At 40.3% G+C, this 144,179-nt stretch overlaps 1 protein-coding gene across 3 annotated transcripts; it reads left to right on the forward strand.

Annotated features, from left to right (window-relative positions):
• The first annotated feature begins 29,494 nt into the window (after positions 1–29,494).
• On the forward strand, positions 29,495–102,668 carry RPS6KA6 (ribosomal protein S6 kinase A6). Of its 3 annotated transcripts, XM_077826060.1 has the most exons (24): positions 29,495–29,758; positions 31,626–31,667; positions 43,164–43,223; positions 48,164–48,244; positions 50,978–51,094; positions 58,084–58,165; positions 59,037–59,117; positions 61,837–61,916; positions 66,216–66,322; positions 66,614–66,651; positions 69,181–69,323; positions 70,225–70,295; positions 71,652–71,740; positions 72,582–72,646; positions 82,072–82,174; positions 85,069–85,193; positions 85,523–85,648; positions 86,434–86,523; positions 88,542–88,700; positions 91,738–91,899; positions 93,157–93,233; positions 96,311–96,428; positions 99,712–99,852; positions 101,751–102,668. In XM_077826060.1, the coding sequence occupies exons 1-24, from the start codon at positions 29,678–29,680 to the stop codon at positions 101,874–101,876; spliced, it is 2,364 nt and encodes a 787-aa protein (XP_077682186.1). In that variant the 5' UTR covers positions 29,495–29,677; the 3' UTR covers positions 101,877–102,668. The 3 variants fall into 3 exon arrangements, 2 of the variants coding, with proteins under 2 accessions (XP_077682186.1, XP_077682185.1); XM_077826059.1 differs by lacking the exons at positions 31,626–31,667; positions 48,164–48,244; XR_013347081.1 differs by lacking the exons at positions 31,626–31,667; positions 48,164–48,244; positions 96,311–96,428 and having other exon boundaries at positions 101,751–101,884.
• The last annotated feature ends 41,511 nt before the right edge of the window (positions 102,669–144,179 follow it).

Below are 144,179 nucleotides of genomic sequence, written 5' to 3' on the forward strand. Positions count from 1 at the left end.
TACTGAATTCACTGCAAAGTCCCAAAGATTATGAACTTTCACCTGTGGAAGTGCACCAGGAAATCCACGAGACTGGGCTTTTTATCAACTGTCACCTTCCTCTTTTTTCTTAAAAAACACACAAAATGAGGAAACAAATTCAAAATTGTAGCTAATGTTACCTTAAATTTATAGCTGAAAATGCTCAAAAGTCAAGAGCTGCTAGTGTTAAGGTTCTTCTAATAACTTCAGTTCACCCACGTTACACATATTTTGCAGTAATAGTAATTCTAATTAATACACGTATTAATAGACAGTGTAAGTGCAGTTCTACTCTGAAAAAGAGCTATGGAAAAATAGCCTCTTCATACTCAGCAGAGCCCACTCCCAATGTATATTAATCAGAATCCAATCTGATATCTACTATTTTCACACCTGTTATTCCTGCTGAGCCAATACAACTGAGAAAGAGAACAGGGCCCTATTCTTCCCATCCCCCAGGATTCAAGTGACTGCCATTGAAATTCTAGTTGTCCTTGATTATCAGCAGCAGAACTGTTATTCTAAAGTCCAGTTAGTTCTATGTTGTTGAACAAAGTTCTAGCTTGTTACACTTGTACAAACCTCCTGAAGGCAGTGGGTTTGCACAGGTGTCGCTGAAAGCATAAAATGGCCTAAGAACCCATTCCAGTAGAGTTGCAGAACATGGGTTGAATGCACAGAGCTGACAGAAAAAACAGCCTACATTATAAGTAACTCATCATTTTGGGTGTTTCTTATTGAGCGCCCAGAAACTGAAACACCCAAAGTCATTAGCCACTTCTGAAAATTTGGGCCAATTTTTTTTATTAGAAAGCTGAACACAGTAGGTATGGATTACTGAGCTACAATGAACGTTGAACCCCACAATAAGAATGTTACACTGTTTAAAATAATAGATGAAGTCTGACTCCAGATCTTATTTTTGTAGCTTGGTTCCAAGTCCTCACATCCCACACACATTTAGGTTTTGGTTCAGATCTATCCCTAATTATAATCTAATTAAATACATGAATCCATGTTAATATAATGTGAAAGTTAACAGTTTAAGAACTCAAAAACCAAGGCTTTCAAAAATCAAGGTTCTCTGGGCAACCTTGAAGTGTGGTTCTGAAAAGTGACTGTACAAATGGCTTTTCTGCCTCAGCAGCTGTGGTCAAGACATTCTTGTCCACACTGCAGATAGCCAGCTCCCTAAAGAAAAGCCATACACACGGTCATCAGTGACACCCTTCTGGGAAAAACATTTGGTTTCCTAGTCAGTTTGTATTTGCTTGTGAGGATTCATTTATTATTGCTAATGTGGTGGGTTGTTGGTGAATATGTATGTTGGATCTGGTTTATTATTGGAACAGTTGCCTAGTAAGATATTTTGAGGGAGAGGTGGTCACAAGGTGCTCAGGTGACTTTGGACAGGACTGGCTCATAGAACAGTGCCAAATCTTTTCCCAGAGCATGCCTACAACACGCCCACACAGACGCCGTCCCAAGAGGGATAGGCTGAAACAGCAGTGTCATCTTTACTGCTTATCCACTGTACCTTGAGCTCTGAGGGCTCTGTGAGGGCACAGCAATTCTGAGGGCACAAAGCTGGTAGAAAATGGTACGTTTTTGCTGTGGAAAACTTAAAAAAGAAATGGGGGGGGGGGAACCTTTTCTGAAACTTCTTATTCTATCTGATGTTTTGATGGGAAAAAACCTCAAACTTCTAAGGTTCAAAAACCTGAAACAACCAAAACCCATAAACATTTCAGTTTTGGTTTACGAAAGTTAAAACATTTTCTGGGTTTGGTGGTTTTTGTATTTCCATTTTTGATTTTTTTAATTGAAAAACTGGAAATATTAGAGACAAACTAACATTTTCATTTTTTTTAAAAAAAGGCTGTTTTTCAGTGAAAAAAATGTTTTGACAGAAAAATTTCAACCAGCTTCAGTCCTTCTGTCATCTGTTCCTCTTTTCTCCTCTTTAGTAGGAAACCACCATCAACGACTCCTTTATTTCTCTGCAAAAACACACACAGCCATTGTCTGGGGCAAGAGGAGTGAAGAAAGGTCAGACACTGAAATTCCCTTGAACCAACCCTTCCTCTGGGTTTGGAGGGCCATAAAAATAAAAATGTAGTGTTATTATTTGGGGCTGAAGCCATTCATATAATCTGCCTGTTTTTGAAGAGAGCCAGAGTTTTCAGGGCTGAATAAAACTGTGTATAAACTCTAGCTTGCAAAATAGTAGGTCACTCTTCTCCAAGCTGACCTTCCTCTCTGACTGGAAATGCTGGATTTCCTCTATTGTGCCCATGTGAATCAAACAAACTAAACAACCTTCCTTCCACTGCTGACTCCTCATTTGCCTTAGTGTCACTAAAAAAAGCAATGGCATGCAACAGTGCACACGTGATGCAATGAGCAGGATCACCGTCTGTTTCTGCCTCTGTTGTTTTCTTTAACCATGTCTGTTTCTGTATTTTCCCCCTCCATCTCTCTAGCAACTAATAAGTTTTAAATACCTCAAACTATCCTAACAAATTGTAGATCTACTCAGCCCTGACAGTGACTGGGAGGATAGGAGACATCAAAGGAGCAAAGGTACCACACTGAAGAGGAAATCTGGGGATCCCTCAGACATGGACCTGGGCAAGAGCCCATTTTTATAACTTAGAATATTGTGTAATTGGGCTGCTGAGGGGGAGGAGAGATCATATCATTTCTTGTCTATTTTTTAAAGATAAGAATTAAGCAAGATTGTACTTGCTGTACCCACAGGGCTTTCTCTATTTGGCACAAGTTTCACATTTGACAACTTGGGCCTGGCTGGCTGAAGTGAAGACTAAGAGAACTATCTCGCTATCAGGGAATGAGTCACACAATCCTGATTTGCACATTGTGTTCCAAAACTTGTGTGAATGACATGGAAATTATGTGAAGTATTGCCCTGTCTTTGGCATCCCACAACACAGCTAGGTAGTGTAGCTAGGTGCATGTCAACTTGAGAAAGGAGCAGGTCCTCTAAAAACAGGGGTTGAGACTCCAGAACAAAACTGGTTTAAGACCAGGCAAAACTGAGCAGCTTTGATGTATTCTCTTCCAAATACCATGAAAGTGGAAAACATATGTGGTGCATTGATTATGTATTTTGGTAACTCTCTTCTCCACTGTGTCAAAAGGAATATCCTAACTACAATAGTGAGCTAGCATGTATCATTCTTCCATTTAGGTAGAAGTGAAAATGCATTTTGTTGATTTATTTTTTAGGTGAAGGACTACATTTATCTCCAGTGTAGTGACTGCACTGAAATCAATAGGATGATTTTGGTCCAAATTGTTTAAGATGAATTGCAAAGTTTGTTTTTTTTTAATTCATGCAGAAGCGTAAACATGTTTGAATGAGCCCAAAGAAAGAGGGAGAAAAAAATTATGCCTGTCCCTTAAAAATGCAATTAGCAATGTACCAAAATAGGTACGAGTACCTTTCCAATTCCTTTTGTCCTCTGCAAGAGTAAGTATGAGTATTCCATTCCACGATTCCAATCCTGCAAAGATTAAAGTACATCCGTAATTTTACTCATGTGAGTAGTCCCATTGATGTCATTCCTGAAATCATGCAAACAAGTTTCGAATCAGTGAGACCACTCATGTCAGTCAGAAAACACAGGTGCTTAAATCTTTTCAGGAGTGGAGCATAGATCCCTATTTTAATTCCCTCAGAACTGTCTCAAGGTATTTCTTCTTGGGCTAAAATGTCAGTAGATTTTGTACTAGTGGAGGTCTTTTGGAAGGTTACCTGCCCCATCCAGAAACAATAAGAACCTAAAATCAGCCAAATAAACTAAATTTCCATTCCAATTCTGTTCCCCATACACTGCTGTTAATTTAGCAGTATTCCATAGCTCTTTTATGACACAATCCTACAAACTCTTACTCATATGAGTAATAGTAGATTTCAGTCTGACTCCTCATGTGAGGAAGGAGTGATCATGTGAATAAGGCTTTTTCATGTATTACAGTATTTCAGTGATGAGTGAGGTACTGATGCTGCTGTAACCTAGCCTGGCTGTGTTCTTGGCCTCAGACTCTACAATTGGTCCAGCATTTGGTGGTGTGAGTCTGATGGTATGTCTACACTGGAACTGGTTGCAGCTTGGGTAGACATACCTGTGCCAGCTTTGATCGAGCTAGCACGCTAAAAATAGAAGTGTGGCTGTGGCGGTACAAGCAGTGGGAGGGGCTAGCCATTCCAAATACTGTCCTGTCTGAAACCCTAGGTATGCATGCAGGCAGCTAGCCCCTCCTGTCACTCATGCTGTCCAGATGCACTGCCTGATCAGAGCTAGCCTGATTAAAGCACTAGCCTGATCAGAGCTAGCAGGACTTTGTCTACTTGAGCCAGAAATTATATCTTCCAGCTCCAGTGCAAGAAACATCCTGAGAGTCACCAAGCAGCGTGTCCTGCAGGATACATGGCAACCTTAAACTTCCTGTTGCAGCTTAACTCTGTATGGCACATGCAGATTGGGCTCTAGGAGCGTATCCTTGGTGTCCAGTCCACATTCTAGTGTGGGTAAAATGCTACATTTTAAACTGGATAAGGTACTCTTCACTTCCTGTTCTAGAACCTGATTCAGAAATTCACTGAAATATGTACTACTTAACTTTAAACATGTGCTTAAGGCCTATTGAACTCAATTGAGTTAAGCACATGCTTAAGTGCTTTCCTGAATCAGGTCCCTAAATTGTTGTATAGTGTTGCATTGTGTGCTGTTAAAATTTGGGATCCTGCAGAATGAATGATTCTATATAAATATAAGACATTGACTATTACTATTCTTATTGATTTTTTTCTCTTGCTTTCCCTCAGCCACAACATAATTTGTTTTTTAAATAAAGTTTTAGCAAAGTCAGTTGACCTATTTTTGATTTGTGCAAACTTGGAAGAAGAGTCCCTTTTAAAAAAATAAGTTGCCTTTTTGTGCTCAGATAACTCAAAGCAGGTTAGTTCTTTACTCACACTTGATTTGAACTTAGACCTCAGCGAAAGCATTTGACATGTCTGAGGAAAGATGCTTCACAAATAAGAAGTTAGACATAAACAAAGATGATGATAATTGTACTACACATAGAATCAGCTTCTCACTTTTGTTTATATTTGAACCACATTCCTTCCAACCTGTCATTGGCGTTCATCCTCATTTAGAAGGTGTTAAACTATAAAAGAAACTCAAATAAAGAGTTGTCCAATAGATTCTTTATGTGAAACAGAGATTTGATTGATTTGGTTGAACGTATTACCTTTAAAGCTTTTCCTGGCTATTTTCAGTTGTAATTTCTGATCACCACAAGTAGCTGAAGAACAATCTCTCTCATGACAGTCTTGTTCACATTAAAGTTCTTGAAAAAATGGCTCTCCTTCACCATGCTAGCAATCAAATCCAACATCTAATCACCACACATGCACACATCCAGACTCACTTGCTGTAGTCCATGGAGACAATGGTTATTCAACCCCCCATTCCACTCTCCTTATTACCAGCTTGGAAGAAGAACAGAAAATAACTCCTAAGGGACCACTGCTTAATTTTTGTTGTTCAAAATTCCTAGCCTCTTCCAGCTTCAAGAACTTTAGTATGTTTTTCCAAAATCCTTCCTGTATTTATCAAAAACATTATAAAATTGTGTTTTTAGAAAGAAAATACTGCTTCTTCATCTGCCACTGAATCCTTGGCACTGATTTCTGCTTTCGCTGCAGAGCTGTAGCAGCAAACAAGAGAGCTGACTCCATTGGTATAGGAGACAAGAAGCTGAAATCAACCCCCGTAAAGTGCTATAAGTGTTGTAGCACACCAAATCCTTTTAGATACTTGGTATCATGCCAGGTGTACAAGAGGCTCTGAGGTAAGTGCTGAAGGCACTTCAAATGCTAGGCCTAATAGGGTCCTGTTTTAGGAGGGTTCCTAATAGTCACACTCACATGTCTACTAATAAAGATGATCTTTACTAGGGCTTGCAGGAAGAAAGGCTGTTCATCCCATAGACTTGATATATTACACTTTACTGGAAAAAAATATGGAAGATATAGTCCCTAGGAAGTTCTACTGGGTGATTGTTCAACAGAGAGGTACAAGGGGAACCTGACTTCTTGGGGTTCCTCAACTCTAGGACCACAAGTGTCTCTTCATACCCATCTCTTTCTTAGAGGGCAAACAAAATCAGGCCTGAGCTTGATGCGGTTTCTGTTTTCCTGGTGCTGTCTGGCGGTCTCAGTAGGCCCTTCTGCATCTCCTGTGTGGCTAGTAGTGCTCATGGTCCCACAGAACTGTGCTCAAGGGTTTCTCTGGGGCCTGCATCAGTGAGTATGGTTCCCCCAAATGAGCCTCTTAATTCTCAATCCGCAAGGTTTATATTTATTCTTATGTCCTACCCTGAGCTTGAGTTGTCCCCAATGACTGAAATATCCCTATTTAGAGACCTATGGCTTGAGTCAACTGTGCTAGCAGAATGGACACAAACTGCACCCTAGTTGAGGGTAGGTGGCTTGTCTCTGCCCCATCACAGAGTTGCAAAGCTGACTCTCCAATGGGCTGCTCCCTTCTTTCCAGCCTGCTTGAGTAGGGTGGCCAGATGGTTCAGAACACCAAGATTTTTTTTTAATGTAGCCTTTTCCCTTTTTGCAAACTGCATCAGGACTGGAGTTCACTTGGTCCTGTTAGTTCACAGTCATATCTACTACAGCGTCTGAGTCTCCCACGATTGGCAATTGGGAATGCTTTTCTCCACATGTCCATGGGTATAGAAGGCATCTTACCTTTCAGAATTCAAAGGCAGACAGTGGGCTATTTCCCAGGACGATGATGGGGCGAGGGGAACACGTAACTGGTGAAAGAATGTGGATGAATAGATAAAGGAGAGGGCAAGTGAGGGCAAAGACTAGGTGGAAAGGGGATGTAGATTGAAGGATGGAAGATAGAGACTGTCTACTGCTATGTGTCCATGCAGTGCCTAGCACAATTCTTGGTTGACCCTTAGACACTACTGTAATAAACATGATTAATAATAAAATGCCGATTAGGTACAAAATGAAGAAAAGGAAATACAAAATCAGAAAACACAGAAGGAGGAAGAGATCAAAATCCATATCAGGAGGAGAAGGGCAAAGAATCTTGTAGAAATCAGAACAGAGGAGAAAAACAAACACACAAAACCTCCAAAGCAGCATATTATAGAATAATTTATAAACTATTCCCCTTCTAACCAAGCTCATTAACAATTTTCATACACTTAGGTTTGCTATGAGATCTCTTTCACTGTGTAATATTGACCAAGTCATCATAAGCAAAAGCCCTTTGACAATGTGCCTTATTTGCTATAATAGGAAGCAAGTGGCTTGCTCAGTGAATGGATCAGACCCACGTTCCCATCTGCATTATAAACATGTTTTAAGGAGTCTGCCAAATATTCAGTATTAAATTATTTTATCTCCCTCTGCCTACAGTTCTCTCCCAATAGCCTTAATTCTTCCAAATATTTAGTTCAACAATCTCTTCTCTTAGCAATCCACACTCTCTTAGCTCTGTAATCCCACCTTTGGCCCAGTTTTAACAATTCAACACACTGCTGTATGCACATAGCAGGTTGAATAGTAAATCTGAGAGTATTGTTGTGAATAGCTTGGTTTGCTATGAGTCATGGGGTCATATGCTGTATTTATAGAGAATTGGACAAATCACTGGGTATTTAGAAAAGTTTCACAAACTGTAATATAAATTATTATTTGTCCAACAATTCACCCTGAAATGTGATTTCCCCCTCCCCTATTTTTTAGGCTCTTGTTTAAAAAATGTCATTCATCTGGGGTTTGTTCCTGCAGGATCCTGAGTACTTTTGTGAGCTGTGGTGCACCCGCAACTTTTGCTGAGATCAGTGAGTGGTGAGCACTCTCAGCCCCTTGCAGGATTAACCCCCTTTCAGGGAGCGGAAACATGTGACTTAATTTGCAGAGGATGGGTCACAACTTTACGCAGACTTACCTATAAGTACTTAGAAAAAGTGAATGGGGTTATTAGAAAATAAGAATTGGTCCACAGACAATTTGCTAACTGAAAGGGGAAAAATTTGTGCAATTATTATTCATAATGAAGAGTTCAATCAGCTCTGGCTATAGTGTTTGAATTAAACACGTGGTCTCCCTTTAAGTCTCATAGAGGCTTCAGCTTAAACAACAATCCACTAAAATATCTGAAATCAAAATCATTAACTTTAGCTGCTTAGTCAAAGCCCCAAGGCTTCTTGGTGTAGCTTTCCTTAGATTACTTTAGCATGGGAGAAAAGAAGTGCTTGGTGACAATGCTGGCTTCCATGACAGCAAGAGATTGCTGACGTCATTGACTGTATGCTTCTTCCACAGTGAAGCAGTTGAATTGGTGTGTAATTGATTTGTGCATCCGGAAGCTATAAGAATACATCTGATTTCCCAGCTACCACATCAGTCAAATAGTTAAAAATCAAAAGTCTGACAGCACATTATATGTATAAATGTCTGATTTATATAATGTAGCTATACACTCATAGGTTTCTTTGTGCATTCAAAGGGTATCCACAGAAAGAAAAGGGTGTGCATATGCACTGCATGTAATCCAAATGAGCTGCTGGTGATTTGGGGGTGGCACTTTCCCCTCTGAGTCAGTGCTGAATCAATATCTGAGTGTGGTGTTAGAAGTTACTATATTGTATCAAAGTCCTGACTACTTGTGGTCATTAACGAGCCCTTAAAATCTTTCACAAGAGTACCAGTATCGTGACCAAATTCCAGCTTTAGTCCAACTCCTTGTCAATCCCTGGCCTGAAGTGGTGTTCGCTGTTGCTGTTGCTGTGTGTTGCTAAACAGCTGCCATGTTTCACTTAGAGGTGGCTGCATTTTATCAATGAGGGGAGGACTTCCCATATGAGAACGCTTCCCACAGAGGGAGTAGGAAGTGCTGCAAAGTTGTGTGTGTGTGTGTGTGTGTGTGTGTGTGTGTGTTTCCAATGCTACCTTGGTTTTTGTGATGGTGGAAGGAATGAGATTGCTCCCCCTCACCCCTGAATTCTCAGTATGGCTCTTACAGACAGCGCAAGACAACACCTTGGATTTCCCCTCTCCAGCTTTTCTGAATGGCAGAAGGAAGGTGGCATTCAGTTGCATCATTAATCAAGCCACAGCAGCAGGGTGAGGGGAGACGGGGGGCCTGGAGATGTGCCGAGAAAACACCCAGCATGGGGAAGACCAGTGATGCCTAAGGTCATCCCAGTAATCTGAAAGGTTGTCTTGTAGGGGAAGATATGGTTCAGTATTACTAACCCTGGAGCTGCACATCTGTTCTCCTCTTCCGTGTCTCATAAAGCATGAAAGAAAGGATTTAGTGCACGTAGCATATTATATAAAAAAAATCACATAAATAAAGTCTAAGCACAAATAATAACTAGTATTAAAAGCAAAATACTCCAGATAAAAATTACAGGAGGAAATTCAATGCGACAGTCTCAAAAATGCTTTGGTTGAAAGGAAACTCGGAGGGCTTGTCCACACAAACATTTAGTTCACAACAAACTGGAGTTTCAGAGTAACAGCCGTGTTAGTCTGTATTCGCAAAAAGAAAAGGAGTACTTGTGGCACCTTAGAGACTAACCAATTTATTTGAGCATAAGCTTTCGTGAGCTACAGCTCACTTCATCGGATGCATACTGTGGAAAGTGTAGAAGATCTTTTTATACACACAAAGCATGAAAAAATACCTCGCCTCATCCCACTCTCCTGCTGGTAATAGCTTATCTAAAGTGATCACTCTCCTTACAATGTGTATGATAATCAAGTTGGGCCATTTCCAGCAAAAATCCAGGGTTTAACAAGAACGTCTAAGGAGGGGGGCGTAGGAAAAAACAAGGGGAAATAGGTTACCTTGCATAATAACTTAGCCACTCCCAGTTTCTATTCAAGCCTAAGTTAATTGTATCCACTTTGCAAATTAATTCCAATTCAACAGTTTCTCGCTGGAGTCTGGATTTGAAGTTTTTTTGTTGTAATATCGCAACTTTCATGTCTGTAATCGCGTGACCAGAGAGATTGAAGTGTTCTCCGACTGGTTTATGAATGTTATAATTCTTGACATCTGATTTGTATCCATTTATTCTTTTACGTAGAGACTGTCCAGTCTGACCAATGTACATGCCAGAGGGGCATTGCTGGCACATGATGGCATATATCACATTGGTGGATGTGCAGGTGAATGAGCCTCTGACAGTGTGGCTGATGTTATTAGGCCCTGTGATGGTGTTCCCTGAATAGATATGTGGGCACAGTTGGCAACGGGCTTTGTTGCAAGGATAGGTTCCTGGGTTAGTGGTTCTGTTGTGTGGTATGTGGTTGCTGGTGAGTATTTGCTTCAGGTTGGGGGCTGTCTGTAGGCAAGGACTAGCCTGTCTCCCAAGATTTGTGAGAGTGTTGGGTCATCCTTCAGGATAGGTTGTAGATCCTTAATAATGCGTTGGAGGGGTTTTAGTTGGGGGCTGAAGGTGACGGCTAGTGGCGTTCTGTTATTTTCTTTGTTAGGCCTGTCCTGTAGTAGGTGACTTCTGGGAACTCTTCGGCTCTATCAATCTGTTTCTTCACTTCTGCAGGTGGGTATTGTAGTTGTAAGAATGCTTGATAGAGATCTTGTAGGTGTTTGTCTCTGTCTGAGGGGTTGGAGCAAATGCGATTATATCACAGAGCTTGGCTGTAGATGATGGATCGTGTGGTGTGGTCAGGGTGAAAGCTGGAGGCATGTAGGTAGGAATAGCGGTCAGTAGGTTTCCAGTATAGGGTTAGTCTCTAAGGTGCCACAAGTACTCCTTTTCTTTTAACAAACTGGAGTGTGACTCTATCCTGCACTAGGCTCTCACGAGCTAACTGTCCATGTGGACCCCGTTGATATGCATTTACAGTTTGTTAGTGCACTTTGCTCTACCCTTCTTTGAAATGAGAATAGATTGAATTTAGTTCTTTAGCCAAGACCCAGATAATGTTGGATTACAGGTTAGTTATGTATTTGCATCTTTGAGAATGATGGATTTTGCCAGCTAATTTGTTTGTGGCTAGTAAGATATTTGTCAAATAGACATTTAACTATTGAATACTTATAAAGAAGGAGTTTGAAAGGAACTCAAACTAATGATGTCTTTCTACGAGTAAGATAATGATAACATTCACCTTCATGGCCGAAATATTCCATGGGAATACTGACTGTGTTATTAATTTTAAAAGGCGATGTTTGGACTTAAATCAGTACATGCATCAGTAAGTGATTCAACTAAGCTTCAGCTAGCATACAGCTCAGAGCACCAAAGCATTACTCATGTGTGCATTACCATTTTCATTTCTACTGCAGCAATAGATCATTTCCCTCCTTCCCTCCCCCTCCCACCTGAATGCTAAGAATACTGCTGCAAAACATACTTAGAAAACCCTAGAGGCTCATGGCAAGGTTTGGGCAACTGCTCATTTAAATACAAACATTAAATAAGGATAAAGAAGAAAGACTCTTTTAAACCAGGTACTGTACTGTATACATTCTCAGCAGGAATAAACAGACCTTTCCATGTAATTAGCCCACATTTTGCTTATCACAATTTGGAATGTAGAAACTGTAGAATCAATAGGCACTAGCCCAAAAGATAGTAACCTCTTCACTTTAACCTTAGAAAGAAGAAAAGGAGTACTTGTGGCACCTTAGAGACTAACCAATTTATTTGAGCATGAGCTTTCGTGAGCTACAGCTCACTTCATCAGATGCATACCGTGGAAATTTCCACGGTATGCATCTGATGAAGTGAGCTGTAGCTCACGAAAGCTCATGCTCAAATAAATTGGTTAGTCTCTAAGGTGCCACAAGTACTCCTTTTCTTTTTGCGAATACAGACTAACACGGCTGTTACTCTGAAACCTGTCTTTAACCTTAGACTTTCTCATATTTATCAAAGAAAAAATCAAGTGTGAGGATAGGGCCGGAGAGCGTGATCATTAAAACGAAGACTGTGTAGGTGTATGTGTTTGTGACTCATTATTCACTAGGGGCTAGGTTCTGAGCTCCTTACTCAATTTTTACTATGTCCCTGCTCAAGCTTGTTCCCGCTGACTTTACTGGGAGTTGTGCCTGAGAATGGATTGAGTAACCACCTTAGAATTAAATGCTGGAAATCTCAATCAGTAGTTTCTAAAGTTAAATGTGGAATATTAAACGGAATGGGCCACATCCTCAAATGGTGTAAATCAGTGCAGCTCCACTGAAGTAAATGGAACTGTGCCAATGTATACCAGCTGATGCTCTGGACTGATATCTTCATACAAAATTACAGTAATAGTCATTTTTAGAAGACCACGATATATTCATAAACATGTATTTTGTAGCTGTAGTACATATTTATGTATCTGAAATCTGTTGAATATTTTATTTTTCAGGCTGCTGCCTGTGAGGTTGTGATGCAGGCAGGAGCCAGGTTGCAGAAAGAGGTTACAATGTAGGCAAGTCCTTTCTGAGTAATAATCTTGACGTGACACACAAGAGTCACCAGGTGTAGTGAGAAACTTAACTCGAAAACAGCCGTAATGGACACGGACCCTCTGCATTAGGAAAGAGTTGCTTCATGCTCTTGGCCTGATTCCTTTGTGTTTCATTCTGACCTCAGAATCCCGCGACTAGATTGCACCATCAATTTAGATTACAGTGTTTGTCATGCACCATGTTGCTAGTGGAAATACTGGTGTGACTTTCAATGACCTGGTTCAGTCAATATTAGTGCCTTGCTGCTGAGTAATACACATATGGGCTAGTTGAAAATGTGCGGGAGGTTGTTTTTTGACAATTGCTTTGCAGTGTCCTGTGATCTAAGGATGCGGAGGATTTATAGGATTTAGTTGAAGGCTTTGTGTTTCTGTGGAATGAGTCCATGCAGATCCACAGGAACTGGAAAAAAATTGCCCAGCTTAATGATTCAGTAAGCATTCTGCCTCAAAAAGTTGTTGATTGGTAGTATTTTGTTACCTTTATGTGACACCTGGCTATGAAGAGGAATAGAGACAATAGTGAGGTGGCAATTTTATACAATTAGTAATTCAGTAGAGCTTTTTAACCCCGTACAAGAATACACACTGTATTTCCACGCTAGAGAATTATTCCCAAAGCTAAACTATCTCTTCGGTGTATGCATGGATGGAGGATTGGGCCAGATAACTCATCATAGAATGTCCTGCTTCATATGATTTGTTAATGCCCTGAATCTGCAAAGATCTACGCACACTTGTAATCCTACTGATTTCAGTGGGATGAGTTGCATGGATACAGTTAAGCATGTTCGTATTTTTTTGCAGGTTTGGGGCTTAATTTTTAACCTTCTGTTAGTTTTGCTGAGGGAAGAAATGTATTCTCTTTTGCTGTTGGAGGTCTTAAATGTCTTTGACAACTACTCTCTCCCTTTTTCCAAAAAAATTGCAAGAGTGGCCAAGTTAAGGTTCTCTGAATGATTAAAATATCAATTCATAACGTCAGACAGTCAGTAACAGAGAGAGAGAGAGATTAGAGAGAGATATGCAGGTATCCTGGTATAGTGTCTCTGCTTCTTCCAATACTTCAGGAAATAAAGACACATTTCTGAGATCACTGTCTGTCCTTTGCGGGATTTAGGAATGCACCTGTCAGCTAGAGGAGAGCGAACATACCCATGGGTTAGGCTCTCAAGTGGATTTCACTGAATATGAGCATCTATTAGGTTAGGCAGACCTACAGGGTGGAGACAGCAGGAAATGCTTGGCATTTAATGTGGGGTTTTATTAATCAAAGCTTTGAGGGTCATCATTAAAAAGGGAGGCAGCTCTTTCATTGTTAAAGTCTGCTGGTTTTAAAAAGCTTCGTAATATGTGGATCTCACAAATGTGGTTTATGGCAAATGAGAAAATGTTGTAAAGAAGTAGGAATATCCACAAGTACATCCTTTTGCATCTTAGCATTCGGCTGCCCTGTGATTACAATCTTTTATTAAAGTGCTAGAGGAAACAAGATAATGAAATGAACTATGAAGCATTTTCTGGTGCTTCTCTGTATGGAAGACTCTGTTTAAAAATAAATTACAATTGTAATTGTGGCTTTAGATTTGTCCTGAAGAAGCACAGTGTGACTGAGATAAACGGTTCTGACTTTGCTGATGGTATTCCACTATCAGACAGCTTTTACAAGACTGAACAGTTAACTCTTGAAGAACAGTAGGCTAAGTGAAACAGAATGAAGTAACAAGCAATTGTATGACGTGCTAGTTAGGTATTTAGTGGATCTGTTCTCCAGTTAATACATGTGTGCAAGGCTGGCCTTACCATGAGGCGAACTGAGGCGGCCACCTCAGGTACCAGACTGTGGGGGGGGGGGGGGGGGCGCCACTAGGACCCAGAGTGTGGAACAGTGTGTCTGCGGCTGGTGCATATGTATTCTCTCTGCTCTAGTTGCACAGAGATGGTGGAGTGCTGTGCTGGAGGAAGGAGGGCACAAGAGACATAACAAGCAGGCAGGAGAAAAGGTGAGAGGGAATAACAGAAAGCAGCAGGAGCTGCAGGGAGAGAGAGTCTTCCAGTCTAATGTTCCAGCCACATTGGGTTCTACAGGAACAAAGGTCTGGAAAAATCTGGCTAGAAATCTGGCATGCCATGAGAAGGCAGCAAATCACCAGAGAGCATTCCATAGGTGGAAAGAGCTTGAGATGAGACTACGGTTAAAGGCCACCATAGATGATCAGCATCAAGAGAAGATTGCATCAGAGTAATTTTTCATTTCATTTTCACTTTGGTCTCTTCTTTGCAGAACTGATGAAAAACTCTTCAGACTCTGAAGGTTTTCTGCAAAGACAAAAGTCCTTGAGGAACTCATATGTGAAGCCCTTTTTGTGGATAATTGTCCTTCTCTCAGTTATAGTGAAAGTGACCTACAGCTTAGCCTTGAGAGGTTCCCAGAGGCAACTAAACAGTTTGGTCTTACTTTCAGCCTGGAAAAAAGAGAAGTCCTCTTCCAACCAGCCCCATTAATCACTGCCACTGAATAAAACATCACCATCAGTAGTATAAAATTAAAGAATGTCAATCACTTTATATAACTTGACAGTACTCAAGTGATGGTTCCCTAGATCGAGAAATATCAAACAGAATATGAAAGGCAAGCCAGACTTTTGGAAGACTTCACCATAGGATACTTAACCAGCATACTATTAAACTGTCAACAAAACTGATGATATACAATGCAGCAGTGATAACATCCTTTTTATATGGGTCTGAAACATGGAAAGTTTATTGCAGACACATTAATCAACTTGAAAAATTTCACCTGAGCTATCTTCACTCTATTCTGAAGGTCCAATGGGAAGACAAAATGTTAAACACTAACATCCCTGAAAAAGCAAACACAACCAGCATCAAGGCAATGATTATCAAAGCTCAGCTTAGATGGACGGGTCATGTTATCAGAATGGGTGATGACAGATTCCCAAGAAAAGTCTTCTATGGTGAGCTGAAATTTGAAAAATGCAGGAAGGGTGGTCAATGTAAATACTTCAAAGACACCCTTGAGCAGAATTTCAACTCATGTGGCATAAATATTGATAACTTCAGAGACACAGCCAAGGACAGACCTCAATGGAGAGCAGCTCTCGATAAAGGTTGTAAACACTTTGGGAGAGACAGATGCAAAAGACTGATTTTAAAAAAAAGGATCAAGCATCATGCCAAGTCTTTAGTGGGAGCCTACACATTACTATGTGACATCTGTTTGTGATCTGGATCCTCGCAGATCAGACTATACAGCCACAAGAGATGCTGTGACATCATCGGCTATGATGGACAGCCATACTCAAGTCCTGTATGTTTGATGTGTAAAAATTCATATTCAGAAAAAAGTGAAAAGAAGCTGGGATGATTAATCTGTTATCAGTCATGACTAAGATGAAGAGAGATATTTTAGCAAGACACTTGTTCTGAAATAGAAACCTTCCAAACGAAAAATGTCAAACACATGAGATTTAATTACATTCTTGATAGCAATGACTTACATCATGATCCTACCCCACGAATGCTATGAGGAGTTTTGCCATTGATTTCAGTGGAAACAGGATCATGCCCTTAGGCCCTGATTCAAGAAAGCACTTAAGTATGCCCTTAACTTTAAGCATATGCTTAAGTTTTATTGGCTCTAGTAGGACATAAGCACATGCATAAAGTTAAGCATGTGCCTAAATGCTTTCCTGATTAGGGATACTTTACTGAATTGTGGCCCTAAGGAAGATTCTTGGCACTACTAGCAATTAAGAAGTCAGAACTTGAAGAAAGGATTGAATGACCATAAACTGATGATCTCACTGGGAAGAAAGCTGATTTAAGGAAGAAACGTGATGTGTATTCCAGATAAAGAACTGATGAATCAAGGTGTGGCCAAATTTGGACAGAAGAGAAGTCAAGGTGGTCTGAAAGTAATCTTGATAGTGAAGAAGAAATAGTAATTGATTCAAGTTATGGTGATACATGAAAGCTATGTAATAATATTGGATGGGAGAGATAAGTTGCCTTCTGTTTCTCAAGGAGTGGGAGTTCTCCCAGTCTAAAGTAAGTACTCTAATAATTATCTGAAAAAAGACAAGTGCATCAATTAAAACACTCTCTTGAAAGAAGCTAATTTAGGTTTTTTAAAAATTGTTTCTGTGGCACGTATGATTTGATCTCACTTTTTCAGCTGTCTGTCTTTCTGTTTTACCTGTAGGTATGTGTATATTTTTGTTTAATGTTCCAGAGCTTCTTATAAAAATAGTAGTTGTTAAGGGTTTACATATCTTTGTCAGTGCCCAAAGTGATAAAGGGTCAAGGGAATACCCCATTCTCCTTGGATAATTTTCTTTTAAAATACCTCTTTTAAAAGAGAGATCACATAAGAACTTGTTTTTTTCATCATGATAAACTTTTCTCCTACTGAGAGCAATTCCTAAGCACCAAGAACATTTTCCTGCTTAATATTCTGAAAGGGCATTTAGTAATGAACCCTTCATATCTAATAAAGGGCTAAATTGCTGTTCAGTACCTATTATTCTTTGAGATGTGTTGCATGTGACTGTTTGACTTTAGGTGTCCATGCTCCAGAGATGGAGAACTTTTTCCCATAGAGGTACCTGTTGGGCGACACACGTGCCCTCTGCACACTCATGCCACCAGCTGAGAGTATAAATGGGTGGAGACACTTTGATCCCCTTCAGTTCCTTCACACTAGAAGCCAGTATTTTAAGTTACTCCAATCAGAGGTGTGCACAGTGGGGAGCAAGCAGGGGCATGCCCCCCCTATCAGTGTGGGCACAGAACTCCTCTGAGGCAGGGAGACTGAGCTCCTCTGAGCCCAGGGCTGCTGGTGGAGAAGGGGAAAGCTATGCCCACCAGAGGACGGGGAGAGAGCCAGCTTGTTCAGCCATGAAGGACACAGAAAATGCCCCTCCGAAAGCAGCCAAATTTTTATTCCTGTGCACTCCCCTGACTCCAATATAGAGGAAAAAGTGGGTGAGTCATGGAATGGACATGTGCAACACATCTCGAAGAACAGTTACTGAGCAGGTATGTATCAGTTTTTTCCTCATCGAGTGCTTGCACATGTCCATTCCACTTTAGGTGACTCACAAGTGGTCCCATATGGAGACGGTATTTGAGTCTGTTTAAACAAGGACTGAGGCATTACTCTTCCAAACTTAGCATCATCCCTAGTGGCCTGGGAGGTTGCATAATGAGTGCTGAATGTATGAACCAAAGACCAGGTGGAAGCCCTGCAAATGTCAGTAATGGGAACATGATCCAGGAAAGCTGCTGAAGGTGCTTGAGGCCCTGTAGAATGTGCTAAAACTCTCTGGGGTAGAGGATCTTTAGCAACATCATAGAACAAACAAATCCAGGAGGAGATCCAGGAAGGTATCATCTGACAGGTAACAGGCTTTCCCTTCATTCTATCAGCAGAAAAGACAAATAGTTGAGGGGATGATCAAATGCCTTAGTCCTGTCCAGGTATAATGGTGATGCACAGTGGATGTCCAAAATATTTTTTCCTCATCTTTGTGAGAGTGAGGTGTTGTAGAAAAGGTTGGCAAGTATATAAACGGAGTCATATGAAAATTGGAAATTACCTTAGTAAGACATTTGGAGTGCAGGCACAAGTCAACTTTGTCCACGTAAGAACTCTATATGAGGGGAGTGTAACGGGGTTGGCTGCCACCTTGGGGCTAGGGGTCACTCTGCAGCAGTTTCCCTCTTCAAGGCCCCTTAATAACTCATTCTGTCCAAAGGTAATTACAACATTTCCCTCGTGGGTCCAATGTATTCAGTCCTTACACACTGGCCCTCCAGGCCCCAACCCCAGTTCAGCGTCTTCTTCCCCTTAGGTAGGGAGTCATGAGCCCTTCTTTGCAGAAATGGAGTCCCAGTTCAAAGTCTCTCTCTCTCTCTCTCTGCTCCCTCTCCTCCCAAGTTGCGGGTAAATACTAAAATAGTCACTGGACCAGAAAAAGAGTGAGAATGGCTCTGTTGCTTGGTGGGTAGGGCACCCACCTGGAGGTTGGAGTCCCATGGTGTGGTGCCCCTGCTCCAATCACTTTTTCATTATTTATCCACAGTGGAACAGTTTCAACAGGGGAGACTAGGGAAGCCTCATATCTGACTATCCTGTAGCTCAGCGGTTAGAGCCCTGTCCCTGAGAGGTGGGAGAGCCCTGTTCAAATCCTTTCTTCCCCATTAACCACTTGAACCATGGTCTCCCACATCCTAGGGGAGTGCTTTAAACAGTGGGCTAAAAGTTATAAGGTGGGTAGTAGCATCACAGGGAACTGATTTGATACATCCTGCTGGCTACTGTGGGAAAGCTTTATTGAAGAAGAGACTCAACAGAGTCTTGCAGATGTTCTAAAGTCAGTCAGATTCTGGATTAGCTTTATTTCCTCTGGAAAGTCATTCCACAGTTGAAGCCTCTTCAAATGAGAACCCTTTTTCTTCTGATTTTCCCATGTTTCATCCTCAGCTTTGTCAGATGCATTTTCCCAGGAGAGGGCAGTTGTCTTGGTATGAAGCTGCATCTTCATACTTGATGGCTTTGTAGATTAGGACCAAGACCTTGACCTGGCACTGGCAGCAGACTGGCAGCCAGTGGAGAAATCAGAGCACAAGGGTGATATGTTCACAGTACCTGAATCATTCTGCACAAACTGCAGCCTCTACATTGCTTCCACTTTAAGACCCGAAAATAGTAAGCTGCTGTAATCAGTTCTTGAGGTAACAAATGCATGGCTCTGAGAATGGGTGACAGTTCCTAGCAAGAGGCAATGGAAGAAGATATTGTTTTCCCTGGCGTTACCTGCTAGTCTAAGCTTAGTGAGGAGTCAAACAGGACCTTGAGGCTTCACATCACTTTGAATTACTTAAAAACCAATTTTAGTTGAACTAGTGCAACTTTTGTATATGAACAAGGACTCAGGAAGATAACTGCATAAATGTTACATCCATTTATACTCAGTTTATGGTTAGAAGGTTGGGGGTTTTTTTTGGTTTTTCTTTGCAACTGTAAGAGCTTGAAACTTACTTTAAAAAAAATCATGGGGTTTGCAGAATCTAAATCTTTCAAGTGGGCCAGATGCAGCCTACATACTGGATGTTTAACACCAGTGATGCTGGTGCAGGACTTTTGAATCTTTAATTAAGACCTAAACTAATATCTTCCAAATTGTAGTCAGTAGCCTGGCTGTTGGTTACTCACAGCAACATTCTGCACATGTAATCAAATCTCATTGTCCAGCAATAAGTGCAAATGACTGCCAAATATAATATTTTAAAACAGTACCTTACAACTGCAAAGATACAATCCACTATACTTGTTCTGTTTCAGAGAGATATGGGCTCCCATTTCAGTCTTATGAGATAAGATATTTTTCTAAAGAGACAAGTCTGTAATAAACCATTATAGTCAAAAGGCAGGATGATCTCTTTAGCAGACAACAAAAGTTAAGTAAAGCCATATTTGTCATTATTCTATTTCATAGCGTAACATCACACCATCACATAAACTGCCCTGAAGGTTAATGGGACAACAGAGATATTTTTAGGAAAAAGATCAATTCCTCAAATATACTTATTAAATACTATGTACACTCATGTAAGAACACCAGGAAGGTTTGATTCTGTGCTGTTGCACTGCAGCAAAACTTCCAGTGAATCCAATGAGAGTTTGCCTGTATAATGACTGCAGGATGGGCCCTTGATTTATTATAGCAGGAGTGGTAGCATAAGCTTCTATAGTCTAACGCTGTTGTCATTTGCTTATAACTTCTATATATTTTCATGTTTCAGGTTGTTAAATTTTTCAGGCTTTTACCATTTTTCATGGACTTTGGCCTCATTATCAACTGTCCCTGTACAGGGCCATCTTTAGACATATGCAGCATACCTGACCGAGTAGGACACCCGAAAATTTGGGGCACCCCTGGATCTTAGTGTCCACCCATCCCACTCTTCCTATCCCTGTTCTGACCCTTCCTGCAGGCTCCCATAGCTAGCTTACTCCAGAGTGGATCTAGTTACTTAAAAGTGAAAAAGCCTTCCACCCTGCCAGACCTATTAACACAACATTAAAACTGTTAAAGAGCCATTCAAGTGGCAATGAAGCCATTTAACAGGCATTTGCCAACCCCCAGGTGTATACTGTCAGTTTCTGAATTTACTGACAAAAACAGTTATGCATTACTGTAATATTTACTCAGAACATGTTAGTCTACAGGATCTTAGTTTAAAAATTGCTTTAAAATATTTCATTAGGATGTTGCTGAAAATGACAAAGTCGCATCTCTAAAAAATCCTTGAAGAGAGCCCTTAAAGGGACTACACCCCTTTCCTGCCAGATAGCTGGACAAACCAGTTTCCCTTTCTTAACTTCTGACTATCTGATGAACTAGTTTTAAGACAACCCTCTAGCAAAATCAGTACCTTTGTAAGATATAAAATCCTTTGTTATGCCTAAAATCTTTGGAAACATATTTTTTAAAGTTGGTGAAATTTCATAAACATGTCTATTTTTATGGACATCACACAAAGTAAACTGGTGTTCCCTTTTTCTAAAAGCAATGAACATTGTTATGAACACACTAAACCTCTGTGACTGATTAATTTAAAATAATGTCTTTGTTTCAGTGAGTTAAATATGTAGTAATCTGGAATGATTACTTTCTGAAGAAAGAAAAGGAGTCCTTGTGGCACCTTAGAGACTAACCAATTTATTTGAGCATGAGCTTTCGTGAGCTACAGCTCTGATGAAGTGAGCTGTAGCTCACGAAAGCTCATGCTCAAATAAATTGGTTAGTCTCTAAGGTGCCACAAGGACTCCTTTTCTTTTTGCGAATACAGACTAACACGACTGTTACTCTGAATACTTTCTGAAGGCTTAAGAGTACATTTAAAATATAAAATCAGCTTAGAAATACTGATTAAGAAAACGTAAAACAGAGAAGAGCTGCATCATGTATTCCATAATATTTAATTTTGTTTTTAGCAGGACAGCTGACTTGCCCTTATTACAAAGTTTTTGCAAATAAATCTCTAACAAACTTCAGGGTATATCAAAAAACCCGCAACTGACATTTTTTATTCCCAAATGTAGTGCTTTTAATTAGGTACCTTCTGCGTGTCCAGTCTTCACCTTCTGGCATGCAGTGGAAAACATGCTCCATTTTCTTTAGAAAGAAATTGCAGAAGAGTGTTTTTTTCAAATGTCATTTGCTTCATTTGGGTTCAGGGATTTGGCTGGAAGAGGGTGATCAGGGAGGCTAGCCTCCCCAAGCGGCAGCTTCACCCACCACCCATGACAGCAGGTAACAGCAGGTTGGCTCCCGCACACCCAGCGCGCGCTGCAGTGTCTTTAGGCAGGGGCCGTATTCACAGAGCCGAATGCGCTGGTGCCGCACATTCTGCATGAGGGAGAGGGTACGGGGGTCTCTGCAGGGAACTGTAACTCTCCGCCGCCTTGAGATAGGCCGGGCAGCTCAATGTCCTTTGCTGCCTTGTTCCACCCCCGACCTGGGCTGCGAGCCTGGGCTGCCATCAGGCATAGGGGCACCAGTTTAATAATGCTGCTTAGGGCCCCATAAATCCTAAGGACGGCCCTGTTCCTGTATGGGAGATCAGTCTACATGTGTGAGGAAGTCTTTCTTTCTCTAGACAAGTTTTGTGTCCTTCAGAACTCCTATTTCACCGAGTTCTGTTTCCCGGCCCAGTCCTTAGCCAGACTGTTCTCTGGCTTTTTGTGGCCTAATTTAATTCCCAGGGCACAATTTCATCTGCTGTCAGGCTTTCCTTTTCCAGCATGGATATCTCTCAAGCACACTCTGCTGCTCCCATCAATCCAGGAATCCCTGGCATGGAGGAACTCCCAATGAATATTGCCTCTGCTTCTCAGATAGGGAAGCCTCCAGGTTTTTACTATTGCATTAAAACAGTTTTTGTCATTTAATTTCCTAGGTGATGTTTTTAAACAGAAAAAATAGGAAAAGAAAATCTTTGATCTATGGGGCATGTATAGCTTGCAAGATCCTTAATCTGGAAATATTGGGCTTGCGGATTTAATATGAACTGACAATTCTGTCATCAAAACTTGTAGTCCCCAAGAGCGCATGTAGGGCACAACCTGGAGAGATGATGAGAGCTCTCACCTTCCTCTGAGAAGGTGCCTAGCACCTTAAAGGGTCAGGCCCTTAACCTCTTGCACAATATTCAAGACAAGTTTCAAGTTTCAGCCTTCAGACATTTTTGCTGTAGTCTTATTTTTAAGAAGTGTGGTTGGAATTATTTTAAAATGGGGAAAAATGTATTTTTTCACTGTCTTCTGACTAAAATATGGTGGCAGCTATTTTGCTCTCGAACTTTCCTCCAACAGGTCTGAGCATGTGAAATTAGGGATTGAAATGGTAAATGCTTTGCAACTGGCATCTGATACTATATATAGGATCAAATTCTCTGTTGGTGAAACTCCATTGACTTCAGTGGATTTACACCAGTGAAGAATTTGGCCCATAGTGAGTTTTCTAGTAGTATTTGTAAAATACATATTTTTTTACTTAAAAATGCAATTGTGTTACATTGGGTAGAGGATTTAACATTTAGTTTTACATTAACTCCAAATTAGTTTTACATTAACTCCATCTAATTAGGATTGCCTGTTTCTAAGTAACACTCCTTTGGAGCAGAATAATGCAGGAGGCAAAACATAGTTGTACACAATAAGCTCTTCCAGTGATTAAAAGAGACCTGCCAGACCAAGTGTCAGGTATGATAGAGTTCTCTTTCTATAAGGGTTCCATAGTTAGTTAATTTTTTTCAGGCAGCTTGATTCTTATCCTTGAAAACAAGATCAGATTATTTATCTAGGCTAATGAACATTTCTAAATTGGGAATGGAAAACAGATAAATGTGATGCATCACATGTAAAGGGGCAGATTGTGTTTTTCCATGAGTTTTAACAATATAACTACAAAAATTAGGAAAGATTGATATGAGAAAGTATTAATCATCTTAAAAACAAAAATGAGGCAAGAGTTCTGATCACTCATGGCAAATCCATGTTAACCAGAACTGTGCATTAAATCAATTCTTGCTCTTATCATGCGAACATGACTTTCCTTACCATGTGTGGAAAGGGTGACGCATGCAATAAACTGATTTACAAAACCAGCAGAACAGTTTCATAGCATGGTTTATACCACATTTATGTAAATATATGTATTTTTAAATATGGTCCTTACTTATGCTCTTTTAGTATGTGTACAGACAAGATCCAATAATGGAATATGGTGCTTTTAACCTCTAGTTCACTAGTTCAGGTCCAACGCAGGTTGGTAGTGTACAAAAGTCATTACCAACTAATGGCTCTTTGGTGGCTTAGGCCTGGTCTACATGCAGGTTTTGTACATATAACTTAGTTAGGAGTGTGATTTTTTTTTTTTTACTGAAATAGATACAATGGCACAACTCAAAGTGTGGATGGATTAATACCAGTATAAATGTGCCTTAACCTGTATAGCTTATTCCTCTTCCCATACAGGAATAAACTAGACCCTATAAGCACATTTTATCCTGTATAACTGCATCCATAGACTTGGAGTGGGGATGGGGTTGTACTATACCTCTACAGTTAAAGTGATACATCTTTTGTAGGTAGACAAGGCAGATGAAATGAGATGACAGACTCAATTGTAAATGTGTCCATATCACAAAAACTATCTTCACAATTGGTACTAATTGACATTTGCAAGTATGTTGAGTTCCCACCCTGCTCTGAACAGGGTCTACACACAACTAGTTGACATTTATTCTCTTCCTGGGGTTTGGCTTTATTGATAAATCACAGAATTACAAACACTTCAGCCTAGGTGTTCTTCTCGTCAAACATTGCTGTTTTAAGGGTTTCCTTGCGGAGATCCCTCTGACCTACAGCCCAGTTCCTTTTACCCAAATTGCCACTCCTGCTTCCCTTATTATCCAGGGTGGAGTTAATGAGCTGTACCTGCCGCAGTCAGCATTTTCCTGGAGGATTCTAACACCTGCTGATGGGGTGGGGAAGCAGAAGAACCTGTCCATATGGTACAGTGCCCTTATTTGTAGTTTTTTTAGAGAAGCCAATAATTGAATGGATATGGAGACTGTATATATCTTTTGAAATAGGCTAACTGGAATAAGTTTGAGGCACATAACAGAAGATATGATGTGCATGGTCACTCTCTGTGTTGTACCTGTCTAAGAACTTGGTTATTGACATATGACCACAGTTTGAGGTCTATAAAGGGAACAACAGAGCTGTTTGAGTTGGTGTAGGAAAAGTTGAAAAAAAGTTCAATGCAGGCTGTAGAACCTTATTTTTATTTCTTTCCTCAAAGGATGTTGGGAATACAGAAACAGTGAATATGCAAATTATACCGAAAATGTATTTGACTTTGCCACCTGGACTTCACTAAGACATGCAACGCATACCAGTCATTTCAAAGCTACCAGCTTCTAAATATTTTAAATTACATGTTAGCTTTAAATCTTTGTCTAAAACAGTTAATCACAGAACTGTAGCTGACAGAAAATATCAGTTAAAATTTTGATGCTGACATGAGACAACATGTTTTTATTTCAACTATAACAGATGGCATTTACACTCCAAACTAAGGCTCCATTATGCACAAATGTTAACATGGGAACATAGGAATTGCACACTAGATCAAACCCATGGTCTATCTGGTCCTGCATTCCATTCCCAACCATGAACCCCGAAGCATGAGGTTTAATGTCTCTTCCTCACTTTGTTAGCATTAATAGTTATAACTCTGGGTATTTTTAATATCCAATCTCTTTTTGGATCTTGCCAGGTTTTTGGCTTTAATGACATCCCATAACAATGAGTTCCACAACTTAATTATGCATTGAGTGAAAAAAGTATTTCCTTTTATTGGTTTTGACTTTACCACCTTTACATTTCATTGAATAGCCTCTTGTTCTTTTGTTATGAAACAGGGAAAAGCAAAGCTCTTGATCTCTATTCCATTCATTCTTTATATATATCATGTGCTCTCTTATTCATCTCCTTTCTAAGGAAACAATCCAGATTTTTTCAATCTGTCTTCATTTGAAAGTTTTCCCATACCCCTAATCCTTTTACATTGCTCTTCTCCGAACCCCCTCTAATTCTGAAATGTTATATGTCGTTGACTATGTGTCTGTAACCCGTCACCCTTTTGGGAAGTAGGAACTGCCTCAACAACCTTCAAAATTAGTGACTGGAATGCAGGAGGAAAGGGCAGGCTTTGCTGAGGGCTGAAGTGTCAACAGCAAAAAAAGTCACTTCTCACTTCCATCCCTTTTGATTTAAATTAATAGCTGCCCAGTGGTACTTCTTTGCCTACATATTTAACCACACAGAAGAGGTCTGGTCCTTTGGCTTTCTGCTGATGCACATCAATAACATTAATAAAGCCTGTGTGCAAACAGAGGCGTAGGAGTAGGGAGCAGCCAGGGTGTGAACTAAAGGCACAAAAACTTGGCTGCATCTCCTGGTTGCATTTGTCATTAGAATCTGTGAAGTTCATTTCCTGTCCTGTCACCTGATCACTCTAAAACCTGAATATCCGTCTTGCAAGCCAACAATGATTTTTTTTAGGTGTGAGAGACCTGAGTAGCCTTTTATGTAACAGAAGCAGTTACATATTTTGAATCAAAACTAGTTGCCCATAAATATTCAAACACTGTGTATAGTATGTTCATTTTGGACCTAAATATTTTGCAAGTGAACTACATTTTATAGGGGGTGGGAGGGAGGAGGAATGTTCCTGCACGCATATGGTTTGTTTCAGGCCAAAACATTTTTTTCGATGACTGAGTTGTAAGCCTTTAAAAACAGGTTTACAATGGAAGTGCTCACAGGCTAACTGGATCTTGTTATAATGTCATACTCACAATATCCAATTCTCTTTTGTAGTCACACAGCTCAGTTATAATGCATCATGGCTAGTTCTGTGAGACATGCTGCTCTTCCAAATGTATTCAGGGAATACAGCACCACAACATCCTCTTGTGTGCACTTAGTAAAAAGAAATATGCAAGGCTGAGTAGTTCTGAACCATGTGGTGTGCCAGCTTGCTCCCTGTCCTGCCAATTGTATAAAAATTATTTGACAATCAAGAACTGTCTCTTGTTGAAAGGGTGCTTGCTAGCTTTATGTGATGCTCCTTTGTGAAAGTTCATGCACAGGGTCGTACTTAGGCATACGCAGCATATGCGACTGCGTAGGGCACCTGAAAATTTGGGGCACCATTCCCCTCGCTGACTGCTGCTGGAATCCTCTCTTCTCTGGCCCCTCCCCTGCGCTGGGCCAGGAGGCTTCTCCCGGCTCCCAACCCTGCCCCCTCCCTCCCCCACTCCCCAACACACTGTAACACACTGGCTCTGTCTCACACACACACACCTGTATTATTGTTGTTGTTATTACTGCTTGGTACTTCCTGTCAAAATGCTCATGATGAGCCAGGAGTGGCTAGGGACTGCAGGAGGGCCGTGGGCTCTGGCAAGATGCAGCCCCCATGTTACAGTGCGAAGCCTGCCTTGAGCCATTGCCGCAGTGTTTGCGGTGTACGAAGCTTGAAGCTCGGTGTGTGTCAGCAATGGGGAGGTTCCGGGAGTCCATGGGCGGGGGTGGTGGCTGTGCCCCTTCAACACACTGGGGTCAGTGGCACCAGCTGGGGACCGCCTTCAGTGGAGCATCGGGGCACCAGTTTAATAATACTGTGTAGGGCCCAGAAATCCTAAGGATGGCCCTGGTCATGCAGCATGTTTAAATAAGTCTAAAATGTTCTCAGAATAGTTTTCTGTCTTGGGTAATAATTTCCAAACAAACATTTTTAACCACATTCCAAGAACCACAACTTTTTTTCCTTCTAAGATCAAAGAATGATGTAGGGAAAAAAAATAAAAAACCTACCCTTTCACTCAGAGAATCTCAGACATCTTTTTATCTGGCAAATGGCAAACTAACTACAGTGCCAAACTCCTTCAGAATCGGAAACAATGCAATGTTCCTCCTAATTACGTACTTGGAAACAGAGGAATAAATCTCTTGGTGCTTGTAACCAAGGTGAAATACATGATCCCTTCCTTTCTCATGCATACACGTACATGCTTTTATGCTGTTTCTGGCTCTAAAAGGTTGTAAGACCCCAACAGGGTCTTAGTTTGATCTTGCAGCTTCTGGACCTGAGTATATATTCCCATCCTCCCATTTAGTGAATTTCACAAGTTAATCACTGGCTTATTTTTTTGCTTATACAGAAGGTGTTCACTGCAAATATGAAATGATATCTGTAAACCAGTTTAGCACTGGTAACTGAACGACCTCTTCTCATGAACTACTGCCGCTGCTCTGTAGGTGTCTTACCATGTGTTATACAGGAGGTCAGACTAGAAGATCACAATAGTCCCTCCTGGCCTTGGACTCTATGAAACTAGTCATCAGTTACTACCTGAGGAATTCAAAGTGCCCATAGTTACAATATTGTGTGTATGCAATTTAACTTCACTGCAGGATCAGGGCTTAAGCCCGATTCCACAAGGTAAGCACATCCCTGACTTTCATTGTGTGAATAACCTCATTGACTTTGATGGCACTACTCCCCTTGGCTTTAAAGATACGATGCCCATCCCCAGCAGCCCCCGGGGCTGCATTGGCACTTGCAGCACCTCTCTGCAACAGGGCCAAATCCTGCAGTCCTCACTCAGGTTTCAGAGTAGCAGTCATATCAGTTTGTATCCGCAAAAAGGAGGACTGGTGGCACCTTAGAGACTAACCAATTTGTTTGAGCATAAGCTTTGTTGAGCTACAGCTCACTTCGTTGGATGCATCCGATGAAGTGAGCTGTAGCTCACAAAAGCTTATGCTCAAATAAATTGGTTAGTCTCTAAGGTGCCACAAGTCCTCCTTTTCTTTTCACCTTACCTGATCACTCTCGTTACAGTGTGTATGGTAACGCCCATTGTTTCATGTTTTTTATGTATATAAATCTCCCCACTGTATTTTCCACTGAATGCATCCAATGAAGTGAGCTGTAGCTCACGAAAGCTTATGCTCAAATAAATTTGTTAGTCTCTAAGGTGCCACAAGTCCTCTTAGTCCTTTTAGTCCTCACTCCGTTTTCCCCAGGCAAAACAGGGGGACCAGATAGCAAGTATGAAATATCAGGGCACTTTTTTTCTTTTCTTGCAGGGGAGTAGAGGGAGGTATCCTTGCCTATATAACTCCAACCCGCTAACACAGGGGACGGTCCCGATAATAGCCGGAGGTCTGGCCCCCCTAACTCCCACTGACCGCAATAAGCAGCAGTACCCGCGATAAGGCAGGATCACACCCCACCCCGTGCGGGGTCGCCTCTGGCCCCGGTGTCCGTTTGACCCCCTGGGGCTCTGGGCTGCCACCGCCAGCGAGAGGCAGTCAGCACGGACCGTGCAGCGGGGACCCCGCCCCAGGGCGGGTGCAGGCAGCATCCTCCGGGGCACGGCTGCTGGCCTGGAGCGGGTCCCCCCCCCGCCACCCACTCACTTTGCAGCGAGGCGACGCTCGCGGGCGGAGGAGGGGGAAGGGCGCCCCCCGCGCAGCGGCTAGGCTCCGAATGTTCAGCCGGCTGAGGACGTTACAAAGGACGTGCATCACACCCACGCCATGGCTTACGTCATCCCCCGCCTCCCCCACACCGCCCGCTCCACGTGCGCCTCCCATCCCCCCCTCCCCGTGCCGGGGATTCTCCAGTCCGGCCTGACGTCATTCCCATGCTGCATCGGTGCCGCCCCCTCTCCGGCCGCCATGTTGGGGGAGGGGGCGCGGTGCGGGCAGAGCGGAGCCGCCCCCGCCGGGCAGCAGCAGTAGCAGAGCCAGTTCCTGCGCCGCCGCCGCGCTCTATGGGCCGGCGGAGGGGACCCGCCGGCTCGGCAGCGCGCTGCCCTTGAGGCCGCAGAAGCAGTAGCCGCCGCCGCGGAGCCGGGACATGAGCAGCGGCTGCGAGCGGCGGCGGCGGCTCCCCGGCTAGCGGGCGCGGGGACATGGTGCCGTTCGCCCCTCTGGAGGACGCGGAGGAGCCGGAGCCCTGCCACAAAATGGAGCTGTGCATGAGTGGCGGCGAGGTCAGTGCGGGGCTCGGCCGGGGGCGGGCGCCGCGCAGCAGGAATGGGGGCGCCCGGCGGGCACCTGCTGTCTCCGCCCCACTCCCACGCTTGGGTCTGGCTGCTGGGGCAGCGGGCCGGAGAGCGTAAAGCTTGGAGCCCCCGGAGACACTCAGCCCTTCCTTGCCTCTCATCTCCTGATCTGCCGCGGGAAGCCTACCTGACCCCCACCCTGAGACTGTCAGTCCGTATCAGCCCCTCCACCCTGCGTCTGTCAGACCTCACCGGCCCCCCGATCCCGTGCTTGAGAGAGCCCACCTACCCCCCGTCCCGGTCCTGTCCCCTAGAGAGCTCACTTTCCCCCCACCAAGAGACTGTCCGCCCCCGTCTGCTCCCCCTGAGAGCCTCCCTGCCCTTCACTTCGAGATCCTGCTCTCCCTAGCCCGAGTCTGGCAACCCCCCAGCCCAAGTCTAGCAGTCCTCCCCCAGAATTCCTCTGCACGCTCTTCCTCCTCTAGTTCCCCTCAGAGCCCATGTGTGTCTTCACCCTTGAATCCTGCTGCCCCCAACTGCCACCTCCGGAGAGCCTGCTCATGCTTCACCCGGATGCTCTCCCAAAGAGCCCATGTGCCCCTTTCCCCTAGATCCTGCTGCCATCCCCTGAGAGCCCACCTGCCCCATCTTGATCTTGCTTTTCCCAGCTCCTGTTCCCCTAGATGTGGCTGTGACTCCCCTGAGAGCTCTGCTGTTCCTCACCCTTATTTTCCTGGCCCCCAAGAGACCACTTGCCCTTCACCCCAATTCTGCTGCCTGAAACAACCCAGCTAGGTCCCTCCTGTTACTCCAATCCTGCTGCCTCCAGCCACCCCCCCAGTGCCTACTATTCTTCATCTTCCTGCTCCCCCCAGTCAGACTGAATAGATCCTGCATACTCCTCATCTTGGCCATCCTTAGCCACCCCTAGATCCCAGCTACACAGTGAATTTGACCTCATATTTTGAGAGCCTACTCATCCTAAATTGCCCCTTCAGGCATCACCTGAACTGTGCATTCCTGAGGTCTCAAAGTGCCCATTAACCTGTCCATCCCAAAGAACTTGAGACTTCCCCCCGACTCATCCCCTCAACTATTCCCCTGAGGCACCAGTCACTTCCTAAACCACCACCTTGAACTGTTCCCATCCCCTTCAGTCAGCTGCCACCTCCTTACACCCAGAGCCCTGCTGGTTACTGTTTCTAGGCTCAGCAGGAGCTGACAGACCTCTTCTCTCATGAATTTATGCTACCTGTAACACGTGCAAAGTTATAGCAGTGTCAGCTTCTCTTTGGATGAATTAGTGGTCATTGAGTGTGAGATGTTAATTTGATGTGGTGCTTAGTTCTGTGTGTGTTTAACTTAACAATTGCCAAGCTATTAGGTTGTGGTGAAGAAAATGCTGTTTGGTATTGGACTTCCTATAAACAATCCTGGTAATTTAAACACTCTTGCTGCTGTTATAGTTTTGTTAGACATTTATTTGGGTTTTTCTGATTGCAAAATTTTACCAATTAGCCTGTATTTTTGTGCCTGCATACAGAGGCTACTACCACATTTCTCGTTAAATAAACATAGAGTACCTGCCAATTAGTGATTTATAGGGAGAAGTCTGAGATGAAGCAAAGGTTTGGGAACTTAGCAGTCGCAGAGTAAAATCAAAAGCTCTTGCTAGAGGAGTTTAAATAGTGCTTAAGCCTTACAGTTTCCTTACTTCCTCTTAAACAGAGACCTAGGCAGAAGTGGAGCACCAAATGCGATTTAGCTGCACTGTGTAATTTTTATATATGTATTTAGTACTGTATTTATCTAGTAGTAACAGCTCAGTATTATTATTTTATGCACTTAAATGTAGAAATCAGAAGTGCACTGGAACCTGGGATTCCAGAGTTGTCAGGTAAGACAGTTGAACTGAATGATCACACGTATGTGTCTGAGGGATTGATTTACATGTTACACATATGGAAGATGTTTTCTAAGTAAAAGCTTCTAAAAACAGGTCTCACTCACTACCTGTGGTAAATTGGGCTGTACTTAGTGAGACAGTGCGTGTGTCCGTATGTACAAACATACATAAAGTATGCCTTGGATATTAAAGGTTTGGAGGGAATGAACTGTTCGTTATGAATTCATACTACTCTCTTAGATTTTTGGACGCACTGTAATTCCAGAACAGAAATTAGTATGCATGATGTTAAAACCAAATTGTGTTTGCCTAACAGTCTTTATTTTATATTCTCCTTTTACGTTTTAAATGCACAAAGGACATTTCCTTGCAGCTGCATTTTCATAAACTAAAAATGCAAATATTTACCATTTTGCAATATACTATTTTGTATTAATTGGATCACACACATACAGTAGCATTTTTTGAGTTCCTTTTAGAAAGTTCCTGTTCACTCAGTAACTGGATTTAAACTGCAGTTTATTTTGAGTTAAATCTTTTTTTATATTGGTGGGGTTTGATCCTCTACGTAAATGTGTAGAATTAACCTTAATTTGTAGTGCATCATGCCACTTCATGTTTTTGATTTGGAGGGTCTAAAGTGACCATGGACTCTGTGGAGTTGCAAGGAGTTAATAGTGGTAGTTTTTCAATAACTTAGATTTTTCAGGGCAGGTCATTTACTCTAATATCAGTGCTCCAGTCTGTTGGGTTAAATAGTTTAAGGTGACCATTCAGAAATTATCTTTGAGGATACGCTTGTTGGCTAAATTTATCCCATGTTTTAAGGTAGATAAATACATTTCCAGTGAAATGGCACTTATTTTTTGAACTGACAATTGAGGAGGGAAAATAAAATATTTATTATGGGAAGTACTGTTGTTTTAAGGCATAAAACCAACTTCTAAGGAGTTAGAAATAAGTTTTCCCTGTGGATAATTTATTCAGAGTTGCCCAGTTCAGTTTTTCTGCACTTATCCGCTCAAGCATCAGAGGCACTGGACTAAATGGACTCTGGTCTTATTTGGTGTGGTAATTCTTATGTTCCTGTGACAAAAATAAGAAGTCACTTAGTAATCACTGACACTGTTTCCTATAAACTGTCCTCTTCTAAATGAGTGAGTTAAGGATGTTAAGGATCTCTGTCAAGTAGTTTACGCTTCATATGTACGGCGAATGAAATATATTTTTACAACAGTCTGTATACACAAATGTTTTCATGTTATTAAATAGATGAAAACTAAGTTTTTGCTTATAAATATCTATGCAGTAATAACAGTATATTACATGGGAACTAGAAAGTGAAAGTGACCAGGACACTATTTAAAGTGACATGTTGGCCATGTCTTTTTTTAATAGTTCTACAAATGTAATCTGTCTCCCAAGATGAGAACATGAATGGAACTTTGAGAATTTGGCTTTGATCCTACAGTTGGATTTGTCTAGCCAAATCCGCATTGGAAATACTGGAGCTTCATGTGAGTGCAAGGATCTGCTTGTCCAGATACAATTGCAGAGTCAGAGCCAGATTCTCAGTTTGGTTCATGCCTTCCTCATTTGACTTTTTGGTTCACTTGAATTACGTCTTATCCATTCATTTCAATTGGCTCTACAGCCAATTTAGGAGCAATCTGAAGGAGAGGTTGTGCCCTGTATTTGTTTCTTTATGATGTATAAAATACCTGAAAGGTGGTATGACAGAGCTCTTTATATGTACATTGTGAGCTTTTTAAAGCTCTTATTGAAAGGGACTTAGTGTCAAATCTTTACCAAAACAAAAAGAAACTACTTTTTATCTACCTGGGTGTTCAGGAGCTTTACTTAAATGTGGAACAACATGTTAAATAAAAATAACTTACTCTTTCCTATCGAGTTTCACATATGTTTTCTTTGATGTACTGCTTTATTTGTCCATTGACTCTCCCTTGGAAACAGTTATCAAGGATTGAAATTACGTTAAACAAAAAAGTGGACATTTTTGTGAGGGGAGAGGTAGGACATCTTTCTAATCTTATTTATACACATTAAAGAAAGAAATAGGGCATAACTTCTTTTTCAGGTCACCTTTACAGTGTCTGTAGAATCTATGGCCACTTTGACTTTAAAGATAAGTGAAGTGAATTTCATCATTACTCATACCAAAAGATGCTTCTATTTTTGAAGGTTAATTAAACCTGTAGGATGTGTTTCATTGTGCTTTTGTGTGTTTCCATAGAGAAATAGTGTAAGATAATACTAGGAAATCTATTTCACTCTGCGTTTCTAGTTATCTTGTAAAGCATCATTAACAAATGTTTGACTTTCTCATATTGGAACAGACTAAGGCAAGTTTTGATTAAAATAATTCATTCAACAAAACCAGAAATCCTGTTGAGTATGAACCCCTCTGTTTAAGGGCTCATACCAAAACATACTTGGGTTATAAAGTTCCTGTAAGATTGGCAAGAAGTTAAAAGCATCTTCTAGTCAGCAAACATGGTTGTTGTTAAAAGTGGAAAACTTACTGCATTGTCTATTAGGTCAGGCAGTTTAAGCAAAATGAACATTGTACTTATGCCCACAGACGTATTTAGAATGTCAAAGCTAATTGTAAAGAGAACAGTTTTATGTACAAATGCAAGAAGGCCTGCATACACCTACCAAAAGCTGTAACTCTCCAAGAAGTTGTGTGGGGTTGGGTCTTTTAGATGTGAAGTGTTTTTGAATAATTAGGTTATATTGAACAATTCACTGATTCTAGAGAAGCTAGCCAGATACACACAGAAGACAAGCAAATTCTGGCACTACTAAGAAACATAAGTAAACTTGTTTGTTTACAACATATATTCAGTTTTCAAGGTCAATCTTTAAAAATGTCATTACAATTAATAATTTACTTTTACTAATATTGCATTTTTGTGTTTTGATACTATTTCAGCATTCTTGCACTACTTTAGCATTTTCTTTTGAAGAGAGTAAGGGGGAATTGAAAATTTCTCTCTGTTTGGAAACATCACATGAATTAAGAAATGCAAAGAGCTACTTAAATTGGGTATTAATCAACCTTTAATCAACTAAAGGTGGTAATATGCAAAATTAGAATTAGTGTTAGCTTCAAAATCCTATGTCTTTTAATTGAGTTTATTACATCTGTCAGTCTCTTCAGTTAGCATCTATTAGTTTTGTAAATTGTTTTGTCCATACTGTAAGCTCTTTGAAGAATAGATATGTACATGGGAAAACTATCTCTTCATTGGTTAAAATCCACAAGGAAATAAAATCAGAATAACAGTGACCAGAAATGAAATTATTCAACCATAAAAAAAGGGATATTTGCTTAGGGTAATGCCGTTAGTTTTGGAGAAGGCAAATATTGTTATGTATATGAGTTAAGCCTTCCTATTTTTGTTGTTGTGCCAAGTCTCTGCGTCTTTTTTTTCTGGTGCTTATTGTTGTATCAGTTTGAAACAAGTGTGCATCACTTTGATTTTGGCTGCTGTTTATAAGACATCCTTTTAAATTTGTTCTTTTCATATTTTGATAAATACTGACCCATGTAAAGACTGGTGTACACTATTGGCAGAGTATCTAGAAACTAGGCATACAACTGTTATGAATATTGGCAGTCTGGGATGGTGAATTAAGTACCTAAATTTGTGTTTGGCTGAAAGTTTACAAGACTTATAACCTGTTTTTGAAGATACAAGAATTGAGAGGCATAGTAGTAGTTTTATAACTTGTGAATTGATGTCAGTGCTCAGGCCCCACAATGATAGACAACTTTGTGAAAACTGACATAAATGAGAACAGGTTTTACAAAAATATCTAAGCACACAAATACTTTTAACAGTATCTGAAACCAGTGAATTAATGCTAGTTGTGGAACTACATACTATAATAATTGGTATTACTGTTTTTGTTTACTGCTTTAGAAGTTGGGGGAGCTTATCTTGGAATTGTTTGTTGTGGAGTATGAACCTCTGAAAAGACCAGTGCTGGTCTTTTCAGTTAGACTACTTGAAGTAGTCCACCAGGATAGCTTACAAGAAACTTTGCTGCAGCTCTAGCTGAGGGAATATCATTATATGCTAGTTAACACAGTTGTCATCTGGGATATGAACTAATTTACATATTTAGACCCCTTCATTAAGTTAAGGAACAAGTTTAAATACATCCCCATCAACTTTAAATCTTACCTATTTCATTGTCCATCCTCTGTCTTTCAATAACCTCAGTAAACACAATCATCCTGGTGCTATTCTAGCTCTTTTCTGAATTTCCTTTATGGACCACAGTTTCCTTCCATACACAGAAAGACAGTTTATAGAACAGTATTTAATCATAAAATGGACAAAGAATTTTTCAATTTAAATTTAGCCAATTTTGAGGATGGAATGAATTTTACCAGTGAACTTAGTTCATTTTGACTAAGGATACTTGTGAAATTCATTCTGTCCTTGAAATTGACTAGCAAAGGTGATTTTATTATATTAAAGACTTTGTAGACATTTATCTTTAAAAACAAAATTAAAATAACAGTTTGAGTGCATTTTTCACATCCATGCCTTCTGTGAAATCATGATTTATGCAGGGCCCTCGCTATAACTGATATGGGACACATTTACAGTGCAGCTGCCCCAATCTAGTTAAAGCTTATAGTGTGGAAGGAGCCTTACTATGTCCTTACAGCTGGTGAAATCCTTGGTTTTGGGCTTTTCAGGGATTTAATGCAGTTGTGGGGCCTGGTGAGATCCCATCCATCCTTCATACAGTTGAACTAGATCAGGGACCAAACATTTTGTAACTTTCCCCAATAACTTAGTTATATGTATCGTATACAAAGGACTTAAAAAATGTTAACATCTTTTAGCTACATAGACTGCTGTGAGCTACACAGACCAAATCTTCCCTACCTACCTAAAGTAAACATATGGTCCTCGTTACTGTAGTATTGAACATCTCAATCTTTAATGTAGTTATCCTCTTGATACGCCATGAGTGGAGGTGGTGATATCCTCATTTTTATGGATAGAGACTGAAGCAGAGAGAGACTAAGTGACTTGCTCAGGGTTACACAGCCCTGGTGGAGCAGAAGATTTAACCAGAGTCCCAGGTTCATGTCCTAGCTACTAGACCGTCCTCCTTCTTGTCTCATCTGTCCTTCCAGGTATTGCAGAGGTTCTATTCAAGACTCATAGTTCCATGTATAGTGACCCTAATAACCTCCATAATTCATTTCCTCATTTGGTCACTTACTATTAGAGCTGGTTAGGAATTTTTTTAATGTGTTTTTCTTGGTGGAAAGTATTGATTTTTTTTTTTAAACAAATCTTTTCTTGGAAATGTATTGGTTTCAACAAAACAATTGGAAGGGGGTGGGAGGGAGACACAGAAATATCCCACAATAGCTAGTAGCCCAGTGAATGATTGACTTGAACCTGGGTCTTCCACATCTCGGATGAGTGCAATAACCACAGTTACAGTTGTTCCACTTTGGCCCAATGAATATTTAACTATTCATACAAAGAAAGGATTTTATAGTCGGTGGTTAGCCAGAACAGCACTTGAACAAAGGTCTCCCATATCTTATGTGAATGCCGCAGTCATTGGGCTGATGTTTGTTCTGGGGTGCTTCTGGTTTTTTTTGCTAAAATTTTTGAAAGGTCTGTTTTTGTTCCACATTAGAATGAAAACAAATGTCAAAATCTCAATATTTTGTAAAATGGAATTCCTGCTTTACATCCAGACCTACTTAACAGTGTCAGGTGAGACTTATCTTATACCTACATCCCCTTCTGGAAGCATGCAAAACCTGTACTATAAGATAGCTAACATATGCAACTCAGGTGATCGGATACCACAATAATGACATTTCAGTCGGGTACAGATACAGTTGATGCGTCTTTTATAATAAGAGCAAGTCACTGTAATCAAAAAGGAAACAATTGCTGCTGAAAGAAACTTCTAGGTAGTGGGGGAGGGGCAGGTCTCTGCCTGTGCACAGAAATGTGGAATTTCCCAAACAAATCTCAGGAACTTAATTAACAAGATTGTTGTCCTTTGAATCTCACTAATGTGGCAAGTTCTGCACAGGCTTTATTTAAAAAGAAAGAATACTTTTTTTTTTGAAAAACCTTTTCAAAATAACTGACATTTCAGTAGACACATTTTATTTAAAACATTAATGTGGGTTTGTAAAAATCCTATCCCTTTTGCAGAATAAAGGACTGGCTCATCCTGTGTCCCTTTGAAAGAATGTTAGGGAAGCTGTAAATCTTAAGTAATATAGTTGCAGTCACTTAGCATGGTCAGGAGTATTATAAGAGTGAAGACCATCTTCATGGAAGCATAGTATTTAGCAGAAACTTTTACGTAATCTAAATGCAATGTTTTTACCTGTTGCTGCAAACTTATGAGCTCTCCTTTATATGTGGTGGTTTTACCTTGTTGACTGTAGATCTTATTCCTGCACCCCGGTGGTATTGCATGTATAAAATGCCCACTTCTGCTGTTTTGATTTTTCTTTTATTCTTTAATTCTGTTGGAAAGACAAAATGAAGAATTTTAAGTAGAGGGGTAATCCAACCAGTTTTTGACCTTTGAGAATTGGATTCTCTCATGGTTTGGAATTGTTGTCAACCTGTTGGAATGCTCCACTTCTGTTCTTCTCTTCTTCTAGCTAAAACCTCCAGGCACATTAAAGCAAAAAAACTCACTAAACAAGCTGAGACATTTAAGTAGTGTTAGAACTACTGTGGCTATCTTTTTTTTTTTTTTTTTTTAAGGGGCCTCTGATGACATTGAAAGTTTCTCTTGTTGGAGGAGTTATGGAACTCAGGCTGTTGTGTAATGTGATATTTTACTGTAGTAGACATATTTCAGCCTGTTGACTAAATCCTACGTAGCCAAAAGGCTTGATTTTAAAGGAAATAAAAAAAAAATTAATGTATTCTCCCAAATTAATACAGTGCACTCCCAACCAGTCACGGGATCCACTTGAAGCTGTAGCAATGTATTTAAATTAGAAAGCAAATTACACTTTAACTTCATGTAGACAGGCAGTTTGGCATTGAAAGGTTGGTTGGACCTTCAAAGCTGTTCATCTGAAAAAGTAAGTTTTCACCATTAGTATTGTCTTGGCTTATAGGATATGATTTTAGTCTTGTCTTTTTGTATGCAGAGGTTTCTTTTAATCTGTACTAACCAGCAACCTAGAGCATCTTTTAAAATGTTTACAGTTTGCTGAAAAGTACTGCTGCAGTTAGCTTTTGTGTTGATGGTTTAATATTTTCAGCCTTTTAATAATTACAACGAAGTTATATACTGAAGAGCTGAGTGATTCCACTGTCTCTTTCTGATGGCACTTGTTGGTTCTCACTAGCTACGTTGTTTCCTTTCACAAGTTGCCTGTGAAAGGATTAGCCTATATTTTCTAGTTCACATATTTATTTCTTTTCTGAAGATAAATGCACCCAAGGATCTAGATGTTCTAAATTTAGTTTTGTGCCCCCCTAAATAGATACATATTATTTACTTGATGGGCTAGAATAATTCCTTTATCCTTTGCATATAACAATCAGAAACTTTATTAAAAATAGCTGAATATATCTCAGTGGATAAGCCATTTGCCAGTAATAACTTCTACTGAAAAAAGTAATCTGAAACGCCAGAATTCAAGTTAGTATTTTTTTGTGTTTCTTTACGGGTGGGAGTTAGGCTTGATATTTTATTTAGTATTTGCTGTATAACATTTTAGGTAAGGTAATGGCTAATGTTGAATATTAAACCTTTGCTGAATACAAGTAATTCTACAGAATATTAAAAAGCTAGTGACTCACTTTATCATAATTTTGACTTTTTGTAGGTCAATAGCACGAAGTTTATGTGCCCTTGTTTAAAACTCCTTGGATTGTGTCTTGCAGTCCATGAGTTTATCTGAGGATATGTTTGAGGGATGGTGTTTATAATTCACAAGTGAATAATCCAGCATTGTAGTCTCCAACAATGTCAGACTGTAAAACCAGGTTTATAAACTTGAATATTTCTTTGGACTAAAAAGTTAGTGTACAGAGTTAAAACTAAAAGGATATATCTCTAGTAAACACTTGACGAGAGGTAGAATTTGAGGATGATAGAAAATGTTTGTTTGCAACCTTTTAGTCTTTAAATTTGCAGTCATTTATCTAATGTGTATTGATCTGATAGCTTATCTGGAAAATATTAGAACTAAATATTATTTTAAAAGTGCACACTGCAGGTGAGTCAACTTTTGGTGATCCAAAAGCTTGTTTTTTATGAAGTCTCAGTAGTCAGCCACATTGACAGAGTTCAGTAAGTGAAACTGTGCTTTAGTAGCAAGAAACTTGGGATGTGGCATATTCTAGTGTACTTCACTGGGCCCAATAGAGCGAGTTTTAAAGATCAATAAAGAAAGAGAGAATGGACAGAAAAAACTAATACTGGAGAGACAAAACATATAACAGGAAACTGCTAATTAAGGTAACTTTTGACTACCTGCCATCAAATTCAGTAATTTACTGTATATGAGTTGACAGGAATGCAAAAGTATGGGTATGCAGGATGTGTGGAAAGTATGCTGAACAAACAGCATAATGTATTTTGAGGGGGAAAAATACATCTAGGCGTTCACCAAAGTTTTCATACCTGCTTGCCTAAAGTTGAGCTCTTATGGGGGCCTATAAGTGCTTGGCATGCCTGTAAATCTGGCCACTAAAATGTAGGTGCCTAAATACAGATTCAGGAGATTAATTTTAGGTAACCAGGCTTGAAGTTCTGGCCACACCTTACTGTTGATATCAGAGTGCCTTATAGAACGTCCACAGATCAATAACAAGATCACTAACCCATTGTTTGCAATGGTGGCTTGCATACAAAAATGTTATCTAATAAAAGTCTTTTATGGAGAAAATAATATGTACATCTGTATTATTTAAAACATCTAAAACTAGTAGTTGTTTGGTTTGAGTGTCATATATGAAATACAAAGCCTTTTACTTTCCAGTCGCGATTGATAGTAACACCTGATGCCTTCAACAGCCCCTCCAGAACAGGGTAGCGTGAGTAAGCTTCCGCTTATACTGAATTGTACTTCTGTTGTGGATAAACAGTGTTCATTCTCCAGAGTTGTTGTTATGGCAATTTTCATGAACACTAAATGTACTTAAAAGTAAAATAATAATAATAATAATAAAAAAACCTGATAAGTCTAGTAAATCTCAAGCGGTGGAGTGCGTAAGAGAGAAGTTGTATTATGTGCACATGCACGTGCGCATGCACAGCTCCAGGTAGCATGTTAACTTTCCCCTCTGAAGTTTCTCACTTAAGACTTTTTGTGTACAGTTCAGTAGCAAGCTGTTTTAAAAAGTGTTTTGGAAGCATCCAGAACCTTCAGGTAGTGGCATAGGGATCTGCAGTCTTGAGGAAATGGAGTTTGTTCATATTGTTAGGAAGAGGGGGCAGAACTGGCTAGCATCTGATTAACCAGCGGTCAGATTAAGAGATACTTTAATGTGAAAAAATCAACTAACTCGGATAAAAAAGATATATAAAATAAAAACACTAGGAAGAGACCGAAGTTAGCCGAAACCTCAACTTTTGCTATGAACAGCATCTTGAGTACATTTAAAAAAAAAAAAAAAAAAAAGAATACTACCACTTTTTTCTGGGTTGCATTTTGCTAACCAGATTTCAGATTTAGTTTGCATCAGATTTCACTACTGCAAGAATTAAACCTCTTCTAAAAATCACATGCAACAGTGAAGGAAGAGATGTATTGGTAAACATCCTATTCTTTCTCTTGATATTTTAGATAGGCCAAAAAGAGTAGGTAAAATTTAAAATCTGGCTTGTATTTAGCTGTGTAACCTAGTGTATTGCCTGAATTTTCATTTCCAGAAATAAAAAATATTAGTTCACTAATATGTTTCTCATAATTTATATTATTTAACATTTTCCTGAGTGATGTGTGTGCCACATGAGGGTGGAGATATTGTGATAATTACTAATGTTTTGAATTGCATGGTAATTGCTATATCAAAATGAATAATTGGCCTCACCCTTTTCACCAGGTTTTTCCAGTTTTTAAATTAATACATTGCATGTTGAAGCAGGGCATATCCTTTTATTTTTGTGTTTCTTAAGTTTCAACTGTTAAGCCAAATTTAGTGTTTGTTAGTGAGGAGGAAAAGTTTAACTACAGGACATCTACATTACTAATTTTATAAATTACATGTTTTTAGTATGTTGGCTTACTGTACTTCTAGTTGGTTGAGAAGCCGAGAAAGGAAGATTTGTTACAGGTGGGGTAGTGTTTTAATTAAACTAGTTTCATTTCTTCCAAATTGTTGGTATTAAATCTACACAATATTACTCCTATTTTTCTTTTTCTTTTTACATACCAGCCGTTTTAAAATGATCTGTTCACAGACAAGTTTCCTTCTCTGTGGCATCTATAATTTTTTGTTCCTAATTTTTTAAAAATCCTGTAGACCTCAATTCCTCCATTAGAAATGGTAGTACGTCACAAAGTTTGAGAATTACTCAGTTTGCCAAGGTAGAATTATCTAGATCAGTGGTTCTCAAACTAGGGGTGCTGCTTGTTCAGGGAAAGCCCCTGGCGGGCCGGGCCGGTTTGTTTACCTGCCGTGTCTGCAGGTTTGCCTGATCGCGGCTCCCACTGGCCGCGGTTCGCTGCTCCAGGCCAATGGGGGCTGTGGGAAGCGGCGTGGGCCGAAGGATGTGCTGGCCGCTCTTCCTGCAGCCCTCATTGGCCTGGAGCAGTGAACCGCGGCTGGTAAACAAACTGGCCTGGCCCGCCAGGAGCTTTCCCTGAACAAGCTGTGCCCCTAGTGTGAGAACCACTGATTTAGATCCATTGAATAATGACGAGTATAAAAATTTTCAAAATTATTTTAAGGACATATAGTTATGGAATCTCAAATTATTTTCCAAAATATTCTAGTACACAAAGAATTTATACTTGATTTTAACTTCTTGATAAATATTTCCATGTTTTCTTCGATAAATCTAAGACCTGTTCATAATCTTTCCTTCTTAAACTCTAAATTAGCTCACTGGCAAACTACAGTTTCTTAAACTGTGTGGCAGACATTTCCTAGCAAGAGTGGGGAAGGCACTGTACGCAATGTCTGACATAAGTGTTGTGCACAGCTTCTATTTTTAATTAATCCCTAGTCAATCAACACAACGTAGCAAAATTTACAAAGCAATTTGTTAAATGAATAAGCAGCTGTCTCTTTGTAGTCTGACCTGGTTCAAAATTGCAGTTGTCAATCCAAAAGGAAACCCAACTTTCATTTTTGCTTGCTTTATAATATTAATCAGATTAGCAATGAAAGTATTTCTGTTGGAATTGGGTTGTAATGCTATTCTAACTTACTCCTGTCTCTCTAACGTAGCTGCTGCTGATTAATCTTTTTTCCCTCCTAGCTGAACGGTCTTAAAATGGTGGATGAGCCTATGGAAGAAGGAGAACCATATTCTTACAATGTAAGTACGTTTTGATGAATATAGTATTGGATGCTTATTGCTTGCATAGAGCCGTGGGGAAGTCCTTTTAAAAGATTTACCCACTGTAGTAGTTGTGCACGGTGGTTTGAGCCACAAAGCAAGCAGTATAAACAATTGGAGATAACTGAATGAGGCTGCCTTCCAGTTGGAAAGGGGCTGGGTTTTGACCTGGCCTCCTAATCTTTCATTTCCTTGGGATGATCTCAACTGTTGATTTTACCGTAGATATATAATAGAGCAAAGAGATTAATTCCGGTTTTCTTATTCCAAAGAAAAAAGCAGGCCTGTACCCCATTTTTGACCTTTTTGAAAACTGACTAAGCATCTCAGGAAGATGATGATTCATGTTTTTTTCTGGAAAATGTTCCCTTCTCCAGATTATCAGATTGGTTTATGGCCGTCAGTTTCAGCATAGCTTCTTCCAGGTTTTCTCCTGATCAAGGCATGAAAGTATACATCTTGCTCCCAAATATTGATCAGAAGTATGCCTAGGATGTGTATCAGATTTAAACTGGGCAACGACCATTTCCATTTTATGATGTTATATCTTGTGCTGCCTGCACTCCACAAAGTTGTTCACTTAATATCTGATGATGGTGACTGATCATTCTTATCCTCATAAGTAACACATAAGCTTGCCAAGATGACTGGCTCATAAAATCTCCATTTAAGTCGAGGTATAATGCTCCCTTTTCAATTCTTTGGGGTTGAGGAGAAGGTAGAAAAGTCCTGTACTGAGCTTGACTCTGCTGTTGATATTTATAGGTGCAATTCTGAAAGATACCTGGCGTGAATCTTTTGGCCACAAGCCTGCAAGCTACATATCTGATGTTTTATTTCAAAGCAAGCATCTGAAGTTCGATAAATGTTTTTCTTATTGGGGACAGGGCTCATTTGCAATTATGTCTCTACGCCTCATTGCTTCTCAAGGTTCAGAGGAAGATTCTCAGCTCTTTCTATAAAATGGGCTCCTTAAAGGAGTCTCAAGTTGGGTGCCCAAAAATTAAGTCTATCATTTTAAAAAATCGTGGCCTGTTTCTTTTTATTGGGCTCTTTGGATCCTGGGCTGCTAACTAGGAATTCTTAAATTTTCTGTGAATCTTCCAAGACCCACTTAATTTAAATATTTTGATTGATCTAGCCCAGGTTATTTAGTCAATTTAGTTTGATTTGAAAGGGAGAAAACTTGTCAAGCTTCAGGGCATGAGCTACTCACGGGCAAGGATTAGGAAAGAACTTTTTCTTGCTCTATACTACGTTAAATGAGAGATTAAATGCTTTTATGAAGTGGTTTTCAATGCCCTCTGAAGCTTCAGGTGCTAGAACAGGGATACTGAACTTGTGTGGATTGTTTGAGAGACAAAGTGGGTGAAGTGTAATACCTTTTATTGGACCAGATTTTGTTGGTGACAGATTGTTTGGTCAGTTATGGCAGATCTTGTGTTGGGTGACAGGGCTTAATGTATTACTATTTTGACTTTGAAAACATCAGTCACCCTTTTTACTGTAGTTGTTTTGGTAGTTTGACTGTACATCTTCTGAAGTGTCTATCAGTCCCATAAGATAAATACTAAGTTGTGTAACCTGCCTATTGAAAACAAAGATATAGTCATTTTGACCTTTCTGTGAAGATGGCCTTTTTAGAAATACTGTACCAAAGACAGATCCTGTCCAATGTTTTGTCAAGTTACATCCCCAAAACATGTTGAATATTGGTACTTTCCGTGCAGAATCAATCTCAAACTAAGGTTTCAGAGTAATCTCAAACTAAGTAATTCTCCACAGTAAAAAGCCTAAATTTATAATGGAAAAAGTAGTTTCTCAGCAAATATGATATCCATAGCTTCTGGATGGGCCCCTGGAGAAGAGGTGTCAAATAGACCTTATATGTAATAATAGCCAGTATGTGTGCTACTACATTACTACCAAAATATCTGAGTCTTCTTTAAGTGGTATAGATTGTAAGCCTGGGGCAGCAACTCTTATTTTGTTTGTATATCTTCCAGCACAATGGAATAAACAGACTCCAATTTGGTAGAAATCTGTTCCACATGGTAAACGGAGATGAGCAGTAGGTTGTGTCAAAGCCCTTTGCTTTACCTGAACTAAAGGAATCTCTCAGAGCTTGCTTGATCCGATTGTGAAGCGCTTGGAGCCACCCTCCCCTCATGCTGTAAATAAATTATTGAGCAACAAGCCAAAACTGATAGTGATATTGCTGTAGGTGCTGGATTACCTCCACTTTAAGAAGCTGAAACTAACTACCTCTTATGTAAGCAAGCAAGTCAGTGAGGCTTGGCACATGCTAAGCCCTGAAATGGATGTTGTTGCCCAGGCAGCAAAGCACAAAACCACTTAACCAGATTTGTAATCGAGGGAGACTAGACTAGAAATAAAATAGAAACGGGTTAATATATTTTCAGTGTTCAACCTGAATGAACGTAAAGAGGAATAGTGTAAAATAAATGAGCATTTAGAAATTTTCAGTTTTAATTATATCAGATTTGTTGGGGAAACTTGTAATCTGAGAGTGACCCTTTGGGGAAAAATATTAAAATTTAAAGTTTATGATCAGGGTCAGATTATGTGGAATTATACTTGTGGTGAAATGTATTTGCAAAGGGCAAGTTACTGGGCACAAGCCGGAGTGTGAATTTATAGTGCATTGTCTTGCTGCAAACTAACTTGCCGAAGCTACTCCCAAAAGTCAGAGTGCACTACAGAACTTCTAGTGCCTGATAGGAGCATCTGCACAGCAATTAGTGTGTTGTAGATTCACACCTTGGCTTGCCATGTACTGACTGTGTAGACATGCCTATAGCAAATACACTGCAAATGTACCACACTTTGGTAGTTGCTTCACCTAATTGAAATTTATAAAAGTAGCATTGGAATTTGTTAATTTTTTTTATGCACCAAAAAGTAAAACCGAGCATCATTTTTTTAATCTATTCATTCTTTGACACGGGTGTTGCAGAGGTCTCTGCATGTCCAGCAAGGGTGCCAAGTTGCAACTCTCTAATAGTAGAGAATACTAAATATAAAATAAGCTGCTTTTTAAAATAAATATTTTACCTTTATAAAGCATCCTTTATAATTGACTTCTTCTTTATTTTAATTGACATTAGCATGAAAAACAAATTTTTCTCCTGAGTTCCCCGTTTAATAACTGTCAGTTTCCACAGCAACCAATTGTGATGTCAGAGGATAATGATTCAAGGTGGGTGATAAACATAAGAGCAGATGAACTTTTAAGAAATTTGTTTTCATGCAAATGTTCTAAGTATTAAGGAACAAAAATGAAGACAGTGATGTTGAAATAGAAAGGCTTCTAAGTAAAATGTTTCTCTGTCTTAATGTGAAGCATCAACAGCTATTTAAGATTTTATTAGGCAGTTAAATGTATAACTAAAGAAATTCTTGCTGTCACCAGGCAACTTGAATTCTGCTAGTATTTCTTTCCTGCCTTTAAAGCAAAACTTATGCTATGTCTGCACTAGCACTTTTGTTGGTATAACTTATGTTGCTCAGGGATGTGAAAAAACACCCTTCTGAGCGACATAATTACACTGATAGAAGTGCTGGTGTGGATGGTGTTACGTCGGCGGGAGACGCTTTCCTACTGACATAGCTACTGCTGCTCATTGGGGGTGGTTTAATTATGTAGATGGGAGAGCTGTCTCCTGTAGGCATAGAGTGGCTACATGAGTGATCTTGCAGCGTCACAGCTGCATCAGTACAGCTGTGCTGCTGTAAGCTTGCTAATGTAGACATAGCCTTAAATTCCTAATATGTGTAGAATGAAAACCAGTTGGAAAGGCGATTTTGGTTCTTGTATTGGATGGACTGGCGCTTGGATGTTAGAACTTGTCTACATTAGGGATTTTGCACCAGTGTGGTTCAGCTGCTGTTTCCTTGTGCTGATGGAGAGAGCCATACTTCTTTAAAATGAAGTAGCTTTGCCACTGCTCCTACCAGAACACACTGAGGGGTGGTATGGAAGTGGAGGGTATGGAAATGTAGTAAGTTGTGCTGTGCTTCCTTAGCTTACCACAGGGGTGGGCAAACTTTTTGGCCTGAGGGCCACATCTGGGAATAGAAATTGTATGGTGGGCCATGATCCCCACAGAATTGGGGTTGGGGTGCAGGAGGGGGTGCAGGTTTTGGGGTGGGGCCAGAAATGAGGAGTTCAGGGTGTGGGAAGGGGCTCTGGGCTGGGGTGGGGGAGTGGGGTGTGGTGGGGGGGTTGAGGAATTTGGGGTGCAGGAGGGTGCTCCGGGCTGGGATCAAGGGGTTTGGAGACCTGGAGGGGGATCAGGGCTGGGGCAGGGGGTTGGGGCGAGGCTCAGGGGTGCAGGCTCTGGGTGGCCCTTACCTCAAATGGCTCCCGGAAGCCGCGGCAAGTCCCTTCTCCGGCTCCTACACGGAGATGTGGCCAGGTGGCTCTGGAAACTGCCCCGTCCGCTCCCATTCGCTGTGGTTCCTGGCCAATGGGAGCTGCAGGGGCGGAACTTGGGGCGGGAGCAGCGTGCAGAGTGGAAGCCACTGGCTGCCCCTATGTGTAAGAGCTGGAGCGGGGGCCATGCCACTGCTTCCGGGAGGCATGTGGCGCGGCCCACGACCCTGCTACTCAGCTGGAGTGGGGCCATGCGGCTGCTTCTGGGAGTTGTGTGGAGTGGCCCCTGACCCTGCTCCCCAGCTGGAGCGCCGGAGTGGGGCAAGCCCCAGACCCTGCTCCCCAGCAGGAGCTCAAGGGCTGAATTAAAATGGCTGGCGGGCCAGATTTGGCCCACGGACTGTAGTTTGACCACCCCAGCTTAACAGGTGAAAAGAAAGGAATTGAGCACTTGTTCTTCTAACCCCCACTCTGAGAACCCCTGAGCTAAACTGTGTTTTTTCTCTCTCTTCCTCGGACTCAGAAACCTTTCCAACTAAAGTTTTGTGGAAACATATCTGCTAAACATTTCGGTTTTGGTGAAACAGCATGTTTTTCAGAAATGGTACGTTTCCTGATGCATAACTGGACTGTCCCCATCTGCCTCCACACTTTGGTTCTGGGTATCTAGCTTGCAAAATTATCAATTGTACAATGTATGGATCTTTGTACTCTAGTGTTTTTAGTCAGGATACAAGTATTTATAGATGTACAATTATCTCTTACTAATCTTATTATGTGTTCAAATCACTCTATTCACTCCTATAATCCCCCTGCTTTGACTTGTTCCTGCACTCAAATTTTCAAACTGTTTGCCAGCATTATGAAGATGCCACCTCAGCTATTCATAAGCTTCAGTAGCAGTGACCACTCCCAGCACTTCCACAAAAGGGGAAATAGGTGCTCTCCTACAACTGAGAGGGGGTGGTGGTGATTCTTTAAAAAAAAGATCTTTTTGATTTATTTTTTCTTCTTTTCATCCCTTTCTCTTCTGTTCTTACTCTCTTTAAGCTGGCAAGATTCATGTGCCTAGACAATTGCAGTGTATTGGTGACTTACATTGGGAAAAGATCTTTCAAATCAGTTATGAGGCATTTTATAAAACAAAATATGTATCAGTTATTCTGAGCATGAAACCATGCTGACCTTTAAGGAGGGAATGGTGAAAGGAGGAAAATGAAGGCATCCAGTCTTGGTTTCAAGACATCAAAAGATGGACAATCTACCGCTTTCTTTGTTTGTTTAACCTTTGCAGCATCCTTACTGAACCATTCCCAGTGGTTGTTGCCAGCTCCTGAAGAAGCAGATTTAAGATACATGCCACCCCTGGAATGCATCTTAACTTTGTATTTTCTACCTTTCAGAAAATTAAGGTTAGCCACTCTTCTTGTTCTGGAAGGGCACAAGAAACCAATAGGAGACCGTATTGCTGTATTAATGAAGTCTCTGGGCATTTAATATAGTTAAAGGAGAAATGATCTTGTCACAAAACAGAGAGTTAACTTTACAGTTGTAGCTTCTTGCACCAAAGGAAAAAATTAACCTGTTTGCCTGGGCATAAAGCTTAATGAGTTAACTCCTAACCTTGGATTTTGACTTTGATACTTCCCCCAGAAGCATGCACACAGTTTTCTTACTTTTGCCTGTTAATATGAGTAGAAGGACCCTCTAGCTTTGAATATGGCTGTCGGGATTCCAAACAAAACAACATCTTATTGTCGCTTCTGACAAAGAAGAGGCTTTTGTGGGGGAGGCCTTGAATCAAGACCTTAAGGAGAAAGACTGTCTATTTATAGGAAGCACTGCTTTTCCTGCTTAAATCAGGATCAGCAGAGCTTCCACAGATCATCTGGGAGTTTCCATATCTGTTCTTGCCTCAAGAGACTCTTTATATCTGACCTTGGAAGCTTTGATGCATGATATTAGGCAGTAGCTCTCCCATTCCTCAAACTGGCCATGGAAAAATTTTGATGCCAGAAAGCCGGTCCTCCCACAAAAGGCAGGGTTGGCTTTCCCCTTCCCATCCCCCCCATATGCAGTACCATAGTGTATGTATTGAGTTTTAGCTATCTTCCCTCAAGACGTAGCTTCTGAGCATGGGAAGGAACTAATAATGAGGAAGTGGGTAGTAACTGGGCACCTCCAGGACTTGAAAGCAGTAAGCCCAATGTCAGTTCAGGCCAGATTCTCTGGAGTCTATTCACTTCTGCTTGCAGTGCTCAAGAAATTTCAGCATTTTTCTCATTCGATCCGATCTCTTCCACCTTCAAATATTTCAAGGCTCAAATGACCTTTTCTGTTATTGTGGTAGACCTAAGCACTTAACTTCATTTGAAGGATGCTTATTTGATATTCTAACTGTGTGGCTCACCAGAAGTTTCTCTCTTTCACCTTGGGTTAAATACATCAACAGTACATCATCTCATTTGGTTTCACCTTGGCTCCCAGGGTTTTCTTAATAGTAGCTGCTTTGTCGTGCTGCACACACAGATTTCCATACTGTCATCTGCACTGCTTATTAGAGAAGGTGCCATCCCTGCAAGAAGCAGCTAGAGTAGTTGAAGACCTGGTGAATCTCCTACCCAACCTCAGATTTGTACTCAACTTTTGAAAAGAGTGAACTGATCACAGCAAAGACTGATCTTTCTGTGAACTGTTTTACATATCACAGGGGTGGCTTTTCCATGAAGAATTCTTTAGCTTAGATAGACTATTCATATTCTGTTGACTGTCACCAAGTGATGCACATCCTTCTGTTGTTCAGGTCAATAACTTCATTTGCTGTTTGTTCTGGACTCTTCCTTTTATTCTCAGTTAATTCAGAAGGATGAGGGAATCGCCAGTAAGTTTTAATTAACAATATTTTGGCCAAGGCCAAGCATAAATTTCAGCCCCAGATGATTATTTTTGAGAAAGCTAAATGGAACTGAAGCCAGGGATTTAGAATGGATGTGCCATCTCAGCCTTGTGATGCTGTAATTTCTTTCTTCTGGGGAAATTTGTAATGGTTACAATCCATAATATGGTTACAACCCTTCCATAAAGAATATTGTCTTAGTGGAAGGGAATTTGGTGAGGAAACAGACTTCAAGTTCAGGATTCCTAAAGGAGAATATATATGAACAGTAAGGAAAATGACTTGTTAAATTATAAAAATAACATTAGTGCCCTTTCAATAATTATCTGCAAATGCAGCCGGTAGTTGTATATACATATTGTAAGAGATAACTATTTCAATACTTTTCAGTGTTGTGCTGATTTCCTCCCTCTTTCCGCCCCACCTCATTTTTTTTAACAGGATGAAGGAAATGTGAAAGAAATTCCTATTACCCATCATGTGAAAGAAGGGTGTGAGAAAGCAGATCCCGCACAGTTTGAATTACTTAAGGTTCTTGGTCAGGGATCATTTGGAAAGGTAAGATACAAACTTCTTTTTTTATCCCAATCCTCTACTTCTAATAGACAGCTACTTAGTCCTACTTGTTAACATTAATGAACTTCTCCATTAAAGTTGGTTTTATAGCTTCTGAATACTCCTGACTGCTGTCAAAAGTACATCTTTTTTTCCTGTAGAGTTTACAGTGTCACTGGGTACTGATGGATTCTTGAGGCCTTTGTATGTTGCAACTCTGCCTGTGAAGCAGGACATGAATTTCTCCCTTTGATCACCATATTGTTTATCATATTGTTAGCATTAGGAGCACAATCTTGCAGTTCTCATGCAGGCAAAACTTCCATTAAAGTCAAGGGTAATTTTCCTATAAGTAACAGGACTGCAAGGCTGGGTGCAGAATAATACAAAAACATTCTTAATCTTGATGAATCAGGTTACTGTCAGCAGTTTGAGACTGAGTTAGAGAAGGCTGACATGGTTTTTAGAGGCCTAATAAGCCACAAACACACACCTGTGAAAATTGGCTTGTTTTTGAGGACGTTATTCCCTGACTTGTAAGTTCTTATGTGGAGGTGACAGTATTAGAAAACTTAAACCTTGCACCCAGTAGCCCTCTATTAACCTGAACTTGCTTGTCCTTTAGACATTCTTTACCCTTTTTGTTGCTATAACTAAGTCTAACTAAGACCAGTGTTTCTACTCCATTCTTCCTGCTATCCATGCTGGGATCAATTGTCAGTTTCTTGCAGAAGAGATGTACGGTGGGGTTCATTTACTTAGCCATGTCACATGAGGAGGATAAAACTCTTGTGGAAGGGTATATAGTATCACTTGATATTTGTGGCAAGTTTCCTTTATCCTGTTCCACAGTTACTGTCTCTAAATGTGGAGTACATATTTTCTCACAAGTGAGAGATGGGAAAAGTCTTTTATCTACTCAATCTCCCTGCTAATGTAGGATTATTCCCTGTTGTGCACTTACTAGTGCTTTGTCCAGTCTAGCTTTAATTGACCTATGCACTGAGACTTTCCTTGGGAGACTACTTCACAGCCTAATAGATCTGTCAAGAAGCTTCCTGTGAAGTTCAGCATAAATGATCCCTTCTCACTTTTATTCCATAACTCTTAATTATACCCGTTGGGTGTTTTTACAATCATACGTTATATATGCTTGACCTGTCATATGTACCCCCTGAATTGTTGTTTAGCCAATTCTTTTCTCTTAAGTCCATCTCTTCCGCATTTTAAATGTTTCTTTATTCTATGTATGTGATAGCCCCACACAGACAGGTGGGTTAGGAAGGTAATGACATTAAACAATAGATTGAGAAAGCGGTTTTAATTAGAGTTTGGAAAGAACTATTAATAGAATTCAGCATGGACCAGAGAAACATGTTTCAGCCTTAAATGGGGGATGCTATGGGGTGTTGTCATGTTGACTTTAGTCCTTTGCTGGGACATGTCCTTAACTTGCTCGTTAGGTATTACATCAGCATACATGAGGTGTCATCTGGTTGGATGTTGTGTGGGCTTAACTTTTTACGATATGCAATATTTAAACCAGGAGTGTGGCCAACTTTCTAAATTGACTCTGTTAGAACAATGCTGTACCATGAAACATTTCACTGCTGAAAAGATTTTTGTTGCAGATGCTCCTTGACCAAAAATGTGAATTTGTCCACTTTGCAATATCTGAGCATCTGCACCCCATGAACTTGAGTTTGGATTCATTTGGTCAGCAGTATTTGTTTGGGGCCACGCCTGCTCCCTGAGTGTCCTTGTGCCTTCCATCTGAGAGCATAAAGGGTGGGGTGACCCCAGCTGTCTCTTAGTTCCTTGTCCCTACTGTGGCTATGAGTTGGAACCACCAGTGAGTTTCTCCCTCACTGTGATCAATCCATTGTATTGTAAATAGAAAGGATTAGTTGAGCTATTTTTCACTTGTTTCCTTTCTTACTATAAGAAGCAGCCCTTTTCTTTGTCTGTGAGACTTCCTGGTACTGGGATCCTATCGTTATGACTGAATGCACACCTCCAGGCTTAAAAATGACTCTTTCTGATGGACGTATGAGGTCTTATTGTGACATGGTGAGGGGTACATACAAGACAGAAGTGCCATTTGTAAATCATTCTCAAAGAACTCAAAAGTCGAAAGTCTTGCTCAGAATTGTTTTGTCTGGATAGATCATTGCGCTTCTCTTCAGATCCTGAAGCAGCTGGGGGTGAAAATATTGACTATTCCTTCTCAGAGTGCTTCCACTGGCTCTTAGGCTTATATATCTGAGACAGGTTTCAGAGTGGTAGCTGTGTTAGTCTGTATCAGCAAAAAAAACTGAGGAGTACTTATGGCATCTTAGAGACTAACAGATTTATTTGGGCATCTGATGAAGTGGGTTTTAGCCCACGAAAGCTTACACCCATATAAATGTGTTAGTCTCTAAGGTGCCACAAGTACTCCTCGGTTTTATATCTTAGACAGGCACTTGTAAAGAATCATCCTCCACAGCTGCTAAAACCTCAGAGGTTGGGGGGAGGAAGGAGGACTAAATCTCTAAGGGGAAGAGGTCTAGACCTCCATCACTGGGTCCTACCTTAAGAAACTAGAAATACCCTTGAATTACATTTGAGAAGAGTAGTTCAAGGCCCAAGAAGGGACCCTATGCTGCCCACTTAGGCATCAGTCACAGAACACTGGGACCAACTTCTCCACTGAGTCAGAAATTACCACGTACAAACCCCTTGCATTGAAGCCCCTGTTACTGATATCTCTGGTACAGGCATCTTACATTTGCCTGCCTGCAGCACTAATGTACTTGATACTGAAACCTGTGTGATATCAAGGGATCTTATGGCTAAGGTGAAGATTTTGTCACGGATGTTTTTAGTAAAAGTCAAACAGGTCTTGGGCAATTAAGACCTGTCCCTGAATTTGAGCATTGGCCTGCTAAACCCAGGGTTGTGAGTTCATTCCTGAGGGGGCCATTTAGGGATCTGGGGCAAAAATTGGGGATTGGTCGTGCTTTGAGCAGGGGGTTGGACTATATGATCTTCTATGAAAATGGGAAGCCGCTGGGCAGCTGTGGGGCCGGCTCGGAGCTCCACGGTGCCCATCCACCCGCGGCTCAGAGCTGCGGACTCCCCCTGGGCCAGAGGTAGTGGGGCTTCCCCTGCTGCCCGCGTAGGCTGAGGGTGGCAGGGCTACCCCTGGGGGCTGAAGTCACGGAATCGGTGACTTCCTGACCTCCGTGACAAAATCATAGCCTTACTTTATGGCCTCTTTGGTACTGGGCACTGTTTTTGGTAATAAAGGTATGGTCTGATACCCCAAGCTTAGTACCGAGCACAGCCTGAGTGTGCTCCCAACTACTCAAGCTCCAGCCCCACAAGGGGAGGAGTGCATCTCTTCCTCAGGCTCAGATAATAGCAACGAGGAGTTTCCAGTACATTCTCTGTGGTCTAGGTATTGAAACCCTTACACCTCAGAGTGAGAATCTAGGACGAATTTTTTTTTATCCCATTGGTACTATCCCTTGGTTTCCGCCCCATGGCCGCCTCCTCCCTATACTTACTGGAACCTATGGCCTTATTGAGCACTATGGAGATTACAAGCCAGAAGACTAGCTTCTGCACCCCAGTCCAGAGCTAGAACCCCTTCCCCACTGTCCACTCCACTGTCAGCTCATGCTGCCGTGGCGTTGACTGTGTGGGATGATCAGGGCTCTGATGAGGACTTACAGGTGGAGGACTGTTCCATCCCAGCACCTGTCTTGTTGCTACCTCTTGATGAGGGGTGGTACATGTAATATCTACCTTACAGACAGATTTGCTATGCAGAATGACAGGTACATTTGAGATTCCGTTGGAAGTTGTCCAGGGGAAGTTGCACGAGCTCTTAGACCTCCTACTCACCTCCATGCCTGGACGTCTTGCAGTGCTCATCAATGAGGGACTACTGAAGCCACCCAAGTTACTCTGACAGATGTCTAGTTCTCTAGCTCTGGTATTCGAGGGTAGATTATTGCTACCAAGTGCCTTCCTAAGCCTTTGAGCAACTTTATATGCAGTAAGTTGAAGTAATCAAGTCCTAAGGTGACAAATGCACATGCAACTGCTACTGGGCCTGTGTAGGAAAGGAATGTGGATATATTGGCCCTCAGAACTTGATACAGGGCTTTTCTGATCACTGTCCGTAGGCCTACAGAGTGATGAGGCATCTGATAGAATTCAGTACTAATTATTGCTTTAACCACCAAGGTTATACTTAGAGTTCTGTGAAATTCTTTTTATTTTGGGGAATGTTTTGCTATTTGATTGTATCCATTTTCCTCTCACCTGGGGTGTCAGGTTCTGCCCTCAGGAGTATGTGGGAAGGGGCCGGGGGGGGGCACAGTGGAGGCCCTGTCTGGGGGTCATGACAGAGGGAGGTGGACGGGCCAAACCTCAGTGGTGCTCCAGTCCCCTGTGCCAGGTTGTAATGGCTGGAGCTGGGCCCAGCGCTGTGGGACAGGAGACTCAGGGGCCGCTGCTGTGGGGTGAGTTTTTCATTTTAATTGTTGTGGTTTTGCATTTTGTGAAAAAACCCCAGGCTCTAGTTGTTCTTCTTCAGTGATGGCTGGGTGAGGTCATTTTCAAAATGCAGAATTGAATTCTTATCCAAATAGAGCTTCAAGACCTTAAAAACTTTATACCTGATTTAATTGAAAAATAAATATAAAGATAGATATAGAACTGATTTAAAAATATTATTTTTGAAGTTAAACTTTCTTCTGTTGCACTTCACATTAGAAGTGTAAAACTCAGAGTTAAAACTTTTTTCAGGTGTCCTCGTGTTAGTTATAAGCACTGCATGAGAAACTTGGCAGTGCAGAAAACTATTCAGAGTATACCTCATTTGACTTGGGAAAATTAAAATTGTCTAGTTTCACTGGCAAATAACTATACAGTCACAAAATTGGTTGAGTTGTTAGTTCAGTATTATGCCTACGATATTAAGTCTCTTTATCCTCAAATTCCTAGCACTTTTTGATCATATTTTGGACTGTGATGCACACATGATCAAGGATGTGTCCAGTGATGATTTAAGGATGAAGTTTCAGTGGGTGAATGAGCAGTTAGTTCAGTAGTGGGACCTCTTGTAGAGAGGGAAGCGAAGCTGTAAGAGGCATGGATTGGAGGTGAGAAGCTATTACTCTACATCTGTCAATTTCTGGGTTAAAATTACAGGGAAATGTTGTTGGCCTCTGCATCCAAAATCTGTGAGAACTTCTAAATTTTGTCTTATTGGAAACAGCCAAACCACCATAAAATCATTGATTAAAGCATTGAATAAAGCAGTCTTTCTATAAAAATAAAGTAACGTATATTTTTTCTTTTTCTTTCCCTGTCCACAATGTGTTGTCTTTTGTACCTTCAGTGGTCTTTAGGGTTCATTGTTTCACTCAGATTAATGTTCACTAATTTTCAGTACTATTTATATCTCAATATTTTTCTCTCTCCACTCAGTTTTTTTCTGATTAGGTCTTTCTTTTGTTTTGTGGTTCATTGTTTTCTCTCCCCTGCTTTCTTCATCCTTGCCTTCTCCATTTTCTTCCTTCTATTTTCCCTCTATTTCTTCTCCCTCTTTGTGGTGTCATTGTTCTGGCTATTAGCTGTCACCTGTATGTGTGAGAACTGTCTCTCTCATGCCTCCCAAAGCTGTCTCCTTCACACTTTCTGGCAGGTTTCAGAGTAGCAGCCGTGTTAGTCTGTATTTGCAAAAAGAAAAGGAGTATTTGTGGCACCTTAGAGACAGCTCACTGCATCTGATGAAGTGAGCTGTAGCTCACGAAAGCTTATGCTCAAATAATTGAGCATAAATGAGGTGCGTGGTTGAGGGGCAAGTGCGAGGGGAAGGACCTATTTCCCCTCTCTATGCCCGTTCATAAGCCGACCCCCTTCTCTGGTGCTTCCCTTTTTTACTAAAAGAATTTGGCTCATGAACGAGTATATATGGTATACTTTTATTTAACCACTTCTAGTTAAAACCATAAACAGAGTGGTAACATTTTTTGCTTCTAGTGTTGAAAATCTGGAAATAAATATAAGAATGAAAAGACTTTTGAACCTCAGGTTTTTGTTAGCATACTTTTAAACCTATGATTGGACTTTAATGTTATGATGATGTAGTAAAAGTTTGCTCATTGAAATGTATTAGAATGGTAATTCAGTAGTTATGCTGGAAGAGCTCGTAGTATGGAAATGCACATAATCCATAGCAATCGATTTTTCTAATCACATTTGTTACTCTGCAAGATCATACTCTCCAAATTTAAGCAGACTGAGGGGAAAAATTGTAGTGGCACCCCCTCCTCCCCCAAGGTGCAGGGCCTTGATCTTAAATGGTGTATTTCCCCACTCCCTTCTCCTCACACTCCAACTTCAGAGATTATGTATTTGAGGTTACATAGCATTTGTAGGGAAGGAGACAGAGCTAGGGACACCTGTTTGACATGCTGCCCTTTCCTAACACACTAGTGTAAAATATGCAGGTACGTGGCATGTAAGTTAATATTCATTCTATAAGCATTAATTTAAGCTGATCTCTGTAGAAAAACTGAAGAGTGCCTAGAGCCCAGGTCTAGCTACTTCAGGAACCCTAGGGGTTTCTACCACCTGCAATCCGGTTGTGGAGGTGAGAGTGCAATTACTTTTGTTGCTCTGCCTGCACAGGTGTGCGTGTCCTAGCATCTGGTGCTCCTTCCTACATCCAACCAAAAGAAGATCTCGTAGTCCCTTACTGGATTTAATAATTGCTTTCTCAAAAAAATGGTGTACTGTGAAAACCTGCTGATTTTCTCTGCCCCTACCCCCATTATTTTAGTTTTTCCCTATGGAGGCTATGATTTGGTGCACAGTCTGTTCTCTTTTCCTCATACTAAAACAGACCATGATAACTTTTTGTTCAAACTAAATCACTGTTATATATAACAATTTTAGCAATAATTTGAAATATAAAATATTTTTTGGGTCAGGTTTTTCTTGTGAGGAAAATAATTGGTCCTGATGCTGAGCAGCTTTATGCAATGAAAGTATTGAAAAAAGCTTCTCTAAAAGGTAAGTGTGTTTTCTTTATAATGGTCTTGGAAAATACTTCCTGTGTTGAAGTCAGTATTGTAAATATTTTTGTATTAAATAGCCCTCTGTCTTAAACAAGCTGTTCCTTCAGTGAAGTCATAATTCTTTCTCTGGCATCAGTTTTTTTAATTAACCTTTTTGAGGCCATGCCTTAAGAATTTATTTCAAACCTGTCCTGATGTCTTCAGGTTTTTTTTAATATTAACCTTCTGTAAGTCCATTTAACATTTTTTTTTAATTACAACAAGAGAATTACAGATAAACAGTTTTCCTGTATTTTCCATGGTTCTAATTTGGTCAAAACTGTTCATTTGTCAAGTTTTGAGTCAACCCTGCTTTATTGGGGAAGTCAAAGTAAGCCAAATTATAAGGTGTTTCTGTCTTTACAAGACACATCACTGGACTCTACTCCACTGTGGGTTACATTTGGCATGAAGTGTTACTGCTAGAAAATCCAAAATATGATCTTAATAGACAATACATATTCACAGGGGGCAGAATCTAGAAGTTGAAATTAGCTGAAGGCTCCCCCCCCCCCCCCCCAAAAAAAACAAACAAAAAACCTGACCACCAAACAACCCAACCTTCCCCAACTTTTTTACGATTTTTGAAAAGAAACTTGCTAGATCACTAAATATAGCTGGATTTGTTGCAGAATTTAGAAAGGTTAAAATATATAGTGGTAAGAGGGAAAATGTAATATCTCAAAATAAAAAGAAATGATTTAAAGGGTAAATAAAGATTATTTTATATTTCTCTGGATATTTAGAACTTACTATCTATTCCTTCCTGTCCTACCTTCACTTTACTGAAATAGAGGATTATTTATTAGTATTCTGCTTTTTTTCAGTACGAGATCGAGTTCGTACAAAGATGGAGAGAGATATATTAGTAGAAGTAAATCATCCATTTATCGTCAAACTGCACTATGGTTGGTATTTTTGTTCTGTTGCCTATATATTTTTGGCAGGATTAGCATGTTAAGGGCATTAGTCATCTCTTTCTTAATAGTTGGAGTGGATTTGCTCTAAAACCTAGTTTTCATTAAGCACGTCAAATGTAATCTTCTTCTGCCTTATTTTTGTTAACAGTTATTGTAAGCAGGTACAGATAATGTGAAAGGTAGGCATAGATGACTAGTAATTTCTACCTTCCAGTATGTAACTAAGGACATTTTCTGGAAAAAAGTGACATTAACAGATAAACATCAATCCAGCCTTTCTGAAGCATTAATCTCTGCAGAGTTTAACAGAACCAGTATTTTCTGCCTTGAGAGGTTTGACTATACCCTCAGTTATGTAAACATTCCTTTTATAATTACAGAGCATATCTCAGTTTTCACTATTATGGTTACATCTCACTCTGTGTCAAAGTATCTGCCTAGTCCATTCTATACTGACAGCCTGTGCATGGTGTAGAGTCTTGTCATTTAGGCCTTTTGTCTGAGTTTTCTTCTGTAAGATATGAACACATCTTAAGGTGAATTGCAGACCTCTCAGGGATATATTTCTCTCATGTACGTGCATATCTGTTCCAATGTAGTTCAGATCAGGATAGTGCTTTTCCCAAGAGACTAAAGAGTACATTAAATAAAACATGCACGTGATCAATTTAACATACATTAAACAATTCCTAAGCACTTAATGAAGAAAACATAATTACCTTTTTATAATACTTTAAAAGCATATGATAGATTTATAAACAATTAACATCTTCACATAGTAAAATGGTAACATGCACATAAGAAAACATCTAAATAGACCATGTATAGTAAAAAAAAAAAAAAAAAAAAAAGATTCCCTTGTTAAGACTGAAGAATTAAAATATTTATCTTAATCTTTTTAAAAGAAATAGATTTTCATGACCTTTGAAAAGTTATCGGGCATGTATTATCGGGATCCTGACCTCTATATTATAGCCCTTTTTGGTCACTGGCTTTTGTTTTCCTCCGTTTTTGCTTCTTTATTTTCTCATTCACAGTCCATCAGACTCTCCCCACAATCCTATTTTTGTAAGTTTCATTAGACCTGAATTCTGCTGTTGGTCTTGTTGTTTCTCCACTGGCAGAGGTTTCAAGCACTGCCATCCTATGTCTTTAACTGGCTGAAATGCTTCTCTTCCTCACCCCACCTACTTCCAACTTGTTTTCTTTATAGGGAGAGACACAATCAACTTGAAATCCACTCAATTTAAAAAAAAGTTAAGCCTGGTTTCAGTTGTTATACCTCCCCCCAGTCAATTTTTATAGTATAATTTTCTTATTTAAAATATTTTTCTCCCTTGTTGCTGTAACAAACAAAAGTGGAAGTTGACTAACTTTATGGGGAAAAACCGAAACAGACTCTGCACAAAGTGCAGTCAAATGTAAACAAACGGGAGGGGAGGGGGAAAATGGTGCTTTTATCTTACCTTTCATTTAGTATTTTTTTTACCAACTGCAGGTAAAAAGCTTTTGACCAGAAGTGAAAAATGAATGTCCTTTTAGAATCTGATTGGCAGGCCCTGTTTAAAATGTATCACTAAGTTTAAAATGTAATTACTTGACTTTTAATGGGCAGTGCAAGGGGTTGGAGTAAGAGGCTTCTTGTGCTTCTCCCATTCACTGTACATATATATGAGCAAGTCACACAGAATCTGATCCCTTGTTCATTTTTCAATCGTACACCATTGCCACGGGGTCCACTTACTGCTAGTGGCTCCTCCTCGTGGCAGTCCTGGGGATTAGCTCTGCCCTCCTCTGGCGGTGTCCCTATCAGTCGTCTTTTCTCACCTTGAAGGCCCCTCTTGCTCCAGTAACCACAGCCTCTTCTTCGTGACTTGGTGCTTAATTGGTTGGTTGGGTCTGCCTGGCCTAATTCAACCTTCTCAGAACCGGAATGAGGAATACAACACCCCATCACAGTCATATAACATTTTCATTATTTTTGAATGCCTTTACTATTCTTAAGCTCCCCAAAGACTTCCTACAGCTTTTGGAAAATGTCCCACAGATACTGTTTTTCCATTTTTAAAACCAATACTTTGTAATAATTTAGGTACAATAATATTAGTCCAATATAAAAACTGAGACTGGCACACCAGTGGGTGTGGTGGTGCGTGGATGACTTGTTTGAATTCTGAAACTCTTAATTTTTCAAATTGTTGTGTTAGGTCCTAACAACTTGTGAGCAAATTTTATTATAGTAGAACCTCATTAATTCCCATATCAATAATTAAAAACATAATTATTGTACAAATACTGGGGGGGGGTCTCCCCATGCTTAGCAAAGATGTAATAGAACGGCAGTGCTGTAGTGAGATCTCTTGTCACTAACACTTTGTAATATATTAGTAATGGTTACTTTTTGCAAACTTCCCTGCACAAAGTATTAACAAAATGAATAAAACTAAATTACATTTCTCAAATAAATGAATATAGTACATTTTGATGCAGTATTCGTGTGGTGTTAATTATTCAGGTTAGTTCACAGATTTCAGTAGCTCATATGAGGCTCTCATGCCTAATTGAATTACCTCAGTTCAGAAGCAACTGCTCTATTACGCTAAAATAAAAGCCGTAAAAAAGTATTATAGAATGCCTGAGTATTGTGTCTAATTTCACCATTGTCATATAAAACTATCCATTAAGTTTTGTGATGTTTTAAAATCAGCCTTTCAGACCGAAGGGAAGCTATATTTAATATTGGATTTTCTCAGGGGAGGAGATGTATTCACGCGATTATCCAAAGAGGTAAGTACCTACATTTTAACTGAATACAATAGTAAAAATTGGTTCAAAGACGCAAAGAAATTAGAGCTGGAAAATGACATCCTTGTTAACCCCCTACCAATATTGGATTGTTCCTTTTGTCTTTTTCTCTAATTCTTGACCCATTTGTTTTTAGGAGCTCAGTTGAACTTTCACTTTTATATATATATATAAAAGTGAAAGTTCAACTGAGCTCCTAAAATATATATATATTATAATAATATCCATCCCTTGGGACGATATTCCATCGCTTAAGAAACCTCAGTGTCAAACTTTTACTGATAATTGGCCTAAAATTTCTTTTTTGTACCTCCCCATACCAAATTCTCTAATCTAAAAGTGGTCTTGTTGCATAAAGACCTAGTTGAAGTAAATCAGGTTTATATAATAAAGAACACAGGTGTGATTAGAGTTTGATGTCAGTTTAGCTGCCCCTGAGTCTGTTGAATCATTTTAGTGTTTAGTTTCTTGAATGGAATATTTTTTTTCTAGGTAAAATACTTTTCTCCCCCCTCCTTCCCCCCCCCCCCCAATTTTGGAGAAATCACAACCTTGATTGACAGCTCACTATTGTTTGTTTGGGGAGGAATGCTAATTGTGCTACTCTGATGACATGTCTTTAAATCTGTCAGTCTGTGAAATTGCATGTGGACTATAATGGTATTTGTAATATTCCAAGCTAAGAAATATTCTGTTTTTCAAAACTTTTCTGTAAAAAATCTAGGTGTTGAATTAAACTTTTGAAAATATCTTCATAATGAGAGTTTTTAGTGCTTCATAAATTTCACGAGTCTGTTTCTCATTTTAAATCTACTTCCATATGATTTCAAGACATTCCTTTTGATAATGTCTAACAGAGGACATTGTCTAAAATTGGGCAAACTAGCTGGCTGACTTTGATGTGAAATAGATTGTCAGTAGTTGTTTCAAATTAGTATCGTTAAGCTTTAAGAACCAATGAGCTGGATTTTCTCAGTGCATCTGTTTCCTAAAGTCAAGCTACATATTGAGGATGGGTCAGGGAACATATACCTAGTATATACCCTAAAATTACATTGAACTTGTTTTATTAGCTTGCAATAGTGATCTTTCAGTATTTCACAACTAAACTCAATGTAAATATCCTGTAGCTGTGCTATGAAAATATTGAGAGAGTTGTCTATTTGTAGGAGTCAGCAGACCTGTTAAGAATTAATGAGGCATAAACCAGGAAAGTGGTCAATCTCTATTTCCATTTGATCTGAGATGTCTCCCTTAAGAAATCTCAGTATAATAGGAAATGACTTCAGGTCTTGTTGTGATAGTGCAGCTAGAATATACGGATCCTCCAAAATAGACACTTAAATGAAGGGTGCAAATCTGGCTGTAAAAATATTGGCTGGGTATCTGAAAAAGAGAGAAATCTCTCTTTTAGGAGTAAAGAAATAAGCAATAATTTTGAGGTCACTTATTACTCAAGTTTATATTTGGTTTTCAACAAACTTCAGATTATTTCTAAAGTACCATGATTTTTTAAAACTTTTAATTTTGTATATTAAAAAACACCTGATGTTTTCTATAAAGAAAACACAATAGTTTTAAAAACACTGTTTTCTATTGCAATACCACATGGCAATGGAAAGTGAATGACCCAGGCCAATGGGCGGGGGGGTCGGTTCCTAGGGCCACTTGAAACCATCCCACACATGGATTATCAGGCATATTTGAAATTGTTTTTGAATGTTTAGCTGTTAATAAGATATTTAAGTGTTAATTTTGGTCTTTAAAATTCTAACGTATGGGACTTTTTCCGCTGCAATGCAGAAAATGTCTGATATCCATCCAATAAAGCACTTTTACTGCAGCTTTCCCTTCAGAAGTAAAACTTAATGCAATTTGTTTTTACCACATTTAATTTGGGGGGAAAATCGTATTTAAAATGAATTTGTGCAATCTTGTTAGGTTGCAAAGTAATAATTAGAATAATTGTATTTGGAGATTTGGAAACTTCCCTTGTGTCTTTGGACTGTAACAGTCATTTTTGTTCATTGTACTTCATTCTTAATTCATTCTTTTATTATTTCTGTTGCATATAACTTTGACATGACAAACTACAGCAATACCTGTGCGCTGTGCAAATTAGGAATATTTCTTAATCTTGAGCAGAGCTGTTCAGCAATAAGAGTACATCTTGTATTCATAGTTCCAAATGTTGATGTATATTACTAAGCTTAATCAACACCGTTTATACAAGACTAACTAGTCCTATATAAGGAGACTAAATGAACAAAGTTTCTACGCTCCTTTCGTACTCTCAATGATTTCAGCAAATGGAGAATAGTTCATCTTGGAATATAATTTGAGGTTTTAAAGACCTAAAAAAAATATTCTAAGAATATAGACCTCCAAAATGCTTGAAGTTATTACTGGTTATGTTATAATTTCCTCAGATAATGATTGTCTGTGTGGCCATATGGTACCAGCATGTTAAAATGGTAAAATAATGTGTAACTAAGTGAAGAAAGGTGAGTGAAAGGAACAGCAAGTAGTGAGAGCAGAAGGGAGAACTCACTCTGTTACTGAGGGCAAATATATTTTTCTCAGTCCTGGTTAGGCCCCAGTCAGGCAGGGTCAACCAGCTAGCGTACATGGCATAGGTAAAGCAATGCTTTATCTGTACCCCACATATGTGACTAGTTGTTCCTTATTTTATTTAACTAACTCCCTCCATCTCCCTGCTTCTTGTCTAGGCACTACTAACCTCCCCTGGTGTAACATTTGGCTAGATACAATTGAATATGTGTTCAAGTCTCCTGGGTTATATGTGGCATTTAGAGTGTGAATTTCTTGTCTAATAGGCCAAGTTGCACAAAGTGAACAGAGATGATCATTTGAGAATCCCACCGCCTCCTCCACCCCATCCCCTGTGATGCAGTGGAGAATCATGGCCATTGAAATAGTTCTCCCCCAGACTAATTTCTGTCTGTGCAGAGACTGTCTAAATGGTGTGCATACAAAATATAAACCTATTACAGTATTACCAAAGCATTTGAAAATGATATATCCAGAGAGTGAGAAAGGGAGGCTGGAGGAAGAGCGACACAGATACACACAAATAAATTTGTGTGTGTGTGAGAGAGAGAGCTTTTTTCTACGACTAGTTGGGCTACAAACTTGTTTTTAAATGAAAGCTGAGATTTTCACATAATCTCCTGACTCGAGGAGCCAGGGCTTTGAGAAGAACAACAAATACCATGAGACTTAATATCATGAGTTGTCAACACTGCTGCTGTGATTTTTTGCGCAAGTTAAATACCTGAAAGTCTTAGAATGTATTGAAGCAGGTCTAGAATAAGGAGAGTGAATAATCTCTGGGCTGCTAGAGAACATCTCTACTTCTGTTACACCAAAGAGAGGAGAAGGGGGTGGTGTGGGGAGGAATATGTAGAGACATTGCCCTAACATCCTTGGCTCTTTTACATGAAAAGCCATGGTGATAAGGGAGAGAGGCAGGCAAACTAAAGAAGAAAATTCCTGGATCTCATTTTTTTTCCCATTGACAAAATACAACAAAACGTAAAGATGTACCGTTGCTGTTCAGCCCAACCTTGTAGCAAAATGTTCAAACCCCCCCTCCAAAAAAGGGAGCAGAAAAGGTTTGAATGCATCTCTGTTCATGTAAATGATGTGCAGATTCTGTCCACTCTTCAACCTCGTTCACCTCAGTGAAGTATGAACTTAACTTTAGGAACAAGCAGTTCCTTTTTTAGAAGGAAACTTAATAAGTCTTAATAGTGTTAACATCACTCAATTGAAAACTATAAAATGGAAATATAAAATTTTAATGTTACAATTACACATCCTGTATATTTTATACTATTGTAAGCAATAGTACATCAAACTACATGTTAAACTGGAAAAACAGGAATAGGAAATGCTCTGTATAGGGCACTGTGGCTGAATGAATACTGGTAAACCAGCAAGGCAGATACAAAAGTTAACTTTCCTTTAATTATGCTACCTTACAGTTGCAATAATATTTATTTTTACTTTTAATTCTTTAAGAGCTGGATTGTGAGGAACACTAAAATAATTTCAGGGTTAGATCTACAGAAAACTTCATAGTCTATAGTTTATTCTTGCATATCATCTGTATTAAGTGAAATTGTCTCCTGAGAATTTGTGAAATGTAGTAGTTATGAGAAATATTTGAATTTAGGGAAGCAGAAGAACTGTCTGTTTTTAGATTGCAGTATTAGAAACTGACAAGATCTGAAGGTAAATCTATACAGTTCTTATTAGGTTATGTTTACAGAGGAAGATGTGAAATTCTACCTCGCAGAACTGGCCCTTGCTTTGGATCATCTACACAGCTTGGGGATTGTATACAGGGATCTGAAGCCAGAAAAGTAAAGTAAAATTTATTTTATCCACTATTACATGTATTTTGTTTAATTGCTTCTTTGCATTTTCATTATACATCTCTATAATTCTATAAAAATGGAGTAAAATATGTTTTTATAAGCTATATGTATTGGGTTTAATAGTTAAATATATGCACTGATTGCAATATAATGTACAGAGTTCTTAAATTAAAGATTGGGAGATTGGTTGAGATCTGTCTTTAGCTACTATGTTTAAATTGTTATATATAAATATTCCTGTTACGTGTATTGGTGAATGTGAATTTTAATTTTCAGCATTTTGCTTGATGAAGCAGGACATATCAAGTTAACAGGTAGGTAAAATTTAATAGTATAGCTCTTAAATATTTTCATGAAATTACAAATATTTTAATGAAATTAGGTATTTTAGTGTGGAGTTGCATTTCTTGTATAACAATCTTGATATACCAGTACTTAATTTAACAGTTTTTTAAATTAACTGATATAGCCCTAGATTGTGCAGTCTGATCTACATTAGCAGACTATTATGCCTCGGCAGAATCCCATTGAAGTTAGTGTGACTCCACGTGAGTGAGATCTTCCCGCGTGGATTAGATGGCAGGATTGGAGCCATCGTATTTATGTTAAACCTAAAACCACTATAAAGGTTAATTTCTGTGGGTAAAGTGGTTGTAGAAATTAATGTTTATAAAATAGACATTGAAAGCTACTTCATTTTTAAAAATAAGGTAAATAAATTCAGATGACGCTTCATCAATAACAGAAATAAACTACTGTTCAGGTTTAAGTGGCTTATATGATGGTTGATTATAAAATGTCTCTTTATCTGAAGATCAACAGCTAATGCGATTGAGCAAGGCAGAGGTTCAGCAAAGCTGAAATGTCAATATGCTGACTCGGTCTTTTAAGGAAGATAAAGATTTAGTGCAGACAACATGTTCTTTAAAAAATATAAAATGTGATTTCAGAAATTATAGTCTAAGCAGTTTAAAATCAAAGGTGTAGAAAAATTCTGTATTACAAGAAAAAATAATGCTATTTTCTTTTGGAAAATTAAAGTTCACCAACAAGACTTGCATTATAAACATTGGGATAAGTACAAAGTGTGAACTAGTTTACTCTTAAATTATATTACCATATTAAAATTATAGTAAAGTAACCATTTTGATTATATCATGAAGTTCACTATATGCTGTGCTGTATAAATATTAACAGCTATTAGAATCACCTTGCAAGATTAAAAAGAGATTCATTATTTAAACTCTCATCCATTTAGTGCAATGTACACAATATACACAATAGTTTTACTTGTAATCTTTTATTGTTTCTGATAGAACTTTTAGCCAAATGGGCTTTGCTTAGATTACAGAATTACTGGATATTCATTATTTAAAAGCACTACAGGATGTGTTTTTGTTTCAGACTTGCTTTAGACTCTTAGGCAACAACAGGGATTTGAATCCCTATACAATATTATTGATTTCTGGATACCATTCTCTTGGACTCCTTCAGCCTCTGAGCGGTTTTCTCTCTTGCTTTCTGCTTCTCTTGAAATGCCCAGTTGAGGGATTTAATTTAGATTAACTTCTCCTTCCAGACCACATTTAAACACCTTAGCCATTTGGGGCTTTCACAGTGCAGGGACTAGTGGGAAAGTGGGGTCGGGAGGGTGGGGGGTAGTGAGAAATCAGGGTTACAAGATTATATTGTTTTGCAGGGTACATCAATACTTAAATTCAGTTTCAACTTGGGTCCAAAGGAAAAAACCTCTTGTAATTCTTTGAGGCTTTGTTTTCCCATCAGCATTTTGAAGCTGCTTGTAAGGCAGCTTTTTGAATGAACAAGCACTTATAAAATTCCATTTTCCTTCTTACAATGGAAAGGAGAACTGAGAGGTGTGCTTGATATAAACAAGTCTGACTTTGGCAAACTTATATATATCTGGAGTAGTAAACCCCTGGTGTAGACGGTGGTATGTCAACAGAAGAATTCTTCTTTTGACCTAGCTACTGCCTCTCAGGGATGTGGATTACCTATGCTGATGGGAGACTCTCTCCTGTCAGCGAAGGGAGCGTCTACACTGCAGTGGTGTAACTGTGCCGCTGTAGCATTTTTAAGTGTAGAAATACCTTAAGTCTGATTTTTACATAAGCTGTTTTCGTAAGTTAAGGCCGTGACTACACCAGCAGTTACGTCGGCAAGACTTTTATTGCTTAGTGGTGTGAAAAAAAACACCCCTTGGAGCGACATAAGTTTTGCCGGCATAAGCGCTCATATGCACAACGCTGTGTCGGTGGAAGACACTCTTCTGCTGACATAGCTGCCACCGCGGGTTGGGCTGGTTTCATTATGTTGTCGGGAGAGCTCTCTGCCCTTGGGATAATGAGACTACATGAGGGCTCTTACAGCGGCACATCTATATTAGTACAGCTGTGCCACTGCAAGCTTGTAAGTATAGACATGGCCTTTGTAGTTTGGTGTTTTCTATGATGAAGCATTCTCATTTAAATCTAGTTTTTCCATCCTATACAGCAAGCAGCAAAGTCTCAGCAAATAAGAAAAATAAATGCAGAACCTTTCATAATTTTAAGGTTCTAAATATGTAAAGTTTTAAATACCTAATTGCAGAAAAACTAAGCAACATAATGGTCGCTGAGACTTTCAGTTCACTTGTTCCTGGCACAGTACAATAGATTGTGTAATGCACTATTTAACTCTCATTCTCCAGTGAGCTTTAGGATTACCATTTCTTTATTCATAAACAGTCTTTGGTTGTGTGAATCCAAAATATAAAATTATTGTATAAAATATTGCTTTTAAAGTTCTTTACTAGATATATCTTTGTAATGCTGTTGTTGTAGACTTCGGACTCAGCAAAGAATCAGTAGATCAAGAAAAGAAGGCCTACTCTTTCTGTGGTACTGTAGAATACATGGCACCTGAAGTAGTAAACAGGCGAGGCCACAACCAGAGTGCCGATTGGTGGTCATTTGGTGTTCTTATGGTACTGTATGATTAATTGCATAATGTTGTTTGCAGTCAAATAGTCTGCATGCCTCCACAGAGTAATGTTAAATTTATTTAGAATAAACTGCCTAAATAGAATTAGGACGACTTTAGGTTGAGGGGAAGACCTGGGAGAAGCTGGTAACTAGATTACTACTGAAGAAACAGTAGTTTTGAAATAAGTCGAACCGTGACTTGTTTAGACCTTAAAGGAAATGCATACCTCTAAGGATTATTAACATATACGTGACTTTGTAGCAGTCCAGAACAATTTTATTCAGTCACTTTCCTAGGTTGTTGTAAGGCTTCAGTTGGAATGTTTCTTTGACATATAGCTTATTAGTAAAAAACAAAAAAACTGAGTTTGACAAAGCATTCCTTTAAAAAAAAATGTTTAACAGCAAGCCTGTTGAATGAACAACACAGAAAAGTGGAATACACCAGTAATACTAATATATGTGCCGTTGTGGATGCTAAATTGTTACACCATTAGCATTTGTACTTAGGAGGAAAAATAAAAACCAAATTTTTGATTACTTTTTTATGGTGTAGCAGTACGTGACTTCAGGGAGAATTCCATTTGACTCCTCAAGTAGCTTTTGAATTATGGTCCCTGAACCACCATTAGTCTGTAAAGCCCTCCAAGGTGTTCTACATCATCTTTTTATCCCATCTTCTGTTGATATTGATTGTCATGTAAATTGCCTTTAAAGAGAAAATGTTTAACTTTTGGATATTTTAAAAATTAAAATTAGTATGTATTTGCTAATCACCCTGAAGACTTCTCAGGTCTTAGTGTGTGTAGTACAAGTGAAATACCATTTTAATTAAAATCTTGTAAGAGTACTTTTAAAAAAAAATTAACCACTTGATGTTGATTAAACATTTGTTCTTTTCAGTTTGAAATGCTTACTGGTACACTACCATTTCAAGGTAAAGATCGAAATGAAACTATGAATATGATACTAAAGTAAGTATTCTCTTTTTTTTAATAGAATTACCCTTGTTTTTGAAAGTAACCCAAAATGTAGCTATAGATATTATGCTTTAGCTTGTGTATTGTAGTTTGCTCATTTTCAGGATGTGAAATTATAAAATGTCAAACACAAAAGTAAGAATGTGGATACTGGAGAATATCTCTGAGGCTTAAAACTGTAAACATAAACTTGTGTGTGTGTAAAGTTAGTATTAAAAATAGGGGCAGTAAAGTACACTAGAGAGTTATTTGCCAACAACCTCTCTATATGCTGTTCGTCTGTGTTACGACATAGCTTATATAAAAACAAAACAACCTATTTTATACAGATTGTGTGTATGCTATTCTCTGTGTACAAGCGTGTGTATACACACACGTTCTGTATAAAATAGTTTAATCCATGTTGTAATAGTAAGACAAGTGTACAGTGGTGATTGGTAAACAAGTCCTAACTGTACACTCTTGCCACTCTTTAAATGAGGGAAGCAAGAATTTATTGCTTTTATGAGTAGTCAAAGGGTATCCTGCAGCTCATGTGGTTAGACTTCTGGGACTTTCTGGGGGGGGATGGGTGCTAAAGAAAAGGGGGTTTAGTCCTGACTCCATGGCAGCAGGGACTAAACCCTGTGTGTGGCTAATGTATAGCAGCATTGCTGCAGAAGATAGATTAGTTCACCACCTATTTCAGGATTTGTAGCAAAATGAATATGTGCATGTATAACATAATGTTACAATTCTGCCTAGAAATTTCAGGCTGAACTAGACACTTCGATTATTAAAAAAAATTGTTCAAATCACTAAAGTTGTTTTAAATTTAGTAATTGTCCTTACAAAATAATCTCCATTAAGTTGATCCCTTTGGCCTTCTCTAATGACTTTATGATCTAATTCTTGAGGCTTTTTCTGAGTGGAGGAATAAAAAGGTGACTTGTGGGGTTGTGTAGATTACAGGGGTCGTTTTGGCTCTTTCCAAGTGCCTTCAAAAGTTGGTTCTGGTAGGAAAGGATGAATGCTTCCTGTTTGTCGTATGCCAGCATGTTTGGATAGACTTAGGTCTCTTCAGGGATACACAACTTTTCAGTACTTTATGCAGCATTACTCTGAAGCAGCCTATTTGTTGAAAACCACTATGCCACACTATGTGCTTTTTTCTAAAAGTTTCTGGAATGGGTAGCTATTTTAATATTTATATTCAATTTGAAATCTCGTTCACACAATTCCACTGTCTTGTGAAACTCATTGACAGATCTGATGGCAGAGTTTCTTACCCTCAGTTTAATGAGTCCATCTAGAGCGTTTTTAGCAAAACATGCTTTTTGAAGTCATAATTTCTTCATTGTCTTTCTCCAGAGCAAAGCTTGGAATGCCACAATTCCTTAGCCCTGAAGCGCAAAGCCTTCTAAGGATGCTGTTTAAAAGGAACCCATCAAACAGATTAGGTAATGTGATCTTGTTTTGGTTGGTTCTTTTTGACCTGGATCTTGAAGTAAAACCATCTACAGCATAACTTGTGAACTTGTGAAGCTTCACTGAATAGCCATATCAGTTCTTGGTTATTCAACAGTCTTAATTTTCTCATTTTCTTGAGTTTGCAGTATGGCTTGAGTTCTGGGTTTGGCTCACCTGAGTAAATGACAGAGGAAGGTCAGCAGGCCATCACTCAGGAAAAAAGTAGCCTTTCTCTTATTTTAGCTCCCTCAATATGCCTGTCTGTGTCTTATTTTAACTTCCTGTTTTTGCTGGCAGCCCTCCACAGGTGCATGGAACAGTGGCTTATCAGACCATCCAAATGGCTGTAATTCTGGAGTAAAAACTAGATATTAAGTTGCCAAACAAAAAATCAGGAAGCAGATTGGAAAATGCTGTTATACTCCCCCAACCATAGTCTCCAATTACTTGTTTGGAGGTTTAATATTAAATTAGTGACTTGCAGGGAAGTACTCCTGATTCTTTGTAAACTGATGTAAAGATGCCCTGTGAGGAGGGCTCCTATATATTTCCAAAAGAAGCAAACAAAGCACAAGTCCAGTTTTTTCCTTTTTCCAGGTTCCCTTTTAACGTGATTGTTTTTCTTCAACGTGTGTGAATTCTACTAGCTATACGCCAGTCTGTTCTCAGTCAAATATCTTGCTTGGAAACGCTAACCTTAGGCAGTATTCCATGAATAAGTGATTCCATGCAGTTTTCTAAGAAACCAAGTGACTAACTTTTTAATGCAATTTTGTTTAGAGATTTTTACACTGAATCTGGTTTTGTCACTTTCGTTCCCTTTAATTACAGGAGCCGGTTCCGATGGAGTTGAAGAAATCAAGAGACATCCTTTTTTTTCAACAGTTGATTGGAATGTAAGTACAAAACAGTTTAATTTCAAAGCCATTTTTAGTTTTGCTACAACATTTTGCAATGTCTCTGTAAATTGCAAGGTAATTAAACAGGATATACTAAACAAATGAGACTTCTGACTATAGTATTCTGAGACTGTATTTCTCCTCATTGCTGTACAGTATTTATTGAGGGTCTCACTAAAATTTTAAAACACACATTAACATTTTTAATAGTGATTAGAATTGCAACATTCTAAATCTTAAAATACCAAATAAAACTCCTTCAAAATGACTAAGAGGGGAGAGGTACAAAAATTCGAGTCCTTTGTGTCATTGTAAGCCCAAGATAGATGCCTGTGTTCAGGAGACTGGATTCTTTTGAATAGCAGTGTTTGTCAGGGCTGTGCATGCATACTGTGCCTCCTTGTGCTCTTGTGTGAAGCCATAAAAGGCAGTGCGGCCACAGTTCTCCCTCAGTTCCCTACTACTGCCAGTGAGCGTCCAACCCACTACATCCTCTGAATGTCAAACTTGTCCTTTTCCTAACTAGTTTGTTAAGGAGAATTGATCTTCACCCTTTTTATCTCGTTTTCTTTAATTTGAATATTCCAATAAAAAAGACATTCTACCTGCCCGCCCCCCCCCCCCATGGAGTCTAAATAGTCATGTTTCAAACCCTGCCTCTCTTGTCATAGCTTCATCCCCTCACTGACAGGCATAGATTACTACGTCTTTTGCCTAGGGGACAGCCATATCCCAGACAGGTGTTGAGTGTGCTGATTGCTTTCCTCCAAGACCCACGAGTCCAGAGACACACAGTTCTAGTTACATCTGCTTGAGCAATCCATGCAGGTCATTTTAGACCTAGAAGAAACAATCACCATCAAGATGGAGGTTCAAGGCTGCTTTGGCCAGCACTCCATCATGTAGAGGGATGCCTCTGTTTCCTGAGATCAGGTAGAGATAGAAAGGCGGGGAAGAGGACATTGTTGAAACTGGGGCTAGCAACTTCAACAACACCTATGCCATGCTGACAGAAGAAGAGAAGCTGAAGCATAATTTCATGTGGAGCATAAATGCATCTCCAAACAATACTGGGGCCATCCTACAAGGACAGAAACCATCACTTCTCCAAGGATGGAAGCTCTAAGTCCTCCACCTTCGTGGAAACAGCATAAGGTACAGGACCCCAATACTTGTGTTGATGCCCACAACCAAGCCATGTTATGCCCTTGTAGAACCCCCTATATCTCTTGCTCCTGAGTGTTGACTGATACCCTCCCTGGCCAGCTTCAGAGAGCATATTATAGAGCTTATTGCAAACATATGTGGCCTTGTTACTTTGTCTAGGAGTCATAGAAGAGAAATTGCGGGAATACAGGGGATGAGGCATCTACTCTTGATATTTCCTTATCCTGAAGAAGAGGTCTTAGTCGTATCCTACACTTGAGGAGATTGAACAAATACATACACTGGTGCCCCATATGCAGGATGCTAACTCTTGCCTCTGCCATTCCATCCATGTAGGCTCAGGACTGGTTTGTGGCTCTCGACTTGCAGGACTCATACTTCCACATAGCCATCCGTCTGGCCAACAGGAAATAGCTGAGTGGGTCCAAATCGCTGTCAGTACCAAGTGTTGGATCTAGCTAAGCACCCCCTGTTGGTCACTCATGCTGTGAGCAACCACCTCACTGTATCCCATATACTTTCCACCTTTGGAGTTTGAACTGTTGAAACATTCCCCTGGATGTGTGGTCTCTGAGCACACAGTTGGTGTGTAGCACCTCTGTTTAGCACACTCTCCTCAGCTGAAACCTCCTGGTACAATTGCCTCACCCCTGGGACCAGTGCTGATATCTCAAACTGTCCTGTAGCTTAAACACACTCTCACAGAACTCCAGGCACATGGGTGTTCTGGTCCATAAACTAACTGTTCAGGGGCTTGTGATATGTGTAATACAACACACACTGTCAGACCTTGCACAGGATTGTAAACAGCCATCGCTCCTTCTTTATTAACACAAGAAATGCATAGATCTATTTAAAAAAAAAAAGAAAAGAAAAGAAACACATTTCGCTGACTCAGTTTCCTCGTCACTCTGCAGCATTTTTTGGGCTTGGGTTTGAATCCTCTAGAGGTGTCCGAGGGACCCTTCTGCTGCAGCTCATGGCTTGGTTTCTTAACCAGAGAGCCCCTCTCTATCCAGGTCACCTTGCTTTGACTTGTTTGGTCCTACAGCTAAACTGGGCTCCCTGCCATGCAAGCATGCTCATCTCTGCTCTTCTCCTGCCCAAAACTTCCAGCGTGGTTCTGAGTCATCTCCTGTGACCCAGCTCGTCTCTGTGGTTTTTAAAGGTTAGCATCAACACCTTGATTTCTTTGTCCTGTGTTTGGGGATTTTCCACTTTCCAAACACCAGCCCCCTGCAGAAGGGTAGGGAAAAATTGGTTGTCTTGTGCTCCAGCTAATCCATTGTCCCAAGATGCTTTTATCAGAATATGCAGTCATTGAGTTCTAATGACCCCCTTTTGTTCCTGGTATGGGAGGGATGTGATTCAGCCCTTGTCAGCAAAGGTGGAATCCACATACACAGAAGTTTTCATAGTAACAACTTCATAATGTCTGCCAGAATTTCTTAAGGTGTACAGATAGATTCCCGAAATTTGCACACAAGTTACTGCCATTCAACTCTGAGAGTTGACTTGTGGCGCTGAGAGTTTTCACAAAATGGTGGTTGGCGATGGTAGCGGCGCATCTGAGGAGACAGGTCATCCACATTTACCTGTACCTGGACAACTGGCTGAGAAGAGGCAAGTCTCAGTAGGAGAAGGTGGCAAGTCTAGAAGATGCACTCTTCTTGTTTGCGTGGTTGGGCTTCCTTGTGAAGAATGAAAAATCATCTTACTCCTTTGCAGATAAGTGTTCATAGGAGTTATGATCAACTCTTGGTAAGAGAGAGCAGACCTCTCAGAGGTTAGAATCCTGTTATGCAATCACTGCTTCTTGAGATAAAATCAAACATGACAGTACAGACTTGCCTTAGGGTGTTAGGTCATATGTCAGCATGTGTGTCCATGGTGCTGCTTCTCAGACTTTACCTGGGGCCCTTATAGCTTTGGTTCAGGATAGTCTCTCCCTCTGTGTAACAGCAGATGGACAAGGAGGTCTCTGTGCCACTTCGTGTCCTTGTAGACTTGACGTGGTACCTAGAACCTGAAAAAAGAGGAATATTCACATCCCTCTCACCCCAAAAAGGAATTTTAATTATGAGTGCATCAGGGACAGGCTGGGGAGCCCACCTGGACCACGTGCAAATGCAAGGCCCCTGGTTCCCAGAAGACATGGGACTTCACATAAGTCCTGGAACTCATTCGTCAGGCTAGCCTGTATGCCATTCCTATCTGTCCTCTGAAATTTCACAGTGCAGATTCTGACTGACAGCTCATCTGCAATCCACTGCATGTGAAAGCAGGAGGACCCTGCTGATTGCTCCTCTTCTGGAGACTGTCGGATTCTGGACACAATGCTACCAACATGAGATAACCCTGATGGGTCTTCATCTTCCAGGAGTCAGCAGTGACTCGGTTGGCTTATTTAGGAGACCATACATGACCAGTCAGTAGTGTCCCCTGCAAAGATCCATTGTAAAGAAGATATGCCAGTGTTATGGTAGGACAGGGTAGACCTGTTTTGCAACCAAGGACAATTCCATGTGTCAGAATTTCTGTTCCAAAGAAATTGGAGCCAGGGCTCGTTGCCAGATGTGTTCTTTCTGCAGTGGAATCCAGGCCTCCTTTTCACCTTTTGACTGATTTCTCCTGATGCTCAGCGTGATGTCCAAAATCAAGAGACAAAGCTACAGTCATTCTCATAGCTGCCTATTAGTTGAGGCAGTTTTGGTTGACAGACATGCTACAAATGTCTATTCAGACTCTGATCCAGATCCCAGACTGCGCAGACCTGATCTCACAGCACCGCAGATACTCCATCCACCTGAAGTTCCTGAGCTTGTTGGCCTTGATGTTGGCTGCTTAGGTACCATGGACAGGAATTGTTATAATAAGTCCAGGAGATCATGGTCTAGAGCAGGAGGATGTCTACCAGAAGGACTTATTTGTCAGAATGGAAGAAGTGCTCCATCTGGATGGCCCAACATGGCCTGGACTTTATACAGACTATTTGCTGCAATTAGAACCCTCTGGCCTTCCATTCAGCTCCATTAAGGTCCCCCTCGGAGCAATCTCTGCTTGCCATCTTCTCCCTCTGTATGGTATCTGAGTTCCTCACAGGCCTATCACATATTTACCCACCAGTCAAAGAACCTGCTCCTGCTGACATATCAGCATTGTCCACTTGAGGCTCAGGGGGTCCTTTGAGCCTTTTTCAGAATGCTCCTTGTTTCATCTCAATCTGAAGACAATCTTCCTGATATCACTTAGACCAGGAGAGTGAGTAAGGAGCTTCAAGCACTATTATGGCTGATCCTTCCTACGTGACATTCTATAGAGATGAGGTGGTATTGAAATGTCAACCTACATTCCTTCCCAAGGTGGTTTCAGAGTTCCCTCTGAATCAATCAGCTTCCCCCTCCCCCCAAGCCTCACTCTGCATTGGGAGAGAAGCTGCACATACTGGGCATTTCCAGAGTTTTGCTTCTCTATGCTTAGAAAAATAAATTGTTCAGGCTCTCTCTCTGTTTATTCCTGGGTGGACTTGGCCACCCCAAGGGTCAGGCCATCTCAACACAAAGAATATTTAAATGGATAATGCAGTGTATCACGCTGTGTTACAAATGACTGGTGCAGCTCTCCTGCCAAACATCAAGCCTCACTCCACTATTTGCTTATCCTCTGCCTACTTCAGAAATGTGTTAGTGTCAAAAGGTCGGCAAGGTGGCAACGTAGAACAACCTGCTGACTTCTGCCAAGCACTATACCTTGGACCTAGCTGCCAGAGCAGGTGCCAAGTTTGGAAGAGCAGTGCTACAAGTATGTTTGCGCTGATGGAAGGGATTTTTCTGTTGATGTAGGAGCACAATCTCCTCAAATGAGTTAGCTAAGTCAACAGAAGCCCTCTCCCATTGGCATAGTTGCATTTACACTGATCAGATGCAGTTTTTCATCCCCCTAACTCACATTGCTGTGATGATATAACCTTCAAGTGTAGACCAAGTCAGTCTGTATTCTACTGATGCAGCTGGAACGCCTCATTCTCACCATTGGGGGGGTGAGGGGGAAGTTCTCTATGCCAGTCAACCACAGGGGATCCATACTGACACATAGCTAAGAATGAACTGTTCCTTTATGTAACTGGTTCTTTGAGATGCTGTCAGTGTGAATCCTACAACCCACTTTTTGTCCCTGCTGTAGGAGTCCTCAGCTAATGCTGGCTTCAGGTTGCAAGGAAATTGAGGGAGAGTCACAGAAGCACTGCCCTTTATGCCCTCACAAAGGGAGGTGCGGGGTGCCTGTACGACTCAGGTGGACACAGCTATTCAGAAGACTCTTGTGCTCATGAGGGGCGTGTGCACCTAAAGTGGGATCCACGCTGATGACATGTCTAAGAACCCCAATTATTGTAGAGTAAGTAACTGTTCTTCAGTGGAGCTTTGTGAAAATGTCCTAAAAAAACTCACTTGTTCATTAGTATAAATATTAGAAGGAGAGTGGATGGGAAAGGAAATGAGGGTAGGAGAGAAGGTACTCAGAACACATTTATACCCTGTGAACAATTACTCCTCTGCCCGGGGTTCTTTCTTGTGGCTGGTGGTCCTTATGTTGCAGTTACTGTTCCATTTGCTCTCTTAGGCCGGTAAAGACTCCACAACATGCTGTCTTGCCTCAGTAATACTCCTCCTCACGGGTCAGTTTATTACTAAGCATAGCCCAACCAGTCCATAACCAAAAGTCCCAAAAGCTAGGTCATTTATCACCCCAGTCCATAGAATCCTTAAAACTCCAAACCATCTAGTCCATCGACAGTGCATGTACTATACTCTGGCATTTTCTAGCGCACCTGGGGTTTTCTTTGGTCTTCTCCTGTCTTTCTGCCATGAGAGCAGGAGCATAACCCAGCTCTTCCCAGCAGGTTCCCCCTCCCTCGCCTCTCTGCTGGGAGATCATCCTCACCAGGAGAGCATCCATTGGTCCCCCTGTTCAGTAACTCTCAAACAGGGCAGCAGGTAGGCCCTTCCACTGTTCCCCTGGTGCTCAGTCCACTGGTTCCAGCTTTGTACCATGGAAATGTCAGAGGGCAAACCCCTCTGCTGCTCCCCTGTCTCAGCCTTCTGTGGCTCTCAGTTCTGGCTGTCTGGCTTGAAAGTCAGACAACAATCCTCTGCTGCTCTCATGCCTTCAGCCTTTTTCCAGGAACCTCCTACAGCTTTCTTCATGGACCTCCTTCCTTTCTGATTCTTCCATAGTCCCAGATGTTGCCCCACCCTCATAATTGGCCAGATGAGAGCTCCTCCTATGATATAAGGAAGCTGGACATGCTTCTTTTAAAGGAGCTAGTCACCCACTCTCATCTTCTCCCTTGCACTTGTTAATATCTCACTCTCCTCTGGCTCTTCCCTTCATAATACAATCGTGTTTAGTCTCACATCTTAAAAAAAGCCCCATCCTTGACCCCACTTGCCTCCCCAGCTATCATTCTATCTCCTTTCCCCTTTTATCTCTAAACTCATTGAATGCAGTGTTTACAATTGCTGTCTGGAGTTCCTGTCCAATTCCATGCGAGGCCCTTTCTAATCTGGTTTCCATCCCTGGTACTCCTCTTGCTAAAGTCTCTATTGAACTTTTCTTTGCCCAAGCTCAGAACCAGTACTCCATCCTCATCCTCATTGACTTGTCAGACATGCTCTTCTTGAAATCTTGGCTTCTGTGACTGTCCTCTCCTGGTGCTCCTCCTCACCTCCCCTTTCAGCTTTCTGTGTGGGTTCCACAGGGCTCTGTCCTTGGTCCTTCTCTTCTCTCTCTACTTGTTATCTGGGTAATTTCATTTGCCCAAATTAACCTACGCTTTCCATGCTGCTGACTTATATATCTACGTCTTTGCTCCAGATCTTTTTCAGTTTGTCCAAACTAAAACTTCTGCCTCTTTTTGACACATCCTTGTGGATGTCTAGCTGTCAGACCAAGCTCAACATGGCTAAAATAGAGCTTTTAATCTCTGCTACCAAAACCCTCCCTGATGCCTTCTTTCTTGATTACTGTGGACAACGCCACTGTTCTGACTGTCTTACAGACCCATAACATCAGTATCTCTTCCATTTGGACCTCTCTAGGTCCTCACATCCAGGCTTTGTCTAAATCTTGAATGATACTTTCTGCATAACATCTCTAAAATACAGCCCTTTAAATCAGTGTTTGTATCTTTTTCTAAAAGGACATGCGCTAGTTCAAACAAGAAATAATGCAAGGAAGTCCTAAAGACCTGTTGTACAGGAGGTCAGACTAGATGATCACAGTGCTCTCTTCTGGCCTCATCTATGAATTCTTCCAACCCATCCACACAGCTAAATTCTCATCTCACATCTCAATTACTGCAGTATCCTTTTCCCTGGCCTTCACAAATGCAATCTTGCCCTGCTCATATGTATTCAGAATGCTGCTGCAAAATTTCCCTAGCTCGATGACTTAATCATATCACCTCCCTTCCCTGCCTTTTTTTGCATTCCTCTACTGGCTCCCCCTTCTCTGTCCCATCAAACATAAGCTGCTTGTCTTCACTTTTTCAAGGCCCTTCATGTCTTAACTCTACCTGTCATCTCTCCTTCACTACCAAGATGACAACTGCCATCTCCAATCAGCCCATGAGGCCAACTTCCAGTGCCCACTTGTTGAATTTTCAAACTAGTTCCTTTGTTCTTTCTCCCATGCTTCCCTTCATGCTTTGAAGGAGTGTCCTTGAACCGTGAAACATTATCCTCCTTAAAACTGTCCTTTTGCTGTGATGCCTACAAAAATCTTAACAGCTCGGCAGCTGGTGTGCTGAGACCACTGCCTATCATGCTGACTAATATTAACTTATTTCCCTGTACTCACCTGTCTCTGTCTGGCAGGTGCTATGGGAATACAAATATTAAATAGAGAAAAAAATCCTATTTTTATATACCGAGTAATAGGAAAATACATTTATACAGTAGCAAGAGGATTTCTATTGATAAGGAACTGAGATTTCTAAGGGAGCAGTATCTAGAACAGTTTTCAACCTGTGTCTGCAGACAACTGGGGGTCCACAGATTGATTTCCAAAGGGGTCCACACCTCCATTCAGAATTTTCTCCGGGGTCTGCAAATGAAAAAAGGTTGAAAACCACTGAGAAATTGCACTTTTACCTGAAAGTTTTGTACCTGCTTTTTTACAGTGTGCACTTTGCCTATTTGACAGCAGTTGGTGTGTAATCAGTTCTGGTTTGGTAATGGTCATTTTCACTTCCTGTGTCATGCACTGCTCTGGGTGAGCTCATGCATATTTTCCCCAAGCCCTGTGATAGTGGGCCTGGGATGACTTCTCTTCAGTGGATATTCCTGCACACAAGGACAGGGAGCAGTGGGAGTCTGGTGATGGTCAGGGAGTACCACCTGGCCAGGGTAGAGGCAGAAAGCCCCTACAATCCACTCAACCTTCCACAGGCCTCGACATACAAGGATGAAAACAGAGATGCTGAATGAGCCTCCTTTTTCTCTTCCCAAACCCTGAATAGGGCTGGGGAGTACCTGTTTGGGGTAATGCTTTACTACTGTACTGCTCATCAGGACGGAGAATGAGGAGCTGCCTTTCCACATTGTTCCCTTAAGGGACCTAAGAAAGACCTGGATTATTGTTTTAAGAGGTGGCAAATCCCCTCATCCCCTAAAGCAGGAAGAGCAAGACAGTAGGGAGAATCTCCTGCCCTAGGGATCCAGAATGGGAAAGTATGGGATAGATCCTCTCTCCCTCCTCTTGGGATTGGAGTGATATGGAGAACCTGGCTCCTTCCACAATAGCCAGAAACTGGGTTCCAGTTCTGGTATTTGGGGAATACACCACTGCCAGCCCATCTCCTTCTGAGGTAAGGATGAGTTGGTGGGGGCAATTGTATGCTGTTGTTTACTTAATAAGCTGGAAGGGGAGAGGCCTGGTGGGTAAGGTGTATACAGCGGAAGGAGCAGGGGAAAGCTTTGGTATATTCTTGTGCCTTTCTGACTCTAACTTCCCTGCTATGGCCCTTCAAATCAGGAGAGCAGAAAAATCTGAATAAATCTTTTTTAAAAAAGGATCAGCAATACATGTTTGTTTTGTGCCTGCTATTTTGAAGTGTGCTCTTTCAGAAAACTAAATCTTTTGAAAATAGATGAAAAACATTCTAGTGGTGGTCCTTTTAGGTTAGCAAAATATATAATATCTGTAAAGTAATTCTGAATTTTAGTTAAACTTCTTTTGTGGCTTTTCTGTTCCAGAAACTGTTCAGAAGAGAAATTCAGCCCCCATTTAAACCTGCTTCTGGTAAGCCAGAAGATACCTTCTGTTTTGATCCAGAATTCACAGCAAAAACCCCCAAAGGTAATGCATATATTTAGAAAATAACGAGTCAATATGATGATCTCATTGTATGGGGAGGGCTAAATTACATTGTTTGGTACCTGGGGGCTAGAGCTATAAAATTAGAGCCACTGATCTTGGGAGTTGGCACAAAGATGAAAGGCAAAAGCCGGTGTGCCGTACCGGGGGTAGATTGGCTTCTCCAGGCACAATTTAAAGGGTCTGCGGCTCCCAGCAGCAGCTAGAGCCCTCAGCCCTTTAAATTGCTGCCAGAGCCCTGCTGCTGGAGCCCTGGGGTAGTGGCGGCGGGGCTGGGGCGGAGATTTAAAGGGCCCGGGGTGGTAGCGGGGGCCGAGCCCTGGGCCCTTTAAATCGTCCCCGGACCCCACCGCCGCTTCCCCAGGGCTCCAGCAGGCTCCGGGGACGATTTAAAGGGCTTGGGGTGGTAGTGGCGGCCGGAGCCCGTCCCCCTGCTGCCAGAGCCCTGGGGAAGCGGTGGCGAGGCTCCCAGGACAATTTAAAGAGCCCAGGGCTCCAGCCGCCGCTACTGCCCAGGGCCCTTTAAACTGCTGACAGAGCTCCCGGCTGCCGCTGTTACCCTGGGGAGGGGGAAGGAGGCAGTTGCCGGTACAGGGTGGGCTGGGGCTGGCTCTGCCCCCCCCCAGCCCTGCCCCTTCCGCCCGAGGCCCCGCCCCTTCCGGGGGCCAGAGCCGGCCCCCGCCCAGCCCCATACCTGGAAGTTCTGAGACTTACTTTCACGCCTGTACCAATCATAGTGAAATCAGCTGTGGAATTGGGGTCATTTAGTGGATAGACAAGTGTGTTTTACTCTTGTCTCAATTTTACTTCCCTTCTCCATTTCTCTTGTTCCTGTTTTGGCCTTTATCTTTTTTTGATCCCCATTTTCTCCAGTGGTGGATTGACTTGAAATTGTAGAAAGGGGCCTGAAATCCAAATCTCCCTCCTCTCCCCCAAGTGACTCATAATTTCCCCCACCTAGCTTCATTTCCTTATCCTTTACAAACCATCCTAACCTCAGTGCAGGCCCCAGAGAGGAGCATTCTTAGTCAGTGAATCATTTTCTCCCATTCATCCCCTCCTAGCTGCTGGAGAGAGAAACTGCAGAGAAAGTGTTTTTTCTTTGCCTTCTCCTCTAAGTGGATAAGATGAGAGGAAATTGAACAGCAACACATTTTTCTTCTATTCTATTTTGACCAATGTGTGTTAGAGGGTAAGAGCTGCCAGACAGTCATGGAGAGAAAGAACTGTTCTTTTTTTAAGTGATTGATATCCAGCTAATGGGATTGTATTTAGTAGTAGACATTGAATATTTCTGCTAAAATGATTAGCACTGAAATTTTTAATATCAATTCTGTTGTAATTTCAAAATTAGCACCCCATTGTAATGAATTAGTGCCCTTCACCCTCATAAAGGTATTGTACCAGCCTGTCTATAGATCAGGAAGACAGCAGTACGTTTTATTTGGTTTCACATTATAAGAGATTATTTTTCCAACTGTAAGAGCTGGGAACCATTTTTATATTAAAAGCCTTGATTCTGCAGAATGTGTGCCTATTACTGGGACTAGTTAATACAATTGTTGGAGCAGATCTGTCCTATGTCTGAGTCTTTGACATTGCTTGTGAGCCTAGATATGTTAATACATAGTTCTTCACATCTTGTCAAAAGTGAAGTGAAGATGACTCTGACATCCTAGTCCCTTGTGAATATTTGAGTATATTTCAGGATCACTATCCTCAACAGCTGGAAATAATTTGGCTCAATTACATTTTTGATGGGTTTACTATTTCTTTTGCCCAGTCAAATTTGAATTTAGGTGAAATCCAGGTTTGAGAGATGAGGGATTTTTCCATGTCAGCATTGAGGTGCAGTGGTAAAATTCAATGTGTGAGGAAAGTAAAATGGTATGTTAATGTTTTGCCTGACTTGAGCCAGTGCTATCAAATCAATTTTAGGAGTGCTTCAAGTAAACTTGTGTAAATATCTTTTGTGAAGTCATCTTTTAAATACCTTTTAGAAAGGACTACACAGTGAAACGTTTTTGTTCTAATGTTCAGTCACTCAATTAAGGCTTATAATCATTACTGTTCAGCAATTAGTATGTTCATTTAAGGGTCCCTTTTATAAATCTCCCCTTGAGGGTTTCATCTGGACTTTAAAACCAGGTACCTGGTTTGTTGGCCACGTGAGGTATTATCAGCAGTTTGTATTCCAATATAGCTCTTAAGTTTACATACATATGTTAAAATACTTCTGGGCCAAATTGCGCTTTATTTGTGTTTAGACAGGGTACAGTGAAGTTAGAGTTGCACACAGTGTACACTGGGGAAGATCTTGGCTCTCATGACTTTTGAAACATATCACTACATTCTTCAAGTATTGGCTCCATGGATCCCTGTATTTCTGCCATGCCCACATCTATGGTTCTATATTTGAAACTTCTAGCAAGTAGTGCCCTCGTATGCACCCTTTTTGACTCCACATACTTGAGCTCGCTACTATGCATGAAACCGTGGCACCAGTCTTTAGTCCTTCTTTGTGAATAATCAGGTTGTTTTTTGGAGAGAATAGATGAAATTACATGTATTCTAGTTTACGTACAACTACATCTTGTAGTTTTAAAAAAAAAAAAGTGTGTGGGGGGGCAAGCATGTATTTCATTTAGCATGTGATACTGTTAAACTAAGTAAAAGTGAGAATATAAGTGAAAGGTGATATATTGGCACCCTGACTACATCTTATAGTTCAGAACCAATTCCACTTTCTTGTATTTTCCTCAAAATACTTTTAAGAACATACCTGTGGTAAACACACACAATAGCTTAGCTTGAATATACTGTAGTAACAGAATACTCTTCAGATTCTAATTAAACCATGTGTACTTAACAATTAGATTCTCCAGGAGTTCCACCTAGTGCTAACGCGCATCAGCTGTTCAAAGGATTTAGCTTTGTTGCAACTACTGCCATAGAAGATCATAAAATTTCACCCCTCACCAATATATTGCCAATAGTACAGGTAAAATTTATTTTTCTTGGTATAGATATTTCTTAACTGAAATGCCTAAAGCTGATCTATATATTGATAGTTAACCTCCATTCTCCTCTGTTGGAAAGACCCTTATATCGACAGAGCAGCACCAAAACCCTTGTAATATATATAAACATTATGTGCAGCAATTTAAAGTAATCCAGTGTCAAAAATCAAGTTGAATGTCTCTTTAAATGCAAATTTCAAAAGGAAAAAACTGCAAAGTAAAGAAAAATGTGCTGCTTGAGAAAGTAAAAATCGTGTTTTGGTTAAAGTACAGTTTATTGTTTTAAAATGCAGTTTATATTTGTTTAAAGCAACTTCATGGAAACAGTGCACAGTTCACTGATGTGTATGAGCTGAAGGAGGATATTGGTGTTGGCTCCTACTCTGTTTGCAAGAGATGTGTGCACATAGCTACCAATATGGAGTTTGCCGTGAAGGTACTTGGTGTAAATTCTCTTTTGGTATTTGAATAGTTGCTCCACAGTCGAGTCATGTATCTTTTTAATGTACTAGTAAGTAAAGAGACCCCTTTTTTTTCCTTTTTTTAACCTAATTTTTCAGTCAGCGTAATGTTGTATGTACTTTGAGAAGTGAAAAAGAGTAAATTTTTCCATTCAGCTAAATTTTGTATTTGCTTTTACCATTATTTCTTGTTAGAGGGAAGGTTGCCATCAAACTTTGCTGGAAAAAGACTTATGGAACAATATATCCAATTATTTGAAACATAATTCTGTTAGCTTTGAAATTACTTCAGTTATCACATGTTTAGTTAGACTGAATAGACATACTGTTAAATGTTCCCTTTTCCTTTTTTCTTTAACCTTACAATAAGAGTACAACAAAGGTGAGATCAGTGGGCTCTTTAGGTGAGGAAGTGGGGAGGAGGGAAGTAGGAATATTTAGGATAGTCTGATAAATTCACTAATATCTTCAAATTAGAGCAATTTTCAATATATGCTAGAACTTGTTTGTAACTATTAACCTCAAGCTTTAAGTGAATAGGCTGGATAATGTCATTCATGACTACTAAGGATGAAGCATGAAAGTAAAGAGAAATAATGTGTGACTTTTATAGTCAAAACTGCTGTCTTCCTCAGTTTGAAAATTCTTGTTACTTGTAGCTTTTGTGGTCTCTTACCCTAAATCCGGGATTTTCATCCATTTTGCCTCTGAGGAAATACTTCATTTAACATTGACGCCTTTTCCACCATTTATTTCACAGATAATTGATAAAAGTAAGAGAGATCCCTCAGAAGAAATTGAGATTTTGATGCGCTATGGACAACATCCTAATATAATTACTTTAAAAGATGTATGTACTCTCTTTAAATTTTACAATTCTTACCACAGAGCAGTCAAACAGTAAATAAAATAACGGTTGGGTAGGGATCCCATGTTTTGCGTTTCCAGTAAAATATACTGGAAACAATACTTAGTTTAAAAAAGGTAAAATATTTTAAATATGGCATATACTGTTACTTAAAATTATATCTTAATTTTTTTGCAAAGGTGCCAGGTTTTGGGAGACTCAAAATGTTTTTGGCCTTTGCTAATTAATTAATTAAATTCGTAAATGATTCTGGGCTTTAAAGGTGACCCTGCAAAGAAAAGAAAATTCTGCACTTACTTGCTTTTATTTCCACTTTCCCTCCCATTTGAAATTCAGATTTTGTTATGTTTCTACTGGAAGATTCTGTAGACAGCTAGAGAGCTAGTAGAGTTATGATACCATAATTAATTAATGGAATTTGTGCATGTGAGAGGGGATGGGATTTTTAGATACTAATAATGTCTTGGTTTTTGTTTAATGTCGATTTAACTCAAAATGCCAACAGTTAAAAGATCTACTTTTGAAAGAGTCAACACTTACACACTTTAAACTGATGGCTCAGGCCTTGTCTACAGTACGGGGGAATTCGATCTAAGCTACGCAATTTGAGTTACATGAATAGCGTAACTCAAATCAATGTGGCTTAGATTGACTTACCGCGGGGTCCCCACTACGCGATGTCGACGGGAGATGCTCTCCCGATGACTCCCCCTACTCTTCCCGATCTGGTGGAGTACAGGAGTCGACAGGAGACCTATCTGCGGTTGATTTAGCGGGTCTTCACTAGACCTGCTAAATCAACCGCCGATACGTGGATTGCTGCTTATCAATCCCCCCGTAAGTGTAGACAAGCCCTCAGTAAGCTTCCACTGTAGTGCTCTGGCATTCCAAAGAATTCTGTTAGCAGAAATTTTAAAAAGGACCAAAAAAATACTCCTGCTATTTCTAAGGTTTAAAAAAACCAAACCAAACCAAACAAAAAAAACCCCCAAACCAAGCAGAAACCAAGTTCATTGGGGCTTTCATCATTAGCTATAAAGAACCAAAATGCCACTCCCATTTCAGTGGGTGGAAAATTGATGGGCCACTGGAGATTGGGACAGTCACAGTTGAACAAGGGTGGAGAACACATGGTAGAGGGATACAGGGGTGATTCTTCCCATTTAGAATCTCTAGCCGCCCTTTGGCTAACTGCAGTTGTTATTCCATATGTTTTGCCAGCGCATGGGGAGCTTATTTAGTTTTTTAAAATAATAACAAAGAGCCCTACGTTATATAAATAAATGTAAAGTTCTATGGCTGCCTGAACAGTTTTAATATATGCATCTGAGTCTGATATTGGAAGCTTGTATTTGCCATCCTTATCTCAGCTGAACACCCGATATGATGTTGCTCTAATGGAGAAATAAACTACTTAAGATGCGTTATATTAAGTGCCGTCACTCAAAATTGCATCTGATAAAAGTACGGAGAAACAAAATGCTTCTTCCCAGGGCAGCACAGGTTCATAGACTGACTGAATGAATCCCAGAATCATCATTTAATGACCCACTACCTTCACATTGCATAAGAATGGCCATGCTGGGTCAGACCAAAGGTCCATCTAGCCAGTATCCTGTCTTCCAACAGTGACCAATGCCAGGTGCTCCAGAAGGAATGAACAAAACAGATAATCATAAAGTGATCCATTCCCTCTTGCCCATTCCCAGCTTCTGGCAAACAGAGCCAGGATGGGCAAGGATGGTGTCCCTAGCCTAATAGGTATTGATGGACCTATCCTCCATGAATTTTTCTAGTGCAGTGAGATGTAAGGTTTCTTTAGTCCTTGTGCCATGAGGCGTGAATTTTCAGTTGAAGAATTAAATTTTGCAATACCTGTCTGTATTCATATACACTTAAAAGATTGAGAGGACTTTTTTTATTTAGTGCTTAAAATTCTTAGAACGTATATTTAATTGTGAATTGTTCAAATGAGTGTGTATGTTTTTAAACTTCTGCAGGTATATGATGATGGCAGATATATTTACCTGGTCACTGAATTGATGAAGGGAGGAGAGCTGCTTGATCGGATTCTCAGACAAAAGTATTTCTCAGAACGGGAGGCTAGTGCTGTATTGTACACTATAACTAAAACAGTTGACTACCTTCATTGTCAAGGAGTAAGTGATACATATTATGTCATGATTGTATTTATACTTTGTGTAATTAACAATCATATTTTCTTTGTTTCTTACAAATTTTTGTTGACTTGTTAGTACATGAACACATTATGAAGAGAGTTGAGACTTCATTTGCGTACAACATAATTAAAGCTTTATGCATAATTTATAAAAAGTCTTGCTGGAAAATTAGTTGGATTACACAACCTTTAATTATCCTACATCTCCATGGAGGGTGAGGAAGAGGAGTACTTTTCTGTATTTCATACCAAGATTTCAGTTTTGACTCATGCAGTTAGACAAAGAAAAATCTTTTTGCTCCTCTAATGGAAGACTAGAATGCAAAGTTATTCTAATATGAAGTATTTAATTCCTGTAGAATAATTATGTAAAATAAATTAGTATTTAAACCACCAGAAACAAAGTTTTCTGTAGAAATGTGCCGCCCAAAGATCTGATTGTGTATGTGAACTTCAAGTATACAAACAGTTTACTCAGTTATTCTATTTAAAATTGATCTGAATTATTAGAACTATCCAGCTGGAAATACCAATTGGGTTATATCACTGCCATAATCTGATTTTTATTTATAATGACCAGATAATGCTTAATCCCCTTGAAGAGCTCAGCCAGATAACTACTTATATATACTAATGAGGTTTGTGCATCACACAGCACGAAGTGGGCATTTTGTGGAAGTCTGATTTCATTTTGTTATGAATTTCTGCTTTCATTATATACACATCTGTACAATCTGTATGTTTTAGTTAATACACATTGTTGTTAATACAAAGCCACTATCAACTCAGAATAAAATGTAGTTGAATTTTAACTACAGTATTATATTTATTCACCTACAAGGCCCCAGCTTTTAGTTTGTAGTCTGTTAAACCTGTAATGCTACTAATGCATTTATCTTTATATACATGTTTTTTCAATAATATACTCCAATTTTAATAGCTTTTAAAATGTTTAAAGCACATGCTTAGTACTAGAAATGTTTTTATGCCAGAGATTTTTTTTAATTACACATTTATTTGCAGGAATATTTAGTGGTGAGAGTTCATCCATATATGTATCTTATAAAAGTCCTATTGCAAAGTGACTTTTAAGGGTTCAAAATCTAGTTAACTGAGTGCACCAACTTTTCACTTTTTGGAGATGTCTAGATCACAAATGAGATTGGTTATCTTAGTCTTATTCGAAATGTCCACATGCAACCATGTAAGCGTGTTAAAATTCAGATAAATGAAGCCTTCTGGTAAAAAATATTTATTAAAGATAATGATTGAGGTATATTACCAGAGTTGTGTGAGGATGCTGACCTAGTACCTCTCTTTCTCTCTTGCTCAAGAGTAGGATTATTGGCTATAAAGTATCTACTCACATGAGTAAAGACTATTTAGATCAGAAATTGTTGCAAGATTGGGCCCCCTGTATATGTGGAACGCTATCACTAAAGATATCTAACACCCAAATAGTAAAGCCAAAATGAACACGAATATCCTCCTATCAAGTAATAGAATAATTAATAAATGTACAAACCCTCACATTTTCTTGAAATTACTGAATTGAACACAAGATGCATCATAAGATTATGGCAAGATAGTTTGATTCCATTTGTACAAACCTAGATTCAGTAATGAACACAGGCATCCCGCTACTTAGAGTAGTTTACACTACAGGCTGCACTTTTGATAAAATGAAAGCCCATTTAGGAGTTCTGATTTTATGTAGTAATTACATTTTTCCAAATCTTACAGGGTTAAATTATATGCAAACAAGTAACTGTTAAATTGTTATATGTAACACTGCCATATTTAGTACAAAACCATATGTATGGGGCAATGAACGAAACAAGAGAAGGATCTTTTTATGTTGTGTAGAAATACTGGTAACTTTTTCATAATCCATTTCAATCCTAGGCTCTTTCTCTTCTTGTGTTAGGGAGGTTATCACTTTATTGCAAGCTTTCCTAGCATCATCAGACAGGGAATATGTCTTATCCAGTACAGGAGATTTATCTTTTCAGTAATTAAAACAATAATTTTATGCCTATGATTATACACTGTTTATTTCAAAGAGTTATTTCCCAGATTTAGCCCTGTTAACAAGGTCAGGAAAGAACTTTAGAAGAAAAGTTGCTTTTTCATTTGGTCTTTCATAAGTTTTTAAGTAAGAAGTTTAATTTAATTGTTACTTAAAGTATCTGACATCACATCAGTGCTAATGACCTTTCATAGATTAGAATGTAAATGGTATTTCAAATAGAAAAATTATATACTTTATCATAAATAATCATTTAACGTAGTAACAATCATACTGTTCTGATAGCTTATGACATGGAGTAGGTTTTATTTCTCAGTTTGGGGTGGGGGGGGGGTCAATAAAGGGTAATTGCATCTTTACCATGATTTGGGAGCTCTCCTATGTAAAAGTGGCAGAGTCCTGTGGCACCTTATAGACTAACAGACGTATTGGAGCATAAGCTTTTGTGGGTGAATACCTACTTCGTCAGATGCATGTAGTGGAAATTTCCAGCATGAGATTTCCACTCCATACGGCTAAATGCAGTGCTTTGCATGGTGTCAAGTATCAGAGGGGTAGCCGTGTTAGTTTGGATCTGTAAAAGCAGCAGAGTCCTGTGGCACCTTAATAGACTAACAGACGTATTGGAGCATAAGCTTTCGTGGGTGAATACCCTCTTCGTCGGATGCATGTAGTGGTAAATGCAGTGCCTTACTTATGCTCCAGTACGTCTGTTTGTTAGTCTATAAGGTGTCACAAGACTCTTTGCTGCTTTTACAGATCCAGACTAACACGGCTACCCCTCTGATACTCCTGTGTAATGTTACTTTAAAAGATATAGAATTTCTGGAGTTACATCATGTACTTTAAGTAATTGTATGGATCACTATTGTGCTACCTTCATAGAACAGTTACAGGTAAGGAAGTTACATATTTTTGCAGATGTGCCCTATAAACATTTGTTATCTTTACAAGTATTATACTTTGAAGTCTATTTATTTTTTTAAAGGTAGTGCATCGAGACCTTAAGCCAAGTAATATTTTATATATGGATGACTCAAACAATGCTGACTCCATCAGGATTTGTGATTTTGGATTTGCAAAACAACTTCGAGGGGAGAATGGACTTCTTTTAACTCCTTGCTACACTGCCAACTTTGTAGCACCAGAGGTATCTTCAGCAGTTTAATATATTGACTTTATATGTACCATTCTGACTCTTGAAGAAACCATGTTCCACCATTATAACCTTTCTGAGATGGACATATTTTTCTACTAAAAGGTGTGAACAACACATTTAATTGTTCCAACCCTTGTTCTCCTTTCCCCTAAACTTATCTATAAATGTCATTCACGGTCTGTACATAAGTCTTCACGATGGCTTTTATTTAATACAAATAAGATGTTCTCTTCCTTTGGAATTTGAAAGAATGACTTAATGAGAAATTTGAGACAAATTTATTTCCTAGCTTAATGGGCTAAAATTAATCAACTCTACACTCTTTCCTTGCTGTGTAACCAACATTTAGATCCCTTTTTGTCCTACAAAATATTGATTTGATACTGTCTACATTGTGGGCTTGTGGACTCCTTCCTCAGTTTTACTCTTAGTATTAATAGCAATTTCCCAAAACCGCTAGAAGTCATTGTTACACTAAAATGGCTGTTACAGTTAAAAAGGGAAGCATCCAGTCATGACAGTGCTCTGGTTATGTTTCCAGAGTGGTGATCTTAAATATTGCCATCCTAAGTCTCAAAAAGATTAGTTCCAAATAAATTCCAGAGACTCTAATTTAGGTGATATACCGTTCTAATTACAACTTCAACATTTTTATCTTCTCTTTAAATATTTGTCCAGGAAATGCATTTAAAATACTCGTGTCTTTTTTCCTCATTTTTCCCAAGCTTTTTTCCTTAGCGACAATGTTGCTTGTATTCTGCATCTTTAGATTGTATCAACTGTGCCATGTGCGTCTAGTATTACAGTGAGATCTTTAAAGAGAACACGTTCCTTCAGAGAATGAGAAATGTCACAATAAAAGACACTGAAAGTATTTTCCTTTTATATCTGTCCTTAAAGCTCACTGGGATACAATACTGCAGACCTTAATCTTGAAATTGTTTCTATGGGAGTTTTCCATGATTAAGGACAGTAGGATCAGGTTCTTGGGTTTCCAGCACAATATTACTGTCAGTGTGTTTGTGCTGATGATCTCTCAAGGAGTGGCTCAAACCAAATAAAATGGTGGTAGTGGCCCCCAGTAGGAGGACACAAGCATGTTTTAAAAATATTTATACTGGCTATCTATATTTAAGTATATTTGTTATATTTCTGTTTTGGTTTTAAGAAAGAATGTTGGGATTGGCTACCCTTACTGTAGTTCTTTACATGCAGCAAATAAAACTTTAACAGATCTTTGTTTTATAGGTTCTCATGAGACAGGGATATGATGCTGCTTGTGATATCTGGAGCTTGGGTGTTCTCCTTTACACAATGCTGGCAGGGTAAGATTTTTCTCAGCTTTCAGATGTCATCTTAGTTTCCTGGAATTATTAGTATGATGTATACACACAGACATTCTGATATGACAGCAGCCCGAGATAGATTAGACATGATAATGAATGTAAAAGTTCTAGATTTTACAACTTGTTTGAAGGAAAATCTTTTTTTTCCTACTTGCAATAAGCTTTGTGTACAGTATCAGGCATTGTGGCATGCCGAGTAGCAGTCTTAAAATATATGGGTTGCAATATAAAGTATATTTTAATGGAAGGCTTCCATAATTCAGCAGTGTTCTTTGTGTTAACATTTAACATAAACTTGTGGAAATATTCAAAATCTAGAATCTGTTGCTTTCAATGTAATTGTGCTCCTGTCTGGAAAAAAATGTACCTAATATCGTTATAAGTAGTATCTAAGATTACTATAACTAAAATATGAGAAAAATGTTTCTCTATTTCATTTTTGCTTGATGTGTTTGACAGCCCTACGTATGTAGCTATTTTCACTGTTTGCTCTGAATAGCTAATTATCCTGGTCTGTATCTTTTGTATAGGAACAGGGGAAAGAACAGTGCTTAAAAATAAAAAAAAATGAGTACAAAACTACCAGATTTGGCAGGGAGATTTAGGGTCAGATACACAACTGTTTTTCTGATCAGATTTCAAGTGGCCGACATCCCTTAAAGGTTTTGATGTTGACACAAAAATCATACATTACATGGGTATAAAACATTACATTAGATGGGTTTTGAAATCTCTAAATTACAGCATTATGGAAAAAATGAACTGAGTTACTTTCTTTAGTAGCATCCAGATATAAATTGGTGCAATTTCTGTTGAAGTTGTCACAGCAAATAATAAACTGATACTGAGATTTAAAGCGAGGCTTTTAGTAAAATGATAGTACTAAAGATTAAGGATATGATACTACCACCTATTCCTTTTAGGCAGACAGTTGACTAAATTTTAGCAGCAAATTCAAATTTATAGATTCATATCTACCTATTTGAAGGAGTATATTAGTTGATTCATCAATGTGAATTTCAAAATATAAATATTTGTATTGTGACCCTAATGACAATATAGTGTGTAATTAATACTTTAAAAAATTGTGAAGTCAAACTCCTATTTAGCACACATTCTACCCTAGCTTCAGCATCAGAAATTTTGCAGATCAAGCGTTCATACTGTCTTTTTATAACTGCCTTTCAGTGAACAGGCCAAATTAGTTTTGTGTAAGGTTCTAGTGAACCTTCTGTAGACAGCTGCTTAGTGTTAAGATTTCATTCCCCAGAATGCTAATTCAAATTCACTGAATACAAAATCTGAAAATATAATGGTGCTGGGTATTTTGGGGATCTTCAGAGTAATCTCTCTGAGCTGGAATATCAGTGACACAAACATTTAGCAATAAACATGGAAAAACTTTCACAACCTGTCATAATATTCCTGGACAAGAATCCAACCCATTTTACTGAAATTTGAGGTACATACTGCTTCTCAGTGTGGCTATCCTATACCAATCTGCTAAAGGGGCATTGTGTTAATTGTTAGGCCAATTAAAGATGATTTTGCAAGAATACAGTACTGAAAGTAATAATCCTTAGAGGACATGCTCCTTATGACAAGAAATGGTAAATTTTGCTACATGAGTTTCACAATCTTTTAGTTGTCTGGCCATTATAGCTTTAATGCACAATGGACACTCACTAGTAGTAGCACACGAGTAAAAGACTGTAGCTGCCATTTAATTCTCTAACCTGTACTTCTCATCCCACTGTAACACTTTGAAAAAGTACTTCTCTGGACTGAAATGTCTCATTATTTGCAATCAAAAGATTAATATTTTTGCAACATCTGGAATGCAATTGATTTTTAAGATATAGAAAAGCAACAAAAATACGCAGGTTTCTGCTTTTCAAAGGGGCTTAATTTTGTGCCCTTCCAGGACCTGAAAGAGGATTGTTTTAGAACATTGTGGACTTTGTCCTCCATGAAAGCAGTTACATAACAAATGTCATAGGTTAATTCTTCAGCTTTAAACAAAACGTATGAAATAATTAACTTTTAAAAGATATTAATATTCAGTATGCACCAGGTACTTGACCCTCACTGTGTGTATCTTAAAATGTTAGTGTTAATGTATGTTATCCTCATGCTCATAGCTTGGGAAAGGCAAGAGGCTTCAATCACGAAGTTCTCAAAAATGCAGCTCTTTCTGGGTAGCAAGCAGTCATACATCTGGGATTAATAAATTATTGAAGTCACTGTAAATTACAATTGAAGGGTAGTTGCAAATGTTTGCAGACAGTGTCATTTGCTAATCTTGTACAAGTTTTACTCAGTGTTTGCTTCTGGACATGGAAGGAACAAGACAACGTAACATTCTCAGGAACTGTTCAGGTCTCTTGGATGTGGTTTATATTTAGTCATTTTAACTCTTCTGAGTGCTCCACAGTTGGATTCATGGTTACTAAGGGATCTGACTTTACAGGCAGAGACTGTTTCTTAAAACTTTCTAAAAGGTTCTGAAAACAGCTTTTCTGTAATTTGAACAATGAGAGCCTCCCAGACTGGAGTCTTATAACCAGTCCCAGTCGCGTTTTTTTTTGTATTTTCTGTCCATGATAAAAGGTGTAGACACATTTATGGGTTTCAGTCAGATTTCTTGGTCACTTCATTGCCATTCAGTTTAAAAAGTGTGACTTTACGTGAGGATATTCCTGGTCATTTCTGTTTGTGAAACATTTCAGTTTAATTGATGAACTCTGGAATGGCAAGAATGTATAGCCTGCAAGTTGTTAACCTTTAGTTACTGTGGTCTTTGGTCTGTACTTCATTTGTTCCACTGAATAAGCCACTGCAATGAGTAATAAGAAAAGTTTTTTTAAAGATTACATTTTCATGTATTTTTAGTAAATATCTGAAATCACATAATTTAGTTGTTGTAACAAACCACAGCAGTGTCATAAGCATTTAGACAAAATGACAGTGCTTTCTGAAGATTTGCTTACATCATGTTTCTTTATAGATTTCATATACATGTAATCCTTTCTTTGCTTGTAATTTTTTTTAAATAGCTATACTCCTTTTGCCAATGGTCCCAATGATACTCCTGAGGAAATCCTGTTACGAATAGGCAGTGGAAAATTCTCTTTAAGTGGAGGCAACTGGGACACTGTTTCAGATGCAGCAAAGGTGTAAATATATTTTATCTTCTATAGTACCATCTAGGTACAAGCAAATATATGTTAAACTTGATCAGATATCTGACTAGTATAACTTAACTCTTAGCCATTATATCTTGGTCTATTTTTGTCTGTGTATGGAACCTGTGGGTATATTTTTTGATGATTTCTGATGCTAGGGCTATATCAAGCTACATTTTTAACAAGGGGAGAATGTTTTACGGTGCCTCACAAAGCCCACATGCTCTGTATAAGAGGTTTGGGATGTGTTCTACAACTTCTGTCTTGCTGGAAGACTTTCAGGAGTTTTTGGAGGACAAAGATGTGATGTCATATTTCAGGGCTAAAACCGGAGTTGTATTTCCAGCAGAGTCAGCTGATGTGGGATGGATATTGTGTGAGACTACTTAAATCTGATTCCTGTTGAGTTGGGGCTACCTGATTCTTGTTTGGCACTATTAACAACATATTATTATGGACTCCAAATTCACAAAGTCAGAAGGATGAAAGCTTAATGTTTTACTGTATTGATGTGAACTGGAAAACCAAAATGAGAAGTGTTAAGCCAAAATTGCTGTACTGAATGTTCTTGCTGATAAAGGTTGATTTCAGTAGAGAAATAAGTTTTTTACTGACTTTTAAAATTCACCCCACCTCTACAAAATAATGTTACCTTCTGGTTTACTGAAGGTGTTCCGGAATGTAAATACTAACTACTTATTACTACTAAGTTTTGTGTTCCATGGTATTTTGTGATTGCACAGGACAATGCATTCTGGGATACAACCAATAAGCTAGAAGCCAAGAGAAGTTTAAAGGAAAAAATGTTTTAAAGGGTTAGTTATAAATGTCTTTGAATTTCCCCATAACCTGTCTAATGAGGATATTCAGCACAAAAATCTGAGTGATTTTAAAATAGCTCCCTAAAATTAACCATCACCAAGCCTGTCAGTTGACTGACGTGAAGACTGCAGCTCAGGTTTCAGTCTGGCTTACAAATGTGACTTTTCAGATTCTTCTAAGACTTATTTTTTTCCAGTAAAAAGTTGGAAAGACTGCATCTGATAATACCCAATGGAAAAACCAGGAGGAAAATACTTCCAGAAAAAGGAAAAACTGTTTCTTGTATGTCAATAAAGACATATCAAAAGTAACAGTTTTTATGTGGCAATTCACATTTAAATCAAATAATGTGTTGTTTAGGATTTGCTTGACTTCAGAATTTTAACTAGAAAATTAAAATAGAAGCATAAAAAGTTGAAAAAAATTTGTAAATACTCCAGGTGGAAAACTTTAAATTTCAGTGAAATATAATGACATGATAGTGGAGAAAAACATGGAAAATCTACTCAGATTAATAATCAAAACACAAACGATAATAAGGATATGACTCAAATCAACAAAACAAGAAAAAATAGTTGACTGCCATCTATTTATTCTGAGTATTTCAACATGTAAAGTTGCCTCTTACTCACAATGTTTAGATGCTACCAAGTTTTTGGTTTGGGAGCAAACATTCCACTGCAATTTTTGCATCTCCTGTGGTGAATGTTTTGCTAGTCAGTGAAAATCAACTGGAGGAACTAATCTATTTTTTCATGACCTAGCTATGTGAACTGCAAAAGTAATCACACAGTGTCAATGGTAAAAAATAGGTTATTTTAAATCTCCCAGTTTTAGTAATCTAAAATGGTGCTAGTATAATTATAAATTTTAACCCATTAGTAGGTTAATAGACTTTAAAGCTACAAAGGGACCATTATTGATCATCTAATCTTACTTCCTTAATGCTGGCGGTAGCATTTTACTCATAATTCCCACATCAAACCCATAGCTTATGACATCTTTTAAAAAGATGTTAAATCTAGATTTAAAGACTGTTCAATTAGTTATTGCTTAGTTTTATCTAATTTAAAATAAAATTTATTTCTAATCTGAGTTTTAGCTTCAGCCTCCAGTCATATGGTACTAAGTCAAATGCATTGCACAAGTCTAGGTATATTGTGTCAACATGGTTACCTTTCTCAACCCAACTTGTAATTTAATCAAAAATGATATCAGATTTGTTTGATACTACCTGTTTTTCCATAAAATATTGTTGAGTGGCACTAATCTACCATCATGTATCAGCCATTCCTTGATTTCACCAGGATCAGTGTTGGCCTATAGTTACCCAAGCCATTCAGTTTACCCTTTTAAAGTTCTGGCACATTAGCCTTTTTCCAGCCATCTGAAAATTTCCTAGTAATTCAGGATTTGTTAAAAATCAACATCAGTGGTTAAGAGAGATCCTTGGACAGTTCTTTTAATACTCAGGTGCAAATTATATTTTAAAATGTTGAACCATAGTAGCTGTTTAACATCCAACTTAGTTACTGCTGGAAAAAGCAAAAAAATCATCACTGTGAGATGTGAATGCATCACCCAGCTTCTTTCCAAAAGCCACATAAATATTTACTGAACACTTCTGCTTTTTGTTTCATTAGTGACAATTTTCCCATCTCTGTTAGTAAGAGACCTATACCATTACTAGGATTTATTTTGTTATATTTTTTTAAATGCCTTGTATTGTCCTTACTCCAATTGCTCAGTAATCATTCTTTGTTCTTGCTTTTGTTGATATCCTTCATTCCACCTATTAATGTTCTAATTAATCTGTTCTCTCTCCCACCTTCCTTTGACCAACCTTGCAAATTGCGTGTTAACTTAAATAGCACTTTCTTAATACTCCAACAGGGCAAAACCAAATGTACGCTTCTGGTCAATTTTAGCTTTCAAGTTTGTACCTTAAAGTGGAAAAACTTTAGAGGCATATCACTATATTTGAGTTTTAGATTTTGCAGCTGGTAGTCCAGACATTAATTATATAGTGGGAGTGAGGAGGAGCATCTGCCACTAGAAAAAATGCATCCAAGGCAAATGGATTGCTTATTTGTTTGTTCTGGGTTAATGCTAACGATTTCTGTCCTTGTTCTTAAAGATGATGGGATTCATAAGCAAACCAAAATATGAAAAATCATGAACATTCTAATAAGGCTCTATTTAGAATGAACGCTCACTCTGTTAACAGACTTCATTGTACCTATATAGTGTCACACATTGTATTCAGACATTTGAAGTGTCAAGACCTAGAATGCCCCACTTCAGCTATTGATTTTCTTCTTTGGTGTGGCTTTTTGGATCCTTCCAGATGAATTAAATGGCTTTTTTCATGTTAGTAATTAACACTAACTTTCTGGCACTTTATATTTGTATGTAACAACTGTATATGTGTTTTTATTATTTTAATCTAGGACTTGCTATCCCATATGCTTCATGTAGATCCACATCAACGATATACGGCAGAGCAAGTATTAAAACACTCGTGGATAGCCTGCAGGGACCAGTTGCCTCATTATCAGCTAAACAGACAAGATGCACCACATCTAGTTAAGGTAAAACAAAAAGTCCTCCAATATGTGTGAGCTTAACACTTCTGAGAGAAAAGCAGTCTTTTTCTGACTCTAATTATCATCTGCCTAAATTCCAGTTGCAGTTTCAGCTGGATATAGGATGGCTTTTCACTTCCTGTCCTAAACTGCAGATATGGCTTTGGGGATTTTTCAATTTTTTTTTATTAGAGAGGATGTTAGCATTGAAATAAGGACCTTTTTGAAAAGGGGTTAATCCTTTTTCTTTCTCTCTTTCTTTCTATGTGCTTCACTTGAAGTTGTCCTTTCCATAGTTGCTCTGTTGCCTGAGGGGATGATACTTGTTCCCTCCTTCCCCAGTATTGCCAGTGAAGGAGAGCCCTATGGAGGGTGTTGGCAGAGGAAATGAGGAGGAGGGCAGTTGTTCCCAGGTTTGCTCCCCTGCCCAGAGAAGCCCCTCTGACCCATTTCTGTGGGATCAGGGACTTTGTAGATCACAAGGGAGTATGTGGAGTGAGAAGGAGAGTATCTACTGTTTGAAATGCCCCTAAGATATTGGGGACCTTTTTTGAACTATACTTCACTATATGCCCTTACCTTGGTTGATGGTCTTTGGTTCTTTTTGGCTCCTCAGTTGGATGCCAGAATATCCATGGCCACCAAAAACTCCAGTAGTACCAAACACGGAAGACTGGCAACTTAACAACTTGTGTTGCTATGAACACCTCACCCAGTCATCCATTCTATACTGGCTCCTCATTGAATGCAGAGTTCAACGTCTCTGTCCTTGTATTCAAAGCCTCCTTGGGGATTGGCCCTAGTTACCTGAGAATCACCTCTGCATCCATTTTTTTGCAACTGTGACCTCCCACTATGTAGAACAATGAAACTGTTGAAGGTAGTTCATGATAGAAATTTCTCAGGAGCTGGTCCTAGACTATGGAACCAGCCACTTTCAGAGCTAAATGCTGAACATCTTTCTTAGAATTAGCATTCTCTCCGTCATGTCACAATGCACACTCTCAGTCATAAACATTCAAACGAAATGTTGACAAACTGATCGAGCTTCCAGCTTGAGGAGACTTACCTGCACTAGCTCTGATCAAGCTAGTATGCTAAAAATAGCGTAGCTGCGGCAGCACAAACACAAAGAAGAGCTAGCTACCCTGAATATATACCTAGCATCTCAGACAGGAGCATCTCAGGCTGGCTAGCCCCTCCTGGTGCGCGCAGGGCTCTACCAGGAACCACAGCAGCAGAAGGAGCAGAATGTGCAGCTCTTCCAGCATGGCTGTACTGTCCCAAGCCCTGTCCTCCGACGGGGCTGCTGTACAAACCCCAGACAGGACTCGAGAGACAGCTGCATGGAAGGGATGGGGGCAGTACAGCCGCGCCCAGCAGCCACACTTTCTGTTCCTTTCGCCGCTGCTGTTCTGGAGAGCCCTGCAGTTCAGAAGTCTCCAGCACAGCGAGAGAAGGACAGAGGCCCTCCCCGCAGTAATGTGGGATGGATGATGGGGAGAGTGCGTGAGCCCTGGGCTGGGGGCGGGATCATGTGGGGAGGCCACTGGTGCCCCTCCTTTGTGTCCTTCCCCTGGGTGCAGCATACTGGTAAGAAATGAATTCTACTTGCACCGCTGGCTTCATGTACATAAAGAAATTTAATGGAAAGTGAAATAAATGTAACTGGGAAGAGGGAACAGACCTAAGGTCTATGAAGAACCCATGATCAGCAGCCGTGAGGACCCAGGCATAAATATTAATTATTCCTTTATCAACACAAGGTTTCACAAAAGTAATTCTGCCCGAATACACATTCTCTCTGTGGCTTTTCCAGGATTCATAAAGAATTAATATTTAACATTCAGTGTTTTCATTCCCAGATAACTTTTACAATCTTTGTGGATTTCATTGTTCTCTAGGGGGCCATGGCTGCCACATATTCTGCACTGAATCACAAGACATTTCAGCCAGTCTTAGAGCCTGTTGCAGCTTCAAGTTTAGCTCAACGACGGAGCATGAAAAAGCTAACTTCAACAGACTTATAGATCCATTGGGGCACCTTAGCCAAACTGGAGCAAAGGAAAAGCCAATAAGTGGCTCTATATCTGCCTGACCTGTGATCGAAAGACATATATGGTTTCCTGCTACACTACTTGAATTCTGTAAAAGTCCTTTTTTAAAAGAAAAAAATCCACAGGTTCAGGGGGATTCACACTGTGTTGTTTTACAGGCGGTGTCCATGTTTGTTTAACTTAAACATCAGGGTACATCACAAAGATCATGAGGAATTTCTGTACACTGTCCTTTCAGAGATTTGTTGCAAATATTCTTTACATACTGTATAGTTTTGCGGGGTTCATGAAGAAGTGGTTTAGGGGACCATTACCAATAACCAAGTTGTACGTAGAAAGTGTCAGCGTCCGTATTTTTACCATCAAACCCATTTGTAAAAAATCTGCAAATTCTTACTTAAATTACTTTGTAATTGGGCACTTACTAATGGACTCCATTCATTTAACTCATTGATGCTAGAAGACAAGACTGACCACCTTATTGTGCCAGTGCAAAATGCATTAGTGCTAATATGGGAGAGCTACACTTGCCTGGTGCCAAGAATTGAAAAGCTTTGTGTATAAATATTAAAAAATGGTGTACATCTGAGACATTGAACTTTGTCCATAAAATTAAAATGATCACTTGTGAACCATACAACTGGATAACAACTGACCTTGTTTAGGGAATGTGTGTGTCTAATGTCAGTATGTATTTCTGTCTGTAGCAGTGGTGGAAAACCTGTGGCCTGTCAGAGTAATCTGCTGGTGGGCTGAGACACACTTTTAGATTCACTGTCCGCAGGCACGGCCGCCCGCAGTTCCCACTGGCCGCGGTTCACTGTTCCTGGCCAATGGGAGCTGCGGGAAGTGGCGGCCAGCATGTCCCTGTGGCCCATGCTGCTTCTCACAGCTCCCATTGGCCGGGAATGGTGAACCACGGCCACTGGGAGCAGCAGGCGGCTGTGCCTGCGGATGGTCAATGTCAACAAACTGTCTGCGGCCTGCCAGCAGATTACCCTGACGGGCTGTGTGCGGGCCGCAGGTTGCCCACCACTGGTCAATAGTCATAAGCTTGGGGAAACACCCCTTGATTTCAACATAAAAGATCTTTGTGTTCTGTACTGAGCTATAAAAATGATTGTAAGTGTTCAAGAGTGAGAGCCTGTATAGTATTGGTACTACTTTAGATAGGATGTGATATATCTCCAAGTAGTCCATATGCTTTTAGTTACCTTGTCTATCCTTCTGTGACTTGACTGAATTATGCCTGTCTATTCCGTGAGGAACATAGGGACTTCACCACTGCTTTCCATCTTTTGACAGTCTCTTACTGTAGTCTTAGTTCTTCCCATATCATTTTGATAGCTTTCTGTTGTGTGTTTCCATGTTGTGCTTGGTCTACCTTGTTGCCTCTTGCCCTCAGGGTTTCAGTCCAACTCCTGTCTTACGTTATGTGGGTCTTTCCTCCATGTATGTTCTAGTTATCTTCATTTTTGTTCCATAATTTCCTGACCTATCAGTATATTTTGTCGTCGTCCAGAGTTCGATTATTTTTTTTCCTGGTCATCTGATATTAAGGATTTGTTTAAGGCAGTTGTTTATGAAAACTTGGAGTTTAGATAGTAAGGTCTTAATTGTCCAAGTTTCAGTGCAATTTATTAAGAATGACTTCACAATGTTGTTAAATATTCAAAATTTCATTTGAAGGGCAAGATTTCTGTTTCTTCTTATCAACTTTAGAGTTATGAAGGCATGTCTGGTTTTCGATATTCTGACTTTAATGTCTGTCCTACCTGTTGTACTTGATATGTGAAATATTGGACCTATTCTATGTCAGGCCCAGAAAATGTTGGTGTTTCTTGTTCTGTGTTGATTTTCAACCCTACTAATTGTGCATATGCCCAAGGATAACTTGTTTCAGCTTGCATGCCTCTCTGAGCATGGGTTAGCAAGTTGATGTCACCTGCAAAGTCTAGATCTTCTAACTTTTGTGTGAAACTCCATTGTATGCCACTTGATTGTTCTGTGGTCTTTCTCACTACCCAATGTGCTACCAGTAAAAAGATCATGGGTGACATAAGGCATCCTTGTCTGTTGCTGGTAGTAAACTCAATTGGCTTAGCTCACTGTTACTTGGCATGTCATATTTTCACAGAAACTCTGTGTGATCACAGATTTCCGAGGGATTCCATAGTGGCATAGCAACTTCCATAAAGCTGTTTTATCCACTGTATCAAAGGCTGTCCATCAGTACCTGGCTATCCCTCTGTATGTGGACTATATTGCTGTTCCTTTGGCAGTCTTTTTTCTGTTGAAGAGCAGTATATTCAATGTTAGCTTATCCTGGATTGTTAGGTAAATTGACATTTCATTGTAGCATATTTGGCACATAGTTTATTAGTTTTATTTATTTAAATGTATGTAATTGCTCCTATGTCCCTTGGCACATGTACAGATACTACAAAAGATAAATGCAAAGACTCATGGCCCTGTTAAAAACCCTCTCCTTGGCTAACTACAGGTGAAGCCTGGGAAAATAAGTAAGCCTCGAAGTGTGCCCTTAAAGTCAATAGGTACAGGATTTTGACCAAAGAGGGGGAGTAGGTTCCACAGTTGTGGACCTCACTGAAAATATCCTGCTGCCCTCTCCCTCTCTGAATGTAGGGGCATTTAGTTAAGTGTCTCGGTTGACCTGAACTACTTTGGTATCTTTCTCTCTCTCTCTCACACTCACACACAGCCCCCAGAGAGAGAGAGAGAGAGTTAATCTGTAGCACTGCCAGGTCCCAAATGATTTTAGAGTTTTCTAAATCAAAACCAACACTTTGAATTGCACCTAGGAGTGAACTAGAACCTCTTGCAATTCTCAGAGGATGTGATCAAATAAAGCATTTCATGACGCTTTAGACACTACTACACAATTGTTCTAATATAATAGCATGATAAATATTTTAAATATTATGAAAGTATACCTAGTGATCTACTGCTAAATTTGAACAGATTGAGAATCATTATGACCAAAAATCAATTGTTGTCCAGACTTGTCTGCTGTCATTGAATTTTTAATCCCCTAACATTTTTATAACAGATCATAAAATGTTAATCTGGGGGGAGGGGAGACTTTGCATACTGAGATAATAAAATGGTGTGAAGGGTTTGGGGGGGGATTCTGAAATAACAAAAGAAGCAGTAACTCATCCTAAAATATGGAGGTGACTCACTACTTTTTTTGTTGTCATTGGGAGTACTGTAGATATGCTGCTAGTTACTTTTTATTACTGTGCAGGAGGTAGGAATTGCCTTACTGAAGAATTAAGTATTTTAAATTGGGATGCTTGTTGGTATGGGATTTAATGAATATGAAGAACATGTGTACACTAGTGTCATGCTTGCTACTCAATTTCTCGGGTATAATAGGTGTTTGAAATATTAGGGCCCATTTGTACCTAATTTGAGGTGCCTGTTTGAAATGCTTGAAAAATATCAAAGAACACAGCTGCCACATGGGAAACATACTAATTAGAAATAATTCTACATCTTACATTTTTTCATTACTGGAGACCTTTGCGTGCAATTAAGTGTACACCTCTCCATATTTCCCACCTAATATTGTAATTTCATTTGTAATATTAAATATTATTTCTATCAAAATTGAGATCACAAAAAATCAGACTCTAGATGGGGAACAAAGAGCAAAAAGCACATTTAAAAACAAAGATCTATATGTAATATATATTTTAATGTTAAAGTAATAAAAATGAGGGAAAGAGAACATCTAAGATGCTAAGCTTAATTGTCTTCAATTTCCCCCCCCCCCCGCATAAAGTGGCAGCTGGTCTTTTTTGGTTTTATTCATGAGTGATTTAGCAGTGTTTTCATTGATATTTTCACTTAACTTGTTCAGACCCACTGTGCAATAAGCACCTTACAAGTATTGTGCACTAAATAAGTAATAAGCAGGCCAAGATACTTAGCATGTAACGGTATCTTCCTGGAGTGAAGGATAGTGTTGTAAAGAGGAAAAATGTACAAAGACATGCTGCTTGGTGAACACACAATTTAGAACACTTTCAAAGTCAACCCTGCAGTTTAGATAAGAACATCACTAAGCTCTACTATGAATGGCACTCCCAGGGCAAAAATAGGGTTTCCCTGGCTGCAATGTTACAGGGGTAACCTTTTCACAGAGATAAACTGTGTAGACAACACCTTTGTTATATATTTGACACAAACATCAGGCATACATGGCATGTCTATTTCCACTTTTATTTTGGGAATAAGGCACACTTATTGTAACTAGTGCAAACAAAATCCTGTCTGGAGACTTACAATTTCATCATGTCAGTCTTTCAGTATCTCTGGGTATTGCTGGAATCCAGAATAATATTTCATCTTCATATTTGCAGAATACCCCCCTACAGTGTTTCATGACACAACCTTCATTAATGCTCTTTTGGGGGTTGAGCTGATTTTTCTCATTTTAAAGGAAAATGCCAGTTTTGCAGAACCCAGTAGTCATGGAATTTAAAAGGTAAGCAACATGAACTCCTCATGAGTAATCTGTGAATTGTTTGAAAATGAAGAGAATTACAATTATTTGAATCTTTTGGTAGGGGCTATTGAAAAGTATAATTTGTGTCATATACATAAAGCTACCACACACAGGGTTGCCAGGTGTCCAGTTTTGGGCCGGAACACCCGCCCCCCCCACACTCTGAACCCCTCAGCCCCACCCCGCAGCCCAGAGTTCCCTCCTGCATGCCTTATTTCTGGCCCCATCCCAGAGCCTGCAGCTGCAGCCCTCACTCCCTCCTGCATGCTAACCCCCTGCACCAGCCCAGTGAAAATGAGTGAGTGAGGTTGTGGGAGAGCAAGCATTAGAAAGAGAGGGGATGGAGTGAACTGGGATGGGGCTTGGAGAAGGTTTGGGACAGAGGTGGGGCCCCAGAGAAGGAGCGGGGCAAGGGTGTTCGGTTTTGTGCAGTTAGAAAGTTGGCAATCCTAAGACTAAACTGGTTAGCATTTTATTGTGGGTACTGGCTTAAAAATAAGCTACACTAATATAGTGAATTTTTTTTCATCCTTAAGTCCTTTATAAAAACAGAATAGAGAGCTATTTCTGTAGTGCTAATTACCATCCTACCTAATATGATCCAATATGGGCTAGTGTCTCAAATATCATTCCCCAGCAAGAAGCATGCCAAAAGTCATAGTCTCAGTAGTGCAGTTGTAATCAGCCTTTCTTTTCAAATATGTATTCATATAGAGCCTGACCAGCTTCCACTGAAGTAAGTGGCAAGACTCCTATTGACTTCAGTTTGAACTGGAGCAGATCTGTAATAAAAGATGTCATACCCTGTGTGCTGCGGGATTGTTTCACTGAAGTACTGGGTATTTGTAAAATGAAAAGATCTGCAATGTGCTCCTGGCCCCATTACTCAAAAGTTATGTGGTGGCTAAATCACAGATGTTGCAGAATCAACAGTATCTAGGGAGTTTCAGTATGGGCAGATTGTCTTAAGCCAACATGTTTTGGCTTTTGTGATCTGTTATTGAACACAGGTTGTAGTTTTTTATGCGTTTTTCTTATGCTCAAAAGGAGAGCATTCCTTTGGCCACACTAGAAACTTGTGATGTATGTGGTTCTACAAAAGCTGTCCAATTGCTGGTAGCACAGCTGTATAGCTTAGATGTCCTGCTTAGTGAGTACTTCCAGAGAACACATCTCAAACACATCTCATGGATATGAAAATGAAAGCAAACCCCACACCAGTCAGCTGTTATCTTTAGACTTCTAGCTATAGAGCTGAATTATCCTTATCCTTTTCTCTTTAACTTTGAAAAAATTAATTAAAACAAACTTATACACTCACTGTATATTGTAAGAGTTGAAAAAATAAATTAATTGAAACATCCAATAATTAAAACGATTTCTAGCAAATTTTAAGATGTACTTTAACAAACATTCATTGTAGGCATCTGTTCATCAGTGCATTGTAACAGGTTGCTATAACATCAAACTACTTAATTTCTTTTTCAGATGTTACAATTAGAGGAGGGGGGAGCCTGCAAAAGATTGAGATTAAGTTGTATAAATTGTCCATGAGTGTGGTGATTATCCACACTTAGTCAACAGAATGAGGCTAAAATAGCTATGCAAACAGGGTTTTGTGCACTACTATAACAGTTATGTTTCTTACTCCCAGCCAAAAACTGGAAGCATGCATGTGTTTAAGATAAATGAAAGATTTTTTTAGAAGTTAATTTTCAGTGTGTTTAACCTCCTGTTTGATTCAATTGTAGTGATAAAGTGGGGGGAGGAGGGGAATCCTTTACATATATAATACCACAGGAGCAATATATTTGAAAGAACAATTGATCCACAATTACTTATTAAAGCATTCATACATGTTACCGTGTGTGTGTGTGTGTGTATAGAAGACAAACGCTGTACTTGGCTGTATACCACACTTCTGTATTAGCAACGGTTCAATTAAGTGCATTCAGAATACTAGCTGTCCTTATTTTCAGTGTATCTTTTTAAGAATAATTTCTCCCAAACTGCAATATTTTCCTGACTGTTGATAAACCTGCATATTTCTTTGTGAATATAAATAATACAGAAATTAAGTTGAGGAAAAGCAGCTGTATGGCTAAAGCTGAATAGTAGAGTAACGAGTCTTTTTTAACCTTTTATAATATAAATCCTTCTCTTATTGAGATTTTTCTGTGTAAGGAAAACAAATTCTTTCATGAAAAGAACAGTTCTGAAAGCTGTATGTAGAGGATCTTTAAACTCTAATTGGCAAGTCCCCTTATTGATAAGTATGTTTCAGAAATAATCATTCAAACTCCATTTATAGTAATCAACAGTAATTACACCTGTTTTTGTTCGGGTACTGAAAAAAATAGCAAGAAGATATCTCCTTTGCAAGGCAAAGTGTTACTATAATATGTACGTTGCATTAGGCTTATGAACATTTGCTAACTATTGCATTGTCATAATTTCCCAAGCACTTGGCATTCTTGCACTGATACTCTGATTATAGCTAAAACTGTTTTGGCATGTGACTGGGCATAAATCTCAATATATGAAAGGGCATTAAAGTTAAAACAAAGTGTGCAATTCAATTATATGCTGAGGTACTTCAAAGATGAACTTTACAAAAGGTCCCCGTTGTCAGATATTGTAACTATCATTTCCTTCTCTAAACATATTGTGGATTTTGTATCATATTGTATTTATTTCATTTTTTAAAAGATGTTTTCTTTAAAGCTCTGTATATATTGACATTAAAGTTTGCATTGTACTACATTCTTCTCCTTGTAAGGCTGAATCCAGTAGTGCATTATACAGTATGTATTTTTTCTTTTACACTATGCTGCTAAATATTACTCTCTCCTTGAATTACAACATGCCAAAGATGACTTAGAAATTGTATTTATTTTTGTTAAAAGCGTTGTGAATAATTATAGAGGGACAATTTTAAATAGCTGGCAGTTCCTTGGGTACTAGGAAAAAAGTGCAAATTTATACTTTATAACTGACCAAGCGTGATCGTGTGATTCAGAAACTTTCCAAGCCCATTTTAATTTTTTTTAAAAAGCAGTGAGCCAACTTTCATAAAATAACCTCTACTGTGAGTTGCATTATTTATTGAACCTTGCTGTATATTTCAAGCATAAATCAAAAGCCCATTGTATATTTGTAATCACAGCATAGTGTTTTAAAATGTGTATAGTAAACACTGTAAAAAACATACCTACACAACAGATATGAGTGAAGTATGAACTTAACGGTGGGATGATCCACCACTTCACATGATTTTGGTGTTTTTGTTGTGGGTTTCCTGGTTGTTCAAGAAATCCTTTTTATGCTCTACAACAGGGGTAGTCAATTATTTTTTGTCGAGGCCCAAATTTCTGGGCCCAGGTATAGTCAACGTCCAGACACCAGAGAAAATTATTTAAAAAAATAACTACTAATAGGTAAATAGATTTTTGAGGTCCATTCAAAAGTGTCTGGTGGTCCAGATTTGTCCCATAGTCCATCTATTGACTACCCCGGTCTACAGGAATAGCTTTTTCACAAAAGCTTCGATCCTACTCATGGACATACTTAACTTCAGACATGTGAGGAGCCCCATTGCAACTAGTGGGACCTACTCAAGTGCTGAAAGTTAAATATGGAAATCTTTGTTTGCCAGATGAGGGTCTAAAAGCTCGAATTGCAATCCATGTCTCTGACTTCGATTTGAGTTTATTTTAAACTGAACTACCAATGCAAGCTCTTTGAAGAATTTGCCTGGCTCATAGACGAGAGGGCTATTATTGCAGTAGGAAATGGCATAACCAATGTGGAGGGATAAAGATGCTGTTCCCAGACTGTGCTCTTGGTTGCAAGAAAACTGATTCCTTCATGTCCCCAGATTTTTATATTCCTACTATGGGCTCAATTTAAATCTGCTTTCACTGAGCTTGTTCACCAGCTATAAGCCAGGTTGCTCAGTCACACGAGCAAGTTACTGCAGGTACAACTGTCCTGTTCTTGGTTGATATCTGGGACTCCAGCAACACATTGTTCCCCTTTTGTGGAGGGAGAAAAGGCATTTCTCATTCAATAGATTTGTAGAGCTCTCCAGGGTGCTTTGGTTGGCCTGCTCATCATCTTTGCACCTGGAAAGTGCTCTGTATGCTGCCAGATACCTCAGAGGTGGTTTCTGAAGAAGCAGCTTCTCCATACTGGCCCCCATAATAGTAAGGAAAGATGGACTCCAGCTGGTGATCACTCCCAGGAAGCATGTAGGGTCCCCTGCTTTATCTCAGGGTGAAAAGTCCAGCTCTATTCAGACCTGCCCCGATTACCTCCCTGGGCTGCTTCTTACCATCACCTTTTACCAGGCCACTTCCCCGCTACCTCTCTATGTTCTATCTTCTCCTGGAGCCAGGACTGACAGGCCTCCTCATGGAATACCCCAATAAATCTCAAGCCAAAAGTACAATTTAACCTCTGCCCTCCTTGGGCTTGACCTGTCACTACTCAAGTTTCCCTTACACAGTTCCTCAGTTAAATGCCTTTCAGGTCTCTCTCCTAGGAAGTTCCTGCCTTTTTATCAGGGCTCACCACCAATGCTTGCTCCACCCCAGTGGCTGCTCCTGGTTAGTCCTGGCCTTTTGCCAGACTTCCCTGCTTCAGAGAGGATCTCCCTGGGCCTTCCTCCTTGATCCTGCTGACTTTTCTTCAGTGCCAGGAGAGGAACTGTAGATCTCCTTCCCTTTCTCTGCCACAGCTCCTTCTGCTCCACATGTCCTGCCTTTAAAGCAACCATCCAGATCCTTCCCCGGCTGACCTTCATCTTTGTCTGGCCCATCCTCCAGGTGCAGCCAGCTAGCATAATTGGCCTCTGAGGCCCCATTAACCTGTTCATTGCTTAACATCCCTCTAGCAGTTTGTGGTTCATGAGCACTCCAGCAGGAACAATTTGGAATTCTCCCTGACCTGTGCCAGCTACTGCCAGCAGCTCCTAGACGCTCACGTACCAGAAAAAGCACCCCCTGCTCCAGCCCTCTGGCCTCCACAGAGCAAGGCTTACTTGTAAGCAACCAAACAAAAACCCAGGCAAGTTGATCCATGCTATAAGGCTGCCTTGTTCTCCACAGTGGACTTTAATGGTAGGATGTCAGGATTTTTTTTTTTTTGGACAGCTCAGGCAGTTGTCCATTAATGCAAACACCCAGGACAGGGTTTAAGCAATCCTGGCCAAAGTGACAGTTGGCAAGAATGATCCAGTCTTCAGAAGGGTATGATTGTTGCAACTGTTATTTAGCAATCAAGCTGCATACCCTGAAATACTCAGACTAGCTTTTTGAAATGCAGCAGCCCTTCCCCTTAGGATGTTCGTTCTTCAGTTGTCCATTTTCAGGCTTCATGTTCTCCAAAGTGACTCATGTTGGACTGCTCTTTGCTCTTGTGGTGAGGGGACCTGGGGCTGGCTAGTCATAGATTCCAAGGTCAGAAGGGGCCATTGTGATCATCTGGTCTGACTTGCTGGATAGCACAGATCATAGGCCTTAATTTCTGTTTGAATTAGAACATATCAAGGCTTGATTTTAAAGTTACCAATGATAGAGAATCCACCACAATCTTTGGAAAGTTGTTCCATTGGTTAATTACCCTGACTGTTTATATATGCCTTAGTTCTAGTCTGAATTTATTTAGTTTGAACTTCAAGATACCGGATCTTGTTATACCTTGTCCATGATCAAATATTTGTTCCCTGAGTAGGGACCTTTAATCTATGCTCAAAGATGGCCTACATTCTTTGTTCCTAGATGTATACACTTACATCTGCCCATTTTAAAATGCGTATTCTTTGCTTGTTGCCTTGCTTTCCAAATGATCCGGATTGCTCTGATCGGTGACGTGTCCTCTTTGTTTTTTACCACTCCCCCAATCTTTGTGTCCTCTGCAAATTTTATCAGGGGTGATTTTGGTTTTCTTCCAGGTCATTGATAAAAATGTTATAGTATAGAGCCAAGAACCAATTACTGTAGGACCCCATTAGAAATGCACCTGGTGGATGATGATTCCCTATTTACAATTAGGCAATTTTTAATCCATTTAATATGTGCTATATTGTTTTTGTATCATCATAGTTTTTAATCACATCATGTGGTACCAAATCCAATGACTTACAGAACTGTCACAAACACTCTTACCTTTATCAGCAAAACTTGTAATGTCTGAAAAGGATATCAAGATAGTTGGGCAGGCCCTATTTTCCATAAGCCCAAATTGGTTAGCATTAATTATATTACCCTTTTTAATGAGTCCTGCATCAGCTACTCCTTTTGCCCAGGATCTGTGTCAGGCTGTCACGCCTATAATTAGCTGAATAATCCCATTTACTCTTTTTAAATATTGATTCCCAAATCCTAATCTGTGTGCCTGAGAATCCCCTTTCCCCCTAGGTTCCTGTCCCTGAGCCTTCAGGAGGCAGGAATTAACTTCAAGAACAAATACTACACTCAACAATATAACACACTCATGAATAGAGACAAGCCCTCTGTTAATATTAGGAATAGATTGGGGGTGGAGGTGGGTCTACAAGGAGTTACACACTTACCCTGGCAGTCATGCAATATGTGCAGACCCTCAACACCCCAGTGTACAGATTAACACAAATAGTTTCAGCCCCAGTCTCCTAGTCCCAAATGGTTCCTTCCAAGTTCCAACCCTTGCAGTGGTCACTGTTGGTTGGGTACAGTGTGAACTTGGAGGTGTAGGGGTCTTGATCTCTGCTGCACGGTTGATGCCTGTAGATCGGGTGACCAGATAGCAACTGTGGAAAAATGGGACGGGCTGGCGGGTAATAGGCACCTGTATAAGAAAAAGTGCCAAAAAACGGGACTGTCCCCATAAAATGGGACACCATTGTTCCTAGTTCTTTAAATAGGTTATTTTGGCTTTTAAGGTAAGGGGGAGGGCTCTGAAGCCTACACTCGGGACATATATATGGAGACACTGACCATGCCATAATCTGGTACTGGTCACAGGCATGGTCAGCGCATAATCTGCACAATTGGCTAGGGCCATTAAAAGTCCAGTTGGTGGCACAACAGAGCTTGTAGGCTCCCTGTCAGGCTCCGTGCAGCTCCTGGGAAACAACCAGCATGTCCCCCCGGTGTGGGGATGCCCGGGGGGCACTGTGTCCTGCCTCTGCCCCAAGCGCTGGCTTCACAGCTCCCGTTGGCCGGGAACTGCAACCAATGGGAGCTGCGGGGGCGGTGCCTGTGGGCAGGGGCAGCATGCAGAGCTCTGGCTGCCCCTCCACCTAGGAGCCGGAGGAACATGACGCTGCTTCCCGGGAGCACCTGAAGCCCCTCCTGCACCCCAATCCCTTGCCCCATCTCAGAGCCCCCTGAGCCTGCACCCCAAACCCCTCATCCCTGGCCCCACCTCAGAGCTTGCACCCCAACCCCCTGCCCCAGTCTTGAGCCCCCTTCTGTACCACTAACCAGAGCCCTCCCACATCCCAGCCCCCTGCCCCAGCCCAGTGAAAATGAGTGCAGGTGGGGGAATGTAGTGGGAGGGGGCAGGACATGGGTGTTCGGTTTTCTGCAATTAGAAAGTTGGCAACCCTACAATAGACACAGCTCTACCAATGCTGCTCAGTTTGAAACTGCACCCCACTCTTGCGGGGCCTCTCCTTATTGATGTCTGCTGAACAGATCTGGATAAACATCAACAGAGAACTAGGATGAGCCCACACAATGCACTTTCACTAAATATACTAAATTTTTTTTTTTTTTTTTTTTTTGGTGTGGTAAACCAATGCTAATGGATTGTATGAGTTTGATAGCCTTGGTGACCAAGGCCCTCTAGTCACAGAACTGGTTATAGTGCAGGGAGTAGCAATACAGCATTCCACCCTATCCTCCCACTTGTTTATGTTCTGGTGCCCAGTGGTTAAAGTGCCCCAGGTCTCAATCCTTGGAAATAAAGTTTATAAAAAGCAAGCTGGGCTGCTGAGGGGTGCACGTTTTTAGTAGCACCTGAGGGAACATCCCCTTGGATTGGATTTTTTCTCCCCCACTTGCTTGTCTCCTGAGGAAGAGCAACTAATCCGGGCTGCTGCAGGAAGCAGGCAAAGCCCTCTTCCCTTCCTCTCAGGAACCAACACCCCAAGCTCACTGGAAGGAGTGTGGGGAGTCCAACAGCTCAGGGTGGTTCCACTCCCTCTTTCTACCTTCCCACTCCCTCCCTGCAACATCCAGCCTGGGAATGGGGAAAGGAACCCTGATGCAGCCTGTCCCCAACCTGAGAGGGAGTGAGGTGAAGAACCCTGGGAGTTACTGGAGGAGTAGAGGTGAGGCTGGACAGGGCAGAATTGATATGGGGCTGGAGGGCAGGATAGATTTGGGTGTTGGGGCAGAATTGATGGACCAAGGGTATGGGCAGATGTGGGGGTAATGACAGACCCCCTACACACACAAACACACTTTTCAGACTGCTTTAAGCTCTGCTGGTGCCCCACCTACAGGAAATGACAGGTAATCTAAAATGTCATGATGCCTCTATGGGGACTGCCTACAAACATTCTGCGTGTGACTTAGTGATACGGACACTGTCCACTAAATGCTGGTCTGAGCCCACCAACCCATTTTGCATAGATAAGGCTACAATTTTGTCATGGAGGTCACGGAATCTGTAAGTACCAAAAACCTCTGTGACTTCAGCCTAGGGTCTGGGAGCTGCAGGGTCCCGCCGTCTCCAGCAGTGGCAGGGAGCTGTGAGGTACCCACTCCGCCTGAGGCAGGGCCGGCTCCAGGCACCAGTGTTCCAACCAGGTCCTTGGGGCGGCAATCTGCAAGGGGCGGCAGTCCGGGTGCCGTTAGGGCATTTCTGTGGCAGTGGTAATTCTGCAGCAGCCTCTCTTCAGCCGCCCATGGGGGCAAATCGGCGGCAGCTTCTATCTTCAGCCGTCCATGGCAGTGGCAATTCGGCGTGCTGCTTGGGGCGGCAAACACAGTGGAGCCAGCCCTGGCCTGAGGCAGCGGGCCTCCAAGTTGCCATGGGCAGTGGGGGTATCCCACAGCTCCCCAGACGCCATGGCAGGGCAAGGGGACCTCTGCAGCTCTGAGCCCCCATGGGTGGTGGTGGCCCCAGAGCTGCCCAGACCCTTCCCGTTTTATCATGGATATATTTACTAAAAGTCAAGGACAGGTCATGGTTTCCGTGAATTTTTCTTTATTGCCCAGGGCCTGTCTGTGATTGTTACTAAAAATATCCATGACAAAATCATAGCCTTACGTATAGGCCACTGCACAGCTCTGAGAGGATAACTTTGGGGTTCTGTTAATCCTACCTAGACGTGACCTAGCAACCAAGACATGAAAGGCTCCTTTTAATTTAATCTGCTCAAATCTGAAGCAGGATTTTTAGCTATGAAAATCAAGTGCATTTACCAACTGCACCACTTAGCAGCCACTACTCAGGGCCTTGTTGTCAGAGAATGTTGACAAAGGAAATCTCCCCTATTCCTAGAACGCTATTCACAAAGTTCTCCATTTACTCCTTTTCCTCCGTACTTCTCCTTTTGGCCATTAGATGGTGCCATTACCTAAATTAAACTAATGGTACTATCAAAGCGGCGCTACATAGTATGACGGGAGTACAAAAAGTATGCTTCATTTACTAGACTGAAAACTCAGTCAGTTAACCTTTCCTCTTTACCATTGAGTAATCCGACTGAGAGTTTACAAACCTTTTTATTTCATTAAATAGATTTTAATCTGTAATAATTATTAAAGTCAGATTATAATTAAATGCTAAATACTAAAAGGGAGGATTGAAATTCAATTTTTTAATTACATTTTTACCCGTAACCATTTTGTGGACAAACCTTTAAGTCTATAATCACGGCAAAGCATGCTACTGGGACATAGCTGTGGAGGTGTGTTGACAAACTAGGCAAACTATCTTTTTGTCAGCCTCCATAAGTCATCATAGCAGATCTCTTGTATTTTTCCTGGATCCCATAGAACCTCCCTAGGTCTTTTCCCTGACCTCTCTGCATCTCATCACCTGTCCGTCATAGGGCAAGTAATGTCTTCTGGCTAGCCTACCTCCTTTTCCAGCCTGCACTTTAAGGAAAGGTTGCCAGAACAGTATGTGTTGTCTGGACAGAACGTTGCGTCTTCCTGCAGCATGGAACCATTTCTTGTTATGTTGTAGGTCTGTGGAAGAATGAGGCCAAATTTCCAATGTTGGTGTATATTTGCATGATTCCTCTTTGTTTTAAACATGCTTCTAGGATATTAATATCAATCTTATGTAAGCCTATGGCCTAAAGCTCCAGAGGGGAAAGAGCACTTTACTTCCTCTATTGCTGAAAAGGGGAAAGTGCTGCCACAGAGAGCTTCATTTGCCTAGGCTACTACCCACAGTTCCTGAAGTGAAACTGGGGAAGTTACCATAAACAAACATGAACTTAGGTTTGGAGGAGGGGGGTAGTGGGATTCTTATCTTGTGGTAATGAGATCATTTCCAAGCAGTAAGGACTATGCTTAAGGTTCCTAAATGCTCTTGGTTCCCTGCTCATGAAAATTTTGCTGCGAGGGATAACTCTGAGCTGAGTGGCCTCCTGTAAGGCCCAGCCTACCCAGAACTTAAAGAAAAGTGAACTGCTGAGCTAGTCCAGGTGGTGATGCCTCAGTGACCAGGCAAGCAGCTCCTTTAGGACTGGAGACAGACCCATAAAGAGACACATGGACTATTGCTACTAACTGATTAAAACTGCGAGTGCAGTTTCATGGATTGATGAAGTGATGCAGCCAAGGGACTATCCCCTGTGAGATTCTTGCCAGTGGAGGAGGAGGAGGTTAGATGTGCTACTGCCAAAGTTGCCAAAAGGGGGCGATGGTATTTTATTCTTTATTTGCATATATGTACTGTTGCTGTATTTCCCCAAGTTTATGACTGTGTTCCATTACCCCAGAAAATTTTCCTTGTGTGTACCCTATCTTGGAGGGCTTGTGAGTGGGCAAGATCTGTCAGTTAAGGGTACCCAGGGAAGGTGTATTTAGTTTGCCCAGATTACTGAGAGTTTGAGCCTGTTTAGTTATTTGCTGAGAAGGACCCTTTTTGCTGCTGTTAACCACCTGTCAGAAGAGTTATGTTTGGAGGCTCCTACAGGATCCTCTAGGTTAATGTCCCTCACAAGCATTTCCTGAGTAATTCTTCGTTGTGGGAAAGCAAAATATTTGTATTATATTTTAGTTACATCAGTGGCATCACAGCAGTCTACAGGTGCAAAGTGGTGTGTATTGACCCCCAAAATATCCCTTTTGGTAACAGTGATTGCTGAAGCCTACAGTTAGTGATCAGTTGAGACCAGCCATGGAGTGCCTGGAGCAAAGTGTGAGGGCTTGAGAACAGGAGGGAGGATAAGGCCTAGGTGGCTTTATGTGAACTGCTTGATTGTAGTGGAACCCCTGCAGTTCCCTGCAGAGAGATGTTTATGGAAGATTGTGATCTGGAGATGCTCCCTCATCTGGGACTCTGTTGTGAGTGTGGAAATTTGGCTCTGTGCCCTGTAGGTGGTGGTTGGGAACACCACATGGCTTTGTGCAGCAGTTCAGCCAAGATGCTCTCCAGTTTTGTTAAAGTTTTATTCCTTTCTCATTCACTGGCTTTTTATTTAATGAATCCCAAGATTGTTACAGTCCCCAGTGAAATAGCCATGGAAGATGGCTTGTGGAAGCCAGTCCTCATAAGCCAGCCCCCCTGCTTCAAAGGATGAGCTTTTAGACAAGATGTCAGCCTTCTTGGCAAAAGTCTTTGGCTGACGTGCAGGGCTTTAGATCCTCATCCTCCAGCCCTTCCCCTGTGCGCTGTTGTGACATCTGATGTGTGGGCAAAGGCCAAGGGAAAAGCATTAGAGAAGCCTGTATAGCCCCATCTAGAGTTGGCCCCACATCAGAAGTTAAAATGAAAAAGGATTTGATGCCTAGCTAGAATGGGCCATTGAAATGACACAGGAGTGGCTGTGAGTGCAGGTTAGGTCTTGTGCAACAATTCGTGCACATCAACTCAGTGACTTAGCACATCAAGCTAAGTCCCCAATGTGGATAAGCCCTGAGGAGGGAGTCTCAGGGCCTGGCCTTATATGTGGGCTACACCTGGAAAATCAGTAGAGCTCCAGATTTGTCACTGATGTTCCAACTGTCATTGCTATTGTTCCTTAGCAAATTAAACCAAGTAATCTATAGAAAATGTAGACAAACAAGTACTTCATTTGGAAGGGCAAATGCCCCAAATATGGTCTCAATTACAGAAACCAAATAATGTGAGACTTGTGTCTACAGTTCTAGTGGGGTTTAAAGCAAAACTGAGCCAGATATTATATCTCTATACTGTACTGATTGCATCATAAATCCATGTGGTCCTCATTTAGACTGTACACGAGTTCCTGGCACCAACTAAGTCATATTTAACTTGAGCTGTCGAGAGACCAGGATAAAGGTCATCTGCCAGGTAGATCTGAAGAGGAGAGCAGCTGGTCTGAACATCAACTTCCTTGGAGTTAATGTTTTAGGATATCTCCTGCTCCACAGAGAGGCTGAGCATCCAGCTCTGTTATCTGTTTGTGGCGCCCAAAACATGCAGTTTGTAGCCTCAACAATATGTTTATCATTCGAGCCCATCTTTAACAACCTGATCAAGATACCTGAGGGTTTGTTACAAGTACTACCGTGTAGGTGTTGTGTGCAGAGGCAAAAAAGTTAACCACCATTAATATCAAGCATTCTTTAACTAATTTCCCCACACACCAAACTGAAAACAAACCCTGTAGCAATCTTGTTAAATTTTCATGCATCTCATAAAAATGATCATATTTTTAGCTGGCCAAAATAATTAATTTAAATGCACTGGCAACGGCAATCAGTGATGAACTATACCACCAGAAGGGTAAATTTTGGAACATTAGTAACATAATTGAAAGTTCCTAGCAAACTACTGACAAAGGCAATATAAACTTGGTTTCAAATTAATTAATGCAAATAAACATATTAAACGCTACAGGCCAAATTGATATTTCAAAATTCTTCACCATTTATTACTGTGCTTAATTTTCTTAACCATATTATGAGCTATAGACAGATAAGAATTTAATTTTTAAGGTAGTTTAATGAGTTATAAAGCATGCTTCAAATAGGAAGGAATATCTAATACATCCCAAAAGTGATTAATCCCCATATATTTCAACTGGGCTCCATGTGGGTGCAGCAATTTGCCTGTGTGCATTTAAATGCAGGATCAAAGCTGTAGTGTGCTTAGATGGTGTGAGGGAGGAGTGCTTATTTAGTTTAACTACTCCTCTGATATTTTAAAAATAAAACTAGTTCCTATGTATACATTCTAACTTCTGAGAGCAAACTAAAGTAAACCCACTAAAGTAAGCCTGTAACAGGTAAATATTTAATGTATTGACAATAATGCTGAGTGAATTTTGCGTTGGTGAGATATACCTGCTTGAAGTCTGTCATCAAGAAGACTTCAGATGGAATTTTTTTGTCACTACTGGAATTGGGACTGAGCTGTTTAGGTCCAGATCCAAACTCCCTCAAACTTCACAGGTATTCCAATCTGGAGTTTTGGTTTGTCCCATTATAAAGACAGGACAAAGTGTAGATACTGTTGCCTGAAAGCTTGGGGGGTATTTCGAGCCAGAGATTTCATTTGGGCTCATCACTGGGCTCTGTTAACTGGAGCAGGATTTGAACTGGGGACATAGAGAGCAGAGCTTTTTCTCTCTATTACCTGAGCCAGGCAGATCCCAAATCATGGTTTATTAATGCAATGATGCATCCACCTTTGAGAAATACTGGAGTTTAATCAAGATTAACTTGTCAAGTGATGACTCTGACATTAAGTGGTGTTGTGGGTGAAAGAATCAATGATATAGGCTTAGTGGTGGGATTAGAAATAAATGCAGTGTAATGAAATGAGAACTGGTCTGATCTTTGTTTTTTAGTGCAGGAGTGGAAAATAAAGTCCCTTGAGGGGAAACATCTGGGTGACTTGTTGATTACTATGTAAAAGTGTGGTGATTTGTGGACTTGATGGGACAAAATAGAATATGTTTGTACAAAGGGTAATTGTGGCTTAAAATGCAGATGCAAATTAAAAAAGACATAGTAGGGGCTAGAGCTCTATGACATTAGACACCCATCTCAAGCAATGAAAACTTATGTCTGGTAATACCCCCACTCTGTCTTTTGGGTGACTCACTCCATTAATTGCTGCTGATCTGCTTCCTCTTGGTTCTCTGATAAACTGTTTATTTCTTAAAAGTAGTTTCCTATGTAGCTTTTGCAGTGCGCCATCCACTTTCCACAGGGCATTCATAGCTGTAATGAAAGGACTTTTCACGAGATTTCATGTATATTTAATACCACTGGTGACTTCACTTGATCACCAGGGTGTTGCTGCTACCAGTTTATACCTTCTTTTTGTAGGTCTGTCTCTACTAGAAATGGTTCTAAATTGTAGAATAGTAAAATATAAAACAGTAATTATGAGTTAAATTTCTGTATTAAATTATTTCCTAATCCCATTACCTAGGGATACATACAGTCTTGAGTGCGTGTAATAATCTTGGGACTGATCTCATTATCTGGATAATGCCAACACGTGCAAAAAGACATGAAGACATGGTTTTGGAGGGAAGATTTTCTGTGGTCTAGTTGAAAGAAAAGGAGTACCTGTGGCACCTTAAAGACTAACAAATTTATTTGAGCATAAGATTTTGTGAGCTACAGCTCACTTCATCGGATGCATGCAGTGGAAAATACAGTGGGGAGAGTCCTCACAAGGGAGGGTCAGGGTTTAGTGGTCTTGTGGATGGAATGCCTTTTAAGAAGATTGGATGCTGAAAGGCCCAGCAGTTAGCGATATACCTATTTTAGAAAAAGCAGTCTGGTGCCTCACTACTGTATGGTGAAAGGCATCTTAATAATGGGACATGTTGCTCTTGTAATGGAAAGCATCAGTGATACCAACTGGGTAGGCTTGTGATGTTCAGACTAAAGTAACCCTGTTTTAATAAACATCGTGAGGAACACCCTAATTTAATGAAAAAAGAAAAGGAGTACTTGTGGCACCTTAGAGACTAACCAATTTATTTGAGCATAAGGAAAGCTTATGCTCAAATAAATTGGTTAGTCTCTAAGGTGCCACAAGTACTCCTTTTCTTTTTGCGAATACAGACTAACACGGCTGTTACTCTGAAACCTAATTTAATGGTTATAAATGATCAAGCACTCTTCCGTGGTCAAAAATGTTCAAGAACCAAATGGGCTCTGATGACTCTAAGGGAGATAGTTCTGAAACTGGGGAGTTGGATTTTCATTTTTGATTTTACTATTCTTGTACTAAAAGAGTAATCTCCATGAATGCAGAAATGACGTTATTGTTGTTGGTCATAAGCCAGAGCTGACACATTATTTCCCACATGCTTGAACTGACACAGCATTTCTGCAATATGTTCTCTTTGTAAGTTTAACTGAATGCAAGTGCTGAAGCATGCATTAATCTGAACAACTTTTTGTGAAAGTGGTATAAAAATGTGGAATGAAAGTAACAGCACAGAATGACATAAATTAAGAGTTTATCTTACTACATTAGGGTTAAAATATACTTTTGAGTGTTCCAAACATTTGCACTGAAATGTATTCCATGAACAATGGATGTTGCTAGCCAAATGTATATGGCAAGGTACTATCAAGGGTACCTCTGAAGAATGCAGCACAGGTTCCATTTACTGTTCCCTTCCTTTGTTCCACAAGGTTATTTTTAAAGTTAATATATTTTAATTAGACACAGATATAGTACATGGTTAGTATTTTTTTCTTACATTAAATATAATCAATTGGAAATGGGACAAAAAATTGAGTAAAATATATACAAAGTTATCTGTCAGATGCAGTTCAGATACCAGTGTGGTCACTGTATTTAGATTTGTGTTGAAGTCATGATATTTCTGCTTGCCACAGTGGACAGGTTGGGAGGCCTTTGTGGTGGTGATATTGGATTCATCAGCAACATTTGCCGTGGCTGATTGTTGCACTACCAAGTGGAGGGTATGTTAAGTATGTCTAGAATGCACAACTGGTGTTGGCTGTATCTGACAGAACATCCCAGTGACGCTGAATCAATTCTTATTGGCCTATGCAGTGATCAAGTGTACACTCCCCATGCTGCATTTCTCTGAGGTGCCTTTGGGAAAGCTATACCACGGGTTATATTTGCTGTATACATATTACATGGCTCAATATTTCTCTCTTCTAGCAAACCTGTATTATGGTATGAAGCAGGTGATATTTTCCTTGGCTGCTTGAGCTTTGCTGGGGAGTTACAATTTCAGTGTGTGTCAGGGCCAGGAGCTAATTAAAAACCAGATATCTGGTGTGGTTTGGGATCCTTGCTTATTTTTACCACTTTTAAAAAAAACTAGCTAATGGCATACACCTGTGGCATCAAGTTTGGTATACTCTGTATTCGGCTAAGTAGGAAACTGAGTTTGTGCCTTCTGCAGATCACAGCAGTAAGATTATTATTGGGAATGAACGAAGAGGATTCTACCTACCCACTCTTACATGATTTGCTCTGGCTGCCTGTTGCTGTTCAGGGTGTTAGTTTTAACATTTAAAAACCTCTCAATGGACAACCATGTTGAGCTTCAGGCACCTTACAGCTCATCTTCCCTTTTAAGGTCAGAGAAGCAATGCTCCTGTGTTTGTTTATGCATTTCTGAATATGTGGCATGCCCTTCCTTTTGAAAATGTCCTGGATTTGGTGTGCAGTAGTAAAGAAGGACCAGAAAAGCTCCAAGTACAGCTGAAAAATCTGTATTTTAGAAAATGTACAAGAGTTGTTAAATTGCTCTTATTGTTGGAAGTTTTAAAACTGAAATTCAGAGCAATTCTTTAATTTATGCACATGGTAGGCAGGAGCAATTTGACTTGAGTTCAGCAGATTCTCCTCTCTGGCTGGCCTGTGAAATGCAATTGTTGTAATACTTGTTTTCAGTAGGTGGCATAAATTGTTTCAGTTTGAAGTGCTTTTCTTCCACAGGAAGAGGCAGCTTGGGAAGCTTTTTTTGGAGCGGAAGTGCACTGCTTAGGAAACTTAGGGTTTGTTTTTTGCCTGATATAAAGTTTGTGGTTAAGGTCTTGTCAGAGTCAGCTTTTAAAAATTAATTCTTTCCCATCCCCTCTATCATTTTTAATCTGTCTGTGGTCTGTCTTTATTTTATGATGTTGCGTGTTTCACAGGACTTTTTCTTGTAAGCATATGATGAAACAGTTGATAACATGACCCCTTGCACTTGTCCAGGCACTCACCTGTTTTGATCACTAGCAATCATCAAGGAGCTGGTGCAGGGGTGAATTACATACTCAGCATAATAGATAGCATAATTAGACAGGTAAATAACCTGCCATATGCATCTCATAGAGTTTTAAAAGTAACCTGCTGGAAACCTCATTGAATCTTACTGTATATTATACACTAATATTTGTCCTCTGGAAAACTGAGTTTATTTTAATAAAAATGTTAAATGCCAGGAGAGCAGATTTACTATGCCCTTATATTTTTACATGAGAAAACCCAAAACAATTTTCTTCCCTAACAAATTAGAAGATGCAAATGGGGGATGGGGGTTGGAGGAAAGACTAAAGAGATCACATGAGGGACTTGCAGACACTGCTGGGCATAGTCTGGAATTAACTTTACTTGGAAGTTTCACTTTGCTCCATGGCATTCAGCTCTCTCTCTCTCTCTTTGATTCTTCTCACCAGTCACACAAATAACAGGCCACTCAAACCACTTGCTCCCACTTCAAATTATAGAATGTAGAGAGATTGCATCAGTGCAGATGCAGGACAATTAAAGAAGTGAGCACTGTGGTATTTTGCCAAAATGATAATGGCAGTTCTGTGTTAATGGAAGTATTGCTCTATAATGAGCATGGGCAGTTCTACATGGGAGCTGTCAAGGTTCCTTCCCCACTCTGAACTGTAGGGTACGGATGTGGGGACCTGCATGAAAGACCCCCTAAGCTTATTCTTACCAGCTTAGGTTAAAAACTTCCCCAAGGCACAAACTTTGCCTTGTCCTTGAACTGTGTGCTGCCACCACCAAGCGTTTTAAACAAAGAACAGGGAAAGAGACCACTTGGAGACATCTTCCCCCAAAATATCCCCCCAACCCTAGACCCCCTTTCCTGGGGAAGGCTTGATAAGAATCCTCACCAATTTGTACAGGTGAACACAGACCCAAACCCTTGGATCTTAAGAACAATGAAAAATCAATCAGGTTCTTAAAAGAAGAATTTTAATTAAAGAAAAAGTAAAAGAATCACCTCTGTAAAATCAGGATGGTAAATACCTTACAGGATAATCAGATTCAAAACATAGAGAATCCCTCTAGGCAAAACCTTAAGTTACAAAAAGACACAAAAACAGGAATATACATTCCATCCAGCACAGCTTATTTTACCAGCCATTAAACAAAAGGAAATCTAATGCATTTCTAGCTAGATTACTTTCTAACTTAACAGAGTTTCTAAGACTGCATTCCTGATCTGTTCCTGGCAAAAGCATCACACAGACAGATGAACCCTTTGTTCCCTCTGCTCCAGATCTGAAAGTATCTTGTCCCCTCATTGGTCATTTTGGGTCAGGTGCCAGCGAGGTTATCTTAGCTTCTTAACCCTTTACAGGTGAAAGGGTTTTGCCTCTGGCCAGGAGGGATTTTATAGCACTGTATACAGAAAGGTGATTACCCTTCCCTTTATATTTATGACAGGAGCAAATGAACTGTTTGAATGGAGGGGAGACTCATTCTAGTCCAGAATAAATCAGAGCTGGAAAATCTTGCAAGGCATGTCACTAAATGGATGGATTTTCAATCTTAGCAAACTTTGTGAACCCCAGTGGTGGGGACTGATGTTGAAATAACAGATAGTCATATTGGTAGTACCTTGTAGAAACAGCCAATATAACCTGGAGGGAAAAATCCATTTGCTTTAATTTCTTCACACACATACAGCACGCCCTTTCACTCACAGAATCACAACCGAGCAAAAACCTCTAAATTTAATTGAGCTATTTTTGCTATAGGCTGGGAAGAAAGAAAAAGAAAAAGAAATTATTTCTTTAATTACTTGGGAGGTGCTCAGATTCCTCAGTGATGGAGCCCGTTTAAATAACTAGAAAGACTGAAAAATTTACACTGCTACAATGATGACCGTTCCCCATGATATACCTTTCAAGATCCATGGGTCCTACACGTCTCTCACAGTAAGTAGCGTCCCTCCTTCAGTCCACTAAATGCCACAATAGCAACTATGTGGGTGAAACCAGACAATCACTATGCTCTTGAATGAACTTACACAGGAAAATTATAAAAGACAAAAACACCCTGTCACCTGTGGGTGAACACTATTCACAAAGTGATTGCTCTGTATGATCTCTCAGTCCTCATCCTCAAAGAAAACCTGCACAACACTTTCAAAAGATGAGCCTGGGAGCTTAAATTCATAACTTTGCTAGAGACTAAAAATCATGAACTAAATAGAGACACTGGATTCATAGTGTATTACAACAATCTGTCACCCACTAACAACCCCACCTGCACACGTTTCCTTTCCTTCCTGTGACTGGAGGGGTTTTAGTGGGCCACTTCACCTTGAATGGTCCTCTGAAATTTGTGTTTACTACTTATGCTAAACAATCTGTTCCAACTTGTATTTAGCTGTGACATTCCGAGTACGTTTCCCAGACCTGAGGAAGAGCTCTGTGTAAGCTCAAAAGCTTTTCTGTCTCACCAGTAGAACTTGGTCCAATAAAAGATATTACCTCACCCACCTTGTCTCTCTCAAAAAATAGACTAACCAACTAAAGTGCAGAGATTTTAACATTTGCAGATGAACAAACCCAATTTAAATTACTGCTTCACATTTATATAGCACCTTATATCCAAAGATCTCAAAGTGCTTTACAAATATGAATTAATAACCTCACAAATGGTATGGATAGGTGTGATTAATATTAGCCCTCTAATATAGCTGGGGAAAACGAGAAACAGAGAAGTTAGATGACTTGGTCAAACTCTCAGAGCCTTTGTGCTGACTAGAATTTAAAGGTGTGGTGCTACCTCAGGCTAACACCTTCTAAAACTCTGCTCAGCCTGTGGGTGTCTATTTTTTCATAGAATCATAGAAGATTAGGGTTGGAAGAGACCTCAGGAGGTCATCTAGTCCAACCCCCTGCTCAAAGCAGGACCAACACCAACTAAATCACCCCAGCCAGGGCTTTGTCAAGTTGGGCCTTAAAAACCTCCAAGGATAGAGATTCCAGCACCTGTCTAGGTAACCCATTCCAGTGCTTTACCACCTTCCTAGTGAAATAGTTTTTCCTCATATCTAACCTAGACCTCCCCCACTGCAACTTGAGACCATTGCTTCTTGTTCTGTCATCTGCCACCACTGAGAACAGCCTAGCTCCATCCTCTTTGGATCCCCCCTTCAGGTAGTTGAAGGCTGCTATCAAATCCCTCATCACTCTTCTGCTGACTAAATAAGCCCAGTTCTCTGTCTCTTCTCATAAGTCATGTGCCCCAGCCCCCTAATAATTTTTATTGCCCTCCGCTGGACTATCCAATTTGTCCACATCCTTTCTGTAGTAGGGCACCCAAAACTGGACCCAATACTCCCGAGGTGGCCTCACCAGTGCTGAATAGAGGGGACTAATCACTTCCCTTGATCTGCTGGCAATGCTCCTACTATTGCAGCCCAATATGCCGTTAGCCTTCTTGGCAACAAGGGCACACCGTTGACTCATTTGCAGCTCTCGTCCACTGTAATCCCCAGGTCCTTTTCTGCAGAACTGCTGCTTAGCCAGTCAGTCTCCAGCCTGTAGCAGTGCATGGGGTTCTTCTGTCTTAAGTGCAGGACTCTGCACTTGTCCTTGTTGAACCTCATCAGATTTCTTTTGGTCCAATCCTCCAATTTGTCTAGGTCACTCTGGGCCCTATCCCTACTCTCCAGCATATCTACCTCTCCCCACAACTTAGTGTCATCTGTGAACTTGCTGAGGGTGTAATCCATCCCATCATCGAGATCATTAATGACGATGTTGAACAAAACCGGAGCCAGGACCGACCGCTGGGGAACTTTGCTTAATACTGGCTGCCAACTAGACATCGAGCTGTTGACCACTACCCGTTGAGCCTGATGATCTAGACAGCTTTCTGTCCACCTTATAGTCCTTTTAACTCAACCAGCTTGGCATGTGCTAAAGTACAACTTGCCTTGAGCTTTTAGATGATGTTAGTTCAATCAATTTAGCCAACACAGTTTAATGTTATACCTTTAAGTGCTAGTCTTGACCAAGTCTCCATGAGTAGAGTGGCAGACCTGGGAATAGAATTTGAGCCACCTGATTCCCAGTTCTTAGCTCAAATGCTTGATAACACAGCCTCTGTATCTTTCCATTAAGATCTGTCAGCTCTGGGTCAGGCCTTTTATGAGGAAATGGGCATAAGTAGTAAAATCAAAACAACGGCTACATCATTTCTTCTGACTACTAAAACATATTGCACCAAACTGGATTTCATCTGCTTTGATTGTGGCAAAACCATCACAAGATGGAGCATTTCTAAGGTTTTGTTTTTTTCTGTGTTTGTTAAACCCTATTATCTAATGTGCAGATTTTTTTTTAACTGTTCTACAAGGTGTTCATTGCCACAAGTTTAGTTTAAAACTTGAAACTTCAGGTTTTATTGCAGCTGGTCACAGGCTAAATCCTTAAGAGCCTTTCTAGCCTGTTATGGAAGGAAGATTTCAAGATTATACCCTCCTGTAACCTGGCTTTTGCCTGCTGTTTAATCAGCTCATGTGGTCTCCCTATAGAAATCCCAAGCTGTCAGAGGGGTTGCAGTCCACCCTGTGGTACATTTTTGCTGTGTAGAATGTCATAATGAAGAATTACTGGAGAAGACAGAAATGGGGAGGGGATGCTGACCATCCCAAGAATTCTTGAGAAGCCAGCTGCTAGAGAAAAGCTTGTACAGTAATGCCATCATATGAAATAAACTTCTCCCAGCAAAAGTTCTCTATCCACAGCATGGAGATTTGGCACCAGGAGAACCCTGTTCAAAGTTGCTTGGAGTTTAATGCATATAACCATCTGAGTTTTATCGTTTCCTGGTTGCATGATGGGAGTTATCTCACAGGTCACCTGCAAACATTGTTGTTGTTTTTTTAAATTGGGTTAATGCCATTCTCTGCTTCTTTAAAAACCCTTTCTATCTTCTTAAAGTTTATTTTTTCCTGCAGTGTTTTTTTAAGAAAAAGTACGCCAGTCCTGTTGTTCCCCCTTTGCAGATCATCTTTAGGGCAAACTGAAAATAAGTGCAAGTGACAGAATGCCTTAAATATGGTAATAGAATCATGGGCTGTAGTGTTTTCTGCTACAGAGTAAATTTGCCATTTAGCAAAGATAGTGTGATGTCTAAGGGAGGGAGGGTCAAACAAGGAAGAGGACTGTAGCATATAGAGAGGAGACAAAGTTGCTGCTACTTTTGTAAGGGCAAAATCCTTTACTGGTTGGGGGAAGCAGAGTTGCAGCTCGGTGCCGCCTCTGCCACAGGGAAACTACTGCTTACCACAGCCAGATTATATAGGGAATGGCAAAGCAGCTGTATACATGCTCACCATGTGCTGAGTTTGTTGGGGGTCATGGTGGATAATCTTGGAACATGCGCTCCCAACATAATGCTGTGACCAAAAGGGCTAATGCAGTCCTTGGATGTATAAACAAGGGAATGTAAAATAGGAGTAGAGAGGTTTCAGAGCGGCAGCCATGTTAGTCTGTATCCACAAAAAGAAAAGGAGGACTTGTGGCACCTTAGAGACTAACAAATTTATTTGAGCATAAGCTTTCGTGAGCTACAGCTCACTTCATCGGATGCACGCAGTGGAAAATACAGTGGGGAGATTTTATATACACAGAGAACATGAAACAATGGGTGTTGCCATACACACTGTAATCAGGTAAGGTGAGCTATTACTAGCAGGAGAGCAGGGTGGGCCCTGGGAAACCTTTTGTAGTGATAATCAAGGTGGGCCATTTCCAGCAGTTTACAAGAACGTCTGATTTTACCTCTTATTTTACTTCTGTATTTATCACTGGTGTGGCCATTGCTGGAATAATATGTCCAGTTCTGGTGTCCACACTTCAAGAAGGTTATTGGTAAATTGGAGAGGGTTCAGAGATGAGCTATGAGAAAGATAAAAGGGATTAGAAAACATGCCATATAGCAATAGACTCAAGGAGCTCAGTCTATTTAGCTTAATGAAGAGAAGGTTATGGGGTGATTTGATTACCATCTGTAAGTACCTATATAGAGAACAAATATTTAATAGTGAGCTCTTCAGCCGAGCTGAGAGAGACATAACACAATCCAATGACTGGTGGTGGAAGCTAGACAAATTCAGACTGGAAATAAGGAGAAAATTGTTAACGGTGAGTGTAATTAACCACTTATCAAGGGTCCTGGTGCATTCACCATCTCGGACAACTTTTAAATCGAGGTTGGATGCTTTCCTTAAAAATCTTCTCTAGGAATTATTGTGGGGAAGTTCTATGGCCCATGCTATACAGCAGGTCAGAATAGATGTTCACAATAGTCCCTTCTGGCCTTAGAATCTGAGTATGTGCTATTTCCTAGGGTACCTAGATACGCCCTCTAACTGACACTTGAAACTGCTTTGGCATGGCATGTTAGTCAGGCCTAGCTCCTAGTGTATTGTCACAAGGCTCCAGTGCTGGCTGGTCGCTGAGTGCGGCACATCCACAGACAGGCAGCCTCTAAAAAGTTGTGGATCCTCCCAGAGGGAAGGAGCCTTGACTGAGCAAGTAACCCAGAGAGGCAGGTTGGGGATATTCTTCCTTCCCAAAAAAGGGAGAGTGTCCTCCGGGGTCAGCAAGCACCAGCAGCTGGAGGGGAGAGATAATACATACAGTAATAATCACACGTTCTCCCGTTACTGAGCATGTGTCTGTACTGTCATTCCAGGGACTCGGCCTGCTTGTGCTAGCCCACAAGAAGGAGACTGCAAGGTCATGCACCGGTACTCTTGTGCATTCAGGAGGGATTTTGCCCTGATGCTTGCATAGTGGGAAGAGGCTCCCTATACCTATACTCTCAAGGGATAAACATCAGTGAAAAGTTTAAAGTTGTCCCAAGGCCTCTGTGAGGCCAGGCTTCTGGTGGACTCTGACTCTCTCACATAGACAGGAAGCAGTTGCAGAGAGTGAGGATATGTCTTCACTGCACGGTTAACCTGGGTGATTGGCAAGTTGGTGGGTTAGCCCAGCCTGGGGTGAGCGTGCCCACAGCAAAGTCCTCCACATGTAACTGTGCCCTTAGCTTCTGTACTTGCCTGTGTGTGTCTGGGGGCATATCCTCTGGTTCTTTCTGTTGTGATGCTCTCGGACTCTTTTCCAATCAGTTGTGGGAGAACTTGTCTGTGCTTTGGGAGGCATGGTGGGAAGGCATTGGAGGATTATTGGCACTCAAGTGATTTTTGCTTGTGTTTTCACTGGAAAGTGACTGGGTTCTAGCCTGAATTAAGCTGAAACTTACCTAAACGCTGACCTACATTCCCAGCCTTGTAAGTGAGCCCAGGCTTAAAACACTTCCAAACCCAGGTCAGGGGTTTTCTGTGTGGAAGGTGGGGGGAGAGGGGTTTGGGCTAAAATCCAGGTAAGATCATGGGTTAACTGTGCAGTGAAGGCATGTCCGGAGACTTGGGCTATAGGCAGGCTAGATTATAGCAGCATCAATCTTTATCTCACTTGTTTTCTCCAGGGGTAAGAAGGCAGCCCTTTGAGAAAGATCTAAATCTGCTGTGGGTAATTTTGGTATTAAAACAAATACAAATGCAAGTGCTGAAATGCAGATAACTGTACTCACCACATAGTGAAATACTGCCAGGGAAAGGGCAGCAGGTGTTCCAACAGACATGGAATTTTTCCCTCCCTCCCCCCAGGGTTTGCCATTTTGACAACACATGAGAGGGGTTTGTCTTGGAAAAACTGTAAAATTCCTCCCTCCCCTCCCCCCGTCCCCATTATTTTAAAAAAGAACAAATGCCCTACCCGAAGGGAGGAGGGGAGAAGGAAAATAGTTGCATTTAGAAAGGAAAAAGGGAAACATGTTTCAAGGTCAGATCAAGCGAACATGTCGTGATCATTTATCTTCTGATTTGCTTTGTTGCTTGCGTAGGAATGGAGCTGGACTGCGGTTCACCTGCCACGAGACCATGTCCACGAGAGCAGTAAACATGAAGCTGCTGCTTACAGAAAGGCAGAGGGGAATCCTATATTTTATCTCTTCACTCCATCATTCTTACTTAAGCCTGGCTAATAGCAGGTTGGGCTGGTCCTGCAAAGTGCAGAGCATCCTCCAGCTCCCACTGACTTCGCTAGGTTGAAGGACATTCAGCACCTCCTGGGGTTTGGCCCCAAGATGATGATGCAATTTCTTATAGACACGTTTCAGCATCCTGACTTGAACTGGGAGCACAGAACACATTCAATTTGATGTGATAAGGATCTCCATAAATCTGGTTCACTTTTTAACGGAAACTGCAAGAATGATCTAATTAAAGTTTGTTCAGTGCACTCATCTGAATCTTATTTTAAACCAGTATGTCTCTCCTGTACCCCTTCTTCCCTTCATTTCAACAGTTCAGGCCATTACCAAACAATCTAATTACCTCTATAAATCACTGGTGAGCAGTGGTTTTGTGTGCAGCATAGTTACTCATGACAGGGTTTATTTAGTAACATTTGATGGGAGGAATCATTCCTTGCTACCAGCCTCTGTATGTGCTATCTACAGGGAAGCAGGCTGCTGAAACTGGAAAAGGATTCTTTCTTTAGAAGAATTTTTGGACCCATTTTGCTCCAGGCTGTGGAATAAGAGACACGAGAAAGAGAACAAGGGGGGAAAAAGACTTAGAGGTTAAAATGGTGTCAGTGTTCCTCTTCTAATGAACTTATGACTTAGGTGAGAGATCACTATTAGGTTCAAGCTCCTCATGCATAGACTAGACCACTGGTGCTGAACTTTTTCCATATTGGGGAGTCCCCACCCTCAGGACATCATCACATCCCATAGCAATATTGGAAAGGCAGGGTGGTCACAGCCCTCCTGACACCTGTTTGCAGTCTTATGAACATTGCAAATCTCCAAATTGAAAACACATGGACTAGACTAATTATTATCTGGGTCTGCAGCATTCACTGGCTTGTGTAGACAGTTGTGAGAAAGTTGTGAGGATTGGTGGCCAGTTGGCTACTCTTATCACTTACAGCTTTTTCCACTCTGATCTTTTCCCCAACCAAGAGCTGAATTAAGGCATGTGCCATGTCTTGACTATAACAATGTCATCCACTGGCCTGTCCATTCATTGCTATGCAGGAGTGGGCCCAGAATTTGTGGGGAAACGTGCACCTGGCTTTTTAAAAATTGTCTGCCTGGTTTCTTGTCAGGGTTGCCAGCCTTTCTAGCCAAAAAGAAAAAAGAAGTGTAAAGAGTCTACAGTATAATGTCACTGAACTCTGAGTGAACTCCGAAATTATCCTGGGATTTGATGACCCCTTTGGTCAAGCAGAGTCCGATCATTTGTTATGCATAACTCTTATGGCTTGCAAACCAACATTAGGCTAAAATAAGACAATGAAGCATTTAAAAACCATCAAACAGCATCATAAAAAGGCAGTTGGGGTTATGTATTTTACAGCATCCTCTATAACTTTCCTCAAAATTCCCAATGCAGGAAGCCAGTGCCTTTAGGAAATCACCAGGATTCTCTTTTCTCTTCTCCCCACCCCCAACTAGAGGACGCTTTTAAAATTCAGTCACTCCTGTTTAAAGCCAGGAAGAGAATAGCTGCCATAAGAAAATCACCAGGAGAAGAAAAGAGAAAGGAATGATAACCAGCTCAGAGATTAGCCTTACAAATCAGTGAGGCATCCTGAAAATTTGTTAGAGTGGCGCAAGCTATAAATCAAGAAATGAATTCATTTTATATAGGGTTCCTGTTTAATCTCCAGGTAGGAGTATTTGCTCAATACTAGAGAGTTTGAACCTCAGCTAAGAATGAAGTGTATTCTGACACCTGGGTTAGCGCCAGGTGATTTGGAGAGAGGCTGTCACAGTTCATCTTTTCCCTGCTTGATCTGTTGAAATTCCTAGTGGATCATTGTTAGATGTTGGGGCTCTAAGCTCTGGTGCTGGAAAGCTGGTGTGAGGGGTAACGTGGTGGCTCAGACCTAAATGGGCCACAGCCAAGGAAATTAGGAAGTGTGCGGATCTGACCACTCCCCATGGGGTTCCTACCAGCTGGGTTTCCTGAAGCCCTTGACGAAATGAAGACAGAGATTTTTAAAAGTGCCCTGCATTGTCTCCCATTGCCGAATAAGCATTTTACCCTTGGCATTTTACCCTTGGCTTCAATAGGAGCAGAGTTAGGCCAGTGCTGAGTGTTTTTATCCCCCCTCTACCCTACTCCGGCACAGTCCCTATAGAGTGCAGTGACACATTGCTTTGGATTGCAGGCAGTGTGCTATTACCCCTCCCTCCATGCAGTAGGCTGAATTGGCACTGGGGGCAGAGCTTTGTCCCTTCCTGTGCCAGCTTTGCTGAATTTGGCCCCATGTTTTTGGCTGTTCTAACTTGCTGAGCCTGAGCCTCCAGGTACACCATGTGCTGAGCTCCCATGTCTTCAATGGGTGTTCTCTTAAGCACGGGGGGTTTGGAAGGTCAGCCCTAGTGCATGTAATCTTGTATAAATAACTTGTTACGATTGCCAAATTTTTAACGTAGCAATTTAAAAAAAGCTTGAAACAAATTTGCTTACCTAACTGTAATTCTTTTGCATGTTAGTCAGGGCCATAGTGCAAAGCTGGCAACTTAATGTACATCTCTTATTGGTTATGAAAGTAGCAGTAAAATGTATCTGGAAACTGAGCAAAGAGCACTGATGTGACAACTGCAGAGGGGAAATTCTCCTCATGCTGGATAGCATAGAAGGTGAGCAGAACACCTCCATTTGGTTCTAATAAATTATCTTTCAGCAACAAGAAGAAAAACTGCAATGGCTGAAAGCCATAAACATTCCAGGGCCCAAAATCCTATATATGGCCAATCAAACGAGCACATATGGTAGGTTCCCTAATAGTTTGTGTGCTTGGGTACCATTTAATATAATCCATATAGAGGGTTTGGGTGCCTACATTTGACATGGAGCTCCCCATCTTCTCAGATTTCATTCATGGAACCATTCTGAAATATTGCAGGTTCTTTTTCTTTTTCTTTTCTTTTTGTTTTATGGACAATATGAGCTAGCTTCCATCAAATCCAGGATCACCCTGGGAATGAAATGCTTTCAGATTACTCTTTTAATTTGTCTCATATCTGAGTCCCAGCAGAGATAAGCTTACCAGAGGTGCAGACCTTGACACGGCTTTCTTTTGCAGAGATGCCCCAGGAGTCAGTGCAGATGTAGCTCTGTTAAAGTTTGTCATTTCTCCAGGGCCCTTCATAGTAGCTCCAGATGGGTCACTAATACTGGTAATTGCTTGGGTGTCAGTAGTTGATTTGACCGAGGTGGTGGATAACACAATAGTGGATTGGCTTAATTTGGGAAGCACTGTTTGACCAGCTGCTAGATGCGGGGTTGTGACTTCCAAAGATGAAGGTGAAATACTGGTGTTCACTAGAGTTGAGCTTACCTTAGAGGTAGCCTGGGTAGTTGAGGAGGAAGCTATAAGATCTGGAGGTGACTTGGTTTCATTGGTCATTGAAGGAAATGTCGAAACAGAAACAGCTTTAGAAGCCAAACTGGGAGATACCTTTTTGGTTCTGGGAAGTAAATGTAATTTTAAAAACCCTTTGCGTGACCTTGATGGCCTGGCGGTGGGAGCCTCAGGCAGCACTGGGGTAAGGGCCTTGGAGGAAGACTCTGGTGATGGGGTAGAAAGTTGCAATGTTGAAGATTTAGAATTTACCTTAGCATGTGAAAATTTGGATTTATCCTGTTCCTTGAAAACAATTAAATCACTTTTCTTAGAGGTAGCCTGAGTAGTTGAAGAGGAAGCTATAAGGCCTGAGTGTGATTTGGTTTCATTGGTTATTGAGGGAAATGTTGAAACAGCAACTGCATCAGTAGCCGAAGTGGGAGATGCCTTTTTCTTTTTAAGGCATGAAAATAATTTTAAAAATCCTTTGTGTGACTTTGATGGCCCCAGGGAGGGATTCAGGGTGGGTCCTGGCACGAGATCTTGGGAAGGTTGTGGGGAGGTTTCCGATATTGGTCCCTGGGAAGGGCCCGGGGAAGTGGGGCCCTCGGAAGGGTCCTGGGTGGGGTCCTCAGGAGACGGCTGTGATGGTGTCTTTGAAAGTTGAAATGCTGAGGTTTCTGGGGTTATTTGAATGGGTGGAGACTTCAGTTTATCCTGTTTTGTGAAAGATAATTAGTTTGCACATTAATAATGATCTTAACCACTTTCTTCCTTTCCAAGAGATGGCAGCTGGGAGAATGCAGAGCTAACCCATCATGAACCTCACACAGTACCTTATGGGGGAAAACTTCAGTGTACATTTGCCACTATTTTGTCCATTTTAGTTTTAACTGTCCCAAGCTTTAGGGGTTTCCACCACTTCCCTTGAAAAGCTATTTCACAGCTCTAATAAGTCTTAGTATCAGGAAGTTTTCCCTGATATGCAGCCTAAGTTTTCCTTTTCTTAATGTTTATCCCATAAATTCTAGCTTTACCCATTTGTGCAGTTGGGGGTTTACACCATTTGGATCTGTATAGACGATTACCATGTCTCCCATTAGCCACTGATGTTTCTTCTGCATATATCAGCCAACATGGAAATAGGGTTGCCAATTTTGGTTGGCTGTATTCCTGGAGGTTTCATCCCATGACAATCTTTAATTAAAGATTAATCTTTAATTCCTGGACACGCCAGGACAATCCTGGGGGCTTTGCAACCCTATATGGAAACCAGTATCCACACTCCTAGAATCATAGAAATGTGGGGCTGGAAGGGCCCTTCCGTCTCAGCTCTCATGGACAGGGCTGTATTGGCCAAGTTCAGGATATTTCTTCTATGTCTTCATAAAAGTTAACCGGCAGTAGATGGTACAGTCAACTATAGAGTGGCTCACAGGGTGATTGTCAGATATCTGCTATCAGCAGACAGTGTAATTGGAATTCTATGTGACGCACTTACTTCCATGGATAATACAGATATTGCATTTAAATCAATAAAATTTTGTGGCATTTTTAAATACTTACAGTAAATTTGTTTGTTTGCAAGTCTGAAGGCTTTGACCTCACCTTTGTACCTGATCGGGGTGGTTTTGGAAAGTCCAGAGAAAAACTTAGTGTATTCCATGAGCTTTGTACTAATTTATAACTTTTAATATCTGAAATTAGATGGAAGAAAAATACAAATTAGTCAAGAAAAAAGTAGCAACTCCATGGATATGACATATAAAGCTGAATATCTTGGGCTGTTCAAAAAAATAAGGAAACTAAAAATTTAAGAGAACTCAAATGCTACTTAAGAGAAAATGGCTTCTCAAAAATGTGCCTTTTGCATTTGCTAAATGCTTTGTCGTAGTTAACGTGTTTAATTTACAGTAGGACATAGAGCAATATTATATATAAATTTTACGGCTGTCAAATGATTAAAAAAAAATAATTGTGTGATTAATTGCACTATTAAACAATAATAGAATACCATTTATTTAAATATTTTGGATGTTTTGTACATTTTCAAATATATTGATTTCAGTTACAACACAGAATACAAAGTGTGCAGTGTTCATTTTATATTTATTTTTTATTACAAATATTTGTTGGCTTCTGTTGGCTTCCTGATCCAAAGCAGGGTGGACACATGTTCATCTTCATCATTCTCATAATTTTCATCATCATTTAATTTGTTTTTCTACCAGCAGAAAGTTGATATTCTTTTTTGGTGGTTCGAGTTCTGTAGTTTCTGCATCGGAGTGTTGCTCTTTTAAGACTTCTGAAAGCAATCTCCACACCTCGTCCCGATCAGATTTTGGAAGGCACTTCAGATTCTTAAACCTTCAGTCAAGTGCTGTAGCTATCTTCAGAAATCTCACATTTGTAACTTCTTTGCGTTTTGTCAAATCTACAGTGAAAGAGTTCTTAAAATGAACAATGTGCTGGGTCATCATCCGAGATTGCTATAACATGAAATATACGGCAGCATAGGCGTGGGCTTCCTCCGGGCCCGGGGGGTGCTCATCCCCACCACTCCATCCCAGGTTCTGCCCCCACCTGCCTCCTTCCCCCAAGCCTCCTGTCCAGCCTCTTCCTGCCTCTGTTCTGCCTCTGCCCCTGCCCCCAACCCACCCCTTCTCCCAAGTCCCCACCCCCATCCTGTCTCTTCTCCGCCTCTTCCCACCCAGTTCCACCCCCTCCCCTGAGTGTGCCCTGTCTCTGCTCCTCCCCCTTCCTCGCAGAGCTTCCTGCATGCCTCAGAACAGCTGTCTGTGGCAGGCGGGAGGAACTGGGAGGGAGGGGGAGGAGTTGATCAGCAGGGCCCCTGGCGGACGGGAGGCCCTGAGGCATAGGGGGAAGCTGGCTGCCAGTGGGTTCTAAGCACCCGCTAATTTTTTTCCATGGGTGCTCCAGGGCTGGAGCACCCACAGAGTTTGCACCTATGAATGGCAGAATTTGGGTAAAACAAAACAGGAGACATACAATTCTCCCACAAGGAGTTCAGTCGCAAATTTAATTACCACATTTTTTTTAAACGAGTGTTATCAGCATGGAAGCATGTCCTCTGGAATGGTGGCTGAAGCATGAAGGGGCATATGAATGTTTATCATATGTGGCACATAAATACCTTGCAATGCTGGCTACAAAAGTGCCATGCGAATGCCTATTTTCACTTTCAGGTGACATTGTAAATAAGAAGTGGGCAGCTTTATTTCCTGTAAATGTATACAAACTTGTTTGTCTTAGCGATTGGCTGAACAAGAAGTAGGACTGAGTGGATTTGTAGGCTCTAAAGTTTTATATTGTTATTGAGTGCAGTTATGTAACAATCTACATTTGTAAGTTGCACTTTCACGACAGATTGCACTACAGTACTTGTATGAGGTGAATTGAGAAAAACAATATCTTTTGTTTATCATATTTAGATTGCAAATATTTGTAATAAAAAATAATATAAAGTGTTGTATTTGTACACTTTGTATTCTGTGTTGTAATTGAAATCAATATATTTGAAAATGTAGAAAAACATCCAAAACTATTTAATAAATTTCAGTTGGTATTCTATTGTTTAACAGTGTGATTAATCGCGATTAATTTTTTTGAGTTAATTGCGTGAGTTTACTGTGATTAATTGAAAGCCCTAATAAATATAAAAGCCTTTAATGGGACATGATCAACTTGATGATCACATTTTTGTCTAGCAGTGTTTTGCCATGCCTTGGTACAAGGAAGATCTTGTCTGAACACACAAGTTGTACCACTTCAACTATCCCGATATACTTAAAGCAGTACAACCCTCCTTAATGTGTACATGTTATATCAGTATAAAAGTGCTTATCCTGGCATAGTGCATTTCCATACAGAAAGGGGAACAAATTCTATATGGGTATAAGGTATCTTTATATCAATATACTGCATCCACTGTATATTAGGGTTGTGTATGAATAAAAAAATCACACCCCTCCCAAAAAGAGTTATACTGGCACAAAAGCTGTGCATAGATCACATCTAAAAGAACCTAGTGGAAAATAATTGTTTCTCTCTATTGTTTACTTGTGCATTCCACAGCTTTTTGTGTACCATTAGTTTCAGTGTTTTATGGATGGCTAGTCTGCACTGCTCTGCCAGAGCTTATCTGCACAGTCTTCTCTGAGCCCAGTAAGAGCACTTTTCCAGTAACAGCAGCAGAGCTCTGTGTGTCCTTTTGTATTCCTTTGGTCACTTAACATCCTTACTTTAATCCTTCCTCTATATGACTGATTTTTGCTAACTCTTTGTCACATACTTTCACCCTATTTTGCAGGTGCCCAGGTTAAAAAATATCTGAGAACAGCTTGGACTTATAGTATTTTGATAGACTAGTGTGTGCCTAGGATGGAAAAGGCTAACAAACCACATGGAATTGATGCAAGTTGGGTCTTGCTCACTCCAAACCCATGTGATATCTTCAAATTCTGGGCAATAATGTTTCCCTCCCTCAGGTTTTACCCACCCTTGCTGGCAAACATTGAATTAAATATTCACCTGTCTTTGGTTAAAAGTTAATTCTTTCTCTCTCTCTCTCTCTCTCTTGTTCGTGTTTTTAATCAAATTGGATGAGTACTCAAAATGGCAAGTAGTTTGAACTATCTACAATGCTGAATACAACAAACTCGCTATAGCTGTCTGCACTGCTTCAGCTTCTTGTATTAGTCTCTTCTATTCATAGACCCTTTTATTGGCTCAGTTTCAGGTAATGGCATGGACTGTTCTCAGAGAGCAGGACAGACCTGTTTTGTAGGTCTCATGTGAAAGTCAAACATCATGCTCCTTCTATCCACTTTGGATGCATGAAGGGCTGAGATCACCCTGCTGGGTTGGGAAGCTATGATTCAGACTGAGTATATTGCAGTCCTTGGACCCAGCACTACAAGACTCAGCTCCTCTGAGATAATGACACACAGCACCTAACAGGACTAGATGCTTTCTATTTAGGTCACCAAGTAATTTCCTCTGGCAACTGAGTAATGAGTTTAGCCCCCCCCCCTCCCCCCAGTCACACTCTTAGCTGGAACATACTTTTCATACAGTGCAAGTCTTGCATTTTGACTAAAAAAGAGAGGAAAAACTGAGCTGCTGACTTTGTTCTACCATCACTAATTATACTTCCTTAATGTCTAGCAGTCTGAGTTGCATGCACCTGGAGGTGGAAACTGTAGCAATGCGACTAGACTATTAAAACAGTGCATGTGGATGGAATTCTGTCTTCCACTGATTCTCCCACCCCTTAAATTATATTCTATTTCACCACTGATGGCAGTAACCAGAATACAGGCCAGATGGAGTTTAATCTAGAGTTTGGAGAAAGCTACTTGGCCTGCAAGTGATCCTTGTTTTACTGCTTCTGGGCCTAAGGCAAGCAGAACAAAGAAAGAAAGGAGGTGTGCTCATTTGGTTGAGGGTGTGTGTGTATGTGTTGTTTCTTTTTAAGTCATGAAATAAATATTATATTTGCTCGGTTACAACACCCACATCAAATTCAAATACAATTCAGGTTCCCAGTGTTTGTCTTTATGATGTGTACAATATTATTGGGCTAGTAGCATCAGAAATATTTGTGTGTGAGCATCAGCATCTAAAAGGGAAATTGTGACTGTGTGCTGGGCAAAGGGTTGCAGATTCAGCCCTGTGTCATGCCCACTCCTTGTTACGGAACAAATTAGAGCAGGCTGGAGGTAACCGGGCCCTAACTGGGGAGGCGGTGACAGCTGCTACCTAATTAGCCTGGGCCTGCATAAAAGCCTCAGGGGAAGGAAACCAGAGGAGAGCAGGAGGAAAGGAAAAAGGCAGGGAATGGAAGCAGGGAGGTACCTCCTGCCTGCAGATGGTGAAGGGTTACTTGTACATGGTGAAACAGTGGTGGGAACACACCTGAGAATAAAGTGCACCAGTGGTTACATTACAAAACCCAGAGCCTAACAGAGGCAGAAGCCAAGAGGACCCTGCCGCACCCTGCTACAAAAACCTAATAGGGTGATTGTACATGGAGTCAGAGTGATTCAGGAGTTAGGGTGCTGGGAGTTAGAAGATCTGGGTTCAGTTTCCTAACCAGCCACAGATTTCCTGTGTGACCTTGGGCAGGCCACTTAGTTCCCCATCTGTAAAATGGGGGTGTTGTGAGGATAAAAACATACTGTAGTAATGGGGGTCACATAAGTGCCCTTGATGTCTAAATTGCAAGACTGGCTGTGATGTATGTAGTGTGCATCTTCTTATAACTCTTTATCTTGTGTCAGGTACTTTTAAAATCTCATTACTATGCTGTCTTTAGAGATAGGCAGCCATTTTGTGTTCATCTGAGCACAGGCTCTCAGAAAGGAAATACTCTCATAAAGATGTTTTTCCTTTTGAGTTATTTGGAGTGAAAGTATTAGCACATGGTTGCTCTTTTAGTATTGGGAAAATACAACTGCATCAAGTTAACATGGTGGGCATTCTAGAAGGCACTATGTATGAATTGATTGGTTAGGAAAGATTTTAAGAGCTTGTAAATGTTTCTTCACTTCTGGCCTAATATCTGCAATATTTATCCAGGCAGGACCTCCCAATGAAAGTAATGACAATGTCCATAAATCCTGTAGTCCATAACCAGACAAGACAGTGGGTGAAGGCTGCAGGACCTTGGGGCCCCATACAGTTTTCACTGAGGTCAGTGGCAAAATGTCCACATAGTTCTGGGAAGAGGTGTGGACCCCTTGTCCTTTGAGTGTGTTGCTGTTTGTTTGTCAGTTTTTGAGAATGTTCACCTAAGTTTGAATTTTTTGTGCTGATCCTGCGCTTCTTGAATACCTAAACTCACATTGGCTTTAGTACGATTTTTGGTTCTATGTGTATTGGGTCATATTTAAGCAACTTGCCCTTCAGTTTCTTCCTCTGCAGTGTACTGATAACTTGACTGGCTGGTGGATGCCACAGAGGGCAGGCATGCTGTCGCTTTGTTGCTTTGATTTAATTCCTCCAGCTTTCTTTACTCTCTCCCTCATTTGTCATGCCCTCTTGCTAAGAAGAGAAAGCTGATATGGAAATATGTATTAGCCTTGTTCTGAGATTAAAAATAACTGGGCAGACCATAGCTGGGTTAGGCAGCAGTTTTCCTACTCTAAAAGAAGTGTCAAGACACTAAAAATAAATGATCAGTTAGTGATTACATATAAAAACAACCAAAGAACTGGTATATTTGGTTTTAAAATATAAACAGGGGCATGCACAAGCGGAGAGCACAGGCCCCTCACCCAGTAATCGTTGTGGGCACAGAACTCCTCCAGCCCTTGGGCCGCAGTGGTGGTGGTGGGGGGGGGGAGGGGCGGGAGAGCGGGATCCTGACAGGGTAGGGGGGAGGGAAGAGCGAGCTCGTGCCACAGAACCTGCGTCCCCCCGCCCCGGGATCAAAGTTAAATTTCTGCGCATGCCCTTGAATATGTACATCTGTTCAATGTTTAAAATAATATGAACTCATCTTGGCATGGGTTTTATGTGCACAACTTCCTGCCCATTGAGATGAGAATACCTGCCATTAGTTGTGTGGCTCAAAGTTGATCGTGATTTAGATGCTTCTCTTCCCAGGAAAAGAGAGACTTTATAAAATCATCATAGTTCACTTTGAACCCAAAACAATTAGCACTATCTTTAATTTCATGAGTCGATATACTGTGAATGATTTATACTCAGGTACAGTGTGTCAAATGTTCTTGCCACTCATAAGTATATAAGAATTGAATGATTTGCTGCCAGGAGCACTTTGTGGCCTCTTTAGTTCACGCTGTTAGAATTTTCATAAAATGTTCATAATTTTTTCAGAATTATTTTGCTTGAGAGCCTTTTGAATGCATGTAAAGATTTTGTTGTTGTTTTCTTTCCTTGTTAATTAAATCATTCATCCAAGACAGCCTTGGAGAAGAAAGATCTAATTTGCAGACCTATCCTTGTGAAAAGAAATGAGATGATGAATAGTCTGGACCATCCAAAGGATTATTACAATTTTCAAGTAAGCTATTTAAGTAAACATCAATGGGAAAATATCTGGAAATGTAATAATTTAATCCTACATCAAAAAACAAAGAGGATAATAAAATATATTGTCGAGACAGAGACTATGATTAGATACAAAGACTCGTGAGGGGGAGGCTTACTTCCAACAGGAAGATAGTCTTATTTTGTTTATTCCAGTGCAGGCTGGTACTTGCGGAGGGCTGTTGTGGTTGAACTTTTTCATGATGCAATGCTGTTTGATGCATAACAGGGCAGGGTCTCCCCATTAGAGCCCTGGCATCAAGGCAGTTAGATTAATAGCTTAAGGCCAGAAGAGACCTTTCTGATCATTTAGTCTGAACTCCTGGATGACACAGGACAGAATTTTACCCAGTAATTTCTGCATCAAGTCCTTCTGGTTAGACTAGAACCTCTCTCTTAGAATATATTTTTTATTTTAATGTAAAGACTTAAATTTCAAGTAATGGCGAATCCTCCAAATCCTTAGGTAAGCTGTTCCATTGGTTCATTACTCTTGCTGTTAAAAATGTGCACTTTCTTTCCATTTTGAATTTTAAATGAGCCAGGCAATTATCAGAGCACATTTTTGGTGTTTAATAGAACCTTCTAATATTTTCCTTCATCATTCAAGTGAGATCATAACATTGAGGATTCATTAGTCCCAGATATACCTGAATCAGCAGATGAGGTTTCAAGATATGACACTCCTGTCCTTCCACTGGCACTGGTGGAGGAGAGAGAACAAAGGGGAGTGGAGGAAGGGAGAGGAGCTAACACCAGCTTTAATGATGCCAAGAAAACCTGCACTCTGCCCATTGCTAAGGAGACACATAACTGTTCTTCTTGCAAGAGATTCAT

This window comes from Eretmochelys imbricata, chromosome 9 (genome assembly GCF_965152235.1).
Source record: "Eretmochelys imbricata isolate rEreImb1 chromosome 9, rEreImb1.hap1, whole genome shotgun sequence".
NCBI classification, from domain to species: Eukaryota; Metazoa; Chordata; order Testudines; family Cheloniidae; genus Eretmochelys; species Eretmochelys imbricata.

Bases quoted from the DNA above. Each gene is read 5' to 3' on its own strand.
- RPS6KA6 (XM_077826060.1), top strand. From the start codon at position 29,678: ATGGTGCCGTTCGCCCCTCTGGAGGACGCGGAGGAGCCGGAGCCCTGC. The intron at 85,194-85,522 runs GTAAAATTTATT...ATTTGTTTAAAG, and splicing joins ATATATTGCCAATAGTACAG to CAACTTCATGGAAACAGTGC. The intron at 93,234-96,310 runs GTAAGATTTTTC...TTTTTTAAATAG, and splicing joins CTTTACACAATGCTGGCAGG to CTATACTCCTTTTGCCAATG.